The sequence below is a fragment of the Martes martes genome (assembly GCF_963455335.1).
Source record: "Martes martes genome assembly, chromosome: X".
Classification (NCBI taxonomy): domain Eukaryota; kingdom Metazoa; phylum Chordata; class Mammalia; order Carnivora; family Mustelidae; genus Martes; species Martes martes.
This window is the reverse complement of record NC_137897.1, coordinates 36,744,782-36,888,960: the sequence shown is the minus strand read 5'-3', so window position 1 is coordinate 36,888,960 and position 144,179 is coordinate 36,744,782. Positions and strand designations below refer to the sequence as shown.

General features: G+C 42.9%; 1 protein-coding gene across 2 annotated transcripts; it reads left to right on the top strand.

Moving 5' to 3' along the window:
• The first annotated feature begins 30,524 nt into the window (after window positions 1-30,524).
• Window positions 30,525-134,125, top strand: MAOB (monoamine oxidase B). 2 transcript variants are annotated; one of them, XM_080795129.1, is made up of 15 exons: window positions 30,525-30,674; window positions 71,480-71,574; window positions 72,496-72,633; window positions 104,898-105,002; window positions 105,744-105,835; window positions 111,989-112,130; window positions 113,361-113,510; window positions 114,630-114,789; window positions 118,416-118,512; window positions 119,486-119,539; window positions 121,476-121,533; window positions 124,820-124,917; window positions 130,706-130,817; window positions 131,399-131,461; window positions 133,159-134,125. In XM_080795129.1, the coding sequence occupies exons 1-15, from the start codon at window positions 30,629-30,631 to the stop codon at window positions 133,309-133,311; spliced, it is 1,563 nt and encodes a 520-aa protein (XP_080651255.1). In that variant the 5' UTR covers window positions 30,525-30,628; the 3' UTR covers window positions 133,312-134,125. The 2 variants fall into 2 exon arrangements, with proteins under 2 accessions (XP_080651255.1, XP_080651256.1); XM_080795130.1 differs by lacking the exon at window positions 30,525-30,674 and adding an exon at window positions 68,456-68,547.
• Window positions 134,126-144,179: the final 10,054 nt, after the last annotated feature.

Here is a 144,179-nt window from a genome sequence, read left to right as displayed (position 1 = left end):
CTGTTCAAAATATAAAAGATTAAAGTCATTTTAGAAAGCAATCTGGCAATGTCTCTCAAATTAAAAAATGCATATGCCATTTGACTGAATGCCTCAGTCTTGAAAATATCTTCCTCAAAAACAAATTACCAGGGGCACCTGGGTGGCCCAGTGGGTCAAAGCCTCTGTCTTTGGCTCAGGTCACGATCCCAGGTTCCTGGGATCGAGCCCCGCATTGGGCTCTCTGCTCAGCGGGGAGCCTGCTTCCCTTCCTCTCTCTCTCTGCCTGCCTCTCTGCCTACTTGTGATCTGTCAAATAAATAAATAAATCTTAAAAAAATAAATTACCAGTATATAATGATATTTGTACAAGGAAGCTTATTGCTGTATGGTTCATGGATAGAAAACACCGGAAACAAATTAAATCAAAAGGGGAATGGTTAAATACATTACGCCTGTCAACTACAGACCATTATCTCACCATTAAGAAGAAGGTACCAGTTGATTTGAAGGGACTTTTATAGGAATGTAGGAGAAAAAGAAGATGCAAAATTAGGAGTGTAATATGATCCACTTTTAGTAAATAAATGATGACAAACACACAATTGTGTGTATGTGTATATATGATTAAGTTAGCTTGGTAAGAAATATGGATAGATACATACTAAGTGGTCAACATGATGCGTGTGTGTGTTTGTGTGTGTTTGTGTACATAGGAGGATGATTGTGGGTGAGGGTGGACAAAGGAGATTGATAGAGGTGCCAAGCAAAAAATGAGAAAGGGAAAAAAAGTTGGCATTAATAAAATACATGCATATGAAAACATATATGAATTTGCATAAAATTTTAAAATGTGTTTTTAAAAGAATGTTATAAAGTTTTGCATGCTTCATGTCTCTACTTTAAATATCTTTGGAATTTGAAGTTGACTTCTACAGATAGATGTCTTCTGTTTTGAGAGACTTGAGCTAAATAAAGTCCTTCCTTCAAGGAAGGACTGCAGGACCATGTCGTTCATAACTTATGATCTTACTGCCAAGAAAATACCAGAAACTCAATCTATGAAATCCATCCTTTGTTCTATATCCACATCCACCATCCCCCCCCCATTGCCTTGTTTCAGGCATAAACATCTGGCCAACTTATTTTTTAAAATGTCTGTTGTTGTTAAGAAATGAATTAAATATTCTATGATTGTTACTGAAGCAACTAGAAGATAATATAATGAAATTTGTCCCAGATAAAATTTTTCAGGGTGCCTGGATGGCACAGTCGGCTAAGTGCAGGACTTTTGGTTTTGGCTGGGGTCGTGATCTCGGGTCTCAGAAGGATCCCTGCATCAGGCTCCACACTCAGCTGGGAGTCTGCTTGAGAGTCTCTCTCCCTCTCTCTCTCAAATCATTAAATAAATCTTTTTAAAAAAGATTTTATTTATTTATTTGAGAGAGAGACAGTGAGAGAGAGCATGAGAGGGGAGAAGGTCAGAGGGAGAAGCAGACTCCCTGTGGAGCTGGGAGCCCGATGTGGGACTCGATCCCCAGACTCCAGGATCATGACCTGAGCCAAAGGCAGTTGCTTAACCAACTCAGCCACCCAGGCACCCAATAAATCTTAAAAAACATTTCTTTTCATTGCTTTGGATGGCTTGGTTCTGAGAAATTACCTTGAAATATCAAATAAGCAAGGTCTGTTCTCCTAGAATTTAAATAATGCCTGCTTCTTCTCAGAACAGTCAGATCAAGTCCTGTCATATGCTATTTACTATACAAAGAGCCTAGATAGGGAGCACCTTGGGCCCTCATGTAATTCAGAATGACTTAAAGTGCACACGCTAAATGAAAGGTGATGTCTTGAATCTACAGACTGGCTCAGTAGCATAGGAAAAATACAAGAAAGATTTAAGTTTGAAGCACATGGGACAAGGTCTAGCAGCTGCTCCTTACCCCCCACAATCAGGTGAACAAACAAAACCAGAAGGCTTCTTTCTTCTAAGTGAGATTCTCTTAAGTGTTCAAAGAAATGGGGGGACTACTTCCCATTGCTTTTATATGAAAATGAGAGGAGAATATGATCAAGAAAGATAAAAATATAATTCAGGCACAACTGTTTTTAATCTAACAATCCTTGAAAACCTGTTGTTATTTTTTTAGATTTATTTATTTATTTGGGAGGCAGGAGGGGCAGAGGGAGAGAGAGATAATCTCAAGCCAACTCCCCCTGAGTGGCCAGTGGGATGCAGGACTCCCTCTCATGACCCATGACATCATGACCTGAACCAAAACCAAGAGTCAAAGGCTCAAACAACTGAGCCACCCAGGTGCCCCAGCCTGTTGCTATTTCAAACTAGCATAGAATTTTTGAATCTCAGCACCCAGTGATTTTCTAGAAAGTTAACCTCAAGCTTAATCACTTATGTCTTGGGGCGCCTGGGTGGCTCAGTCAGTTAAGTGTCTGCCTTTGGCTGAGGTCATGATCCCGGGGTCCTGGAATCAAATCCCACATTGAGCTCCATGCTCAGTGGGGAGTCTGCTTCTCCCTCTCTCACTCCCTCTGCCCCTCCCCACTGCTCATTCTCTCTTTCTCTCTCAGATAAATAAATAAAATCTTTTTAAAAAATCATTTATGGGGTACCTAGATGGCTCGGTCGGTTAAGCATCTGCCTTCAGCTCAGGTCATGATCTCAGAGTCCTGGGATCCAGCCCAGCATCGGGCTCCCTGCTCAGCAGGAAGCCTGCTTCTCCCTCTCCCATTCCCCCTGCTTTTGTTGCCTCTCTCGCTGTCTCTCTTTCTCTCTCTGTGTCAAATAAATAAATAAAATCTTTTAAAAAATAAAATAAGAAATCATTATGTCTCTTTTTCCTGAATTCTGACCATACTGCAGAGGTTAGCTTTCCTGCAGAATCTAACTACGTGGGACCTTACAACACAAAATATTAGTTTTGTGAATTTGTTTGTCTCTAAGGTAAAACCTCAATATTTCTGGATTGTATGCACAAATGAACTATGGAACTACATTTACTTGCTTCCCCGTGGGACACTTATATTTGTCTGTATGCCCACCCAGTGCACTTAGGGTCAGAAAGAAGATGCATGCAATTGACCCCAAATGGTACTTTTCACCGGAAACATACAGTTAAAAGCTAACTCTTAAGTGATTCGCACCAGTATTCAAAATACCCCCAAATTCTGGGCATTTCAAGTAACTTATATTCCTTTTGTCTGTAATTCTGTAGATTGTTTTTTCTAAACCATCTTAAGTAGTATATATTAGGTATATTTTAGTTGTGGGGTGTCTGTCTGGCTCAGTTGGTAGAGCATGCAACCCTTGATCTCAGGGTCATGAGTTCTAGCCTCATGTTGGACTTGGAGACTACATAAATGAAAAAAAAATCCATATATTTTAGTTGGATGACAAATTGTTATTTAAAACTCCCCTTTGGGGCGCCTGGATCTCTCAGATGGTTAAGTGTCTGCATTTGGCTCAGGTCATCATCCCAGGGTCCTGGGATCAAGCCCTGCATCGGGCTCCCTGCTCAGCTGGGAGCCTGCTTCTCCCTCTCCCTCTGCCTACTTCTCTGCCTGCTTGTGCTCTCTCTCTCTCTCTCTGTCAAATAAATGAATAAAAGCTTTAAAAATAATAAAATAAAAATAAAACTCCCCTTTGAGGCAGCTAACGGTTTGATTGTGTTTGCTTTGTTCAGACCCTTCCACTCCTCTCCTGGATGAAGGAAATCCAGTTTCTTTTGAGTTTTTATTTAAATTCCAGTTAGTTAACATGAGGTGTAATATTACTTTCAGAGGTACAATATAGTAATTCAACACTTCCATACATCACCCAGTGCTCATTACAAGCCTTCATCCCCATCATTTCTTTCATCCATCTTCCCTCTACCTCCCCTGTGGTTACGATCAGTTTGTTCTCTATAGTTAAGAGTCTGTTTCATGGTTTGCCTCTCTCTCTTTTTCCCCTCTTTGCTCGTTTGCTTTGTTTCTTAAATTCCATATATGAGTGAGATCATATGGTATTTGTTTTTCTCTGACTGCCTTATTTCACTTAGCATAATACTTTCTAGCTCCATCCATGTCATTGCAAATGGAAAGATTTCATTATTTTTTATGGCTGAGTGATATTCCATTATATATCTCTATATATATAGAAATATATATAGAGATATATATACCACGCCTTCTTTATCCATTCATCTATCTATGGACACTTGGGCTGCTGCCATAATTCGGCCTCTGTAAACAATGCTACAGTAAACATGGGGGAGCATGTACCCCTTTGAATTAGTATTTTTGTGTTTTGGGAGTAAATACCCAGTAGTGCAATTACTAGATCATAGGATACTTCTATTTTCAAATTTTTGAGGAACCTCCATACTGTTTTCCACAGTGGCTGCATCAATTTGCATGCCCACCAACAGTGCAAGTGGGCTCCCCTTTCTCTACATCTTCATCAACACCTGTGGTTTTCTGTGTTGTTGATTTTAGCCATTCTGACAGTTGTGAGGTGGTATCCCATTACAATTTTAAAGATTTGCATTTCCCTGATGATGCGTGATGTTGAGCATCTTTTCATGTATCTATCTGTTGGCCATCTGGATATCTTCTTTTGAAAAAATGTCTGCTCATGTCTTCTGTGCATTTTTTAACTGGACTTTTCATTTTTTGGGTGTTGAGTTTGGTTAGTTATTTATAGATTTTGGATACTAACTCTTTATCAGCTAAGTCCTTTGCAAATACCTTCTCCCATTGCATAGGTTGCCTTTTAGTTTTGTTGATTTTTTCCTTCACTGTGCAAAAGCTTTTTACTTTGATGTGGTCCCAATAGTTTATTTTGTTTTTATTTCCTTTGCTTCAGGAGACAGATCTAGAAAGAAGTTGCTACAGGTGGTGTCAAAGAAGTTACTGCCTGTGTTCACTTCTAGGATTTGTATGGTTTCAGGCCTTACATTTAGGTCTTTAATCCATTTTGAATTTATTTTTGTGTAAGATGTAAGAAATTTATCCTGTTTCATTCTTCTGCGTGCTGCTGTCCACTTTTCCCAACACCATTTGTTGAAGAGACTGTCCTTTTTCCCAATGGATATTCTTTCCTGTTTTGCCAAAGATTAATTGACCATACAATTGTGGGTTCATTTCTGGGTTTTCCATTATGTTCTATTGCTCTATGTGTCTGTTTTTGTGCCAGTACCATACTATTTTGATTACTTCAGGTTTGTATCATAGGCTGAAGTCTGGAATCAAGATGCCTCCAGCTTTTTCTTTTTTCAACATTGTTTTGGCTATTCGGGGTCTTCTGTGATTCCATAAATATTTTAGGATTTTTTTCTTCTAATTCTGAAAAATGTTGTTGGTATTTTAATAAGGATTGCATTAAATGTGTAGATAGCTTTGGCTAATCTATTATATTATAATTAGATTATATAGTAATATATGATATATAATATATAGTAATACATATTAATAATAGTATATATTAATTAATAATAATATATACGATATGCTAACAATATTTGTCCTACAAATCCATGAGCATGGAATGTCTGTCCATTTCTTTGTGACATCTTGAATTTCTTTCATCAGTGTTTCATACTTTCCCAAGTACAGGTCTTTCAACTCTTTGGTTAGTTTATTCCTAGGTATCTTATTGCATTTGGTACAATTGTAAATAGGATTGATTACTTAATTTCTCTTTCTGCTCCTTCACTATTGTTGTATAGAAATGCAACAGATTTCTGTGACTGATTTTGTATCCTGCAACTTTACTGAATTCGTGTTATCCGTTCTAGCAGGTTTTGGTGGAGTCTTTTGGGATTTCTGCATAGGGTATCCTGTCATCTGCAAATAGTGAAAGTTTTACTTCTTTCTCATTGATTTGGATGCCTTTTACTTCATTCTGTTGTCTGATTGCTGTGACTAGGATTTCCAGTATTATGTTAAATAGTAGTGCTGAGAGTGGATATCCCTGTCTTGTTCCTGACTGCAGGGGAAAAGCTTTCAGTTTTTCCACATTGAGGATGGTATTAGCTGTGGGTTTTTCACAAATGGCCTCTATTATGTTGAGGTATGTTCCCTCTACACCTACTTTGTTGGGCGTTTTTATCATGAACGGATGTTGTACTTTGTCAAATGTTTTTTCTGCATCTATTGAAAGGATTATATGGTTCTTAGCCTTTCCTTTATTAATGTGATGTATCACATTGCTTGATTTGCAAGTATTGAATCACCCCTGCAATCCAGAAATAAATCCCACTTGATCGTGGTGAATTTTTTTTTTAAACATATTGTTGGATTTGGTTTACTAGTATTTTATCGAGACTCTGTGCCTCTGTGTTCTTCAGGGATATTGGCCTGTAGTTCTCTATTTTAGTGGTGTCTTTTTCTGGTTTTAGTATCAGGTAATCTTGGCCCCATAGAATGAATTTGAAACTTTTCCTTACTTTTCTATTTTTTAGAATAGTTTAAGAAGAATAAGTATTAACTCTTCTTTAAATGTTTGATAGAATTCACCTGTGAAGCCATCTGGATCTGGACTTTTGTTTGTTGAGGGTCTTTTGATTATTGATTTAATTTTCTTGCTAGTTATCAGTCTGTTCAGGTTTGCCATTTCTTCCTGTTTTGGTTTTGGTAATTTATATGTTTCCAGAAATTTAACCATTTCTTCTAGGTTGCCCAACTTGTTGCCATATTGGTTTTTTTTTTAATATTCTCTTAGAGTTGTTTGTATTACTGTGGTGTTGATTGTGATCTCTACCCTCTCATTTGTGATTTTACTTGTTTGGGTCCTTCCTCTTTTCTTTTTGATAAGTCTCGTTAGAGGTTTATCAATTTTATTAGTTTTGTTTTTCAAAGAACCAGCTCCTGGTTTCATTGATCTATTCTATTGTTTTGTTAAGTTTCTATATCATTTATTTCCGCTCCAATCTTTATTATTTCCGTCCTTCTGCTGGCTTTAGGCTTCATTTATGGTTCTTTTTCTAGCTCCTTGAGATGTAAGGTTAGGTTATTTATTGTAGATTTTTCTTGCTTCTTGAGGTGGGCCCGTATTGTTATACTTCCATCTTAGAACACATTTTGCTGTATCCCAAAGGTCTTAGACTGTCAGGTTTTCATTTTCATTTGTTTCCATGCATTTTTAAATTTCTCCTTTGATTTCCTAGTTGACCCATTCATGGTTTAGTAGCATGTTATTTAACCTCCATGTGTTTGTGGTCTTTCTAGACTTTTTCTTGCGGTTGACTTCTAGTTTCGTAACGTTGGGTCAGAGAAGGTGCATGGGATGACTTCAATCTTTTTGTATCTGTTGAGGCCTGATTTGTGACTTAATATGTGATGTATTCTGGAGAATGTCCCATGTGCACCTGAAAAAAATGTGTATTCTGCTATCTTAGGATGGAATGTTCTGAATATATCTGTTAAAACTATCTGGTCCAGTGTGTCATTCAAAGCCATTGTTTCCTTGTTGATTTTCTGTTTAGATGATCTGTGCATTGATGTAAGTGTGGTGTTAAAGTCCCCCACTACTGTTGTATTATTATCAATTAGTTCCTTTGTGTTTGTTATTATTTTATATATTTGGGTGCTCCCATGTTGGGTGCATAACTATTTACAATTGTTGTATCTTCTTGTTGGGTTGTCCCCTTTATTATTATACAGTGCCTTTCTTTGTCTCTTGTTAAAGTCCAGTTTGTCTAAGTTTTACTACTCCAGCTTTCTTGTGACATCCATTTGCATGATAGATGTTTCTCCATCCCCTCACTTGCCATCTGCAGCTGTCTTTAGGTCTAAAATGAGTCTCTTGTAGGCAGCATGTAGAATGGGTCTTGTTGTTGTTGTTTTTTTAATCCACTCTGACACACTATGACTTGTGATTGAAGTATTTAGTCCAAATATGTTCAAAGCAGTTCTTTTTTTTAAAAAAAATATTTTATTTATTTATTTGACAGAGTGAGAGAGATCACAAGTAGGCAAAGAGGCAGGCAGAGGGAGAAGGGGAAGCAGGCTCCCTGCCGAGCAGAGATCCTGATGCAGGGCTTGATCCCAGGACCCTGGGATCATGACCTGAGCCAAAGACAGAGACTCAACCCACTGAGCCACCCAGGCGCCCCTCAAAGCAATTCTTGACAGATATGTCATATCTAACATAACCTTTTAAGACCTTTGGGATACAGCAAAATGTGCTCTAAGAGGAAAGTATATAACAATACTTATTGTCATTTTATTACGTGTTTCATGGTTGTTTCTGGAGATTTTCTGTGATCCTTACTTTTTCTCTCTTCCATGCTTTCCTGATTTTCCTTAGTGATATATTTGGATTTCTTTGTCTTTATTCTTTGCATATTTATTAGTGGGTTTTGATACATGGTTACCATTAGGTTTGTATATAACCTCTTCTGCAAATAGCCGTCTGTATTAAGTTGATGCTCATTCAAGTCTGAACCCATTCTTTTCTCCTCTCATTCCCCACAGTTTAGGTATATGCTATTACATTTTGTATCCTTTTTGTGTGTGTCTGAGTTCCTTGACTGGTTTTTACAGAAATATTCATTTTTACTGCTCATGTGTTTCTTGCCTTTATACTGTCACTTTTAGTCTCTCCTTTCCACTCAAAGTGTCCCCTTTGATATTTCTTGCAGGGCTGGTTTAGTGGTCATAAACTCCTTTTGTTTTTATTTGTCTGGAAAACTCTTTATCTCTCCTGTTCTGAATGATTGCCTTGCTGGATAGAGTATTCTTGGCTGCAGATTTTCCCATTCAGTACATTGAATATATCATGCCACTCCCTTCTGGCTTGCCAAGTCTGTTGAGAAACCTCCAGCCAGCCTTATGGGTCTTTCCCTGTATGTTAAGGACTACTTCTGTCTTGCTGCTTTTAAGATTTTTTCTTTAGTATTGTATTTTCCTAACTTAAGTACAATATATCTCAGGGTTGGCCTGCTTTTGTTGATTTTCATGAGAGTTCTCTGTGACTCCTGGATCTAGATGTCTCTTTATTTCCCCAGATTAGGGAGGTTTTCAGCTCTTATTTCTTCAAATAAATTTTCTGCCCCCTTTTCTCTCTCTTCTTCTGGAACTTCTGTAATATGAATGCTATTATGTTTGATGGGGGACTGAGTTGTCTAAATCTATTCTTGGGTTGCATAATTCTTCTTTCTCTCTTTGTTCACCTTCATTATTTTCCCTTATTTTGTCTTCTAGGTCACTAATTTGTTCCTATGCTTCCTCCAACCTGCTGTTCATTGCATCAAGCCTATTTCTAATCTCGTTTGTTGCACTCTTAATCTCTGATTGATTCTTTTTAAACTCTTTTATCTCTGTGGTAAGGCTTTCACTGATATCTTCTGTTCTTTTCTAAAGCCCAGTGAGTATCCTTATGATCATTGTTTTAAATTCTCCATCAGGCACATTACTTATATTTGTTTCACTTAGATCTCTAGCTGTAGCTTGTTCTTTCATTTGGGATAAATGCCTCTGCCTTCAGATTTGACTACATCTCTGCTTCTTCTCTGTGTTAGAAACAGTATTTATGTCTCCTGCTCCTGAAATTAGTGGCCTTATGAAGAAAAGGTCGTGTAATGCCCAGGGCCTGGTGCTTCAGGGAATGTCTCTAGTGTGTGCTGCATGTGCTCTACTGTTGTGTTTTGGCTGCTCTATCCTTCAGGCCAGTCATCTGTAAAGCCTATCTTTGCCTGCAGTGGACACTTTTTGGTCTGTGGCCTGAATGAGGGGTTTTAACTAGATGTGCTCTGGTCTGCTTGTGAAATGAGTTCTGTCACCACTGCCACTGGAACGGAGGCCTTGCAAAAATCTCTGGTCGGAAGATGTGGTCTGGGTAAGGTTTTGTACTGGTCTTCTGGTGGAGGGGCCTGCCATACTGGGACCTAGGCAAGCTTGACTGAGAAGGGCAGTTCCACCATAGTGCAGGGGGTTGGGACGTGGTGTAAGCAACTCAGGCACCCAGTGTCAGCACTGCAGTGCTTCCTGCAGATGGCTCTGTGTTTTACTGAGGTGTGGGAGAGGGACATGGTGCTGGCCAGCTCCTTTGTTCCCAGAGAGGTGTCTCCATGAATGCTGCCTCTCAGAGATAAGCTCTGAGAAGAGCGAATAATCCCCCTACTCTTTGCTCTTCTGATCATTGTTTCCACACTATCTTCCCCCACGTTGTTGCCTGCCTTCTCTCTAGGAGCAGGGCAGTAACCTCTGGGCTCTATCCCAGCCAAGCCTGCCGACTTAAAACTCTAGGTTTTATGCTCCACTGGTTGCAAGAAGTCATGAAATTCAGCTGCTCTCATTTTCCAAGCCAATGGCTCTGGGTAAACATTCTCCTTGTACATTGCCCTGTGTGGTAGTCTCACTCCCTTTCCCTTCCCTGTGATCATGGCTCCCTCCCTTCCATAGCAGCTGAGATCTGCTTCCCCTCTAAGCCACAACTCCACATTTCTTCCCTTCTTCAGTGTGACCTCTCCCTTAAACTGCGGAGTTTGTTCTTTGGGTCTTCAGGTCAATTTCTAGGGTATTTAGGATGATTTGGCAGTTATCTAGTTATTTTCTTGGGATGAGGTGAGCCCAAGATCCTCCAATTCTCTAGCCATCTTCCTTAGTTCCTCTCAGAAATCCAGTCTCTTGACAATCTAGAGTACCTGAGATCCCCTTAGGTTGCTGAAATCACCTCAATCAGTCTGAAATATGAATTCTCTTTCCAGCTTAAAATTATTCAGTGGTTTCCCTTAATTTTTAAGATACATTTCAAATTCCTTATCTTTCGTATGCAAGGTACAACACGATTGTGTTCCCATCTGCCTCTCCACGTTATCCTCTATCAGACCCTAAGGTTCTTTTCCTTTTGAGAACATTGAGACAATGCATTCACCAAGCTACTATACCCTTCCAACACAATACTGAGTTTTCCAAAAACACTCCTTATTCATCTCATAAATATCTACTTCTACAAAATGAATTTTTGTCTGTAACATCCTCCAGAAAGCCTTCCTAGCTGGGACTTAATTTTCAAGTAATTTTCAAGGTGCCACTTCGAACTTGGTTAAGGAGCTGGGGAGCAGGTTACAAGGGTCCAGAAAGGGACCAGAAACAGGAACTAAGAAACCATTAAAACCTCAGAAGTCCTGGCATCTTTTCACTTTTCATTGTGTGTCTATCCTACTTCTTCTTTGCCAATTACTCTTTCCGTTTTTTTAGTCACCAGGAAGCATGAACTTTAATCTGTAAGACTCAGTTTCTCAGCTGTAAAATGGGTAGTAATAGTAGTTAACTCAAAGCAATGATGCACAACTTAAAAGAAACGATGCTTGTAAAGGGCTTAGTTCATTCATTGGCATGCAATAAATATTAGGTATTATCTTATTAGACAAATGGATTATTAGAATATTAAGGTCCTGGATACATTCCACTCAATACCAAAGACAGTATAAGAATTCAGTACTGAATTCACTAATCCATGAAAGTAAAATGAGTAATTTTTTTTATCACATACTTTAGGAACAAAATATAAAGGTAAATGAATCTATTGGAGCCAGAATGATATTTCCGTTTTCCAAAAGGGAAGACAAGTGGGTTCTGGAATCCAGAGAAAATTGTGCTTGGTGGAACTGCTCAGTAAAATTCTCATACAGATATCAGATAGATGGTTTGGGGCACAGACATAGAAGTCACAGCTCCTAGGTTGGAATGAGTTCACCAACAAACAAGCCAAATTTTATTTCTTTTGTTAATAGTGTTAATGAAACTGGTAGGTAAGGCATTTTGCAGGCCTTATGAATCTTAAATTCAACATGGTATTTGACAAGACATTTCATTATGTATTTGTGGATGAAATTATTGGATTAGTAGCTATTTGAACAGTTTTACCCAAAGGATGTGTGTCCAGGAGAGAGTGCAAGAGCTCTGTACTTAGCCTGGCTTTATTCATTTAACCCCTACAAAAACCCCGTAAAGCAGATAGTATTTTTACGAGGAATAGAAGCATAGCAAGGCAGGAAACTTGTGCAAAGCTTCCAGCTAGTAAATCAGAAGACCTTCCTGGAGAAATCCAGCCCTATCAGACAATACTCTGCAATCTTCGGTAAATTACACGACTGCTATGAAAATCAATTTCTTCATTGGTGAAATGGGGATACACTATGGTGGGTGGGGGGTTGGAAATAATCATCTAAGGTGGAGGAAGGGAGATATATGATAGCAAGTAAACAAACAAATAAATATCTATTGCAAACTGCATTCCTTACAGTAAGGCAAAAGTACGGGCACTGTGAGAAAGAAAAGCAGGTGGAACATGATTTAAATTATACAAGTTTGGGAACCATGCTTTGGTCAGCAAGTTGTCATAGGAGAGAGATTTTAAGCTAAACCTTTAAGAACAGGGGGGATTTGTATACTTAGGGGAGGAGGCAGGCATTCTTAGGCAAGAGGGGAAGGTTCAGACAAAAGTATCAGAAGAAAAGGTCCTTGTACCAGACTATAAACAAGATGTGTTCAACAGTTATTCTGTTCCCCAATATTACAGCTTATGAATAAATATTCGCGCTTACCCTCTTTAAGTTAAACTACAGGCATCATGTACCTTTAAAGAGTATTAAGTAAACTTATAAGGAAATGTCTCTAAGAAGATAAGCTTGTGTTATTACAGGGTAATTAGAGATTTTATAGATTAAAAATAAAGACAATACACAGTACAGAGCTGAGAAGGAGATTAAGTAAAATGGATATTGAAAATTTAGTGAGAATTGGCCAAGATGGAACTCTAGACTTAACTTCCTTGAAACGTAATATGCTTTGCGCTGGGTAAGATTTATGGCCTGCTTGCTTGTGGTTTTGGATTCTTAATAAAATACATCTAAGGCAGAGCATAAGGACAGCAAAGAGAATGAGTGTAAGCAAAGTTTTTGGACAAGGAAGGCCTTCAAGGTGTAGGACACATGTGTCATTGATCCCTAGTTACAGGGCAGAGGTCTTGGGATCCCAGCCAGCTTTCTAGTGATAGCAGTGAAACCATGTCCTGATTTGAAGTGGATGGCATTATCATGAGTCAGGAATTAAAAGCCACTTTCTGCACTTTTTTTTCCTTTGAAAGCAATGTAACCATAAAATGTACAGGCTTGCATGAAAATGCGCAGATAGAAGTTGTTTTTCTTCTAGTCTCAAACCAGGCGGGCCCATACTAAAATGGCATATCCATTCTCCACTTTCCAGTGTAGGGGCTAAAGGCCCTAGGGTAATAGGTCAAACGAGGATCACTTTGCCCAGGAGGACAAACTCCATTAAAAAAACTGTTGTTATTGTTGTTGTTTTTTAATCTGAGAATGAGGTGAGCAAAGGGTCACTTAATAGTGCTTTAAATATACAAAGCAAAATTTTTTGAAAAAAAATATACAAAGTACAGGTTGATGAAAGTTAGGCTTATTTTTCCTAAGGGAGAACCGAAGGGAAGACTTTGACACAATGAAGACCTTAGATAAGATGGAAGGAATTTTTGATAATAAAGATCTTCTAATAAGCACTCAAATGGATTACTTGATCTTGGAAATCTGCTAAAAGAGTTCTGGGCTGGGGATCAGAAGACCTTTAAGCTTAGTTACTGATTAGTTCCATGACCTTGGACAATTTACTTAGCCTCTCTGGGTCCTAATTTCTTTATCTGTAAAATGACAGCTTTGGACTGATAGAAGACATTCTGTATTCTTAGCTAGATTTTCATCCTGCTGGGATGATTCCTATCTCAAGCCAAGGAAATAGGCTAGATTTGCCTGCAAGGCTATTTCGTGGATTACAGTAATGCTTTCCTCTTAGAGCACCAATTCCTTCGCATTTTCTCAGCGTTCAAGCCGTACTCTGAGATAGAAAAATGCAAAATACCTTCTTTCTAACCTTTCTTATCAAACATATATTTGCACTGAAAGGTCAAACTTCTACGTTGTTTGGACTTTGGTGCTTTGCAAAGAGTGCTATATGCTTTCTTGGAGCCCTTTACAACTGCCCTTTCCATTCACCCAGTAGAAGGGACGAGATGTGGGCTCACGACTCAGAGTCTTGAATTTCTTATATTACCTGAGAAACAGACGGAGTAATGACAATCTTTTCTTTTCAGCCTCTTTGGGCAGGTACGTTTGGAGTATTTCTTTGCAAGGCTATGGGCCAACTACAGATCTTACATATTTTTAAAGATTTTATTTATTTATTTGAGAGAGAGAGATAGAGAGCTAGAGAGAGAGCATGAATGGGGAGAGGGACAGGGGAGAGGGAGAAGCAGACTCCCCACTGAGCAGAGAGTCCCACACAGGGCTCGATCCCACTACCCCAGGATCATGACCTGAGCCAAACGCAGTGACTTAACCAATTGAGTCACCCAGGCTCCTGATACAGATCTTAATTAATGTCAACCAACATCTCTTGCTTCATGCTGGGAATACAAAGTTCCAGCAGGCCCTGGGAAAACTTAGAAACTAATGGAAGACAACAGCGCCTCTAAAGATAACTTGGCAAAAATGCACCATATTCTATGACAGAGACACATATGTGGGGCCCTGAGGTCCCAGAGGAAGGTTTTCAGGCCAACCCAGAATTTCAGGGAGGGCTTCTTGGAGGAGAGAGGGCTTGAAATGTGTCCCAAAGAATGAGTAGGAAAGTGCTGCAGTTACGTAACCAGATAGAATACAGGACACATGGTTAAATTTGAATTTCACATAACAAACTATTTTTAGCATTATTTTTAGTGTAAATATGTCTCAAATAATGTATGGGACACAATTAAAGTAAAAAAAAAGTATTCATTGGGGATGCCTGGGTGGCTCAGTCAGTTAAGTGTCTGCCTTAAGTTCAAGTCAGGATACTGGGGTCCTGAGATAGAGCCCCACATCGGGCTCCCTGCTCAGCGAGGAGTCAGCCTCTCCCTCTCTCTCTGCCCCTCTCCCCCCTCTCCTTCTCTCTCTCTCTTTCAAAAATAAATAAATAAAATCTTAAAAAATAAGTATTCAACATTCATCTGAAGTTCCAAAGGAAATGGGCGTCCTGCATTTTGATTTTTTAAATCTGGCAACTCTAGTTCCCGCCTCAAGTCTATCTGCTCTTTTATGCCCCTGACATTACAGCACTTATCTCTCCCCAGGGCAGGTAGTGGGCACCTTCACCTCTCCCTTCTATAGCGTCTCTACCTTCTATGGCCATTGCTTACTAGCGCTGGACTTTGTGCCAACACCATCCCTTTAACATTAATTTTTCATAAAGACTAATCATATGGTATTGTCATTATTTATGGAGTGTCCATCTCACTGTTAGAACTTAAGCATTTGGTGGGGAAGCCTGGGTGGCTCAGTCGGTTAAGTGTCTGCCTTTGGGGCGGGTCATGATCTCAGGGTCCTGAGATCGAGTCTTGAGTCAAGCTCGTTGCTCAGTGGGGAACCTGTTTCTCCCTCTGCCTGCTGCTCCCCCTGCTTGCACACTCTCTCTATCTCTCTCTGACAAATAAACAAATAAAATCATTTTTTAAAAAATGAGCATTTGGAAAATCATGCCTTATTCATCTTGGTTTGTTCAGAGTACCTGGAAGCAGATGGAGCCCTGTGAACCTTTGTTGCCTAGGTGAACATATGGGTACAGATATGAGTGAATGATCCAGGTATCTCTGATTGCCACACTAATCAGAGGACAAATAGGAATGATGCTGTGAACAGGACTGTTTATATATTTTTCCTGTTTTCCTCTGCAAGTGAAGTATATTGGATGTTCATCATGTAGTGGACATTCTTCTCCCCTTTGACCCCCCAGGATCTAAACTCCCTTCTTGCATTTGGGGAATCCACCACAGAATTCACACAATGATGAGGCAAGAGATAAGGGAGTGGCAGCTGCAGCACGGTCATGTGACCCAAACACAGTTAATGAACATGGACTTTTTTTTTTTAATTTATTTGACACACACACACAGAGAGAGAGAGAGAGAGAGATCACAAGCAGGCAGAGAGGCAGGCAGAGAGAAGAGGAAAGCAGGCTCCCCGCTGAGCAGAGAGCCCGATGTGGGGCTCGATCCCAGGACCCTGAGATCATGATCTGAGCAGAAGGCAGAGGCTTAACCCACTGAGCCACCAAGGCACACCTGGACTTTGCATTCAGAATGCGTTCAGGGCTTTGGAACCAGAATGGATGATCAGGGCAGTTTCCACTTCATTCTGGCAGTGCTCGTGGTGGCCAGCAGTGCCCAAGGGTGATACTCTAACCAGAGAGTTTTCCCTCTGCATGACTGCGATAGTCCTGAGCATTGCTTGTCAAGTATTTCCAGTTCTTTCCTTCTTTGGGGCACATGATACAATTTCATTTTCTGGCTGCCTTTTGGTTGAGGGCAGCCCTATGGCCTGTGATGGCTGATGGTTTGGGCTGGAAGTGGTGAGTGTTAGCTCAGGGCTGAGAATTTCATTGGTCGAGTGGGACCCCGGTGGGTTCCCTTTCCTTTCTGGCTTCACTGCTGACAAGGTTTGAGATGGTGGCTGGCCTTATCAGCTTGGGACCCCAAGTGACTATGTGGAGTAGAGACACTCTATCAACTCAAGATGGGTCTGTGGACTGAGCAAGAAATAAGCCTTTATTGGTTTAAGTGGCTTATACCATCCAGCCAGTCTTGTAACTTTGGTTTTTATTTAGTCATTAGCCTCTTCTCTAGTAATCCCACTGATTCTGTGAGCCAACCTGTACCTCTCCAACAAGTTCTTTCCTTCTTGAGATAGATGGAAATGATTGCCATTGTTTATTACCAAGAATAATAAGTGGCCCATTACGGATACACGGATAACTACATCAGAAGCTGCTCCTTGCAATGCCCCAGCTTTAATTTGTCAGAAGAGAGTCTTTTGGGTCTAAGCTGTTTTCAAGTTATTGTGTACAAGAGGTAGGATATCCGGGAGGAAAGAACATTGCTGGAAATCCTAATGTTCTACGCTACCTCTGCAATGTAGCTGCTACTCTGCCATTTGAAACCTCTTCTTCCAAGATGGGTGTGAAGGCCAGATAAGAAACGTCATGTGCAAATGTCCTGTAACTTTAAGTAGGGCTGTGCAAATGTGGCAGCTCTTCTCCAACCCAGGGTGGGACTGAGCCCATCTAACTCATGGAGAATTTAAGGAGTCCCACCACAGTAACACTTGAGACTAAATTACCAAGCAATTATGTAAAGAGTTGATCACTGCAGCCACTGCGTAAATATGAAAGGGGATTAAGGGAGGGAGGGACCCTAAGACATAACCAAGTTTTGTATCAACATGGACAGGACTGGAGGAGATTATGCTGAGGGAAATAAGTCAAGCAGAGAAAGTCAATTATCGTATGGTTTCACTTACTTGTGGAGCATAAGGAATAACATGGAGGCCATTAGAAGAAGGAAAGGAAAAGTGAATTGGGGGAAATCAGAGAGGGAGATGAACCACGAGAGACTGTGGACTCTGAAAAGCAAACTGAGGGGTTTGGAGGGGAGAAGGGTGGGAGGTTGGGTGAGCCTGGTGGTGGGTATTAAGGAGGGCACGTATTGCATGGAGCACTGGGTGTGGCACATGAACAATGACTCTTGGAACACTGAAAAAAAAAAAGACATGATCTGTGGCTTCAGCTGGACTTAGGTGCACAGCATGTTAGAACACCTGCTTTCCCACCCAAGCTGTCATTGGAATGAGCCTAGAATGGCTACAGGCTAATGGGAAGGGCATCCCATCTGATTAGAGCTTCACTTGAAAACTTGTTTCTTACAAGGAGGCAACTGCTTCTGGATTCTTCTTCTACTTGACAAAAAGCTATTGCATCAGTTCCTTCAGGTTCATTACCTCATGGCCTCCCAGAACGTATTTGTGCCCCGGTCATTGAAGTGGCAACCTGTTCTGCTCAAGTAAAAGCTCACAGCACCTCATCCCAATGGCAACTTGAACTTCACCCTTTCTCTCCCGGGGTCCCTGTGATACCACTATAGGGGACACCTGCAGGAACCTGTTGGTGCCCATAGATGCATTAAACTGCACTATGGGAGGGGTGCCTGGGTGGCTCAGTAGTTAAGCGTCTGCCTTCAGCTCAGGTCATGATCCCAGGGTCCTAGGATTGAGCCCCGTGTTGGGCTCCCTGCTCAGCAGGGAGCCTGCTTCTCCCTCTCTCACTTCCCTTGCTTGTGTTCGCTCTCTCACTGTCTCTCTCTCTCTGTCAAATAAATAAATAAAATCTTTAACAAAAAACTGCACTGTGGGAGAGTTAGCCTATGAACTGCCCTTGACCAATGGAGGCTGTAAGTCTGTGGATAAATGCCCTCTCTTCTGTATCATCAGCAGACAGTGGTGAGACTCCTTCTAACCAGTTCCCCTGAAGGTCCCAGTGAGATTGACTCCCAGGTGCCCACACTGTGTCCCTCCCTACTTATTTCCCTTTTCCCAGCCCACAGTACCATTCTTTGGACTCACTCCCCTAAATAAGCCAGCCACGTGAACTCTCTTGTCCCGAGCTCTGCTTTCCATGGCAACCCAGGCTGAGGAAAACACTGCATTTATGCAGAGCTGAGACAAGACATTAATGTTCTCCAGGCTCGTGGGTCCCAGTCTTTTGCCTCTTCGTTTCCAGAATTCCTCTCTAAAACTTGCAGATGCCACACTGGCCTTCCCTGTCCCTCTCTTTTTCTTTGCATGTCTTTCTCTCTCTTTTTTCATGCACACTCACACATACACACCACAGGTCCTGGCGCTCTTTTATTAAGATCTGCCATTTTTGTCTCAAAAATGCAAGATACCCAGACTTGGCCATTTCACGGACTGATGAAGTCCCTTAATTATAACAACAATAACAAGTCAGTTGGCTGGCATAAGGTCATTACCTTTTAATTGTGCCAAGTAAAGTTATTCTAGAGACTATCTACTTCTGTCATCATTTTATAAGAAAGGACACAGTAACAGCAAAAAAAAAACCAGGTAGGATATAGTCTCCCATTAGGTGATGGTCTCCAAATTAGCATAATCTTAGCTTTCTGAATATTTCACCGCAGTGATCTTGCTTTTTCCATTTGGGGGAGGGTAGACGACACACGAACACAGACATCACCTGTTCCCTCTGGGCTCACACGTGTACTCTGCTGCTCCCCTCTCAAACTCTTTGTTTGGCCCATACATCCCCCTTTGCTTTGGTCTCTGTGTCCCCCTCCCGGATCCTTCCCTGTGCTGTCATCCAGCTCTGTTTCCTGCACTATGTGCAGAAGGATTTGTATCTGTCTTATTCAATTCTTTCTTGTAACCAGACAACATTTCTGAGATTCCAAAGCCAAGAAAAAGAAGTTAGGAACAGAAACAGAACAACAACAAAGGCATTTTGTGCTTAATTGTGTTACTGCTTTTTGTTTTCCTTCAGTTTTTGTTTTGCTTTTGTTTGTTTGTTTTAAGATGAGAAATCAGGAAATTCAGGAAAATGGTAAAAATCCATGTTCTTGGTTAGAAGACCCAATATGAAGTAACAACTCTGGTGTTCATCAGTTCTCTGATGTGAGGAAACCCCCATCCCTGGTAGTCATGGCGTCCTTACAGGGCCAAACATCCGGACATGTGTGTTTTTACTGAAAGGGTAAGTGGGGTTTCAAGTCGTCTTGTAAATAGCCAAAAGGTACAGCTAGAACCTCTGGAATTTGGACTCTGCCACTCTTGCCTCTCTGACATTGGAAGTCTCTGCCCAGGTCCCACCCTGGGGTGTGGCCACTCCTATTAGAAATTGTTACCAACTCTGTTACCCGTCGTGGGACTGTTCTTTCTTTTCACCCACATTTACTTTACTTGTAAATTACTCATAGCTTGGCATTTATGTGTTGGTTTTGTACGTTCTTCCTCTGTTTTGCCTGTTTTCAATGACTCCTCTATGAATTGGTACTCTTTCTTCTTTTCTATTCTTTGGCTTTTTAAGATTTGTGTTTTTATAAACTCTTCCTTTTGATTATCTCTAAATTTTATATGACCAGTTATTTTTTTAAATCACCTTTATATGTTTTCCTTCTTTTCCCTTTTACTTCCAATGCACTAAAAACTCTTTTGATTTCAACTCCTTACATTTTTACCATTTAGTTTACTTTAACTTAAGAGTGTAATAGGATAAATACCCTTTTTTAAAGATTTTAAGTCTTTAGTTGTTACCTTTCCCTGTCATTTCTACCATTTATTGTAACCTGCTGTTTTGCAGGAAGAAACTGCTATTATATTTTATTTTTTCTTCACAGTCAGATGCCAAGCCGAGCTAAGCTCTTTCTTCTTCTTTCTTTCAGGAAGGTGGCTTGTATCCAATGAGCCTTTTTACTGACTCATTCCTTTTGCTGTTTGGGCTTCATTCAGGGGTCTCAGTTCTGACGACATCTCATGGAGCATAAGTCAAAAGCACTACCTCCTGTCCTGTGCTGCCTTTAAAGACCAATTCCTTGGGGTAGAAAAATCATCAAAGTTCCCGTGATAGCTGTAGTTTTGGATGATCGCTTGTATTTCCATTGACCTCCTAAGTTTTGGTCTCTCCTGATTTTTATCACTTTCTTATTAACTTGGCTGTACAATGAAAACAGTGTTATGCCTCACTACATTTTTTATTGAGGTGATATTCACACAACATGAAATTAACCATTTTGATGTGTCCGGTTGCATGCTGGGAAGTCCTCCCCCTGCACACGTACATGCGTGTGCTCTCGCTCTCTCTCGCTCTCCCTCTCTCTTTCTCACTCAAAAAAAATGAAGTGTACAATTCAGTGACATTTAGCACATACACAATGTTTTGTAACCCCTCACCCCCTCTATCTACTACCAAAACATTTTCATCATCCCAAAGGGAAACCCGGTACCCATTGAGCAGTTCATGTCCCTATTTTCTGCTCTGTCCAGCCCCTGGCAACCACCATTCTGCTTTATGTCTTTATGAATTTACCCATCCTAGGTACTTCATTTAAATAGTATCGTACAATATGCAAGCTTTTGTGACCGGCTTCTTTTATTTAATGTAATGTGATGTTTATTACATTTTATCTAGACTTTTTAGCTGTTTTGTATCGGGGGAATTTTCAGGACGTCTAGTATATATGTCATTTTGCTGGAAATAGAAATCCCATATCTGATTATTACTTAATGTTACTATGAGTAGGAAATTAAGAGGCCTTACTGAAAATCCGTTTTGACTGGTATTTATTTTTCAAAGTGTCAAAACTTTCACTCAATGCTTTACATTAAAAAAAAAAAGGCAAGGAGGGGTGCCTGGGTAGCTCAGTCGGTTAAGTGTCTGGCTTTGGCTCAGGTCGTGATCCCAGGGTCGTAGGATCAAGTCCCACCTGAGTCTGCTCAGTGGAGAGCCTGCTTCTCCCTCTCCCTCTGCCCCTGCTCCTGTGCTCTCTCTTGCACATAGTTTCTCTCAAATAAATGAATAAAATCTTTTTAAAAAAAAACAAGGATAAGAGAATTTTCTCTAATATTTAGTCAATAATTCCCCAAAACTGTAGACATTCAAAATATAAATTCATTTCAGGGCACCTGTCCTGAGATCCAGCCCCATGTCTGGCTCTCTGCTCAGCAGGGAGCTTACTTCTCCCTCTCCCTCTGTCTGCTGCTCCCCCTGCTTGTGTTCACTCTCTCTCTGTCAAATAAATAAAATCTTTAAATATATATATATATGTATATATATATGTATGTGTATATATATGTATATATGTATGTATATACACACAAACACACACACACATATTCATTTTATCTTTATTTTGAATCACATGCTAAATTTTACTTAATAAATTACCAGAAAGATGATTTTTTTTCTAACCTCACAGTAGGAAAAAATAATTTTTTGAAACAGGAAAAATACATTGTACATATATCTCGTTGCTTTACTTTCCCATAGGGATCAATTCTTTTCTTTTCCGTAAGGACCAATTCTTAATGAGTTTCTGAGTGGTAGTTGGAAGTATCAAATGCTTCTCAAAGTGATAAAATAATGTCTCCAGGATAGGACAGCCAGAGGCAAACCATATGGGACCTACCCCATTTTGGTTAAGATGATCTTGAGTGCACAAATTTCCCAGGAGCTTTTGAACCGATCGAACACAGCCTTTGTCAACTGAGGACGGTTACTTCTTAGGAGGGACTCCAGATTGTCAAGAGTCTTTTTCCTTTCCATTTATCACAGGTAATTTTTCTTCTGCCCCAAATTGTAGATGTAGAAGCATTATTAAAGATAATCATCCCTGTGATTGGCCAGTAATGAGTTGCCTTTCATTGTCGGGTGCACTTACTTCAATAAGCGAGCCTGGCTGAGGTTGACCCAGGACCACTGAAGTCAGGATCTTTGAAGTGAATATGTGTGATCTCTATGGGGATAGTTCATCATTCGCCTTTTCATCATCCAGTACTCCTGTCTGAAAGCAGTTTTAGTCATCTTAGAGACAAGCTTCTCAAATGCATAGGCTTTATTTGTTCAAATTATCCCTTATTTGTCTCAGTCAGATAGGAAAAAAATTACATCAGTGACTTCTTAGACATCCAATTCAACTGGTACAGTGTGCTTTCATCGAGACTAATGGTACTCAACAGGGGGGTAATTTTTCCCTCTCAGGGGACATTCGGCAAGGTCTAGAGACATTTTTTGTTTGTCACAACTAAATGGAGGGGGGCAGTGGTGGTCCTACTTGTATCCAGTGTGTGGAAGGCTGGTGTATTAGGGTTCTCCAAAGAAACAGAACAAGTAGGATGGAGAGATAGAGACAGGGAGGGAGATAGAGATAGAGAGATATATAATGAGGGATTGGTTCACACACCTGTGAAGGCCGAGGAGTTCCACCATCTGCTATCTGCAAGCTAGAGACCCAGGAAAGCCATTGGTGGAATTCTGTCCAAATCCAAAAGCCCAAGAGCCAGGGGAGCCCATGGTTTAAATTCTAGTCTGAAGGCCAGAGATGAGATGAGGTGTCCCAAGCCAAGCAGGCAAGCAGGAAGCAAGAGGAGCAAATTCCTCCTTTCTCTGTCTTTTGCTCTATTTAAGCTCTCAGTGGATTGGGTGAAGCCCACCCCTGTTGGAGAGGGCAATCTGCTTTAGTAAATCCACCATCTCAAATGCTTATCTCCTCGGGCAACCCTCTCACAGATACACTCAGAAATGTTTAATCTGGGCATTCTGTGGCCCATCAAGTTGACACACAAAACTGACCATCACATCAGGAGTGCTGCTAAGCACCCTACAGTGCACAGGACAGCCCCCATAACAAAGAATTTTTCTGTCTAAAAAGTCAACTGTGTAGAACTTGAGAAACTCTGATCTAGCCTGAAGCAATTTAAGAGTTTAAATCTTGTTCCTTCTTGGTCTCAGATGATTTTAATGGACTTAAAAAAAAAAGATTTTATTTATTTATTTTTGCACACATGCACATGCACAAAAGAGAGAGAGAGAGAAAGAGAGAGAGAGAGAGAGAGAGTGAGCACAAGGAAGGGGAAGGGGCAGAGGGAGAAGCAGACTCCCGGCTAAACAAGGATCCTGACGCAGGATTCGATCCCAGGAGCCTGGGATCATGACCTGAGCTGAAGGCAGAGGCTTAATCCACTGAGCCACCCAGGTACCCTTAAATGACTTTTAAAAGTGCATTTGAAGGGGCGCCTGGGTGGCTCAGTGGGTTAAGCCTCTGCTTTAGGCTCAGGTCATGATCTCAGGGTTCTGGGATCAAGCCCCGCATCAGGCTCTCAGCTCAGAAGGGAGCCTGCTTCCCCCCCTCTCTCTGCCTGCCTCTCTGCCTACTTGTGATAGCTCTCTGTGACAAATAAATAAATAAAATCTTTTTTTCAAAAGTGCATTTGAAGTCTGCCAGGCCAGAGAATATCCTCTTTTTTTTTATAAATTTTTTTTAGTAAAGATTTTATTTATTCACTTGACAGACAGAGATCACAAGTAGGCAGAGCAGCAGGCAGAGAAGAGAGGGGGAAGCAGGCTCCCTGCTGAGCAGAGAGCCCGATATGGGGCTCAATCCCAGGACCCTGAGACCATGACCCGAGCCAAAGGCAGAGGCTTAACCCACTGAGCCACCCAGGCGCCCTGAGAATGTCCTCTTGATACTAACACTTTCATATCAAAATATTAAAAATCAAAGATTCGGTTTCTTACTTTTCATTTTCCCAGCTCAAGAAACTTTACTTATATCCTAGTTGAACATTTCTCAAAACACAGTCCTTGGGTCACTAACGGGTGAGAAGGGTTCCCCCGGAGAATTGTAAATAGACCTCCAAACGTGTTTCTAGAAACATTGCATGGAATTCTGTAGACTTTAATTTTGTTTCCCTAGTTCTTTTTCTGCTGGCAAGTACAACGACTAGCATCAGGGGCTGTGAAATCTTATACTTTGCCAAAGTTGTTAACAGTCACAAAAAGTTGGAGAAATACTGTTCTTGGAGCTCTTCTTTGTAATAGCTCCCCCTGGGCAGCCTCTGGTCAAGTTGGAAATGTTGCATTCTTTCTCATAGCTACCCTTTACCTACAGATCTGGGCCTTCCTTCAAGACCCATCTGAAATTCCCCTCCCACTGGTTGATGCATTCACTTCTTTGTTCGTTCATTACATACATTAAGCAAACATCAGTACCACTGTGCTAAAGGCTGAGAACATAGGAGAACCCCGCAAAGAAGGAGTCCCTTAAGTAGCTCACTGTTAGAGGAATTCTGTCCTCTGTTAACTTTGCCCTTTCCTTGTACCCCACAATTGAATACTTGTTCATATTCTACTATGCATTACTCTGAAATTGACTTCTTTGTGTTGATTTCTCCTCCTGAATCAGAACATAGTATCCTTTCTGGCTAGGGTTGTCAGAGAAAGTACAGAACACCCAGTTAAATTTGAATTCCAGATAAACAACTAATATTTTTTTTTTAGTATGAGTATGTTGCACATGTTGTACGCAACACATTTATATGAAAAAAGATTACTTGCTGAAGTTTAAATGTTAATTGGGCAGCCTGTATTTTTAATTGCCAAATATGGAGACCTTGTTTAGGGCAAAGGTTTGCTTAAATTTTCCTTATATCTCCGAGGACATATGAGAGAAGCCTGGATGTGCAGTCAGTTCTCAAACACTCTTCTGAGCAGCTGTTCATTACCTTGAGGTAGACAGAAGGGTAAAATATTCATCCTGCAAAGGTATGGACAGTGAATGATGTCTTGTAGCTGGTACTTGCAGCATAGTTAAATCATTTGTGATCTGAAGCAGGAGATGGCTTCCAAGAAATGGTGAAGTTTAGGATTTAACTTTTAAAATACCAAATCAGGACAGGAAAGAATCCAGGCCCTAGGGAAATTTTTTTCCCCAGGAGGACCAGGTGGGTGAGTTTGTCTTTTAGTCCTGAACATCCCAAGCCTGAATTTCACTTGGGGCATTGGTCTATTGATAATGCCAGGGAATGACTTGTTTCCATCTCAATTATTTGGATAATTAACCATGGAAATTTAACCCTTAATAGTATTGCTTTATCATCTAGCATTTTGTTATCAATGAACATTAACACTATTGTTGCAAGGTTGCAAGGTTCTTGTCTCACAGAGTCGAAGAATGAATTGCGTGGATAATAGGGTGAAGTGAAGTGCAAGTTTATTATGGGAAGGTGAGGACAGAAAGGAAAGCTCTCTAGAGTGAGGGGGGTCCCATATGGGTTGCCATCAAGGGCTTTTATGGTCGGACTTTTGGAGAAAACTGACCAGGGAGCTTGGTAACCATGTATAATATTTAAGACATGCAAGGTGCATTTGTAAAGATTATGCAACTAGCTCTTCTGTATTTAGAACAAGCAAGGTGGACTTGTTATGCTCCCTTCTCTCTGGTTATTATGTTGTCTACAACATTTCTCCACATCTGGGATCTCTGTAAGCCTGGTTATGAAGCCCCCTCCCTGTCTCTCCCTACCTAGCCTCGCTTGTCCCTTACTCGCTATCTCTGCAGCAAACAGTGTGAGTGAATATACCAGGAGCTGCTCTGGACCAGCGCTGCTGAAACCATCTGACTTTAATGCCCAGACAACATACAGAGCTGTTGCCAGATGTCATTCAACCTGATTTCACTGGGTCAAAGTTTTCTATTTGCAACACCTGCTCCAAGTATTGCTTTTTTGGAGCCTGAAAATGCCCGGCTATGTGGACTTCATCAGTAAACTAACACGCACAGCAGAATATTCCACAAACAGGAACTGCAGTCGCACAGGATGCCATGGCAACTTCAAGACGTTTGAGCTTTTTCATACTTGCGTTTCATAACCAGAAGCCCTGTGTTCTAACCTCGGCTGTAAAAAAAAAAAAAAAAAAAGTGGGTGCTGTTGGTTGCGGAAGGAAAAGGTTTCCTATGCATGTGTAATATATATCTGAATTATTATATTCAATATTTTGGTCAGAGATCTGCTCAGGTTTTCTACCTTTTGTAATACGCATCATGTTTGTGTGGTACGTTGCTCGCTTTTTACTTCACTTGTTTTTTTTTTTCTGCATTTTTTTTTTATTTAAGTCATCTCTACACCCAACGTGGGGCTTGAACTCACGACCCTGAGATCAAACGTCACATGTTCCACTGACTGAGCCAGCCAGGTGCCCCTACTTCACTTATTTTTATAGTTGTCCATAGATGAAAGCCTTAAAAAGTCTCAACATCCATAGTGAAGAATAAATTTTGTTCTTAAACACCTTCATTTCAATCATGTCTATAAATTGGATTTCTGTTATTCGGAAGACTTCAAGTCAACTCAAGCCCCAGTTGTTAGCATCATTTTGTAATGTGTAAACCACTGGGAATCCTCACTGGGAACATGCCTGGTGGGGCAGTCATTAGTAAGGGGATCCTTCTCATCTCATCCGATTTCTCAGAGTCCCCAGATTCTTGATTGTGATCGTCATCTCTAATCTGTGGGACACAAATATTTATTTCTAAGAAAACATGGAGAGATTATTTCACTCAGGACTACATAAAGATAATCAAAGGATTGATTCTGCATCAGTGACACCCTATGAAATTAGAATCATATACATAAGAGTAATTAATTGAAAATAATGCTGTTCAACAACCCATAATTAGTATCCAGTGGGGCTCTAATAATAGTTTCTAATTTCCTCTTCCCAAAAGAATTCGTGAAAACCTCCACCCCGGTGTTCTTGGGAAATGTCTCTTCTGATTGTCTTTTCTTCCTGAACTGAATATTTTGCTATTTGCTCTTCCTCTGTGTGTCCTACACGGTCCTCGCCATCATCTGTTCTGATATATATAACAAAGGGTTTAGGAGCCCTATTACGATTTGTAGAGATATTCTTAGCCTCAGCAGCAGTCATTGTAAAAAAAATCACTTTGGGTACAGTGGGCTTAGCACTTCTGTTGCAAATAAGTTTTGTTTGTTCGTTTTTTTCAACGTGTTTCGCAATGCATCTAGAGGTATGACCTCTATTTTCCTGAAGTCCTGGAGTTTAGTGTTGTCAAGATGTCTGTCCCCCTTTGTCCCTGCCTTGCCTGTGCTATGGAAATTAGGTCACCGGGGAAAGAGCCCTACTCTGGTGCTTTGGGCGGGAAGATTCGTTTCCCTTCCATCTCAACCTTGACTCGATAAGCCAGCTTAGCACATTCTCAAAGCTGTTGGCCTGTCAAGGCAAGTCGTGAGCATCCACCTGTCACCTGGCTTGTTCCCCGTGAACTCTACTCGAGCCGGTTCCTGACCGATCCCCTGGCCCTGGGACAGGTCTTTCCTTTGGCATCTTAAACCAGCCTCCATACCTTGAGGTGGATCTCTAGCTTCAAGCTCAATATCTAGTGAAAGGCTCTGATTTCAGTCGAAGTCTTGGGCTGCTTGAGGATGCCACTGCCCACCAAACAAGTCGTTGTGGTCAAAAGCAAGGTCTTGGCCTGTTGAAAGGCCGCCTCTTGCCTTCTCATTGTCCCCAAGGAGGGGATTTGGGTGCTCTCTGATTAAGATCCAAGCTGATGTCGGTTACCTCACTGGGCAGACCCAGAGGCCCTATAACATTTAACAATTGTTAAATTGTTAAAATTGCAATTTAACATGGTCAAAGAGCTGTCCTGGCTGCCATCATTTGATCCCTGGGTTTATGTTTTTAAAAAGAGTAACAAAGAAGTTGGGAAAAAGAAATCTGTAAGCTCTAGATCTCATTTTAAAACAAATTTTCTAACCCTTGTCAAACTTTCAGTGTTCAAAACCAGTGAAATGTACAACTCAGATAATATCTGGTGACTCTGTTCTGCACAGCCTGCTTCTTTATTGAAACCTCCTGTGGCATCATAAGAAGCTTACCGAAATATCCGTTAATGAAAAGCTGGACAGCAAGAAAGAAGTAATAAGGACATTTTATCTCTTTGGCAGTCTTCTAATAAAAAAAAAAAATGAAAGGAAAGTAAGTTCCTTTTAATGGACAAAACATGGATATCATCAAGTTGGAAAGGCAAATAAACACTGCTTGGAGCCAGCAACATTCCTGTGTGCTTCTTGGGTTGAGGTGTTGATTCCATCGTAGCACGACTTGGGTTCATTAAAATCGTCCGGTTTCATGGTTGTCTTTTCGACGATTAGCATCATTTCTTATTTCTAACAGCGTCCTTCCGGTGATGAGCCTAGCGCCTGACACAGACTTGGTGCTCAATAAATCATTCTTGGACGGATGAATAAAGGAGAACGTAAAATCTCTCTTTCTACAGGAATTTATTATCGATTTGGGAAGAGAAGATTCAAACAGGCGCAAAATTAGATGGAGCTTCCTATCATTTCATTTGTTGTTAATTTTTAACCATTCCTTTCTTATTTTTCACCATTAATTTCGTGGTATGTGTAACAAGTCCGAAAGGTGGTCAAAGATGGGCTTCGGACACTGGGCTGTGTCCAGTCCTCCCACTGCTCTGGTCTCCACTCTCCCTGGTGTGGTCAGCCTCAATAGCTGATTCACCCCTGTTAGTCCTTCAGGTCCCAGCGGGAAAGCCATTTCCTCCTGGAAGTCCTCCTTGATTGCCTGGGCTAGGTTATGTAGCCCTGCTATGTGTTCCAGAGCAATATTCAAAATCACACCTGTGATCATTCTTCCTGGCTGTCTTCTCCCATGGCGTGTGAGCCCCGAGAGGGCAGAAGGCAGGGGCAGATCTTCTCTTGTTTATCCCTGCCCCAGGCCTCAGCAGAGAAGATAGGTATCCCATAAATTCTTGTCTAATGACTGAACCTCTTCCCCTTAGGACCACCTTGAGATAGGTCAGGCGCTCTGGAGTGTGGAGCTGGTTCTAGAACCATCGGAGAGTAAAGGCCTGGAGTAGAGGACAACGTGCCCAAGGTGGGTGGTTCAGGGCCCAACAGCACTGGCATTCATTACCGGTTGTCGTCAGGGTGGGGCAGTGGGGAACCCATGTTTAGGCCCAGGAGTTGCTTTATACCAAAGCAGGAGAGATGAGGGTTCCTAGAAATCAGGTCAGAGCAGGATCAAGACTTCTGCCACAGGTGACTTCTCAGTCACAGACATGCCCAACCCATCTTCTAGTCTGAGGGCGGCAGAAGCTCAGGATGCTTTGGTAGCAGGTGGATACACGGACTGGGGTGAGATGAGGTGGAGGTTTGCCTCAGAGTTCACCAGACCTGGAGCCAGCAACCCCTTCCCCTTCCCACCTCCAGCCCCACAGCTCCCCTACCCTGAACAGAAGCACTTCACACAATTAGTTCCTGAAAAGCCACCCTACATTCCTCCTTTCCACTTTTTGAAAGGTGACTTTCCAAGTCTCCTGAAGAAATACACCTCTGTTTTCTTGGGCCATCTCAGCTTAAACACCTATAATATTGTCGAATCATCCCTATGTTTGGCAAAGCCAAGGTCCCCAGATCCACATTTTAGAGCCACAAATAACTCTGCTCGCTGCTTCACTCTTGCTGAATTCATTGCGGGTATGAGGGCAGGGGTGAGGGGTAGGGGAAGGTGGGTAACTGGAAGCATGATGAGAGGGGCTGGGAATCCTTTCCAGGACAGTGATAGCACCGCGGTGGATCAAAGTGGGTCTCAGAATCACCGCGCCTTTTACTTTTTTTTCCTTCTGGCTTTTTTTTTTTTTTTAAACCTTGCCTTCGCTCCTCACTGCTTTTATCTCGCTGTCCTTATCTGTAAAATGGGTTGTTGGAAGGCTTAACCGGAATCATGCACGTAAAGCGCTTAATGTGGTGCCTGGGATCTGGAAAGCGCTCAGTGAATACCTGCTATTATTTGTATTGCTCTTTTGGGGGGACCAGGTAGGGGACTGGAGGAAGCCATCCCCACGGGCCACCTTCCCAGCGCCCCCCACCCCACGCCACTCCCGGAGCTCCAAAGCACACTAGGGAGGCTGATAGGGAAATAAAGACTGTGCAGGAGGCTGGGGGCTGAGGGCCCCCCGGGAGGTCCCCCCGGACCCCCCTCTCCCGTCCCACGTGCAGGCACCAGGTGATCTCTCCGCCCCCGGCGCCCGCCCTCCCAGGTCTGGGCGGCGGAGCTGCGGGCGGGGGCGGGGCTCGGCGGCGGGGCCCGCGGCGGGCGATATAGCCGCTGGGCGGCGGCGCTAGTGTGCTGGGGTAGCAGCGTGGCGGGCGGGGGCCGAGACCCAGACTGCCGAGCAGCGGGCACCCGGGAGGCCCGGAGCGGGACGAGCGCCATGAGCCGCAAATGCGACGTGGTCGTGGTGGGGGGCGGCATCTCAGGTCAGTAGCGGCGGCGGCCCTCCTTCCTCCCGCGCCCGGACAGGTGGCCGCCTGGGGGGCGGGGGGTGGCGCGGGGGCGGCTGACGGCCGAGGGCCGAGGGCCTAGGGCCTTGGGGCGGAGGCTGGTCCCGGACCCCCACCCCAAGACTCTCCGCGCCCTGGCGGGCATTTCGCGGGTCCCGAGCGCCGCGCACAATCCTCCCTCGCCGGCGGAATATGGTGCGGTCCCAGACAGAAGCGGGGGCTGAAAGTCTGTGGAAAGGCTGGGGCCAGGCTTTGAACTTCTCCCTGCGAAGGCTGCCAGGCCTGCCCTTGGGGGAATTTTAGAGGCGAGGAGAAAGGCGGCCGGCAGGTGAGAGATTTCTACTAGGGGGCGACGCCAAGGGCCGTCACTTTTTCCAAGCAAAGGTCAATCCTTTGCTCCAACCTGACCTGGCCGCTTGTGCCTGAAGGCGTGCGCCACAACGTGTTGTAGTTCTTGGTCGCGGGCAAACGCGCTTGAAAAGCTCCTGGTTTCGAAAGCAGGGGTTGGACCCTGGGGTGAGCGATTGTCAAAAAACAAACAAACAAACAAACAAACTCCCCAAAACAACAAAACAAAACAAAACAACCATCCTCTCAGGCACGGGGACGCGACAGTGCACAAAAGCCAGAGGGAGGGATGGGGTCAGTGGGGAAACTCACCTTCTGAGGAGGGTAGACTATATGGGGTGGGGTTAGTGGGAATAAGCAGTACTCCTAGAACAGCCTAACAGACCCCTGCAGATAATTTGGCCCAAACCCCAGGGTCTCCTGGTGGCTGCGAAGTAATTAGGACGCTTCCCCAAACCATGGATGTGTTGGCCAACATTCGCCCTGGCCAGGTCTCAGGAGCAGATTTGGCCCTTGCTCCCCAGATGTGGGCAGGGTAGAGGTATCTGGTGAATAAACCAAGGCCTTGGATGCTGGGTGCTGATTCTGGTCCCGTGCTGCTCTCTCCACTCTACCCCTCCTCACCTCTGGGTCAGATCTCAGGCTACCACTTCTGTTTGTGGGGCCCTCCTGAGCTCACTCACGCCAGGCATTGTGTTGGGTGCCACAGGCCTACAGATGCCTAGGCACAGTGGCGTGCTAAGGTAGGTCAAGACTATATCGATTCTGTTTCCCTTCAGTATTTTTGGCATCTTTTCTCCTCTAGGAACATGGACTTTAAAAGCATATCTACCTAGGTGCTTTAGAAAATATTATTCAGTGCTTTTGGTTGCTGCCTTGCATAACATCCCATCTTCCAGAAGCTGAAGGTTTTCTTGCCAGACCCCCAAAGTCCTGTTTTTGCCCCAAGTCTAATGGATTCAGATTTTTCTATTCCGCACCTCCCCCCTTATTTTGCCCTTTCTGATTCATACTCCAGACCTTCAAGATCACTCAGATTAGTCATGTTGGACTCATTCGGGAACAGTAGACAAGGGTTTGGCTCTTTTTGCAAGCAGTGGTAAACCTCTGCCTTCACCCTCAAACTCTCAAAAGAGGCGACAGGTGAATAGATCTGCGTTTTCTCAAGAACAGTGCATGGAATAGGCATTGTTCTGGAAACCAAGAAAGCAGGGCTCCAAGGACTTCACTCAGTTGCTTTATCTGCTTCACGAGGGCAACGCCAGTTAGTCATAGCTAGATTACAGGGTCATCGCAAGAATGGATCACTTTGCTTTTGCCCTGGAAGACTTGTCCATCTAGGAAGGGAGATGAGATACCCAAACAAAGACAATACAGGGTCGAAAATGGTACATGCCACAAGAGGAATCCATTCATTAATTCATTATTCATTCATGCAGTGACTTCTTACTTCCTGTTCCACATCCTATCCCGAAAGGAATAAAAGACGAATTAGACAGGGTTGTTGCCCCAGGGCATTCAGTAGCTAACGTGGGAGACACGTGAGAAACGTGTCCTGATCAGTGAATACTCATGACCTCTGATAAGAAGCTTCAGTGCTGCAGGCACAAAGTCCCAGGGAAGGTGATTGGAGAGAATGTCAAACTCTGCCTGAGAAAAATCTGGGCAGACTTGACAGAGGAGGTGACATTTGAAGCAGGCCTTAAAGGATGAATAAGGGTTCAGCTGGAGACTAGCGGCAGAAAGCAGTTTGAGCTAAGGAACGGCTGGTATAAAATCACAAATATGTGAAAGAACATGGTAGCATGCTTAGGAAGCCTTGAGAACTTCAGTGTGGAGAGTTGCGGGGGTGGGGTCTGGTGGGATGGATTGTGGGGAGGCTGGTACCTCAAACCCAGCAAGTTTAGTTCTTTGTGTGGTCAATGAATGACCACTGAGGGTTTTTCATTCACAGAGCGATGTGTGACAAGTGAGAGGGATATGGTGACGGTTTTAGCAAGAAGAGGGGTGTGAAGGGGAAGAGCAGGTTTCAGAGGGGCCCGGAGGACACTGGGGAGAGATGTCTAGCAGGTGGGATTCAGGGAAGAAGTTGGGCTCACTGATGAGCTCAGCGGTGAAGTTTTAACTGAAACCACTAAAGCAAATGAAATGAATGGAACCAAGAGAGAAAAGGGACGAAGTCCAGGACAGGCTGGAAGTGGGGTGGGGGTGGAAGGGAGGAAGGTTTCAGTCATTCTCTGTAGTTTGAGGAGGAAACAGTTGCTGAAAGACAGTTAACCTCACATCCTGGCTGAGATATCATCTCCCAGGACTGCCCTCCCGAATCCCCCCAGATCGGATTAGATGCCTCTGTTTTACTCTCCCCTGCCCCCTTGTTCCTTTCCAGGAGTTTGTAATGGCTCACTTTCCCCTCCACTGGGACTGTGAGCCCCTGGAGCCCAGGGAGGGGACCTTTAACTTTACAGGACAAAGCAGCAATTGATTGGCCCCGAAACTCACATGAAACTCACATTCACTGACTACCAAACCTTTTTGCATTTCCCCGCCGAATCACATGGGAGGGCAAGAGAAGGGATCAAATCAGAATTTTAGAATTAGTAGGTGACTGCCACAGTGATGTATGTTTAGAAATGCCTGAATTTGACTCTGGGTTTTAAAATGTGTTAATTATTAAACTTGGGACTTTTTGCTAGCTCTCTGATAGTTTTTTAAGCCATCAGCAAGTTTTAATTGCTCCCTTTAGGATAAACACAGATGTATGGGAGAGGCAGCTGGTTAATATGCAACTTTCTTTTTTGATGTGTGAAAAATTCCGGGGCAGTTGTGGACTAGCTTCTTGAGAAACGTGCGTGGCCTAGAAAGGCACACCTCCTGAGATCTCCTTTGCCCAAGGGGCACGTGATCTCTGGAGTTTTGACAGAATAACAGCGTTTCCCACATGGAGCTGGAGGGCAGCACACTATTTCTTGTTCTGAGTCTCAGTTTCAGTGTTTGGGTTGGTGAAACCATGGAAACTTATCTTTTGCCATTCTGGAATGGCTCTTGCTCAATCCTCAAAATAAAAGCTGGGAAAAAAAAAAAGGAAGTTCGAAGTAGAAAGAAGGATGTCTTTGCCAGGCTTGAGAGAGGAGAGTCAGCCATCTGAGGTTGGTGGGTACTTGGCTGAGATCCTGTGATGGTCGGAGCCAGCTTGGCTGGTGATCTTTATGGGCCAGGAGAGCAAGCCTGCTATGGACTGGTGGGCCCGGCCTGGGCAGGGCCTGTCAGAGATGACCCACGAGGGATCATAAGTTGAGGGATGCAGTAGGCAGATGCGGCATATGTGTTAATGGTAAAACTTCATCTTCGCCTTTGATGAAGAAAGGTGGAGGACATCACTGGGCTCCCAGAACCCCTCTGAATGTTCTGAAAGGTAGTAATGATCTAGAAGTACTCGGCAAACTGTTGACCCCTGTCAAAGAGAGGCTCCAGAGAGAGAGCCAGTATGGCAGTGTGAAAACAATAGACACTTTAGGGCCAAACAGACCCATTATGGATCCTATTTCCTATCCTTCCCTACTGCGTCACCATAAAAGTCCCATCACTCCCCCTGCTCTTCCGCGGCCTCATCTTCTACATCAGACTCTTAATGCCTTTATCGGTAAGAAGAGGTTATTGCTAGGATTCAAAAGAATGTACCTGCTGGCCATTACGGCTTCAGTTTATGCTTTTTGGAAAATAGACCCTTGATGAGCCGCTAGGATTTTTCAGTCTGGGAGGAGAAGCAGGCATTTCGGTGTGATCACTTCCTCCTGTTCACACACTAATAATTTTTCCTGCCACGCAGCTTTTATAAGATGGCAGCAGGGGCGGGCATCAGGAGGGACCTGCCTGATTTCAGTCCCCTCCTGCCCCACCCCATCCCTTTACTCCCTCCAGTGAGGGGCTTCCAGAGCTCAGGCTCACGTCGGGCTCTGGGACTCTCCGTATTCGTTATCAGGAGAAACTTCAGCAGCCCCAGATCTGGGTACCAGCCGCTGCCTAGCCTGGCTCTTATTCAGATTCTGACCCGGGCCTCATTTCCAGCCATTTGATTCCTGTCTCCCTTATAATCACAAGTGTATGAATAATACATGCAAATACTACTGATTCACGGAAGGATTAATTGCTTATTAATAATAAATAAGGGGCGCCTGGGTGGCTCAGTGGGTTAAAGCCTCCGCCTTCAGCTCAGGTCATGATCCCAGAGTCCTGGGATCGAGCCCCGCATCAGGTTGGGATTCCTGGGTAGCTCAGTTGGTTAAGCGGCTGCCTTTGGTTCAGGTCATGATCCCAGCGTCCTGGGATCGAACCCCCCCGCATCGGGCTCCTTGCTCAGCAGGGAGTCTGCTTCTCCCTCTGCCTGCCACTCTGTCTGCCTGTGCTCACTCTCTCTGACAAATAAATAAATAAATTCTTAAAAAAAATAATAACAAAGAGCTGGCATTCCGAGTGCCATCCTCATGCTGGGCAAGATGTTAGGACCTTGACTTTTTCCAGCAGCTCTGTGAGGGTTAAGAACACCAAAGCCTTGGGGCGCCTGGGTGGCTCAGTGGGTTAAAGCCTCTGCCTTCGGCTCAGGTCATGATCCCAGGGTCCTGGGATCGAGCCCCGCATCGGGCTCTCTGCTCGGCAGGGAGCCTGCTTCCTCCTCTCTCTCTGCCTGCCTCTCTGCCTACTTGTAATCTCTGTGTGACTTGTGATCTCTGTCTGTGAAATAAATAAATAAAATCTTTAAAAAAAAAAAAAAAAAAAAAAAAGAACACCAAAGCCTTGTACCTCCTGCTTGATTCTAGTACATGGGGCACATCGGTGGGAGGGGCCTGCTGGATGGGCCACGTGGGCAGAGCCAGGTGCCACGAGAAGCGCGATTTCTAAATCCTTCTGTATCCTCCAGGTTTCAGGCTCGGCTTGGCCATTATCTGTGGCAGCAATTTCCTTTGCATTTGGCAGGATGCTGAGGTCTAGCCCACCCCCACCAACCCGCCCTTGCTCTACAGGGCAGTGCTAGAGCCTGAGGTTAAGAGCGCGGCGTCTGCCTTGGTTCCACCACGAATTAGCTGTGCCACCTTGACAGACATCGGTAACCTTCCCAGGTCTTGGTTTTCTCATCCAGAAGAGAGGGATAAGAATGGTATCCCCTTCGCAAAGTGGTGGAGAGGATTAAATGAGAAAATGCAGGCACGGGGCTTGGCATCTGGCAAGCACACAGTGGACACTGGCTACTATTGTTCATCAGGCTGACGAATGGCCACTGACCACAGATGGGTCTGAAATGGCACCGTGCCAGCTGACTCCACTGTCAAACTTCGGGTTGAGGAAACGGTTAGCGGCTGGGCGTGCAGTCACACACACACACACGCACACGCACACGCACATGCACACACAGAGATTCATGGACTATCATCCCGTCTAGGGGTGCTGCCTCCCCGCCCTACTTTCTTGGTTTGTATATGATTTACTCACACAGATGATATAAGAAAGCCAGCAGCAAAATTTGAAGAAAAAGCTTAAACTCTAATTACTTTGAAAATATATTGAAGAGGGAAAAGCATGAGAAATTCTGACTGCAGAACGCATTTCTGTTCTATGAACACTTCTCATGCATTTGGTGCCTGGCGGACGTTGATGTTAAGATCAGCCCTCTGTTGTTCAGTTCGACATTTGTTTCCTTGATTTCTTCCGCTGCTGGGTGAAAATGTCCTTGCAGAAGCAGCTAGTTCTGGTCTGTTAACCTTTACCCATCATCAGAGCGGTCCACTTCCTGTGTAACATGAACTTGGGATGTGTTTCCACATCATTTGTTCATGCTCCTGTGGCTACAGAGCCACGCACATCGAGAGGATTTTAGCAATGCGGCCGATAACGAAGGTCATGCGAATTGGTTTTAAAACACTACAGCTTGTAACTGAAAATCAGCTGCTTCAGCAATTCCTGCATTTTTTTTAAAGATTTTATTTATTTATTTGACAGACAGAGATTACAAGTAGGCAGAGGCAGGGAGAGAGGGAGGAAGGGAAGCAGGCTCCCTGCCGAGCAGAGAGCCCGATGCGGGGCTCGATCCCAGGACCCTGGGATCATGACCCGAGCCGAAGGCAGAGGCTTTAACCCACTGAGCCACCCAGGCGCCCAATTCCTGCATTTTTTAAAAAAGATTTTATTTATTTGACAGAGTGAAAGAGAGAGAGAGCGTGCGCACAAGCAAGGGGAGAGGCAAGCAAAGGGAGAGGGAGAAGCAGGCTCCCTGCCAAGCAGGGAGCCCAATGTGGGGCTCAATCCCAGGACCCCGGGATCATGACCTGAGTTGAAGGCAGCACCTTAACCGAGCCACCCAGGTGCCCCTCCTGCATTTTTAAAAAAGATTTTACTTATTTATTTATTTATTTGAGAGAGCAAGAGAGAGAGAAGTAGAAAGAGAGCATGAGCAGGGAGGAGAGGGAGAAGCAGGTTCCCTGCAAGCAGGGAGCCCGACGCTGGGCTCGATCCCAGGACACTGGGATGGTACCTCTGGTCAAGTTTATCCTATGAACGTGAAGAGCTCATTTAGTTTTAACTTATTTCTCTAACATTTTGGACCTGACTCCCACTTCCCATGTTGCTTTGACACAGTAAAGCTCAGAAAATGTTTTCAGGCCAACTGTTAACTTCTCCAGATAGCCGTAATGATAAACTAGTATGTCATCGCCAAGTTTGAATATGCTAGTACCTTTCTTTATTCCTGTCAAGACTCACACTTTATATGCATATGTGCTTGACTGATGAATATGGAATTTGTACTTCTACAGTTTGAATAACATTTAAAATTAGTGACTCTTGGGGCACCTGGGTGGTTCAGTTGGTTATGCGTCTCACTCGATTTTGGCTTGGGTCATGATCTCAGGCTGGTGAGATGGAGTCCCATGTCGGGCTCTGTGCTCGGTGTGGAGCCTGCTTAAGATTCTCTCTCTTCCTCTCCCTTTGCCCAACACCCCCCCCCCCAATGCTTTCTCTCTCTCTCTAAAAAATAAAAAAAAAAGATTAGTGACCATTAAATTATTACAGGTGACAAGACCATAGTCTAATGGCAGATGTCATTCAGGCCCTGGGGCAAATGACATGTGTACAGTTGCCGGTGACCCTGTATCAGAACTACCACTAACCAGGTTCATCTTTGGATTTAATGACTATTTTACTTAGAGTCTTATCAGTTTTAATTTCACTGACCCGTTTAAGCATCTGTGACCCCTCATCTGACCATAGGCTGCTCAAAATCCAGCACTTTGTGTGGTTTATGTTCCATCTCTGGTATTTAGCAAGGAGGTATGCCCACTCTAGCTCCCCGAAATGGAATCACGTTGGTAGAATTCCTCCATCAGGCTCTTGGGTCCTCCCAGGCTTTGGACCCAGAGAAGGTACATTCCACAGCTAGAAACCTAGAGAAAAAAATGGAGTAAACCTTTCACCTTCTAGAGGAAGCAGGGTAACCCAGAAGTTAAATGCAAGGACTCTGGGGGCATAGGGCTTAGGTTCAAATCCTCCCCCTGTCCCTAACTGTGTAGCTTGGGTTATTACCTACTTCCCCAGAGACTCCAGATCCTTGTTTATAAAATGGAGTGAGGGCCCTAGGACTAAGTCCTGGAAGGGTCGGTAAGTGTTAACTCTGCCATTTTTACAAGTCAACGGGCGGTATTTTTTTTTTAAGAGATTTTATTTATTTTAGGGAGAGAGAGAGAGAACACGAGCAGAGGAGAAGCAGAGGGAGAGGGAAACAGTCTAGAAGACTCCACCTCAGACTTTGTGCTGAGCCCCGAGCCAGTTGCTGGGCTCGATCCCAGGACCCTCAGATCACTACCTGAGTTGAAACCAAGAGTCAGATGCTTAACCCAGTGAGCTACCCAGGCGCCTCAACAACTGGCAGTATTAACTGAGGGGATCCTGGAAATGTACAAGATCAGATACTCTTCTAAGTCTCAAAATGAGCCAAATTGAGAGGCTGTGTTCAGAATGACTGTTTTTATCTCCATAGTAGAATGCTTTGGATATTTATTTTTTTAAAGATTTTTTTTTATTTGAGAGAAAACACATACACGTCCATGAGCATGAGAGAGAGAGCAGGAGCAGGGGAAGGGCGAGGAGCAGAGGGAGAAACAGACTCCCCACTGAGCAGGGAGACCGATGCGGGGCTCGATTCCAGCACCCTGGGATCATGACTTGAGCCAAAGGCAGATGCTTAACCGACTGAGCCACCCAGGTGCCCCAGAATGCTTTGGAGATTCCCTCAGGTTAAACGTGCAGCATTGCCAGTTTGGAAGGGCCTTAAGTTTGTTAAGGTTAGCTTTTTAGTAATGTCCCTGCATAAAAGTAATTATTTGCCTTAAGAGAGGGGGCATTAGTGGTATAAAATTCCATTCTGATTAGGAACATCCAAGTTCCATAAATTTCTTACAAGCTAAAAAATATATATATATATTTGTTTTAATAAAATCATTGGTGATTGAACATGGAAGCATTTTAATGAAGTTTCACCTCCTAGGGGGAACACCTGGTTTTCTGTCCCAGGAAAAGCAGACCAAGAGAGCCCAAAGGGCTGAGCCCAGGCCTCACAGCCACTTCTTTTGAATACAATTACTGTCCTGGGGGATGAACCCCCCACTTTATGGGGCGTTCTGAACGAGAAACTGACTGAATGGTGCTGGGTAGAAGGTAAAAATCACTACTATTTCGCAAGCACAGTTTCTACTTTCTATTTTCACATTCACAGAATGGATCCATCTTTAGCTTCCTCCGTTAACTCTGTAAACAAAGAAACTATAGAAAACCAAGTCCCAGTGGGCCACGTTTTTAAAAGCCACCATGAGTTTACTTCCTGAACGGAAGTACAGAAAGAGGGTAAGACCAAGTTCTTACCCTCAGGACACTTAAAATACATCTGGAGACACAGCAATAAGGAATGAGTAAAAATACTGCGTAAGTTGTGTATAACCCCCAGTGTTCTGCAACTAATGAGTCATCGAACTCTGCATCAAGTAATGATATTGTACTGTATGTTGGCTAATTGAACATAAAAATAAAAATAAGAATAATACGTAAGTGAGCTCCTTACTGTGGAACCCAAGGGCTAAGTTAGATACATAGAAATCACTGAAGACCCAAGGGGTTGGAGAAGCTGTCATTAAGGGAATGGAATGGGAACAGGTGCCTGAAGAACAGTCAAGGTGGGAAGTGGGAGTGGGGGTGGGAAGACATCAAGAGAAAGGTTTTAAAGGTCGCAGGAATAAAATAAATCACAGGGCCATAGGCTCCAGTTAACAGCTAATATTTCTGTTCATAGGAAGGTAGAAAGCCCAGCAAGGCAAGAATAATACGATGGGTAATAAAGTTAGAAGGGGGTTAGGATCAAACAGTGAGACATTGAAAAGCCAAGTGATGGCGCCCATGCCTGGTTCAGTGGGTAGAGAATGCGACTCTTGATCTCAGGGTTGTGTGCTCAAGCCCTGCGTTGGGTGTAGAGATTACTTAAAAATAAAATCTTAAAAAAAAAAAAGCCAAGTGAATAGATAGGTTTTTCTGTGGTTGGAAATAGGGAGCCATGGAAAATTTTTGCTGTGAAGGTAGGGTGGGCTGTTATATGCCTGATAGGGGAAGAGGGCAACCAAGAAGCCAGAGAAGTCATGAAATGGGTAAAAATTCTGGAGTAGCTTGAGAGATGACCAGCTGCTGATAATGAATTGGGTTATCCCGACTCTCAAGGCTAGTTGCAAGAGAAAGTGGGAGAGGGGAGGCAAGGATGGAAGAAGATCTTCAAAGGCATTTTGCTTTCTTCTGTTTTGCTGAAAGCTTACCCAGAAAGGAAGTATTACAAAAATAGTAATTCATGTTTTCCCTCGGACGTTTTATAACTGGAATTGGAGGACATGACTGTATTTAAAATTTCCCTCTTTTTCAAAAAAAAAATTAAAGAGTTTTCTGCCCAAGGGCTGTGACCCCGCTTACTCAGTAACAAACACATGTCTTAGGCAGTCTCAAACACAAAGTGAATAGTTCATCCTATTTGTTATGTCAAAGTTGTCACTGAAACCTACTGTTTTGTGAGAGAAAGGGCAAAATCAGAAAGTACCTTCAGGTAGGAATGACCTTTCAAATGTTAGTGATGTTACCATGGTCCCTGTTTAATGGTATCGTAAGTGGCATGTTCTAGTTAATTTCCACGTTATGTCAGAAGGTTAAGCTCTTGACCTGATGTTCGTCATCTCTTCCGTAGGACGTTTTTTACTCTGGCCACATCCTCCTCAACATTTATCACAATTGCACAATGAGGAAGGTGTCCTGCTAGGTCCTTAATTTGATTTGCTGTCCTGCCGGCGTGAATAACCACTCCCCTTTTGGTTTACAGCTCAAACATTTCCAATGATTCTTTGATGTTGAATTTGGAATCTTGACCTCATGCTTTGGAGTTGGAACTAATTTTGTTTTAAGATTTTATTTATTTATTTGTCAGAGAGAGAGAGAGAGAGCGAGAGAGTGCACAAGCAGGGAGAATGGCAGGCAGAGGCAGAGAGAGAGCAGGCTCCCTGCTAAGCAAGGAGCCTGATGCGGAACTCCATCCCAGGACCCTGGGATCATGACCTGAGCTGAAGGCAGTGGCTTAACCGACTGAGCCACCCAGGCGTCCCACGGAGCTACTTTTTTATTCCTGTGATTCCATTTGTGTTTCTGTCTTTAATTGTGTCTTTATAATTTCGTCTTTAATTCCATCTTGCTGCTTTGGGTTGTTTTTCGGTTTTCTACATTAAAACAGCAAGCTCTTGGGAAAAGCTTTTGTTGTTCAGCAGGGCCCTTTTTTTATATGATTTAAGATAAAGTAAAGAATTAATAAGCAAATAATTTAATAACCAGAATACATACCCTCAAAAATGTTTTAAAATTTTTTTTAAATATTCCATTTATTTATTTGAGAGAGAGAGAGAGCATGAGAGTGGGATAAGGGGCAGAGGGAGAAGCAAACTCCCCGCTGAGCAGGGAGCGTGGTGCGGGGCTCGATCCTGGGACTCTGGGATCATGACCTGAGTCAAAGGCAGACACTTAACCAACTGAGCCATCCAGGAACCCCTCCCTCAAAAATTTTAAGAAGAAAGGCTATTGATGTAAATGAAAGATGAAATCACAGGGATGCCTGGGTGGTAGCTCAATCAGTTGAGCATGACTCTTGATTCCAGCTCGGGTCATAATGCCAGGGTCCTGAGATTGAGCCCCACTCAGCAGGGAGTCTGCTTGTCTCTCTCTCCCTCTGCCCCTCCCCCTGCTTGCACATGCACACAGTCTCTCTCTCTTAAATAAATAAATCTTAAAAAAAGAAGATTCTATCTCTCCCCCTTCCTCTTCTCCTCCCCTCCACTCAAGCATGAGGGCACATTCCCTATCCTTAAAAAAAAACAACAAAAAGGAAATCACAAAAAAAGGGAAAAGAAGAAAGATGAAATCACATTTTTTCTTGGTGATTTATAGATGAAGGAATTTATTTTGGTGACATGGGAACATTTTTTAATAACACGAATTATAGAAATAATACATATTTACTATGAACATCTGTAAATTGCAGAAAAGGACAAAAGGAAAATGAAAATCACCCATAATTGATCCCCACCAGAAACACCACTGTTAACTAACGCCACCTATATATATATTTTTTTCATGTCACCTATTGGATCTGTTTGTTTTTTAGTAAATAATAACATTACTGCTTAATCATGTCTTAACTGCTCTTTTCTCATAAGATCTTGGTTACTTTATTATATTTCTTCATAGGATAGTATTTATTTACGCAACTGTCCTATTGCTGAAGATTTGCATTTCCAAACTTCTGCTTTTTCAAACAATGCTATTATGAACATCTTTACACCTAAACCATTGTGCATAATTCTGATTATTTCTTTAGGAAGTTTCTAGAAATAAATGATGGGGATCCTTTGAGGGCCTTTAATAATTATTGCAAAATTGTCATTCCCAAGAAAATTTACCAGTTTACTTTAGGGTGGAATTGTAATAATGGGCTTCTTAGTTACTTCAACAGGCAACCAACAATTCTCCAGCACAATACAGAGAAAGCCATGGTCCTTCCCCAGTTCATAGTTGTCACTTAATGAAGATGTAGGGACTAGAAAGTACAAATGTCCTCAGATTTGTAAAATTTCAGTAGTGGCAAGTAAATTTTACTTTCTGCAACTGTTTTTTGCAATGAGTGCTTTATGCCCGCCATTATTATATTTTTTATAGTACTTCCAAGTTTTTTGGACACTATTTATCCCATGCATCTAGAAGTTTGACATCACTAATTAGATCATTCTCTTGTGCTTCAGTGAAGAAGAGGAAACAGCCCTTTAACAAATCATTTTCTATGATTATTTTTACCCATCTAGATAAGACATGGGTATCGCCTTTGTCCAGTTTTTTATAAGAGGATCACACAGCTGTTTTGTGTTTTACATTTTAATGTCCTTTCTAGTTTGCATTCCAATCTGTGCTAGATTTTCGTTTATTTGGAAGTCCTGTAAGATACAGTTGACTGTTTCAGAATAGCCCTTTCAGGCCATGCCAGTTAGTCAAAATCAAACAGCCCTTGTTAAGCACTGATGATAAGTACAAAGGTGTATACGCACACGAGCTCCTCATTTCATCAAATGTGTTTTCCCATCCTGTTGTTTCTGCCAGGGAGAAAAAGAAGTCAAATTTGCTCATTCCTTGATGAATTCATTTATTCAATAAATGCTTATCGAATGCCGTATTTACCAAGCATTGGGCTGGCGTGGGAATAGACAGATGGGTTTCCATCTTTGAGGGGTATGCCAAGCAGAGAGAGACACATAGAGCCCCACACAGGTGAATGCTCTGGGCGGGAGGGTGGGTGCTGAGAAAGATAGGTTCATCTCCAGAGAGGAAAGGAGGATGAAAGCATCACCTCAGGGCCTCAAAGAACCTGAACAAATATTTAGTGAGAGGATTTATTGGAGAGTTAATTGGCCAATTCAAATATTTTTCCTTAAAATATAGCCCTAAGTGGTTGAAATTTAAATCTGCGCTCTAATATACACAGGCCATTGAAATTTCAGTTTCGCTCTTCTTGTTATTGGCCTAAAATGGCAGCGTGGTGGAGGCCATTTGGCTGCCTAAGCCCCCTTTAGGGCAGTTATTCCCCCACCTGCTGAGGGGGCTGGCCGTCTGCTGGTTCACTGTAGAGTCCCTCTGTGAAAATTGCCCTTGACTGAGGGGAGCCGACTCAACCAAGAGCATACCCCTTCCCTTGGGGGCACCCTGCAACAGATGCGGGGATACAGAGGCCTGGCCCCCTTGCCTCACTTCAGGATAACTCTGATGGGCCCTCTCAGCTCTGGAGCTCCCTGTGGGATTGACTGAGGCCTCTGTTGTGACTGCATCTCAGTTCAGCCCTCTGTCCTGCTCCCCTTACTTCTTGACACCTGTTGAACCCTGATGAAGCTCCTATGTGTAGATCTGCCTCAAAGGCTGCCGGCCGTGGACCCTAACCTAGACAGACAAGAGCTGGACGTATTTTCGTTCTGTCCATCACAAGACTTTCTAACCATAAAGTTTGTGTCAGTTGGAGGCAGAGGCTCAGGGAGAGTGCTGAGCCCCATCAGTTCTGGATCTTTTAGGTGCCCTGTGCCTCCAGAACAGGGTGGAGGGTGACCTTTACGTTGGACCCAACAAACTCCAGGGGATCTAATTCTCTTTTTAACACTCTGGGCTGATTTAGAGCTGAGATTCATAACCTCTTATCTGGAATTGTTACAAACATGGTTCTCTTCCCTTATTGAAAACATCTGTGGCAGTGTAGCCAAGGGATAAATAAGGAACAAACAACCATAATCTGTGAGGACTAGACATACAAGGTCATGGACTGTCCATCTATCCCAGGCTACCATTTTGGGTCCAGCACAGATTCTGGGTTCTTTTTTTTTTTTAAACATTTTATTTATTTATTTGACAGATCGAGAGAGAGAGAAAGAGAGAGGGAACATAAGCAGGGGGCGTGGGAGAGGGAGAAGCAGGCGCTCTACTGAACAGGCAGCCCAATGCGGGGCTCCATCCCAGGACCCTGGGATCATGACCTGAGCTGAAGGCAGACGCTTAACGGCTAAGCCCCCCCAGGCGCCCCTAGATTCTGGGTTCTTAGCAAAATAGTACTGTTAGTGCGTACCCCTCTTCTTCCCATAATCCTGCTACTCTTTTATGCAGCTTCCCATAGGATTTCTCACAGGGAATTGAAGATACTAAAAGTGGTTGTAAACATGGGCAACAGAATCCAAGATGGTTGAGGGAGAAAGTGAGGGAGCTGGTCGGTAGCGTTTGAGTGGCGAGATTAACAGGTTGGCAGGTTTTGGTCAAAGGACATTCGTTAATAGAGGGATCTGACAAATGAGCTAGAAAAACAAATGAACTAGAAAGATCGTGATCGTGAAGGCGTGTGTTGTAGGATTTTGACAGGTAACCTTTTGACTATACTTCTTGGAAATGATCGCTGATAGCATTTAAATGAGTTATAATGTTTTGAGTTGGCATGTCCAAAGTTCTATCCTCTGTGCACTTGAACAGATGATTTAAGAGGAGAGAGAGAGAGAGAGAGAGAGATAAAGGTCCTGTTCTTCCCATGCCCCACCAAGCCAAACTTTACAGAGCTCGACCGTTAGTATTACGATGATATTAACACTTTGAGGATTCTGTTCTCTGATTGAAAAAGACAAAACACCTTACTTATGGAGATCTCTGTAAAAGGACATCGTAGGCTAGTTTCTAATCCTGTGATGCAGCCCCTTATATATTACTGTTTACCTCACATCTTGGCTGGTCGCAGGCCAATCTCTTTCTGTGTGCCTGTTGTTAGCCTTTCATCTAGAAAGCGTGAACGAGGCCTTCTACGTGCTAGATGCCAGGAATGAACATCAGGAAAGCGTTCCAGCTTAAACACACGCACATAAACGCAAGAAATGAGGTGAAATTACATTTCCTGTGCCTTTTCATTGTTGGCTTGCGTATACCCCCCAAAAAAAAAAAAAAAGTCCTTTTTAGATAAAGGATGCCTCCTGTGTACCTTTACAGAGCTCACCTTTGGGCCAAAGTCAGAATGGATGCTGAGATGACTCTGGTCTTGGTTTCCAGGTGCTGTGTCATCTGCTAATTTTTTTCAGGCTTACTCATAGGTGGTATGATCTTTTTGGCCTCCTGAGGGGTGAAATATCATACATGCCTTTTATTTCATCGGAAATCGGGCTGCACGCAGCTGTGGTCAGAGTCTGAAAGGAAATCACATGGTCCTAGTTGATAAAACGCAGAACATCCAAAGTACACTGCCTGTGATCTGCTTTTCTCTTCTTGTTCCTTTCTCTCTGTTATCGTGGAGAATGTGTCCAAGGGGAAAATGAGTTTTCTGTAGATAAATCAGTCTGCCGGTCCGCAATATTGAGCTTCCAGCAGACAGGTCTGAGAAATGGGAAAAAGTACAAAGAGGTTAAGATGACTCTAAGGTGGGGTGCGGCAAGCAAAAACAGTTTGTGTGCAGAAGAAAAATCGTCTGGGACTTGGACTTCCTTTATTCCTGGGTTTTAGTTGGCGAACAAAAACTCTGAAAAGCTGGTGAAAATGACCAAACATTTTTTTCTTCTCCTCCCGTGTTCTTTTAAAGGTGTGTTTCAGGAAACCTGTCTTTTAAATCTGGTTCCCTTCCTTCTGGATGAATTCCTTCAGAAGGAATTTGCGGGTTTCAAGATCGCTGGGGAATAAGTTTAAAACCAATCTTTAAAATGAAAAGCATTAGTGAATTTTAAGTTTCTAGTGAAGATATATATGTGAGGGCTAAGATGTTTGTATCCGTTTTCTTTGAAAACAGGGCTTGAAAAAAAAATGTGAGCACTTGGAATTTAAGCCTGTCCTCAAACCACGCGTTCTGTATACAAACTCTTGGCATCAGTTTTTAATATTTGTCAAATATAAAGAAAGCTATAGTGATGATGAGAAGGAACATCTGCAAATAACTTGCAAAAGTGGGAGCTTATTCAATTGCTGCTAAAATAATTGAAGGTATGGGCGAAGAACAAACAAAAAACACAGATGCAAAGCGTAGTAATAATATTTGACCGGTATTTCTCATGGTCCTTGGTTGCGTGTAATTCTTGTGCACATGAGAAAATCAATATTAGATTTTTCGTTCTCAATAAATCCATGCTTCTTATAAGGTGATATGTGCAGTCTTTCGATCTGTGTAATTTTACATTAAGTCAAAGGTCGGAAAGAGATGAGGAAAGGAAACATAGGTTGAGAGCTTATATTTCTCTCACACTGTTATTTGTCTGGTTGGATATCGTTTGCTACATCTTTGGTATCTGAGCTTTGTGGTACAGAATGATTCAGGGTATTTGGCCCCTATAAATGCTTATTCAACTAATAGTGTTCTCCAGAGTAGTGTCCACAATCTAAGGAAAGATTTTTCAGCTTCTCATGCTCTGTATTAACTGGACATTTGAAGATATCATTTCTTTTCTTTTCTTTTTTAAGATTTTATTTATTTATTTGAGAGAGAGAGGGAGAGGGAGAGAGAGAGCACACAATAGGGGGAGAGGCAGAGGGAGAGGGAGAAGCAGGCTCCCTGCTGAACAAGGAGCCTGATGCAGGGCTCGATCCCATATCTTAAGGTTCTTAAGGTTGATGTGTTCATCCACATTAAGGACATCCATTGTTGGCCTGTGCATACCAAAAAGAAAAAAAAAGTCCTTTTTAGATAAAGGATGCCTCCTGTGTACCTTTATAGCCATCACTGCCATCCCTCCCCAGAATTTTTGTCATCACCCTAAACTGATGTCCTGTCCCCATTAAGCATAGATTCCCCATTCCTTTCTCTCCTTAACCCCTGGCAGCCCTCATTCTGCTTTCTGCCCCCCGGCCCCCCGAATTTGACTACTTGGGGAACTTCATATGAATGGAATCATACAGTATTTGTCCTTTTACATCTGGCTCATTTCACTTAGCAAAATGTCTTCAGGGTGTATCTACCCAATCCATTCTTACACTAGAGGAGGAATAATTTGGTTTTAATATTTTTAAGCCACAAAAAGTGTTTATGGCCAGAAGCGAGGCAAATGAAGTTGTTCAAAGACAAAGCTAATTATCCGTTGGCCTTCACCCCATCCTAACCCTCCTGAGGTGACTCTTACTAATATTTTGGCATATATCCTTCCAGACTGTTCTCCTGGCAGGGCAATCTTTCTAAAATAGAAATCTCATGAGTTCCTCCTCTGGTTCAGACCCTTTAGTGGCTTCCAGGATTAAGTCCAGAATGATGGCTGCGGCGCAGACACCGGAAGCCTGACCCCTGCTTACCTCAGAAACATCATCGGCCACCAGTGACTTGTCTTGGCTCTGCAACCACACCAGCCCACGTGTGGCAAGTCCTCGAATAATCCACCTCAGGCTCCCCCCACCAGCCACTTTGGTGACTCTTGACCATCTTTCAGAACTTACTTTAAAACTCATTTTTGGGGGGACGCCTGGGTGGCTCAGTTGGTTAAGCGGCTGCCTTCGGCTCAGGTCATAATCCCAGCGTCCTGGGATCGAGTCCCACATCCGGCTCCTTGCTTGGCGAGGAGCCTGCTTCTCCCTCTGCCTGCCACTCTGTCTGCCTGCGCGCACTCTCTCTCTCTCTCTCTCTCTCTCTAACAAATAAATAAATAAAATCTTAAAAAAAAATCCTTCTTAAAAAAAAAAAAACCTCATTTTTGGGGACGCCTGGATAGCTCCATTGGTTAAGCGTCTGCCTTTGACTCAGGTCATGATCCTGGGGTCCTGAGATGGAGCCCCACATCAGTGTCCCTGCTCAGTGGGGTGTCTGCTTCTCCCTCTGCCCTCTCCCCTTCCCCCCACAACTCCTGTGCTCTCTCTCACTCTCTTTCTCAAATAAATAAAATCTTAAGGAAAAAAAACCTCGTTTTTTAAAGATCTCCATATCTGACAACCTTGTGCAAACTACACTGTGCTCCCCAGTTCTACTCTCCCATGGCATCTGGTTTTACACCTTTTCTGTCCTCCCAACTGTAAGGCCTAGGAGGGCAGGCACTCTGTCTCCCACACCATGCTGGACGGTGCTTCTACCTGATGGATTCACAGTCAGTATTACTTTGTTTATTGAATCTTTCCTTAAGAACTACATGAACAACTTTGGTTTTAAATTGCATTTGTATCTTTCTGTGTTACCCACCTCTTCGGAATTACTTTAATAGGATTTTTATGATGAGTGTCTACTCAACCCATCATACAAGTATTAAACCACCTAGTTGTAGGAAATTATCTCTTTCATGAAGGGGGTGTCCTTACTTGTCCTGAGTTTTCATGTCCCGTTTTCGACATCCGGGTCCTCAGCACTTATCTGAAGGCAGCTAGTTCTCGAATCTACCATGCTTTAGGGCACAGTTCCTTATCTGCGCTGCCCACATGCCCAGAACACTGAAAACTGAAACTGTCCTCTCGAGCTTTCAGCAAAACCTGGCCAGAACTGATGTGTCGTGTTTGCTTTCAGTCATATGTTTGACTGCAGACATAATCGGGTGATTTCAAAGCGGTTGTCCCAGCTGTCACTAGGACTGTCCCATAATATATGTCTCTGTACTGGGTTGTCTCTCTAAAATCCGAAGATAATTGAAGTTCTGAAATGTCTTTGTTTCCAAGGGTTTCAGATCAGGGAAGCCTTTTAAAATAGAAAGCAGAAGGGTGGCTTGCAGTGAAAACCGGAATACCGAAAATGAGGCGGCCATATATTATGTTCATCGCGAAGTTTTTGTTTGCTGGTTGGCAGGTTGTTGGTAATGCATGTGGCTCATTGTTCTCAGAAAAGAGACTGTTCTCTGACTATTCTCACTGAACTTTCAGCAAAATGTTAATGCCTGGGAGTGCCAATAAATTTTCCCAGTTTTAAGCTTTTGGTACTTTTATGGCAACGTTTCCATGGCGTCTGCTTTTCTGCCCCTCTGAGTAGAGCCATCATGTAAACTGAACCCCAGGGATGCCTGGATGGTTCAGTCGGTTAAGCATCTGTCTTCGGCTCAGGTCACGATCTCAGGGTCCTGAGATCAAGTCCCGCTCCTTGCTTAGAGGGGAGTCTGCTTCTCCCTCTCCCTCTCCCCCCCTGCTCATGCTCACTCACTCTTTCTCTCTCAAATAAATAAATAAAATCTTAAAAGAAATAAACTGAATCACAGAGGGAAAATTCCCTGTTTAAGATGGGCCACAGCTATTATGGCAATTTAGGGAGAAATTGGCATTATTTGTGAACGCTTTTAGTCAACAAGATCTAAATTCAAAAGCTATCTCTCTGTGTTGGCTAAACATAACTGCAGAAATTTTCTTTAATGACTTGATCAATTATCTTTTCAGAGCTTTCTAGTGGGGCAAAGTATGAATATTAGTTGAGAAGGGAAGTGTGAGGTGGCACGTGAGCCTGGAGTTACAGATCAGGATGCCAAATTCAATCCCTTAATTGCTGAACAATAATTACATTGCATTCATCAGTTTAGAAAGCACAATATAAATAATGTTATTAAGTTCCAAATTTCACAGGACAATTTAATAAAGATGTGTTGGTGGTGTTGAAAGAAAAAGCAATTAAGGGAAACAGCTCCCAAGTTTTGAAAAAACAATGTACATCCTTCTCTCCCCTCCCCAATCTGGTCATTCGGTTGTAATTGAAGTAAATTTCATAAATAGCATGTAGTTCTTCTTATTTTTATTTGGTTTGATATACAGTTGACCTTGTGAAAACAATTCTATCAATGGGCCTGCATAGAATTTTTTTTCCTGAAATCCAGAGAGTTAGTGGCAATATGAAGGAAGATAGATGTGATTTATAGACAGTTTAGGCAATTATGTGACTCTGCTTTATTTTAGGTCTCTAAGAAGTATAAATTTATAACAAAAGTGAACCATTTATGCAGCGAATCCTGGAAATAGTCTAGTAAATAAAACTACTTGCATGAGCTCATGACTAAATAAGTTATTTTTTATACTACTTCTGGATGAATTATCTGGATGAATAATTTCATTTTTTAAGTCCTACCACCCAAAACAACCACTCTCGGGGCACCTGGGTGGCTCAGTCGGTTAAGTGTCCAACTCTTAATTTCAGCTCAGATCTTGATCTCAGGGTCATGCATTTAAGCCCCACGCTGGGCTCCACACCGGGCATGGAACCTACTTAAAACAAAACAAAACAAAACAACTGCTCTTAGTAGTTGGGTGTATTTTCTTCCAGCCTTTTTTGTGCATTTGTTTTCTCTGTGTGTGTGTGTATGCGCACACCTATGCCACACATTTATATTGATAGTCATATTACAGACACAATTTTATATCTCTTGCCTGATATAAAAACACAAGCATTTTTCACAATATTGCAGTCTTTCTGAACATAATTTAATTAATATCAAATAGGTGTGTCATAGCTTACTTAACCAATATGAGATTATTGGACATTACATATCACATGTGAGTTATTATAAATGACATGGCACTAAAGATCTGTGGAATAATAATTTTTCTATGTGTGGTACTATTTCTTAGAATTGAATCATGGAGTAACAGTTTCCGATTTAAAGAAATGGACAGTTTCAGGCTTTTGCCAAATTGTTTTTCTCAACTGTTTTACCAACGATTATTTCAGCCAGAATTTTTCCATCACGTTGTTGGTGGCATTTAATATCATAGCCTTCTTTTTTTTCAGTCTTGCAAACTGAGAGCAAAAATGGTATTTCTCAGTGTTTCAAACTGAGAGCTGAAAATGGTTGTTTTTCTTTTTTAATTACTAGTCAAGTTGAAAATTCTTCTTAGGTCTATTATTCAATTATATTTTCTGGGAGGGCTATCTTTAGTTCAAAATTTTTTAAAGATTTTATTTATTTATTTATTTGACACACACACACACACACACAGAGAGAGAGAGAGAGAGAGAGAGAGAGAGAGAAACCAAGTGCACAAGCAGAGGAAGCAGCAGAGGCGGAGGCAAAAGCAGGCTCCCCGGTGAGCAGGGAGCCCAAGGTGGGGTGGATCCCAGGATCCTGGGATCATGATCTGAGCTGAAGACAGATTTTTTTTTGAAGATTTTATTTATTTATTTGACAAAGAGAGATCACAAGTAGGCAGAGAGGCAGGCAGAGAGAGAGGAGGAAGCGGGCTCCCCGCTGAGCAGAGAGCCCAATGCGGGGGCTGGATCCCAAGATCCTGAGATCATGACCTGAGCCAAAGGCAGAGGCTTAACCCACTGAGCCACCCAGGTGCCCCTCGAAGACAGATGCTTAACTGACTGAGTCACCCACCCATCCCCAGTTCAGTTTTTTTCTTGACTTGTGGTTAGAATATGGGGTGGAATCCATTCTTCTTTTTGAATGAGCTGGTGTTTCTGTTTCTGAATGGATAGGCAGCTAATCCTAGAAACATTTTAGCCAAGACGTTGAAATGCTCATGATGCCCTTGTAATGCATGTAGTCCTCTGTGAGCCCCTCAACCCCTTTTAGTGCAGAGATCTCACACCCAGGGCTATGGCCATTAGCCACACGGTGATTCTGATACTGTAATTAAAATGGCCTAATCCAATAAGGAAACTTTCTTGAACATGCTTTCCTTGTGGTATTATTCTATGTAAAGTTTGTGTGGTGATTCAACAACTTTTAAAAAAACTCTGTGGGAGGTTGGTGGTTTCGAAACTCACCTGTACTAAGGTCACATGCAAATCTCTGTACACTTTTGGCCACATCAACATACAGGAAGATAAATAAACACTGGCATTGTGTTTGGGTTCATTAGGAGAGACAGAAGGAATTGGGGGGGGGGGATATGGGCCTTGTAAGACACAGAGCTAAGAATGAACGTGGAGATACTGTCACAAAGATCTATACAGAGGAAAGGAACCCCGGAAGTTAGGACTCATGGAATCAAACAGAAATTCAGAGGAATGAAGGGGTACGGAAAAGCATGACATGACAGCATATCTTTCCAGATTGAAAATATGCTACTAAAGGCTTTTATTTATTTGAAAGAGACAGAGAGGCAGAGAGAGTGAGAGAACACGAGCAAGGAGGAGAGGGAGAAGCAGACTCTCTGCTGAGCAGGGAGCCCAACTCAGGGCTCAATCCCAAGACCTTGGGATTGTGACCTGAGCTGAAGGCAGAGGCTTAGCCAACTGAGCCACCTAGGCGTCCCTGTGCTACATCAGTTTTTGTGTAGAAATGCGTTCTGATGAAGCCACCGGCGTAAGTCCTTTGTGAAATGAGCCCTTCTTCATCCTTCACAAATGAGCTTATTGACTTGTCTGAGTTCTTTCCCACCAGTAACCGTTATTTCTTGAGGAGACCTACATGCAAGGTGTTCTCCCAGATGCTGGGGATAAAACAGGAAGCAATAGAAGTAAGATCCCCGTCCTCACAGAGGTTAAAATCCAGTGAAGAAGGTCACACAATAAATAGCAATGAATCAATCAAATAAATACTGCCTACTTACATACATAATACATACATAATACATACCTACCCACATACAGACATACAAAGTACCAGCAGGGGTAAGTAGTCCATGAAAAATAAGATAGAGAGGGTGATGGAGCAGAGTCAAGGAATGCCTCTGCCTTAGAGGTCAGGTAGAAGCCGAGACACGAGATGTTGAACATGTAAATATCTGGAGGAAGAATATTACAGGAGGTGGGAACAGTCGGTGCAAAGCCCCTATGTTAGGAACAAGTCTGACATGTTCAAAAAAACGGAAAGAAAATCAATATGGCTGGAGTGGCATGAGCAAAGGGTAGTAAGACGAGATGGGTAAGTGGGGATGAGGTCCTCCGGGGTCTTGTAAGTGAAGTAATGCCAAGATCACCTCTTTGCAATGTAAGTCACTGGCAGATTTGAAACAGGGAGGTGTCATGAATTTGATGTTGTTTTAAAAGATATTCTGTGCTTTGTAAATTGGGAAATCAGAGAAGTAGGATTGGAAGCAGTTGCGAGGTTATCACAGGAGTCCAGAGGAGAAATGACGTCATCTTACACCAAGGCGGTAGTAGGAGGGGTGGTAAGAAACAGTTGTATTCAGGTAGAATTGACCCACTGATGTAGTGATCAGAGGGTGGGATGGTCAGGTAAAGAAAGATACGAGCCTGATTCTTGAATTTTTGGCCTGAACAACTGAGGGTATTGTGGTACCATTACTGAAATGGAAAAAACTGGAAAAGACCCAGTTTGGGGGGAGGGGACTCGAGCTCTGTTTGGGCTACGTTAAGTTTGAGATGATTATGAAATAGCTGAAGGCACTATGAAGTAGGCAATTTATATATCAAGCTTAAAGGTTCAAGGCTATGGGATTAGGTGAGATCACCCAGGAATGCATTTTTTTTTAAAGATGTTACTTATTTATTTGAGAGAGACAGAGATAGTGAGAAAGCGAGAGAGCACGAAAAGGGAGGAGAGGGAGAAACAGACTCCCCGCTGAGCAGGGAGCCTGAGGCGGGACACGATCCCAGGACCCTGGGCTCAAGACCTGAGCCAAAGGCAGACGCTTAACCCACTGAGCCCCCCAAGTGCCCCTACCCAGCTATGTTTAAAAAAAAAAAGAGAGAGATCCAAGAACTGAGTTCTGGTGCTCCTCCAGCATTTAGAGGCTGAAAAGAGAAGGATCCAGCAAAAGATCTGAGCAGGAGCAATGAGTCAGAGAGAAAGAAACTCAAGGAAGTGTGTGGCCCAGATGCAAAGTGAAGACAGTGGGTCAAGAAGGACGAGATCAGAAGCTGCTAAGAGAACCGGTGATTTGAGGACAGAGACTTGACCGATTGGATTTGGCAATATGAAAATCAGTGGTGGCCTTGACAAGAGCAGTCTAGGAGGAATGGTAGGGGTGAGGGCCTGACCAGAGTCAGGTGCGGAAATAGAGACAACGGGTGTAGAGAACTCTTTGCAGAAGTGCAGAAGGGAGGGGTTATAGGCAAAAGGAGATGTTGGGTCACAGGTATTTTGAAGATGGGAGATGCCAGAGCAGGTTTGTGCCCTAATGACTGTGATCCAGGCTAGAGGGAGTGGGAGAAGTACAGGAGCAGCGGACCAAACCTAGGAGGGAATAGGATCCAGAGTGGGGGAGGGTAGGCTCCCTTAAAGAAGCCGCTCATTTAAGTCATAAGAGGTAAAGTAGCGCATAGAGACACAGGCGAAAGTGCGCGCATTTATTGTGAAAAGATGAATGAGTTCAATAAAAAATGAAACAGAGTCATCAGTTGCAAAGGGCTGGGGTGGGTGGTGCCATGTAGGGAACTAAAGAAAAGGTATGAAATAGCCATTTTGGACAGTGGGAAAGTATACCCTGAAGTTCAAAGGCATCGTTCATTGAGTTGCATGAAGGGATCTGTCACATCGTTCATTGAATTGCAAGAAGGGATCTGTCAAATACAGCGGTCTTAATATTAGCCAAGAGATGTTCAAATATTATTTCTGGTGATGATTAATCAAAAGATACTGCTTAGATTGCACTGGGTGCGCGATAAAAATGTTATCAACAGAGAAAGAAAAATCGCTTTCCCTCCTCTCTGCTGCGGTCAGTGCGCATTCATCCAACTCCTGATATAATTTATCCAATTGCTTTGTTACAGGTTGAAAAGAAGGTAGTTTAAGACCGGGTCATTTTGTGTGTGAGTGTGCTGCACAGTTTGAAGAAATATTAAAACCTAGGAGATTATGCTAATATTGTAAGACATGGTTTATAGATAAATCATCTTTACTGAATCAGAAGTTGATGAGATGTTGTAAAAAGCCTTCAGGGTCATTCAGGGTTTGTAGGGCGATGGAAGGGAAGGAGAAGTAGAGGCACAATCAGTTTCCAAGTCCAGCCTGCCTATCACCCCATAGCAACAGCAGGCCCAGGATATGCAAGTAGTTTTGCCCACACCATCTTTGTATCAACTCCGCCTGCGAGGTATCATCCTGTTTTAGAAACTGGAATTAGGAGGAGTTCAGAAGTTCCTTGCCCAAGAAGACTACAGTGTCTCAGGGACCAAGGGCTGGGACTTAATTCTTCCAATTTCAAAGCCAAGTACTTCCCAAAGATGCTGGACTCATTCATTCCCTGAACAGACATTGTTGGGTATTTACCATGCAGCAGGCGATGATGGGCTGAATACCTTACATATTTTGCCTTAATTTCTTTTCACAACTACTCAGTGAGGTAGGGGATAAATATAAATATATTTTATACCTTTTTACAGAGGAAGTTGAGGTTTGAAGAAGGGGATAAATTTGATCATCTTTCTAATAGCAGACACAGAATATGAGAGATGTTTAATTTTGCAGAAAGAAGAACATTTCCTTTTTTGAGGGTAATATGAAACAATTTAACGTAAGGAATTAAGGCAATTGGATAGACAAGGGTTGGGGCGCACCCCTCAACATGGAATCTGGCTAAAAGTGCCTGAATTTGTTTTTGATTTGGGGTAACTGAGCAGATGTCCTAAAATGAATGGGAAACTGGATCCCAGTTACAGACACCCCTGAAATAATTTTCCCAAAAAGCAACAGATATTTTGTTTTTCTGTAAATCCTTGCACCAATGTTAATTTTTATGTGGCGGGTGCTCTTCTAATAGTGACTCTGACAATTGAATGCAGGATTTCTCACCGAGATTTAGACTGTAATTTTCCCTGAAAAGAATTGAATCTAATCAACATGTAAGTAATTTCATTTGCGTTCCATCTGAGGCCTTATCTTCACAAACACTGCCAGCTTATTTTGGCTTTCTGTTAAGACTTTCATCAGGCCACAAGCTGGGTTTTGGCCGGACCTGAAGAGCTTTCAACCTATCTCTCATCTGTTGGTTTGATATAACAGGAAAAGCCTCTTGAACGCGTTGATGGGATGAGGGACCAGGAAAACTCAAGGATGAAGCCCTGGTTTTAGAGCTGACTCCTAGGTAGATGACTGGGCCCAAGTCATAAGCCAGAAAAAAACCCTGGGAAAATGAGTAGATTTTGATCATTCATTAGTTTCAGGCTTGTCAATTACCCTTACATTGTAAATATGAGGAAAGCTAGGAATCTTCTTAGTGGCTTGATGAAGAGCCCTGCTTTGGAACAGGGAGGGCCACCATCTTTGAAGCCATGCAAAGAGCTGAGGTACCAGTGAGGACCCAGGAAAATGGTGCCGTCTGCTGAAACCACATCCTTTTTAATGAGACGAGGCCCAGAAAGTAGCTTATAGCGAGGTCCTAAACTGGTAGCCCTCAAGCCGAGTCTTCCACAGTTTGGGATGGCTTTCCAGTGTTTTAAAATTTGAGTTTTTTGCAGATTTTCACATAGTTTTTTTTCACATAGATTTTTATTTATTTATTTGAGGGAGAGCCAGATTTTTAAATTTTTATACATTTTTATTTGAGATTTTTAAAAAATTATAGATATTTTTATTTATAGATTTTTATTTATTTGAGAGAGCGAGAGCCAGAGAGAGCATATGTATGTCAGAGAGAGAGAGAGTGAGAAAATGAGTGGGGGGGAGGGGCAGAGGGAGAGGTAGAAACAGAAGCAAACTCTCCCCTGAGCAGGAAGCCCGATGAGGGGCTCCATCCCAGGACCCCAGGATCAGGACTTGAGCCGAAGGCAGAGGCTTAACTGACTGAGCCACCCAGGTTCCTTTAAAATTTGATTTAAGTACTTTGGTTCAACACACACAGTCTTTATCTCTCCACAACCCTTGGCCCTGTCTCTTATGTTACATCTTCCCACTCACATTTTGCCTACTCTGCCCTCCTCCCCCACTGCTTTTATATTTTCAGTCCTTGACTTGGAATGAAAAGGAAAGGCAAGATCTTGCCAGAACCTCAGTATCCATAACTGAGAAGCCCAGGCAATGTACCTTCCAGGGGCTAGCACTCGGGAGGTGTGAGGTAGAAGTAGTTTACCAGAGCATCTGAGAATGTGAAAGAAAATTCTCTGTAGCCACATCAGCAAGTACTTTTTCTTACTCAGGAAGGCAGAGGCCAGAGTGATACAGGACACGTTTTGGGAAAGTGCTTTTGGGCTGTCCGCTTTGCCTGGAGTTCAGTTTTATGTTGAGATAGTCACAGAATGGGCAGCCTGTTTTAAGATGCTGGCGGGAACTTTCTGATGGGGGGGATGCTGGTGGTAGGGGAAAGGCTCTGGATCCACTGCTTTCTATTTTAAAGGAAAAAGCCCTCCACATAATTAAAATTTTAGTACAATGAGACAAATAAGAGAAAATAGAGTGAACAGACATACAAGCTTGATGGAAAAGCTGCTATCATTGAATTTTTAAAACACTAAGATTTCAGCAGGGTCTTTTATCAAAATTAAAATAGCTGAACAATTCTTAAAAATATCCTGTAGGGGTTTTTCTTTCCTCTTCTTTTTTTTTTTTGTCCCCTCCTCTCCCATCGTCTCCCCTCCCCTCCCCTCTCCTCTCCTCTTCCTTTTTTTTGAGGGGGGGGAGGGCAAATTTCTGAACCCTAGGTGGGATTACCGACCCTTCCTGGTGATGGAATATGTATTTTGTCTCCTCAGTTGTAGGCTGCTGCCAGAGAAGCTGACCTTGGGCTGGGGGTGATAAAGCAGGAAGGGTTAGCTTCAAGGCTAAAATGTGAAAACAGCTTCTAAGAAAACACGCCTTTGCCCTTTGCCCTTATTCCTTCCCACCGGCACCGATCAGCTCACACTCCCCACAGGATACCGACCTTAGTGGTGTATGTCAGGAGAGCCATACCTTTTCCTTTTTCTTTATTACTCCTAGCTTACCGGTTTGGAATTCTAGTTACAAGGTGCAGCTTGTGCACCTCTTAGCTCTGTGTCAGCCTGGAACCCCAGCCTAGTACTCCTGGTCAGGTGTTCTGTGCAGTTCCAGCACGCACGCGCACATGTGAATATGCCGGACGCCGAGCACACATCTGCGCCCCCCGTTGTGGATCTAGGTTTACACACTCTCGGGATGCGACTTACAGTCTTAACATGAGTCTTCCAAGTTGAAGTTAAAACAAAACAAAACAAAACCAAGAACAGGTACCTGGTGGCTCCGTCAGTTAAGCATCTGTCTTCCACTCAGGTCATGATCTCAGGGTCCTGGGATCAAGCCCCAGGTCCGGCTCCCTGCTCAGCGGGTAGCCTGCTTCTCCCTCTGCCTGCCACTCCCCTGGCTTGTGCTCACTGTCAAATAAATAAATAAAATCCAAAACAAACAAACCAACAACCCAGAACTTACTTGGCCTGTGACATTGAGGTCAATGTTTTAATGCTAGAACTGCTTTCTCCACCCCTCTGACTTCTGTTTGAAAGGGGTTGTAAAGACCTAAAAGGACACGTTTTCCCCCACACTCATTTCTGAATGGCCCATTTTTGGTTAAGTTCACACTCTTGGCTTGCCGCCATGTTTCCATCCCTCCTGGTCTGAGGGCCCAGAGACCAGGAGCACGTGATCTGGCAGGCGAAACTTCTCGTATCTGAGCTGTGTGCCATGGCTCTTCCTTGGCCCCGAGAAAAGCAATGAGATTCTGAAGGCAGAATTTTTCTCAGGAAGTTGAATAATTTCATAAATGGCGTCGACCATCATTTAATTTTTGAGTAGAGTTTAATGACAGATTTAACATTTGGCATTCTAAAAATACTACGGAATTGTATGAAGCACAGAAATTGTTTAACCTTGGCAAAGCGAATTTCTTAACTCCTATCTCAGAAAGTTCCATTCCTCGCCTCGGTTCTAGGTGATTGACACACCCGGATTACTATTTACTGCTCTGTGTTGAATGCAGCAAGGCCTGTTTTTTATTTTGCTGCTTACAGCTCAAAGGCTGAAACTCAGATCCTTAAGCTCTGTTACCAGGAGACTCACCCAGCTGCTCATGTAACCCCTGTTTGGGCTGGTGCCCCATTTCCCAGGTCCTGAAATAGCACGGCTGGCCAACTTCCCTCCCTCTCCACCTAACCCCTGCCAAAACCCCAGGGCTCCTCAGCACATAAGAAATGCCAGCCTGGCCTGGCCATCTAGAGCTTTTATCGCCATGGTATCCCAAAGTAAGTTCAATGAGCAGTGATGTTACCCTAATATGGAAAAGAAAATTTCCTGTGTGTATTAGTTTGCTAACGCTGCTGTAACAAAGAACCACACACTGGGTGGCTTAAGACCACAGAGGGGTATTGCCTGCAAGTGAGAACTCAAAAATCAAAAAGTGTCAGCAGGGTTGTTCCTTCTGAGCCCTAGGACGGATAATCTGCTCCGTGTCTTTCTCCTAGCTTCTGATTGTCTGTTGTGATCTGTGATAGTTTGCTGACCTTCAGAAGCTTCACCCTGACCTCTAGCTTCATCCTGTCATGGTCTTCGCTGTATGTGCTTGCCTGTCACCAATTTTCCCTTTTTATAAGGACGCCAGTCATACTGGATTAGGTCTTACCCGAATGACCTCATTGTACCTCAACGATCTCCGTAACAAACCCATCTCCAAATGAGTTCCCATTCTGAGAGGTTCTGGGTGTTAGGACATCAACATATGGATTTTGAGAAGGCGCAGTTCAACCCCCAACATCACACTGCCCCCAGATTCCCTCATCTCATTGTCCTTTGTCTAACTTACAAGACCTGAGAGGTGGCAGCCCACTGTCCCCTCTTCTCCAAGACTCTAGCTGCTGCCCTGCCCCCAGGCCTTCCAGATTCCTGGATTTCCCTTCTCTCTTTGGCCTGCATTCACCTGGATGATCCTTCTGCACTGCATGTCCTAAGAAAAGGAGGAGGAGGGAAACTTCTGTTTCCTATCTTGGTATGATACTGTCTTTTTCCTTCTCTATTCCACCATTTTCCACTTTTCTATAACTTGGTTGAACCAAGTACATGCCCACCCTCCCCAAGAAGCTCCCTTTCCAAATACATTGTAGTCACCATCTTCCCACCCCATCGTGGTGTCTCTCCTGCTAAGCTTTGCCCTCTCCTAGAAGCAAGTCCTACTTAGACATCAGCTCCTTGAAAACATGCAGCCCAAGGACAATGGTGTAGTTGAGAATATTTGATTTTTTGAGGGAAGAGGGGAGGAGGTTTTTTAATTAATTTATTTATTTTGTTGCTTTTGAGAGGAGGATTTTCTGACAGACCTACCACCAATTGTAGCCACACTGACCAAGTGGACTAGTGGCTTTAGGTAGTGTCTCCCAAAATATGTAAGGAGACGTTTCTGCCCTTCTAGAAAATCACTTCCATCCACAGTCCCCCAACAAGTTATAGAGATGAAGAATTGACGGAAATAGTATCTCCTGATGGAGACATGCAGTACATTAATTAAAGTCTCTGACAAGTCCAGGTGAACAGAAACTGGTTTAACTTTGTGTGTGTGTGTTTATTTTTATTTTATTTTACAGCAGCTTCATAGCACATAGCTAACAACCGTCATTGCTTATTACTGACAACCACTGTTGATACAGGAAAGGTCAGCAAACATTTGTACTTGCACAGTGTTTCATCCGTCTTTAAGCTGGGTAAACCTTAAGTATTTTGCAATTAAAAATATATATAATCTAGGAAAATCCACATATTTCCAGTTTCAAATAACCAACTTCATAATTTTGATTTTACTGGACAATGTTTTTTAAAACATTAAGATGTAATTAACACATATTTGTTTTAGGTGTACAACCCAGTGATTCAATATTTGTATATATTACAAAATGCATCACAAGTCTAGTTAACAGCCACCACATGTAGTTAGAAAAGCTTTTCTCTCGTGATGAGAACTTTTAAGATCTACTCTCTTAGTAAGTTTCAATATCAGTCCTGTATCATTAACTGTAGTTGCCATGTTGTATGTTACATCCCTGGAACTTATTCATTTTATAACTGGAAGTTTGTACCTCCTGACCACTTGGCTTAACTCTTTTTTTCCAGAATTTTCTTATTATGAAAATTTTCAGAGAATTATACAGTCAATACTCACATACCAACCAACTGGATTCTATAGTTAACATTTTTCTATTTTTGCTTTTTTCCATTGTAACCATCTATCCATATCTCTCTCTCTCTCTCTCCCTCTCTCTCTATCAATCCATCTTATTTTTTGATGCATTTCCGAGTAGGTCACAGGTATCAGGACCTTTTCCCCAAAACTACCTTAGCACACCTATCCTTAACCAGCTTTGTTTGTGAATTTGTGTGTCATCCCTGTGCAGGGGCCATGCTAACCTCCTCTGTATCGTTCCAGTTTTAGTATATATGCTGCCAAAGCAAGCAGTAATCAGCTTTGTTTAAATCAGCATTTCCTTGTCCCCCATGAGCACAAAAGTCACATGTGGTGTTTTTTTTTTTAAGATTTTATTTATTTATTAGAGAGAGAGCACGAGCAGGTGGAGGGACAGAGGGCAGAGAGAGAAGCAGACTCCCCACTGAGCAGGAAGCGAGATGCGGGGCTCAATCCCAGGACTCTGAGATCATGACCTAAGCCCAAGGCAGACACTTAACCGCTGAGCCACCCAGGCGTCCCTAAAAGCCATGTGTTTGTTTGTTGTCACAGTAATATGATTAATCTCATCACCTCTTGACACCTGCTAATGTCACCCAAATTTCCGCAGGAGAGTCTTTGGATGCGATGCTTTGGGGTTATGAAATCTCAGCTTATTTAAAATCATTGTCTTGTCTCAGTTAGATTAATCACAGAATGGGAAGGACCAAGTTTAATCACAGATGAGGAAAACGAGGCCCAGAAGGTGAGGACTCTTGTCCACGGTCATACAGCCAGGCCGAGACCTATTAGCCTTAGAGCTTTTTCTACAGAATGGTGGTGTTCTGCCTTGTCCTTGAACCCGGCAACATTCCACTCTGGTCGTTGCAGACCACTGTAGTTGACTTCATTCATCTTTGGTTTACTGGAGTGTTTCAGGGGCAGACAAAGTAAACCTTCTGGGCCGGGCTCCACACTAGGCTCCCAGAAGATGGAGAGGAGGACCAGACTTTGGCACAGATGAAGGAGTCCTTTGTAACTTCATTTCTTCCAGTTACTTCTTACATCTCACCCCGATTTCTTTTCCCTGGTCATGCCCACATTTTATCCTCTCCTTCCTGAATTCCTGAAATTCATCATCTCGCTTTTCATGAAAAAAGTTTTTTTTTAATTTATCTTATTTTTTTATTATGTTCAGTTAGCTAGCATATAGTATATGAAATATATCAAGGTAATCTACAGCAAGCCTCTCACCCTCTTCAGGGCATTTGTAACACCTAGTTCTTTCAGAGACTAGGCTCTATGGAGTGGGTGAGCCAAAGGGTTCCAAATGATAGCTCTCCCATTTTATATTCCACCTGAAAAAATGTTTGTGATTCTAAAACTCCATAGGAGGGCTACTATCACAGCAGTGAGATATGTCCTCCTCAAGTTACATTCAAGGAAACTATCATGGTATTCTATGATTACCCTCTAAACTTAAAAAACAGGGGTTTTTTTTAGTATTTAATTTCTAGCATACTGATTAGATATATCTCAAGAAAATTGCTCTTATCAGTCTAAGATTTCTAGTGGTAACTATTGGTTCCATAGTACTAATCTCCTAAATTTTTGAGGATAAGTACATTTAACTCCTTGATTTCTGCTACTATTTTCTGATACAAATAGTATTAAAACATTTCTGGGGCATCTGGCTGGCTCAGTCAGCAGAGCATATGACTCTTGATCTCAGGGTTGTGAGTTCAAACCCCATGTTGGGCAGAGAGATTACCTAGAAATTCTTCTTTAATTTCATCTGAGAATTCTGTTCTTGATAATCATGACTGTTGGGATCTCAATGATCATAACTTATTAAAGAACCCATAATTATTGAGTGGTTACTATTGATTGATTGATTTGAATTCCAGTATAATTAATGTATGGTGTTCTATTAGTTTCAGTTGTACAGTATAGTGATTCAGCACTTGTATACGTTATGCAATGCTCATCACGATGTGTACTCTTGATCTCCTTATTTATACACATTCCATGGAATTTCCAAAAGGATGCAAGGCAGGTGATTTAAAAGTTTAGTTTTCTATAACAAGTCTGTGTATTATATTCTTCATTTTAAAAACTGGGATAGACAAAGCTTTAATTTCTGGCTTTGCTTTTTTTTAATGAGCCTCCATGCTGAGGTAAAGTGAAAACAAAGTTTGTCTACCCCGATTACAGTATACAAAAGCTGTCCCGCTCCTTTCCAGCAACAAAGGGTAAAGACAAAGGCTTGCTTATGAAATAAGATTTATTCTGATTGCTGACATTTTAGGAGAATGTAATCATTTACATATAAAGCCATGATGAGGAAACAGTTTTTATGGCTTTAGACATATTCTGAAAGGCCTTGGAAGCAATCTCCTTCTGGTATCATCTGGAGAAAGGTTTCTATGGCAACCCACAAACGCTTGATGTTTTTTATTCTTCTCAAGAGCATTAATCATCCCACGGCCTGAGGCTTCGGTAAAGGTCCCCTTCATTTGAGAAGCGATTGTCACTTGGTTTTCTGTTATATATTTTGTTTGTCTTGGGGAAAGCAGAGCAAAGAGCTTCCAAGAAGGCCTGGAATCTCTCTTTCTCATATTTGGCAGCAAGACGTGAATAGTATGGGTCTGGATGTTGTTTCTCAGTGATTGAAATGTTGGGTTTATGTGATGTTGTCTCTCTTTTCCCAAGAGTTGGGTTGATGTGTTCTCCGGAAGGAGAAGTCAGTCCGTACTTAAGGAGAAAGAACCATTTGGCCAAAGCACTTAAGCAGTAGTTCAGAGGAGCCGACCTCAAGGACACTGCCTGTGTTCCAGAAGCTTTCAGATCGTCCTGTAATAAGGGCTCAGGGCTTTGGGCACAGACAGGCTGCAGGTGATTTTTATCCCTGTATTCTTTCCAAGAGAATGAATGAAGATATATTTTAATTTTAAAATTTGACATGCTTTGGAAATTTTTTTTTTTAACACGGCCACTGTGTATTACAGGAAGTCATGCGACTAATGAAAAACACACAGGACCTAGAAACAGAACTGGATTTGAGATCTGGCTCTGATGTAGGTTGTGTAACACGGAGCAAGCCCTCAACTCTCTCTGAGCCTCCAGTTCTTAATCTAAAGAATGGGAATAATAATGCCAGCCTCACAGGTCATGTTAAGGACTGAATGTGTGTGAATCTAGGAAACTACAATGCTATAAACTAGAAGGTGGTTAGTATCAGTAGGCTCTTTCTTTCCAGCTCTTTCCCTTTGAAAAAGTCAAAGGGGGGCAGCACCTGGGTGGCTCAGTGGGTTAAAGCCTCTGCATTCGGCTCGGCTCATGATCTCAGGGCCCTGGGATCGAGCCCCGAGTCTGGCTCTCTGCTCAGCAGGGAGCTGCTTCCCTTCCTCTCTCTCTTCCTGCCTCTCTGTCTACTTGTGATCTCTGTCAAGTGAATAAATAATATCTTTTAAAAAAAAGAATGAAAAAGTCAAAGGTATCCTTTACCATTTCTTTTTTTAAAGACTTATTTATTGATTTGAGAGACAGAGAGAATGTGTGTGTGCAAGCAGGAGGAGAGAGAAAGAAAAGCGGGCTCCGTGCTGCCAGCGGAGCCCGGCACGGGGCTTGATCCCATGAACCTGAGATCACCACCCGAGCCAAAACCAAGAGTCAGACACTCAGCGGACTGCGCCACCCAGATGTCCCCCTTTACCATTTCTGGGGCGACTAGAGGAAATCAGTTTTGGTGTGTGCAAATATTTTAGTTTCTTATACTAAATCAAATTACTATGTTTGCATAGACACCATTATGGCCATTTATTTATTTATTGACTAAAGTAATTAAATGTCATCTTTGTTGAAGGATATTAAATGAATCCATTCCATAATCGCCTAAGCGCCAACTGTGTCCTAGCACTGAGGAGACAAAGAACGGATAATTAAATTCTTATCATCCAGGAAATAAGTTTTTTGAGTTTCAGGGCACAGCATGATCCGTTCAGGCAGGTGTCCTACACAAGGTTGCCTGGCTGATGGCAGTGACAGTGAGGATGCGGTCCAGACCACATTCCACCAGCCGAGCCATTTGCGTGGTCGTGTGCTGCATTCCCCCGAAAGGAAGGGCACCATTTTAAAATTACCTAAGGGGTGTGTGTGTGCATCGTCTTGTAATTTACACAAAGGCACAGAATGTGCCGACAGTGACCCTGTTGCTTGTATGGTCCGTGAGGTTTACTGCAAGGCTCCCAGTGTTTCACCCTTTAGTATGAGGAAAGCTGCTGGGCATGTTTGTTATCTGGAGTCAGAGTGCCTGGATTTGAATACTGTCTCTGCCACTTTTTAGCTGTGTGACCTTGGACGTGTGACTTGGCCTCTCTACGCTTTACTTTTTACAGCTACCCTCCTCACAGTGTTGTTGCAAGGATAAATTCTTATATGTAAAACACTTCAAAAGAGAAGCTGTTATATGGTCAGTGCTCAAAATGTTAGCTGTTTTGTGACGTTTTTACCTGCCTCTCTACTCTGTGTTGAAAAGTTCAACAATTAACCATCGAATTCCATCTACAAATACCACTTTCCTTTAATGAATTTATTTCACATAGGGGATATTTTCATCTTACTCAGGCCCTGTGTGTGTGTGTGTGTGTGTGTGTGTGTGTATTTGTGTTAAATAACTAAAAGGCATTCTCTTTGGAGACATCAAAGAATCCCAGTTCTTTGATCAGAAGGTCACTTGGTTGTTTCTAGAAATTTCTCATAAAACCATTGCTTTGTCAGAAGTGACAGAGGTGTCGAGGGCTATTTGCAGATTTTTGGCTTTCATCCTTCCTGGGGGAAGGCTTATATCTTTTACCAGGATTATAAGGTTAGAGATGCTTTGAGGTACAGTGAATTTCTTTGTCAGCCTTGGTTAACATGATACTTTTCTGGGGATGTGGGTAGCTTTAGACTGAGAAAAGATGTCCTTACGTGGTATTGAAGTACTGATGTTTCATAATGTTGTCAAAACAATTAACTTTGCATTTTAAAACTCTGAAAAAATTCGTTAAATCTCAGGTTTCAATAGGAAGGACATGAGCCAGAATTGACAAAGCAAAGCACGAGGCCCCCTGGTGATAATGATTTTTCTCTTCCCTCCCTGTCCTAATCCCTCCACCAGTCCCAAGACGCCTTGAAAAAACAAAACAAAACAAAACAAAACAAAACAAAACCTTTTGTTTCCAGTACTTTACAGTCTTCCTGTCTCATCTAACTCTTGCGTCGTTTTCCATGACAGGACAACTTGGAAGTTTTGAATGCTAATAATTTGACACGCCACTGATTTTTAGATATTTAAAATAATCTGGATGTCTTCTGCCGTGTGGGTTCCAAATCATCAAGATACTCATCAATTTGATGACATCTTTTTCCAGATAAACTGCCTGAGAAGAAAGATGCATTATTTTTATGATTTCATGACATTAGGCATTAGCCGATCATTACTCACATGTGCTGAGCTCTTTGTCATTCATCCAAGGAAGTCTCTTTGAGCCAAAATACCATAGCCACCGTACCATCTGGAGTCAACAAATGAGATGATCTTATCAGGGACCTGTCAGGGCAAGAGAGGGGCGATCCCTGAATGTGCCAAGATAATTCGGTTGTGAAATATTAATTGATCCTGCATGATCGGCTCCAGTTTAATTAACTTTTTAAAAGTACAAAGTGATTAGAAGCTCATTCCTCAATTTCTTACCGAAGTTAAATATCCATCGAAGAGAACAAATGGCACTTGAAGGGTCCTGTGTTTAGATGGAGAGCAGAATGTTTTAAGATACTTTGCATCAATCAGGGTAATAGGGTTGCCGTATTTTTAATTTTTCCTCTTTGGTCCAAGGGTAGTGGCGAAGAGTTCAGGTTTGGGGTTAAGCTGTGACCTGCCATTTACTGAGTGTGTAATCAATGGCAAGTCAGTGAATGTCTCTAAACCTCCGTTGTTTTTTTTTTTTTCCTTTTTAAAATGAGGATAATAATACCTCTCTGCGCGGTGAAGACCAGAGGAGCTTTGCTTGTAAAGTGCTTCTCCCAGAACAAAACAAGTGCTTGTTGCTTTATGACGGTGGCTATTACTACTGTGAATGTTTTCTTTTTTAAAAACGGCTATTGTTTTTTCACTTGAGTCTGGAAATGATTGCCTAAGTGTTTAAACAGTACCAGTCACGTTACCTAGTGTTTTTCAGGCAAACGTATGTCTGCTACTTTCTGATTTGGGGTTGGTTTCTTTCTTTTTCTTTCTTTTTTTTTTCACTCTAGTATGGCATTTTAAAATTCCCAGACTTCCCAGAGAAGGCATCATCCTTCCTATTTTTGTTCTGTGACAAAATGCGTTAAAAGTTCCCAATAACTGGCAGAGGAACGGACTCTTGAGAAATTAACCCTGTTGTAAGCTGGGGCGGCTCTGTGGAGTCCAGTATTTGCTTATTCTTCCATCGGTTAAACCATCTTCTTTCCCCCAGTCATCAGTGACGAACCTCTGGTGAGCTACTTCTCAATCTTTTTTTTTTTTTTTAAAGATTTTATTTATTTATTTGAGAGAGAGAGAGAAAGAGAGAGAGAGCACGAGTGGTGGGGGAGGCATAGGAAGAAGGAGAAGCAGATTCCCCACTGAGCAGGGACCCCCCCCCCCCCGACGCGGGGCTTGATCCCAGGACCCTGGGGTCCCATGACCTGAGCCAAAGTCAGATGCTTAACCCACTGAGCCACCCAGGCGCCCCTTAATTTTAATCACGTCCTGACCAGACTCCAAGTCCTCAGTTTCTTAGGTTCACTGAAACTCCTTCCTCCTAAAACTGCAGTGACTTTCTTAAGCCCCCATACATGGACCAGTTATCTTTCAAATCGGTTTTTGCCCCTTGATGTCCAACAAGCCATTGAACAGTGCTCCCCAGCCCCCCACCCTGTGAACATTAGACCAGTTGTAAGGTATGTCGAACCACATGATCTCATTTTGCCCTATTTAAGGCTATTTTTGTAATTTTCTGTGTATGATCTTTTAAGGCACCTGGGCATGGAAAAGTCTCTATTGAATGGTTTAATAAGATCCTGGCTTGTTTTAATAACTGTTCATGTTTGGCATCAGATACTGTTGGGTAACTGCGCAGACGAAAAGACAGTGCCTTTTGTGAACTACAAAATGCTAGTGTGCATGAGCGATGTCGTATTTCATTCTGAACCCCCTTTGTTTAAGCCTCAGCGTGCTTAGCAGGTCCGTCTGAGTTCCACGATAACAGTGGTTACTACGGCTGCATGTTATTTCATATTTCATTTGTCGAACTGATGCTTGATAAGAGAAATGGCATTGAATTGTCTCCAATTTTGAATCTAAATAGAAATGTTTAAAAAATAGATAAATGTAAAAATTTTCTTTTTTTTTTCCTCATGGAGGTAAAATTAGCACTGGAGTTAAAAATCCAAACCTTATCTTTCCAAATGATGGGTTGTGCAATGCTGTGTACACCGTGTGTGGGTGGCCGGGGGCTCTGGGACCCTTACCCTGCCACCAGCTCAAAGCCCCCTGCCCGGCCTCCAAGGACAGGGCTCGGAGAGACAGATGAACTCAAATAATGAAATGTCAGATCCGGCTCTTTTAAAAAATGGGTTTCCTCGGTTAGGATCGCTGATAGAACAGTGAACGAAGCCTGGGCTTTTCGCTCTATCTTTTGTGGTGGGCTCCTATTTTCTGTTAGACAGGTGCTTATCAAACTGCAAGATACAAGTGTATTTTCAAAACACGCTGAACCAAATAAAGTGCAGATGATCTTCTGAAGTGTAATTTCCCCCTGTAGCAGAACGTGAGAGATGTGATCTATGAAGATGATGGTTCCGAGTCCCCGTGGAAAGCAATATGTGTGGTTTATGAACTCTGAACCTGGACTGAGGCTGCCTGGCTCTTGTGAGAGCTTCTGTGTTTCATTCTCCTCGACCATAAAATGGCAGGATCAATAGTACCTTTTCTCAATGGGTTGTGGCAAGACCTCACTGAATTAGTATATTAAAACAGAACAGCATCTCAAATGTAGTGAGCACTGAATGAGTATTAGCTCTTTTTATAGGAATCTCTCTTTTCTTTTACTTTTTTTTTTTTTTTGGACTTGGGGGAGGGCGTCTAAAAATCCCAGAACTATTACTTTTTAAAGACTAAGCTAGAAGCTGTTTCATTTGTCTGTAAGGCCCAGCGTCTTGGCATTCTTTGGTTTTATTTGATCCCATCAGGCAAATGATGAAGGTAATTAGAATGGAGGAAATTCGGTTATCATGGTGAGAGTTCCAGAGATTTCCTGTCTGAGAACCATCTTACGGAACTCTGTAAGAGTGGTTTTGAAGATATTAGGATTTTAAGATCTCTGAGATCAAAAACTTCACCTAGGATGCGTTTATACCAAAAACGACACATACAGATTCTACAGTAAGCTTTATACCTTGTCAAAACTCATTGAACTCATTGAGTAAAGTTTACCATATGTAAATTTTCCTCAATAAAACTTTTTTTTAAAACTACATTCAGGGTGGTGAGAATGTTCAGGCATTTGTTAAAAATTTTTGACTACATTCATAATTAAATAAATGAATGCGCAGGGTCATTTCATTCTTCAGTGATGGGTCACATGGAAAACTAGGACACAGGGTGGGGTTGAATTTCATGTCCTTGGTTTTGAAACTTTACACCAACTTCCAAAAGTTCATGTTGACACAGAATTTAACAATTAATTCTAGGTCCTCTCAATTGCTTTGAAGGCCTACTCTCCCTCTGACTTACTGGGATTTTTTTTTTTTTTTTCAGATTTACGGGAGAATAAAGTCAATTGGCTACGTTTGGTCTGGCGCCTAGTGGGGCTTATACATTTCTCTGAAGTGTGGCCTTTTGTTTTCATTTGTGTTGTCAGACACATAGTCATGCAACTTAGTCCTTAAAGATAGACATGCTGATATAGTAACCAAAGATATTTTAAAGGTTTGGGACATTTACCAGAAATGAAATCCCCTGGGGCCCCTGGGTGGCTCAGTCGGTTGAGCGGCTGCCTTCAGCTCAGGTCATGATCGCCGGCTCCTGGGATCGAGTCCCACATCGGGCTCCCTGCTCAGTGAGGGAGCCTGCTTCTCCCTCTCCCTCTGCCTGCTGCTCTGCCTACTTGTGGTCTCTCTCCATCTCTCTAATAAATAAATAAAATATTTAAAAAAAAAACAAAAGAAATGAAATCCCTCTTGTTCTTGCTAGAAATAGCAGCTGGTTTCCCAGACTTGGAATCTGGGCCTCTACTGAGAAACCCTAGGCATGTGTAGGGTGAAGGTAGCAGTAGGCCATGGGAGTGAGCCAACATGGACCTTTCTCATTGGGGTTAACGTGAGGGGCTTACCTGGAGTCCCTGTGCAGTGTCTGATTGTTATTTCTTATTGTATTTTTCCCCCAGGCATGGCAGCAGCCAAGCTTCTGCATGACTCTGGCCTGAATGTGGTTGTTCTGGAAGCCCGGGACCGGGTGGGAGGCAGGACTTACACCATCAGGGTAAGGCATGAAGAATGGGGATGAAGAAATGGGAGGCTGAAGCTGAGTATTTTTTTTTCTTTTCTAAAAGTCTTGAATTTTGTTTGACTCTTAAGAGAGTAGAAATTACTTTGAAACAGCCTCTCTTTCAATTTGCTACCCTTTCCAACATTTTCTTCCGTCTCTTTGTTTACCTAATGGTGCTTGGCACTTGCCTGATGAATTATGGCGCCAATAAAGAAGTTTTTAGAATACATCAGTGAATAGAATAAAGATTCCCACCTATGCGAAACTTTGGTTATCTTTGGGGGATAGGGGAGCTAGATGACAAACAAAAAAACAGCAGAAAATGATGGACCCCTGACTAATAGGTATCTGGTTATGCTTGGACACCTTCAGGCATAAGGAGCTTTTCTAGTCCCTTCTTCTAGTCATTGGAAGTGAAGCCTATTTGTAACCATATAGAAAACTTGCTCATGAACATATAAGAACAATTTCAAAGGTTCAGATTATGGTCCAATGTTCCCTAATGCTATCTTTCAAATGTCTGGATTAACCACATAGAAGTGATCATTTCCTTTCTTGGTTTTCTCTAGCATTAAGCATCTCAAAATTAGCCTGAAGTACCAAGTAAAGAGAAATTCATCAACAATTCAGAGCTTACAAAAACCAAACCATGATGTGAAAGATGTTGTAAGTGATAGGGTTCAGAAGTCTGTTGCCTATTTAAAGTGCAGTCCAATTTGCTTTAAAGTCCAATTTGGTTTAATAACTAAGTCACGTGAAGGAAGTACCACTGAAAACAGAATCCCATTTTCCATGGATACACCTTAAGGTGTGTCTATAACCCGCGAAATGCCAATTTGCTTATTTCAGAGCTCTTTATATTTATCTTAGGAAGAACATTTTCACAAATATTTTTTTTTTTCTGTGGGAAAACAGAACCAAAAGGTTAAGTACGTGGACCTTGGAGGATCTTACGTTGGGCCAACTCAGAATCGTATCTTAAGATTAGCCAAGGAGCTAGGATTGGAGACCTACAAAGTGAATGAGGTAGAGCGTCTCATCCACCATGTAAAGGTAAGCCTGGGCCAGCCTTTGGAGTATTTGAAGACTTCTTTCTCGATCTTTCCATATATGAAGTCCAGCTCCTGCCCTCAGAGAATTTATTGCGTTCCTGAATGTCGCATATGCGTTTCGTACATGTATTTCAACCATTCTCAGAATGTTTTCACTATCATTACAGGAGAGCTAAGTGGGAATTCTAACCTATTTGGGAAGGTTATTGACGAAGTGGTATTGCCCATTTGGCAAAAAGTTGAACAAAACCAATAGAGAAAAAGATGTTGTGATTGATTTATTAAATACCTCTATTTGAGTAGCTAAGCACTTTTACATGACACAAAAGCATGTGTACAGTTTTATAAATACTGCCCTAGACTTCATATTATGAAGGTATTTGTAATATGCCTAACAGTATTTTGAAATTTTATTATTGTATCCTATATATCATCTAAGTTTACTGTTCTTTGGAGAGTAACATAAAAGTGGCTCAAGCCGTACATTCCATTTTTTGTGGAGAAGCTCCATTGATCTCCCCAAGATTTCTTTGAGTTTACTGGGTCTGCCATTCCCATGATCATTTGTGGCTCTTGGTTCCTGCTTCCATGACACCTATGCTCATTCACATCTTATAGACTGTGACCCTTGTCTTCCGTTTGATCCATGCCAACCTGTGTTCACGTTCATCTCTTTATCTTGATTATCTTCAGACCATCCCAAGCATTTGCGAGGCATAGACTTCACTGAAGTTTTGAGCAATAGGGGTGGGGAGGGGGTTAATTGCAGAAACACAAATAGCTTAGAACTGAATATTGGACATTCTTACTCTAATAAGCATTTAGATCAATGAGCCCCCTGGGGATTTCTCACTGGCCACACTTCTCCGTGGATCCAAGTCACCCACCATGTTGCTGTCTTCAGGCTCCTCTCATATCTCCCTGATTCTTTTTTTTTTTTCGAGCAGCATTGTCTTGGTCCAAAAAGTTACTGTTGTTCTCTGACAAGCAAAGAGTCACCTACTCTGGATCTAACCCTGGAGTCCCACAGAGAACTGGCAGAGGTTTTGAACTTGAGCTTTTCCTCTCTTCCATACTTGCCTTTTTTGCAAGTGGAAGTGAGCAGTACAAAGACATACTCCTCACTGGTAGAAAGCATCCCTTTTTAAAAAATTTTATTTATTTATTTGAGGCAGAGAGAGAGCCTGAGCAGGGGAAGGTCAGAGGGAGAAGCAGACTTCCCAACTGAGCAGGGATCTCGATGGGGGACCCGATCCCGGGACTCCAGGGTCATGACCTGAGCCGAAGGCAGTCACTTACCCAACTGAACCACTCAGGTGCCTTTGGAATCATCCCTTTAGAAGACAGAAGAAAGTAGCAGTAGTCTGTTTTGATTTACGTTAACAATGTTGACACCCTTATATTATTTGTGAGTGATAATATCCAGAAGGAAATATAACAAACTGTACATTATGAGTCATTTAATAAAACAGGAAATAAACATCTATCTAATTTGATACAATGAGGGTAATAGATTTCCTTAATTTATACATAAATGTTTTGGTTGACCGTCAGATTTTGCTTTCTAAGCCTTTCCACCTTGCTTCCATCTGTGTCTAGCAGAAAAAGAGACACACGAATTAGAAATGAAAGTGTCGCATGGTGATAGTGCAATGTTTTGCACATCAATCAACAGGCTTAGTAAACATCCTTCATTGGATTTCTTGCTTTTCAATGTAAGTCACGTTGACCGATTTCTTTGTCTTCCCTGTCCTAATATGGAAGACTTGCAGAGAATGATCCAGAACACTGGGCTCTCATGTAGGTTTTTCCAGACAAAGGAGATGACTAGAGATTACATTCATGTCTCTGTCTTTGTGTGTGCTGGGTTTCTTGGCCGTCAGAAGCTATGCCCAGGATGCTTTGTTCCTCTGGTAATCTTACAGCTGACATTAACTTCCTTGTGAAAGCAACTGTTTGCAGTCATCAATTGCGGAAATGATGTTACACTGGCTACCTGTGCCCCTTTCTTAGACGATTTCAAATAATCTATGTGCAGCTGAGAAAAAAGTACAGATAATTAAGCAGTGTCTCTGACTTGATACCGGGTAAATACATTATGCCGACAGTGCTTCTTATAAAATATCAGATAAATGTCATTGCTTTTTAAGGATTACAAAAGGAAAAATAGAATTAGAAAATGTGGTTAAAGAAAAACATAACCCTAGCTAGAGAAAATCACTGGAAAATACTCTGGGTTCGTAGATTTTCCTGTTTCTCTGTTGCTATTTCCTGACCTCTACTGGAGGAAATGAGAACTATCAGTGCACTTAAAAATATCAGGTACATACATATATATGGATATATATTTGATATACTGACTTACTCTGTAATTAGTTCCTACTACCAAGACAACTGAAACACTAATGAGTCTGTGAAATAAATACCTGTTTCAGTCTAGACAGAGGGGTTAATTTGACCTCCCATGGTCAGATCCAGATAATAAATAGTGATAAAGACCCGATGCCTAAGAAGTCCTCCCCTAACCAAACACTTCTCCTCCACTCTCACCGCCTGCTTGTGTTCTGCTCGTATTTTCTTTGTTTTTAACCTGTGAAAAGCATTTGGGATGACTGCATCCGTTTCTGGAATTAACGATAACAACTCTGGCTTTCTGTCTCCTTCTACATGCCAAAAAATGCAGTTCATAAGTTTTTTCCTCTGTCGTGGTAGGCAGTCCTGTAGGCATTTGGCCATTACTCTGTATTGCCTATTTCTTTTCTTTTTTTTTTTTTAAGATTGTATGTGTTTATTTGACAGAGAGAGAGATCACAAGTAGGCAGAGAGGCAGGCAGAAAAAGAGGGGGAAGCAGGCTCCCCACTGAGCAGAGAGCCCGATGCGGGGCTCGATCCCAGGACCCTGGGATCACAACCTGAGCCGAAGGCAGAGACTTAACCCACTGAACCACCCAGGAGTCCTCTATTGCCTATTTCAATAACTCCTGCTAAGCACAAAATGTAGTTCATGCAAATCTACGATATATTCAGGCCTTGTTTCAACAGGAGCCCAACGTGTATGTTTTTTTAAGATTTTAAGATTTTATTTATTTATTTGGAAGAGAGAGAGAGCACAGAGGGAGAAGCAGACCCCCCACTGCAGCACTCGATCCCAGCACCCTGGGATCATGACCTGAGCCGAAGGCAGACGCTTACTGAGCCCCCCGAAGGCTGTGTTTCTTAAGAAATGATGACTCCCAGTATCACCAGTGCCCTGCCAGTTGTAGAAGGAACAGTTGGCTGATAGATGGGGTGTGTTCATGCCGGCCCCGTAACAAGCATCCAGAAATCCCTGCTGTGTGCTGTGATACGCGGAGCCTCTTTCCTGTTTGCCTGCAGTGTGTCAGAAATGGTTATCACTACTGAGTGACATTCATTTTTAGTGCTAAGGTTGATCTGTCTTAGGCTGCTTCAGTGTGGTTTTCCAAAGCCTTGTTCCGGAATAAAAGATGCGATACCAAGCTACACTGGGGTTTCATTGTTGGTGGGGAAAGTGATCACTTCAGCTCAAATCTTTATTAGTTCAGAAGGTGTTTTCCTCACTTCTGAAATCCGTGATGCCTCCCTTAGAGCTTCACAGTCCTGAAATTTTTCATCTGTCTTGCAAATAATCATGCTAATTTCTGCTAATAGAGTACAGAAGGCAGCAGTTTAGGTACCTTGAAAGTGACTTAGAAGCAGTGTTCTCTTTTAGGAACTGTCTCATAATTTAAGACGGAAAGTCAAAACTTCCTAAGGAACTTCACTATATTTTGATTTACACCTCTTTCTCTTCCATCTAATATGTGTGTGTGTGTGTGTGTGTGTTCTCTCATTTGTTTTTTATTCTCTTGAAGAAAGTGGAGAACATTTTTGAAGTCTGGTACAATTTAGGCTGTTGGCAAATAGAGTTTCTCTGTTTCAGAAGCTTTTATGAGTCTGAAGTATGGAACCAGAGTCTAATCAAACATGAAACTGCTTTAGCCCAACTTCACACTGATAATCACTTACCAACTTCAGCTATCTGGAGAAACTGAGGGAAAAAAAAAAGAGTTCCTCTGGTCTTAGTCGGCTTCCTGGCGGTTAGAAGCCAAGCTCATTGTTAAAGTCCCTCGTGTGTCTCGATGTGGTCAGTGCTTGAAGAGGCCTATGAATGAGAAGACCTGTCTCAAATATATTGGCTGCTTGTAGCTGCTACAACGTCCTTTGCTCACACAACCTCTTGAAGGAGGTACCATTTGGCTGACCACCTCCGTTCGTTGAGAACTCCAAAATCAGCTGAAAATCCAGTATACCGAAAGCCCGTAAAAGGGAGCGGAAACTAGGTCTCTTGCAACAAGAGCTGTTTGTGAATTTTGAGAAAGAGATCACAGGTGCTTAACTCACTCTCTGGATTAGGGAACAGCAACAGAATGAGAGCCCAGATATCAAGACATAAAATATTCAAATTACAATTGCATTTGTCACTCAGGACCTCAGCGTCTCCCAGAAATGAGCAAATCAGTGGTGTCCGGTCTTCTTCAGGCTCTTAATATCCCCTTCCCCACACCTCTGCCTCCAGTCCTGTTAATCCAGGGAAACTTCCATCAAAGTCCAGGTTGCGCTTGCTTCTCTCGTGATGACAGAAGCCCCTGGGAACAGGTTAGGCAGACTCTTGCATTAGGCCCAGGAGCAGCTGCCAGTTTCACATGAGTGTCACACGGGCCACACAGAGCTCACTGGCTCCGGGAGTCTGCCCTAGCGGAGATGGGCTTTGTGAACCTTCTCTTCCCCTCCCACCCACATTCCACGACATTTCGTATTTGTTGGAGACAAATATCTCTTATCATTACAGATTTTTTTTTTTTTTTTTAGTGTGGGGAGTAGTAATCTCCTCTGAAGAAGTGAAACCCATTTGTCTAGGGATCATTCTAGAAACTGAAGTGCTCATTTGTGTTCTTTAGAAAACACAGGCAGCTTTTGGGCGTGTAATAATTTGGCAAAAATTATGCCTTCAACGGCTGGATTTGGAGCAATGTTTGGAGCTAGGAGATGAATTTATTCTAGGCCTTTGAGGTTTCCATTTGGAACTTAATTTATGATAAAATTAGGAAGCCTCTCCTCTATATGTGCGAACACACACATACACACATCCGGATAAACTTGACAGTTGCTAGAATTGCGGGCAGCAAGAGTCAGTTTTATTTTTTTTATTTTTTTATTTTTTTAAAAATTTTTTTAAGATTTTTTTTTTATTTATTTGACAGAGAAAGATCACAAGTAGGCAGAGAGGCAGGCAGAGAGAGAGGAGGAAGCAGGCTCCCCGCTGAGCAGAGAGCCCAATGCGGGACTTGATCCCAGGACCCTGAGATCATGACCTGAGCCGAAGGCAGAGGCTTTAACTCACTGAGCCACCCAGGCGCCCCAGAGTCAGTGTTAAATCACGCTGAAGGCGGAGGGCAGAGAATGTATAGAACCAGTTACAATGGTGACGTTCACTCCTCCCCCCTGCTCGTGCGCTCTCTCTCTCACACACACATATATAAATAAAATCTTTGAAAAAAGAAGAGGCAGTGACAGGCTCCCAGCTCACCAGAGGCTAATAAGGGCAACCAGGTAACAGTTGGTCAGAGAATGTTAGCAGCCTGCAGTTACCAGAGCATTGTCAGGAGGTACAAGAGGGCCTGAAATGTGTTGGCCCACCTTGCCACCCACTCGGCGGCAGCCGGCGGAAAGGCCAACACGTGGATTCTGAGTTTGTTGCTCATGGAGTCCTTGCCTTTCTCCTGGCCTTTGCAACATCCAGCCAATGATAGCAAGAGTGACACTCCTGTGGCACGGACATCTGGATCCTACCAAGCGAGTGCTTTTCCACATAACATCTTACTTGTGAGTTAATTTGGTTGTGAGCTAGAAGTTTTAGCCCCATTTCACAGGTGAGAACTTAAAGGCTATGGAGAGATTGATTGCAGAGGGCAGGAAGCGATGGAGTCAGAGCATGATCCAAGGTCTTGGGGTGCCAAGGATACATAGACACCTTGCCGTCCCCTGGATGAGAGGCTTTGCGTCACTTCCTTCTGAGCCCCAGCACTTGGCTTGACTGCCCTCCTTCCTTCCAAACTTACAAGGTTGCATCTTGGAAAACTCCAGCCCAAGATTTTCCTTTTTGTTAAAATGTTCTGCAGTTGGGGTGCCTGGGTGGCTCAGTTGTTAAGCGTCTGTCTTCAGGTCAGGTCTTGATCCCAGGGTCCTGGGATCGAGCCCCGCATCAGGCTCTCTGCTCAGCGGGAAGCCTGCTTCTCCTTCTCCCACTCCCCCTGCGTGTGTTCCCTTTCACTGTGTCTCTGTTAAATAAATATATAAAATCTTTAAAAAAAATGTTCTGCAGTTGACTACAGTTATCATCCTGGCTCCTTCCCAAGCCCTGTATCCTCCCCACTTTTCTGATGATACCTTGTCAAACCCCATTTGAAAGTAGGATGAATGGTGTTCCATTATGTGTACTTCAAGATCACATACACACACATACACACACACACACGCATGTGCACACAGCATATTTTGTTTATATTTAACATTCTTGGATTCCTATTTTTATACTTTCACATTAAAAAAGGTTTTTTAGGTCTGCTTTCTCACGCATGAATATTTCATACTCTCCAATGTCATTAAAAGTACTTTGTTAAAAAAGAAAGTTCTTTATAGATCCCATTTTAAACAGGTATATAATATTCTGTTGTAAGAACACTCCATAATATAGAGGATATTTTGCCAATCAGTTACTTTCAATAAGGTATCTATACTCTGTTCAAACAGTCCAACATTTATTAAGCATCTAACATAGGTTGCTAGTATACAAGGTCGTGGGCTACATAATTGAATTTGAGACAGTTTGGGCTCTAGCCAGTGTCAGATTTGTGAGATCAAAGGTTCCCTCGTCAGTATAAAAGGAAATTAACCCCCCCACCCAAAAAAGAAAAAAATGTCTAAGTAAAATACAGCAAACAAAAAATAAAGCAAAACAAAGATTTCCATGCCCCAGTCAAACCAGAAAAGATAGCAACTTGAGAATTGATGGCAAGGAAAACTTTTTAGGTTTCTAATACTGGCTGCTCAAACCCGGAGTTCAACTGTTGCTGAAAGCGGATGTATTACACGTGAAAGCCAGCGATCACTAACTCTTCAACAATTTCCCTCAGCGTGCCAAGCTGGTAAGCACTTGGTGTGCCTTTCAGATTATCCAGACAACAGTCTGGCCAATGCATTCCTACTTTCTCTGCCTCTTAATCCTGTGACATCTCCTTCCTGGCTACCTGCACGCTGTCCGCTAAGCCAGTGGCACCCTGTTTATTTATTTAAGTTTTTATTTTCATTCTGGTTAGTTAACATGCGGTGTTATATTAGCTTCAGGTGTACAACAGAGTGATTCAACACTTCCATACATCACCCGGTGCTCATCACAACAAGTGCCCTCTTTAATCCCCATCCCCTGTTTCACCCAATGGCACCCAATGTAAAATTTGATCATCAGATGGGGACTCCAAGAACTCAGGAATCGAGAAGCCTTGGTGAAACTCTTTCTAAACAGTAAACACATTTAAATAAAGATTCAAATGTAAAGAATAGGAAGAATTCTGTTCAGTACTACAGAATCAACTACAAGAGTGTATCTTTATTTTTTTTTTAATTTTTACTTACTTATTTGAAAGAGAGAGCAGGCAAGTGGGGAAGGGGCAGAGACAGAGAATCTTTTTTATTTATTTATTTGACAGACAGAGATCACAAGTAGGCAGAGAGAGAGAAGGAAGCAGGCTCCCTGCTGAGCAGAGAGCCCGATGCGGGGCTCGATCCCAGGACCCTGGGATCATGACCTGAGCCGAAGGCAGAGGCTTTAACCCACTGAGCCACCCAGGCGCCCCCAGAGACAGAGAATCTTAAGCAGCCTCTGTGCCGAACACAGAACCCCACTCGGGAGGCAGTCTCATGACCCCAAGATCATGACCTGAGCTGAAAACAGGAGTCAGATATTTAACCGACTTTGCCCCTCAGGCGTCCCCGGACTATATTTTTAAAACAACCTTTATAGGGTAAAAAAAAAAAAGAAAGAAAGAAAGAAAAGGAAAGAAAGAATGTAATCTATAAAATCAGTGTGAGGAAGGTGAAAAGAGAAGAAATGTAAGCAAATTGAGTACTAGTGACATCTTCTTTCATAGCATGGAAGCATTCTATACCAAGATTAGACTTGTAGCCAATAAAAAAACCACAGACTCAGATTACTTACTGGTTTTACGATTTTTTCACTTTTTTTGCTACAGGGGTCTTTCAGGAACCAATATTTCTTGGGGTCATGCAACGTTTATTTGAAATTTAAAACTTCCTTCAGTTCACTTCAGTCTGTGTTTCTTCCATTAAATTCAAGTAAATTTAGGTCATTAAAAATAGCAAATATAGTGTGATTTGAGTCTCAGATACTTGCATTTCTTTTCGTTGCCCCTTCTTCCCTCCCTACCTCCTCCTTTCCTTCCCTCCTCCTTTCCTTTCTTTTTTGTTTCCTTTCTCCCTCTGTCAGTCATCCGTTGTGCATGTATCCATTCATCCATCCATCCATCCATCTACCCACCCACCCATCCATCCATCTTTCTATCTTGTAGATGCTTATACAGCGGTCTGGAATGTCAGGCACCAAATGCTATAGCTGTTTTTTAACCTGGATGGTGTAATTTGAGATAATTTGCTTCCTGCTGCTTTGAATTTTTTAATACTGCCAGAACTTTTTTACAAAGAGCTCCTCTCATTTTTATTTTAAAAAATGTAATTAGACTCAGACTCTACCTTTTGGGAGCTCATGGGCCATGAGAAGAGGTTCGACTCTGTAACTCACACCTGCCCAGCAGAGATCTCCTGGGCTATATATCTGTTAACAAAGACCAAACTGCTTCCAGCTGGGCTTAGTGACTGAGCTTCAGCCCTTTGAGTTTAGACAGTCTAAATCCCAAAGCAGCTGTTTGAATGCAAAATGTCAAAGCCTCTTATCCTGTTATCAGTGGGCTGCAAGAGTTTTCCCAGTGTCTGATACACACACACACACACACACACACACACACACACTTCATTGTTGATCCTTTGTGCCACCTTGGCCGTGGTCTTTATGCTTTTGTGCCCTGATGTCTCCATTTGCAAAACAAAGGTATTTGTCCTGCTTAGTGCTTTGAGCTCTGAATGAGAAAAGAGGCTAACAGAAGATACTGGTTAACCTTATCCTTGCCAATGAGGCTGCTCTGATAAACTGAAGTTACTAAGAATGTTTTGATAGGAAGGCTAGAGTCTATTGACTTTGCTTTTGAAAAACTTCTCCTGTGGATTCGTAATACTAAGTAAGAATTTGAATGGCAAGGGCACCAGGGAAGATGAAGCTGCTTCTTTTTATTTTTTTTTTATTTTTATTTATTTATTTGACAGACAGAGATCACAAGTAGGCAGAGAAGCAGGCAGAGGGAGAGGGGGAAGCAGGCTCCCTGCTGAGCAGAGAGCCTGATGTGGGGCTTGATCCCAGGACCCTGAGATCATGACCGGAGCCGAAGGCAGAGGCTTATCCCACTGAGCCACCCAGGCGCCCCGAAGCTGTACAGATTCTTACCTAAAAAGAACCAGGCCAATGCACTCATCCTGAAAATATTTTTACAGGCTCCTTATACACTGAACTGTAACTTCCTTTTAAACCCAGGCTTTTCTCTTTTTTTAAATTTATTTTTATTTATTTTTATTTTTAATATTTTGTTTAATTTTATTTTTATTAACATTAACATATAATATATTATTTGTTTCAGGGGTACAGGTCTGTATATCATCAGGCTTACACCATTCACAGCACTCACCATAGCACATATCCTCCCTAATGTCCATAACCCAGCCACCCCATCCCTCCCCCCCAAACCCCCCAGGGCTGAGATTTAGAGTCTCTGACGGTTTGTCTCCCTCCCCTTCTTTATTTGTGTCCCATATTATTAATAGGCTAGGCCATCAGCATTTGGCTACAGCTAAACTTACATGCCCAGACCAACAAGAGAAAATAGATAATACGAGAGAGAATAAAATCTCCTTTCCTGGTTCTGTTTACTTTCTCCTTCAGCTCTCCTCTGCGACAATGTCCATATGCGACAATGTTATTGTTAGACACAGCGAGGCCCTTCCTTTCAGGTTACCGAGTGGCAACGCTGGTGTTCTTCTAGAATTGTCAGGAGATAGTAGGCATGTCAGAGTTTACTAACCTCTAAATAACCCAAGGTCAGAGAACCAAAATACATTAATTTTTTTGTCTTTCTTTGACATATATGTGAAATCTGGGAATACTCACCAAAATAGCTTAAAACAGCACTGCACAATAGAAATAGATGTGCCACATATGTCATTTAAACTTTCTAGTAACTAGGGACACCTTGGTGGCTCAGTTGTTTGGTTAAGCATGTGCCTTCGGCTCAGGTTATGATCCCAGGGTCCTGGGATCCAGTCCTGCATCGGGCTCCTTGCTCTGTGGGGAGCCTGCTTCTCCCTCTACCCGCTGCCCCCCCTGCTTGTGCTCTCTCTCTCTGACAAATAAATAGATAAGATCTTTTAAAAACATTTAAGAAAATAAATTTTCTAGTAACCATATCGAAAAGTAACAAGAAAGAGCTGAAATTAATTTTAATAATATATTTTACTTAACCCAATATATTCAAAATAGTGTCCTCTCAGCATGTAGTCAGTATAAAACATGATAAATGTGGTGTTTTACATTCTTTGTACTGAGCCTCTGACATCTGGTGTATATCTTGTACTTGTAGCTCATCTCAACTCAGGCTCGCCACGAAATGCTCAATAGCCACGTACAGCTCCGTAGCCCAGGTAGCCCAGGCTACCGTACTGGGCAGCACAGACCTCATAGGTTAACAGAGTCCATGTATGTGTGCCGCCATTTCTCAGACATCTTCAATTAAAAAAAAATAAATAACCTGTACCAAACGTACGCCTGGATCCTACAACATAAATCCTTTATCATGCAACAGGTTATCTTCCCTTATGCAACTTCAAATATCTGGCATCACAAAAAACTCGGAAGTAAAACAGAATGATATTCCTTCTGTGCATTTTGCTTCCTCATGGCAAACCAGCTTTGAATCACATTGAAAAACTTCTATTGGGATGCCTGGGTGGGTCAGTCGGTTAAGCGTCTGCCTTCAGCTCAGGTCATGATCCCAGGGTCCTGGGATTGAGTCCTGCATCGGGCTCCCTGCTCAGTGGGGATTCTGCTTCTCCCTCTCTTTTCTCTCCCTTTGCCTCCCCATCTCTTGTGTTCTCTTTCTCCCTCTCTCACTTGCTTTCAAATAAATCAATGAAGTCTTTAAAAAATAAAAATAAAAATTCTCTTAGGTGCGCAGGGAGGTGCCATGTGTCTGACGTTTTTATGTGTGAGGCAGTAAGCAAATTGGAACTCAGTGAGGTCAAGGTGGTCAGAGATGCTGCCACGGAAAACGTTTTGAATGCTTCTCAAAACCTTGAAGGACATCGCTGAATAAATTCAAGGGAATAACTTCATGGAGAGTGTAAAACCTTTTTGTAGAGCGTCATTACTATAGTAAAATTGTCAGATGATCCCTAACTCTGACTAACTCTGGAGCCACCATGGAACTGGCCCAAAGTCCTAGAGGTGATTATTGTCTTCAAACACATTTAGAGAAGATTCCCACAAGCATGGAGCTCTGGAGAAGGTAATCCTGCAGTTTGGTGGGAGAACTTACTTATCTACGTGTTTCAGCTTTCAGCACAAAGGCTCCTCACAAAACTCGGAGCAGAGACGCTGCCGAGTGGCCTGGCACCTTTTACTGATGACATTTACCGTTTCCTCTGTTTTTAAGTTGGCAAATATTAAGGGCCGCTGCCACAGACAGTGTCTGCTCACGTGCAAACCAAGAAAAAATCGTAATTCATAGTCCCCGATAGTTTAGGCTCTCACGTTGAACCAGACACACATGGGCCTGATGGCCTCTGGCGATTCAGTTAAAGAGTGAATGTCTTTTTGAGATTTCTCGATGCACCAAGCACTACCCTAAGCATTTGCTATGCGTTATCTCACTGATAACTCAGAGAAGCCTGATGGTTATGATTCTCCCTTATTTACAAATGAAGTCATGGAAGCACAAAGCCTCTGGGTGATTTGCTCAAGGTCCCCCAGGTGGCAGGTGATGGAGTGTGGGGTCTACAACCCTCATCCATCTCACACCAGAGTCATAGCCAAGGTGCTGACATGGGCAGAAATCCTACAGAAGGGTGGGGAATGTGCAAAGAAAAGAAGAGAGCAGGGTAAGGGTGCCAAGAACTGAACTCTCCTCTTCTTTGTAATCAGGTTTTTGCTCCCTCCTGCTGCCCTCTTCTGTCTTACGCTCCACTGCTGATGTTTGTTTAATCCTCTTTTGACCTCCTGGGACCTACCTGATATCCTAGTGGTATTAGGAGCTCACGGAGGCCACTGACATGAACTGTCCTTTTGGTTAAATCAAAGGTTATTGGGAGACATCGAGTCATCCTATTTCATTCTTAATCCAAACATCTTAAAGTGTATTAAAGGTGCTCATTCTGGGGAAACTGCTAGAACTCTGTGCCATATGAAGTAAATATGAGAGTAGACAGCCATACACGTGTCTCGGGTTCATTTCATTTTTCCATTGCAAAGTGTCATCATAGTAAGGTTTTAAGAAGCATTGCTTTCTATACAGCTTCAACCTTAGGCAGGAAAGAGAAAACTATATTTAAGGGTGACCTACGTAGAGTAGTTGTCTGGCAGTTGAGTGATATTCTTATGATACTTGATGACGTTGATCCTTTGGATTAAAAAGGATGCAGTCTCTCTAAATAGTCAGCAGGTTGTTTTAAGCTGCTACTGCTCTTTTTGGGGCCGGGCTGGTTGTGCCACTGCTATTTTAGGGGCCTTGTATTTTCCCTTCCTGGTTCCAGGCATGTCTCCCAGATCACTGTTGACCTCTTGTCTACGTATCCAGGCTGGAGCCAAGGTTTCTTGACTGTAGAACCATAGGACCAAAAAAAAAAAAGGCAGCAAAAATTAATTGAAAGAAGGAATAACTAATGTCTTATCGCAGCCTCCAAGCACCTATATGATCTACCCCTACCACCCTCGTCCAGCAACACTCTAGTCCCATCACTCAGGATTCTAGTATGTCCAGTACATTTCTACCCCAGGGCTTCTGCACATGGAGACAGATTAAAGATGGCCACAAATTCTCTGATGTTCCTTCCATGGAGAGGCAGAAGTGGGTTCTGTGCTTCCCTTTGAATCTAGGAGGGCCCTATCATTGGTTTGACCAGTAGAGCATGATCGAAGTGATGCTCTTCCAGACTGGGGGGTCAGGCCTTAAGAAGCTGTCAGGCTCCGCTTCTTTCCTGGAAAACTCACCCTTGGAAACTTGAGTGACACTGTGGAATAAGTCCAGAGACCCTGAGAGCACCCTGCTGGAGAAGACACTGGTTACCTGGCCCAGCTGATTCCAGCCTTCAGGCCATCCCTCCCAAGGCACTAAACTAGGGAGCAGAGCTGTCTCGGATTCAGCTTAGTCCAACCTTCAAATGACTCCAGCCCCAGCTGCTCCACGAGTGACCTCAGCAAGCACTGCCCAGCTGAGCCCGGTCAACCCACAGAACTGTGAGAGATGAGATGAGATTAATGTTTTAAGCCGTGAAATTGTGGGGTTATGTCTTTCTGCAGCTAAAGATAACCAAAACACATGTGCTATTTCCTCCACTTGGGATGCTCTTTCTCTGGTCTCAACTCAGACACCTCCTCCTCAGGGAGGCCTTCCCTGATTACTCTATCTTAAGGAGTAGCCTCTCCCCTCCCATACCTCCACCCCTAGAACTTGTATTCTCTATCCCGAATTTGTCCTCTCCCTGCTTCATAGCACTTACAAATGCCTGACATCACATCATACATGTATATGTATGTATATGTTTTTTTTTTTTACCTGCTTTCTCCTGGTAGGTTGCAAGTTCCATATGGGCAGAAATTTTTTTTTTTCTATTTTGTCCACTGCTGTATCTCTGGCACTTGGATTGGGACCCAGAATACAGTAAGCTTTAGATAAATGTGTTTGCATGCATTATTGAAAGAATGGGTCTTTGCCCCTATGTGAGCCTGTCCCTTTTAGAGCACAATTGAGCAGACCTAGATCTGGTGTTGCTTTTAAGGCAAAATTAAGGACTATACTAGTCCTATAGAAAAATAAGTGCCTGGGATGCCTGGGTGCCTGGGTGTTTGGGGCCTGCCTTTGGCTCAGGTTGTGATCCTCAGGTCCTGGGATCAAGTCCTATGTAGGTTTCCTTGCTTGACAGGGAGTCTGCTTCTCCCTCTGTCTGCTGCTTCCCCTGCTTGTGCTCTCTCCCTCTCTGAGAAAGAAAGGAAGAAAGAAGGAAGGAAAGAAAGAAAGAAAAGAAGGAAGGAAGGAGGGAGGGAAGGAAGGAAAGAAGGAAAAAGAAAGGGAAGGAGGGAGGAAAGGAGAGGAGAGGAAAGAAAAGGAAAGAAAGAAAGAAAAGAGGAAGGAAGAAACAAAAGGAAAAGGAAAAAGAAATGCCCACCTTGTACGATGTCAAGAAACCTGGAGTGCCTCGCATCTCAATACACCCACCGCCAGCTCCCACCAAAATTCCACAGCTGACAATTACTTTCTTTGTCCACGAGGTTAAATGACAAACTTACAAATACAGAGGCAAACAACACAGAAAAATCTTCATCCTCATGTAACTTACATTTTAGCTGGACAGGACAGGCAATAAACAAACAAATAAAATACACAGAAAAAACAATTTTTATACCGAAGATCGAATTAGAATGAACCATGTTTGACTTTATATTGCTTTTCACTTCCACTAACTGATACAATCAAGAAAGATGGTGAAGTGGGAAATTAAAAAATGGATGCTTAAGATGAAGTTAATTCAGATGTACCAAAAATTCATAATGCTTTGTCTGAAACTTTTTAAATGTTTTGTTTTACCCTCTCAACTCTAATAGGTATATGAGTTCATTTTCAAATGTATTTTAGAGTTAAAATTCAGTTAACCAGAATTATGCAGAAAGCTTTGGGTCTTAAAATCTGTTACTTTTCCCATTCAAGATTTAATAATTTCTACAAAGGGTTCAAACTTTTTAGCCAGATCTGTTAAATCCCTCATATACATTAAAAATGTGCAGTAAAACATCCACTCAGCCACTTTTGAAAAAAATATATACAGTTGACCCTTGAATAACACAGGCTTGAACCACGTGGGTCCACTTATATGTGGATTTTTTACAGTGCAGTACTGCAAATGTATTTCTTTTCCTTATGATTTTCTTTCTTTCTTTGAGAGAGAGAGAGAGTTTACAAGGGTGGTGGAAAAAATCTTAAGCAGGCTTAAGATAAATATACTCAACATGGGGCTTGATCTCACAACTCTGAGATCATGACCTGAGCCAAAATCAAGAGTTGAACACTTAGGGACACACTGGTGGTTCAGTTGGTTAAGCCGCTGCCTTCGGCTCAGGTCATGATCCCAGGGTCCTGGGATTGAGTCCCACATCGGGCTCCTTGCTCGGCGGGGCGCCTGCTTCTCTCTCCACCTCTGCCTACCACTCTGCCTGCTTGTGTGCTCGCTCTCGTGCTCTCTCTCTCTCTCTCTGACAAATAAATAAATAGTTAATAAAATCTTAAAAAAAAAAAAGAATCAGATACTTAACTGACTGAGCTACCCAGGCTCCCCCCACTTAAGATTTTCTTTTTTTTTTTGTTAAGATTTTATTTATTTGACAGAGAGAGATTACAAGCAGGCAGAGAGGCAGGCGGGGGGGGGGAGGGGAAGCAGGTTCCCCGCTGAGCAGAGAACCCAACATGGGGCTCGATCCCAGGACCCTGAGATCGTGACCTGAGCTGAAGGCAGTGGCTTAACCCACTGAGCCACCCAGGTGCCCCCACTTAGGATTTTCTTAATAACATTTTCTTTTCCCTAGCTTATTTTATTGTAAGAATATAGTATATAATACATAGGACATACAAAATATGTGTTCAGCAACTGTTTACATTATCTACTTCCAGTAGACAGTAGGCCATTAGTAGTTAAGTTTTTGGAGTCAAAAGTTATATGCAGATTTTCAGTTGTGTGGTGGTTGGCACCCTAACCCCCACACCGTTATATAAAATCAGAAGGTCATGTGTGCTGTGGCAAATGGGGGGGCTTTGGGAGTGGTGTGAGAAAGTGGGATCCTATTTCAAATAGAGTAGTCAGAGAAGAGGTGACATCTCAACAAAAAACTCTCATCGGTAGGGTTTGCTTGGTGTACGTACCAACTTACTGTCACTGGACGGAGAGCTGAGGGATAAGCACAGTTGGTTCTCCTGAGCCAGTACGCACAGGCCCCAACACAACAGGGGAAGGTCAGATAGTTGGCATCCAACACTAAATGGTAGAGGGTGTGTAGACAATTACGAGAACATTGGCTCATACACCAAGTGATAGGAGAAGCCATTGGAAGGTATTAAGTTTGCTCAGGAGCAAATAAATATGGGGGTGTGTGTGCGTGTATGCACACATGCATGTGCCTGCACACACATGGAAATGTGTGTGTATTTCTTCTTCAATGTTTCACTTCACTCCAGCCACCATTCTGCTCTTTTTTGGGGGTAGACACCAAAGAAGAATGTACATCCTTCCGTTTGAAGAGCTGATCCTCTTTCTTCATTCATGCCTTTCTCCAAGAACCCACTAAAATAAAAATGCCATATATGATCATGGTTTTTAAGACTCTGTGGCTTATTCAACTTGGAGCTTCTCAGAAAAGTGAGGTTCAGCACATGTTGGGAAGGCTTACATTGTCATCACAGTTAGTATATAATACCATCTCATTAGTTGGTGATAGAGGTATTCTTAGGATCCTTCTCTGTAGCTCATAACATTCTATTCAAACTGATGTGTATACATTTAGGAAAGTTTAGGGTTTTCAAATGATAGTCAGTAATTTTGATGAGGAACATTTTGAAACTATGCTTAGACCACCCTGTATTTTTCATTGCCATGGTCAGCATTTAAACTAACTGTAAGTCACCGTAAGGTAGCTAGTACCCTGTGGCCTGCCCTGGAATTTGAAGGGATCATATGATGCAGTATCCCTGAACAACATTTTGTTGAGGTTCTTTTAGGAAACTTCTAAGTTAATTGCTTAATTTGAGGAAGTCTAAACGATACAGATCAAAGAAAAAATAAAATACATGTCCAGTGACAGACTTCCTGAGCATAAATACATAGGGTTGCATATGGAAAAGGCAAGATAGTTGAAAAGAATGTCAGGAAGGAGAAAGAGGTAAGTGCTTACAAATTTAACAGAAGCCATGAATTATAACATATCTTAAAGAGCATCTCTCCCAGCTATGAAAGAGATAGCTTTTGTTCCAGTAGTGTTTGCTGGTATCTTCCAGCAGGGCCAACATATGTTGGAATGATCATATCAAAGCCTCAAAGCTTCTTATAGCCTTAAAATACAAACACACACACACACACACACATATATATGTATATATATGTTATCAAGTGTATTTTGGGGGGGCAGTCGAAAAGCAAAACTACTAGTCCATCTATAATAGTATAGAGGTTGAGATCATAGGCTTAGAACCCAGAGGCCTGGATTGAAATTTCCGACTCACTACTTTGTTAGCTGTGTGATTGGAGGCAAGTTTCTTAAACTGTACCTTTTTGCTTCTTAATCTAAAAAAATGAAGATAATAACAACACCGTCTTCATACAGTCATTGAGAGAGAGAAATGAATTAAATTTGTAAAATCTTGAAAAGATTCCCCGGTACCTTGCAAGTATTCAGAAAGTGTTAGCCTTGATGATGATGGGGGTAGTGGGGGTAATTACAGAGCTTCCCTATCACAATCCTTATTTTTCTTACTCACTTTCTTCTACCTCATGACTTACCTTTTGCAATGATTTTTTTTCAAGAATATAAAATATAATGGGGCACCTGGGTGCCTCAGTTGCTTGAGCATCTGCCTTAAGCTCGGGTCATGATCCCAGGGTCCTTGGACTGAGCCCTGCTTCGGGCTCCCTGTTTAGCAGGGAGCCTTCTTCTCCCTCTCCCTCTGCCATCCCCCTACCCTCGCCGCCACTTGTGCTCTCTGGCTGTCTTTCTCTCTCTGTCAAATAAGTAAATAAAATCTTTTTTAAAATAATATAAAATATATGAAAATATATAATATATTTAAATTATATAATATATAAAATTATATAAAATATATAAAATAAATAAATCTTTTTTAAAAAGAATATGGAAGTCAATCAAAAGTACCATTTCAGTGAATTTCTTTGAAAATGCTTTCTTCCTGAAAATAATAGTCTCAAATAAGCAGATGCTTCTGGGATAATCCTTTCATCTCAGTACAGTTCATCACGTTTGAATTCCTCAATGGTCTCTAGCGTGTCTTCCACATACAACTCACAAGTTGCCCCTTTGCCAGACTTGTCTCTTCCTTTATCTGAATCTCACTCCAGAATTCTCCTGCCGCATCATCTCTTTACTAGACCTCAAATGTTCCTCTAACAGAGATCTGCCCAGCGTCCTCCTCGCTGTCTCAACAAGGGATTCTCCCTTAAATCAACACAGTTTCACTGCAAGGGATTAATGTTCGTGGAGGCAAAACTCCTCTGGGGGCCAAGGAAACCCTTCTATCCGTGCATGGAGTCTCTTTCAGTTTATTTCAAAAATGGAGTTCTTCCTTCAAAGCGTTGAATTTCTCTTGGGGGAATTTTCTGACTCATCTAAGTGAATCATCATTTTGGTTTGTACCATTAGAAAATGTAAACATTTTCCTCAAATACTGTATGGAGTGAAAGGTTGGTATGTGTGCCAGTATTGATCAGAGGCTGACTTTGTAACTGTGTGAGTTACACACTGGAGAGGACAGAGCAGGTTGTAGAGACAGTCAAGGATCTGAATTTCCATCTTGTGAGAACCTCTCTGTAGAGAAATACCGACTAAGTCTGGAGTCACAGGCCTCTGTCAGAGTTCTGGGCTTTTAGGAAATTCACTATGGATCTTCACCATGTGTAGTTTACTGCTTCCTAGAAACCTCAGTTCCTAGCGTATAATGTGGAATGATTAGTTCCTACCTCCTAATGTGGTCATGAAAAGTGAATATGATAATATATAAAATGACTTCCTAGGGGCGCCTGGGTGGCTCAGTGGGTTAAGCCTCTGCCTTTGGCTCAGGTCTCGATCTCAGCGTCCTGGGATCGAGCCCCGCATCGGGCTCTCTGCTCATTGGGGAGCCTTCTTCCCCTTCTCTCTGCCTGCCTCTCCGCCTACTTGTGATCTCTCTGTCAAATAAATAAATAAAATCTTTTAAAAAATGACTTCCTGTATATATGACTTTCTATACACACACACACACACACACGTGTGTGTGTGTGTGTTTGTGTCTCATGTGGCAGAGAAATTCTTTAGGAGGGGATTTTTTTATATCTAATTTGCTACTCAGACACAATTTTTCCAGACTTAGATGATCACACATCTTCAGATTTCAAAATGATAGTCTAGTAACCCAAAGATGATATTTGACTTCTGAGAAATAACCCATTTTGAGAAAAAGCATTTGTTTTAAAGCCCTAATTTCTCTTTCTTCTTCCTTCCCTTCCTTCCTTCTCTCTCTTTCTGTCCCTCTCTCTCTCCCTCCCTCCAACCCTCCCCTTCCTCCCTCCCTCCCTCTCTTTCTCTCTTTTTTTCTATTGTACTATGTCTGTACCCAGGTTACAAAAAGCTTTTTCATCTTCTCATTACTCTATACAGTTTAAGGACATTAAAAGCATTTGGATAATGTGTTTGAAAGACCAGGGGTGCACCCATCGTCTAACACCTGTGACCCCAGGAAAGCCGTAGTTGGTCTAGGGAAGCGATGCAGTTGTTGGGGATTGGCAGAGCTGCTTCCTGAGGCTGGTGTTCAGGAGCCAGTCCTGGAAGTTCAGAGAGGGCTTGACAGAGAATGTGATTGGATGAGCACCTTCCCTGACAGGAGGGTGCTGAGATGAGCAGTCAGAGCCTGATTTTTCTGCGAGTAATTCCCAACATGCTGAGTGATGCTGTAAGGGCAGGAAGCTTTGTGCTTCCTCCTCCAAGGTCATCAGCCACTCTCACAGTGGGATTCCCATGGAGGGTCTGGAGAGCCTCCCTTCGTGGGAGGCTCAAGATAAGGACAGCTGGCAATACTTTCCGTGGAATGAAAGTGTAAGGACAGTAGTGATGATATTCATTCGTATTTCTACATTTACTATGTGCAGGGCACTCAGGTAAGAGATGCATACATATCGTCTCACTCATTGCTGACCATGACACCGTGACATTGGTTCTCTTTATATCCACATTATAGAAAGATGTGTTGGGAACGAAGAATTTCCTCTGCCCTTCATGGTCCTTCTAGCTGAACTAAGAATCAAATTGACGTGAGACAGATTAACAGCAGAAAATCAAATTTGATAGCATATGTACTTATGGGGAATCCACACAGACGTGGAAATTCCAAAGCCAGCAAGGCAGCATGAAGCTTCTGTGAGCTAAAGAGAGGGGTAATGGTCTGAGCATACACACGGGAGAAAGGCCATTAGGAAGAAGGTTAAAGGAGATGTTTGGAAAAACAAGGCTGCCCTTTGATGCAGCTAAGTTTCTTAGGTAAAAGGGAGTCTCTGTTAATAGTTCCCTGCCTCTGGTAAGGCAGGCAGCTGAGGGGGAGGTAAATAGCTTTTCCTGAATCAGCTAGGTTTGGATTGCTTTTAACTCAAAATAATGTTCATGCCAAAGTGGCCCGTCTCAGCATGGCTCGCCCTTGGTCCCTCCGGGTGAGTATGACTGAAGTCACTTGTCTGAATTCATGTGGTTACCTCATGGCCTGGTGAACATCCCAGGCTGTGCTCTTACCTCTAATGACACGTATGTAGGGACAGAAATGGATCTTTTTCAAATGATTTCTGGTGTTTGAATATTATAAAATAAGGCTTTGCAGTTATCATGGTTAAGCCAAATATCCCTTTTTTAAAAAAAGAATTTATTTATTTATTTGACAGAGAGAGATCACAAGTAGGCAGAGAGAGAGAGAGAGAGAGAGAGAGAAGCAGGCTCCCTGTTGAGCAGAGAGCCAGATGGGGGACTTGGTCCCAGGATCCTGAGATCATGACCTGAGCCGAAGACAGCGGCTTAACCCACTGAGCCGCCCAAGTGCCCCAAATATCCCTTTTTGCTAAGGCTTTTGTATTTGGTTTTATTTCTTTATTGCCCTATAATTCAATTACTGAAAAATCACATTACCTCCTACTATGAGCTAATTTTTACTCATGATGCTTCCGACACCAGATATGTGGGGTTTTTTTCCTTTTTCACACATCTACCAATTCTTTAACTCTCCAGAAACCAACTGGGTGTACTACAATTCAATTTAATTCTAACACTAATTACCCAGAGGTGGCATAGAACCCCAAATTAAGGGCTCAACCCCATAAAATCACCCCCACTTCAGAGGCCAGTGGTAAGTCCCGGGCCTTCTGGTACGTCAGTCAAGGTCCGGAAGGGTTGCGAGTACTGGAGCTTCCGTCCCCATGGAGTTTGGGGTGGGCCAGCCTCCCAGTACATGGATGTGTCTTTGGTCACCAAACCGGAAGCTCTCTGAACTCCATTGTTTAGGGATTTTTATGGAGGTTTCATTACATAGGCACGATTGACTAAATCATTGACCAATGGTGACTAGATCAATCTGCAGACACTTTCCACTCCCCAGAGGTCCAGGGACACGAAGTTCCAAGTGTCTAATGACATGGTTGGTTCCTCTGGCAACCAGCTCCCTTCCAGAAGCTCTAGGAGCCCACCAGGAGTCACTTCCTTAGCATAACCTCAGATATGGTTTTAAAGGGGCTTTTATAAATAACAAAAGACCCTCTTCTCACCCATATCACTCAGGAAATTCCAAAGGTCTTACAGGCCAGACATTAAGGACAAAGACCAAATATATATTATCACAGTACCACACTTTTGTAGTGAAATTTTCCAAACCATAACATATCTATCCAGGCATGGAATTTTACAACTCTTGAATGTTGACTATTTTTACAAGCACTTAATGTTTTTGTCTGTGAAAAAAAAAACACATTAGATTTCTTAGTTGAACTAGAATATTAGGTTTGGGAAAACTACCTTTTATGTAAATGATTTATGGAGGATCTATGAAGTCTTTCAGTGAGACTAAAAGTGATCTTTTGTCTAAGATTAAGGATAAGCTAACGCAGTTAGCAGAGCATGTTAAAAATACATAGAATACATAGAAGAGAAGATCTCAATATTAAGACTTGTTTAAGATTCATTGGAATTTGGAGGTCATGTGGATTTTAACTCCAAGGTTCTTTCTTAATAACTCAAAACATGTCATAGGAGTTTTCTTAGTTGTTTTTTTTTTTAATTCCTTGCAAACATTTTTAAGATGGCAAATTAACGCTGGCTCCTGGCATAAAACTTCACATGAACATTAATGGGATTTTTAAACTATGACTTACGATGTAGAAGTGAGCTTTGCTTTGCTACAAACTTTCTGCTCTCAGTTTCTCCCTTTCGGTCCGTAAACCTATCTGAGTACATTTGTGGCCGCTATTGCTATATTTCCCATTTCCTGCAACAAGTCACTGGTGAGGATCATGGGGAAAAAGATTGAGACCTCCCTACTAATCCTACTTCCAGAAAACCCCTATTCTCAAATGAGGTCCCACTGTGCTCGGTTCTAGACGTTTTTCATGAGATTAGCCTGCAGGAAGTAATATGAGGGAGTGCCTTGGGGATCAACAGCTTGGATAGGAGGGCAAGAGCCACAGAGGAAGTCAGACTGTGATGTAGTTTCAGTGGAAGCCTCAAGGGACGCCTGGGTGGCTCAGTCAGTTAAGCATCTGCTTTCGGCTCAGGTCATGATCCCAGAGTCCTGGGATCGAGCGTCCCATTGGGCTCCCTGCTCAGCGTGTCCTCGCTTTGCGCTTGCTCTCTCTCTCTCTCTCTCTCTCAACGGAAGCCTCAACCAACCTTGCAAGGAATTACAAAGATGGGACGACCTTCCAGAGCTGTCCTGAGTGGGGCAGAAGGACAAGAACTAGATACCCTCATATCATTCCGTTGTTGGAAGTGAGTTCCCCAGCAAAGGTGGTGTAACCTTGGATGAAGTGGGTTTTTCGCAGCTGGGGTAATCCCTGAAGGGGGCTAAGAACCAAGGGCTTCCTGCCAGTAATAATGCTAGCAGCTGAAGAAATAAATCCCTTGCTTCTGAATGAGGATATGGGCAAGCTTATCACAACATCCACCCCAGGAGCTACTGGATAGGGCACTCTTATCTTCAGTAATTCTAGGCCAAGCTTCACTTATTGGGACTTCTGTAGACCTTGCCATTCGGCTAACAGAATGGACCTGGGCAGAGACTCAGGGTTCCACCAGGGGCCTTTGCCAGATGCAGCCATTTAGCCAAGTGACACCATGAGGCTAGCCACGTGCCACGTTATAATCATGGTGCAGTAATTCTCTGCTTCCGTGACCCCGCTTCTCCAGCTAGACTTTGGAACTCCCTGGGACTGTGTGTTATTTCATTTCTTTCTCTTCAGAGCACTAGGCAGTGGCTGTTTCATACCTTGTAGTGAATAGATTTTTACTGAGTAAAAGAAGAAATTGCCCAAGTGTCAGTAGCCCTTAAAATTATGATGCTTAGAGATTTTTCTTGGACCCGTCCAAGCCTATCAGTAAGACGATTTTGATTCTCTTCATCATTTGGCTAAATACAATGTTAGTTCTAATTTGGTAGTTACCCTTTGCTTTGTCTTGCTGCCTAAGGCTTTTAAAGTTAAATTACATGTAAGCTAGCAGAGTGGAATGGCGATGAGGTGGGCCATGTTGGTGCCTGCCATTGCCTGTGCACTGGGGACCATCCGGATCTTGGATCTCCTGCTGCATGAGCGGTAGCCTGAGCAGGGGAACTAGCTTGACTTTAAGCACAACTCATTAACTCTGTGATCCTGGGAAAGTCATTTATCCTAAAACTCACTCTCTTCATCTCTAAAATGGATCAATACACAAATGTTCCTAGAGCATTCCTCTAATAGCCAAAAAGTGAAAACAACCCAAATGTCCATCAACAAATGAATGGATAACTAAGACATGGTCTGCCCATACAATGGGCTGGTATAGAACCTTGCCACCTGACTCACAGAAATGGCTCTTAAAAAAGAGCCTTAAAAAGGAAGGAAATTCTGATACATGTTACAACATGGATGAACCCGGAAAACACTATGCTACCTGAAATAAATTAAGACACAAAATCCACTTACAGAGTTATCTAGAATAGGCACATTCATAAAAAGAGAAAGTGGAATAGAGGCTACTAGAACCTAATGGGAGGGGAAAATGAAGAGTTAGTGTTCAGTGGGTATGAAGTTTCTGTTTGGGATGGAGAAAATGTTCTGAAAATGGGTAGTGGGGTTGGTTGCATAACACTGTGAGTGTCCTTAATGACACTGAACTGTATACTTAAAGAAAGTTAAAATTGTAATTTTGTGTTATGTGTATTTTACCACAATAAAAAGGATTAATTTTAGGATAGGTGAATGATACCTTCAAAAAGCCGTTATTCAAAAATAGGGCTGTGGTGCCTGGGTGGCTCAGTTGGTAGAGCACCCGACTTGATTTCTGGAACAGGTCATGATCTCAGGGTCACAAGATCCAGCCCCACCTCAGGCTCCATGTTGAGCGTGGAGCCTGCTTAAGATTCTCTCTCTCCCTTTCTCTCTGCCCCTCCCCTCAGTTCGCATGTTCTCTCTCTCTCTCTCTTTCAAATAAATAAATAAATAAATAAATAAAGTTAATAGCAGTACCTATCTCACAAAATATTTGTAAGGATTAAGAATGATATACATGAAATACCACACACATGGCGAGTGCCCACCAAAAGGGAGTTGTTACTGGGCATGTCTAATTAAATCAAGCAGTTGCTTCATGCAAAGGAGTGCATGATTGTAAAAGGCACTGTGCTTAAGGAGTAGGGTGTATGGCTCTTTCTTGGGCCTGGAGATGATGTAGGAGTCTTCTCTAATAATAACTCACACCTACACCTGGGAGAGAGCTGTTCTTTCCCAGAGCAGTTCTGCTTCCCCACTGTACCTCACCCCATCCTAACAGAGCAGGAGCACTGGTTTACACCTGCCCCTTCCCTCTACTACCCTGAACCTTCCTTTGTGTGTTTAAAGACCAGCAAAGAGGCCAGTGTGATCTGAATAAAGGGAGGAAGGTGGTAGATGAGGAAATAGAAGTATGCAATTCTCGTTGACCATGGTAAGGACCTTGGCTTTCTGGTAAGCATAATGGAAAGCCATTGGAAGAATTCGGTCAGGAGAGTGACATGCTCTAGTTATATGTTTTAAAGCTCATTCTCGCTGCTAGGAGACCCTGGGGGCCAAAAGTGGAAAGCAGGGAGAGAATTTGGGAAGATAATGCAGTAATCAGGGCCAGGGCTGATAGTGGCTTGGACCAGGGAGGTAACAGTAAAGGAGGTGAGACATGGTCGGATTTTAGATACATCTTGATGTATAACCGGCAGTGTTTGATGACTGATTCTATATGGCTGGGAGAAAAAGAGAGGAGTCGAGGGTGATATTTACTCTAAGCAACTGACTTTAGACACTCTGTGGTTTCACAGATGAATGGATTATTGGTCTCTGACCACTGACAGTGATGGGGAGGCAGGTAGAGAAAAACAATGGAATGAATCAGGAAATTTCACTGGACTCCCTGAAGGGCCATTTCAGCTAGTAGTGAAAACACAGAAATGTAGCAAACAACGATATTGTACAAGAGGATAGTTGTGCTGTCTGTGGAGGATCTCAGGCTCTTGGTGAAGACCATTGGAGACAGCATGGGAGGCTCTGGAAGCCCATCTGCTGAAGAAAGATGGATCTTCCATTGGGAGACATTGAATATGGGCTCAGCCACTCTGCACTCTGAGCACCATGAATTCCCATCTTCAAGGAGGACTAGCAACTGCCTGCCTGACATAGGACGTTGGCAAGGTCTAGGTTACAGATGATGCTGACCACACCGAACGCAACACAACTGGACTCCAGAAAAGGAACTCGCTTTTGAAACTACTTCCTCTTGTTTCGCTCCCTGCAGAAGTCAGTCGGCTACCATCAGTACGGATACTGAACACTTCTTTCCAAGGAAGTGACCTTAGATAGTGATCTGGAGGTCACCTCGATGCAGCAGCTTGGGCAGGAAGCTTCTCTCCATGACAGTAGGTCCGTGCTGACTGGGCCGAGATTAAAACCTGAAGTTCCTTTCTACTCAAGTAGTCAATGAATTTATGTTTCTTAAGACATTCCAGGGCTGGGTGGCTCAGTCGGTTAAGTGTCTGCCTTCCAGTCCTGGGATCGAACCATACGTCAGGTTCTCTGCTCAGCGGGGAGCCTGCTTCTCCCTCTCCCTCAGCTGCTCCCCCTGCTTGTGCTCTCTCTCTCTGCTAAATAACTATACCAAAGCTTAAAAAAAAAAAGACATTCCAGGGCTCCTTCTTCACCCTGAATTCAGAAGTTACGTCAGCCATTAATTTTTTAAAAACACACTTCTGTCTCAGACCCTAAAGAAGTCCTCTTATTTTTACATGATTTGCCTTAGGTCGGGCTGCTATCACAGAATACCAGAGACTGCATGGCTTATAAGCAACAGAAGCTTATTTCTTACAGTTCTAAAGGCTGGAAAGTCCAAGATCAAGGTGCCAGCAGATTCCGTGAGTCTCAAGCCACAGAAGCTCTCCAGAGTCTCTTTTATAAGGGCCTTGTGCTCACCCATGAGGGCAGAACCCACCTGGCCCCATGACTTCCCAAAGGCCCCATCTCCTCGTACCATCACACATGGCTATGAATTTTGGGGGGCGTAGGGGAGACACACAAACATTCAGTCTACAGCTCTGTTCGTCTGGTCTGGTCCATTCATCCATCCAATCCTCCAAAGCTTATCAAACACTGATCGAATAGATTACATTCTTACACGTTGTGGGAGGATGGAAATGATTGATTCCTTTCCCAAAGGGGCTGGAAAGAGAAGAGATACTGATGTGGAACACTTAGAGAATGCTATCAAGATAATGCGGGTAGGTCCAAGCTAATATGGCAGGGGCTCAAAATGGAGTGAACTTTATATTTAGTGCACTGATTGGAAGTGGGGTGAATCTCGGAAGGCTTCTCGAAGCAAGTGACTGGAGCTGGGCATAGAGAGTAGTTTAAGCTTTGTACTGATGGAGATCTGAAGGGAAAGGACCTTCAAGGGAAGCAGCCCAATAATGCAGTGGTGACCAATGGGCCGCTGAGATCAGGGTAACTTGTCCCCCTGACCAGAGCATAGAGGCCATCTCCTTGGCAGCCACCTTGAGAAATGGGCTCAGGAGCCCGAATTTCATCCAGTGAGCAAGGGCACACACCTGTAGAAGGGAGAAGACGGAGCTGGCCTCCTTCCTGTTCCTTGTGAAGTTCATTCATACACCCACCCCAGGATGCTTGCTGGGGCCTCTGCTGGAAGCACCATCCCCGCCTAGGCAATCTCATGGTTCCCTCTCTGTCCTCTCTTATCCTTTCCCTCAAATGTCACCTTCTCAGGGAGGCCTTCTTTGACTGCCTTATTTAAAATTGCAGTCAACCCCAGCGGTGCCTGGATGGCTCAGTGGATTAAGCATCTGCCTTTAGCTCAGGTCATGATCCCAGGATCCTGGGATCAAGCCCGGCATTGGGCTCCCTGCTTAATCGGGAGTGTGCTTCTCTCTCTCCCTCGACTCCTCCCACCCCCATCTCATGCTCTCTCTTTCTCAAATAAATAAATAATATCTTTTTAAAAAATCAACCCCAAGCCACCAACACTTCTTCTTTGTCTTTCCAGCTCTCTTTCTTCATAGCTCCTATCACCTTCTAATACTCTATGTGATTGTCTTATTTCTTTTGTTTAATGCCTGGTTTGTTAGTTTAGTTTACTTTGCTTTCACCTATTAGAAGGTAAGTTCCCCGGAGAGCAGGCACTGTTGTCTGTTGTGGCTCGCTTGGCTCACAACTCTGCCCCCGGAGGAGAAAAAGAGTGACAGGCACGTGGGAGGTGCTCAGGGACTACTTGAATGAATGAGGGAACGGGCTGACACGGCAGCCATTTGCAGATGGGCTGGGCTGCTCCTTGCCTGAGAACGGGAGGGACAGCCACAGGAAAGATCTGGCTGGTCATTGAGTGCATCATTAGCTTCTACCTGGTTTGAGAATCTCAAGTGGTTTCCAGATGGAAATGGCCTTCCAGAGACCTTCTTTGTATTTTTTTTATAGATTTCATTTATTTATTTGTCAGAGAGACAGAGAGAGAGCACAAGCAGGGAGACAGGCAGGCAGAGGGAGAAGCAGGCTCCCCGCTGAGCAGGGAGCCCAATGCAGGACTCCATCCCAGGACCCTGGGATCACGACCTGAGCCGAAGGCAGATGCTTAACTGACTCACCCACCCTGACACCCCTGGAGACCTTCTTTAAATCAACTGGGCAGTGGCTCGTACAGCAGAGACCTAAGTAAGAGCTTGAGCCCCGAATACACAAACCTGAGGTTAAATTCTCTTCCCACTGCATACAAGCTGTGTGACGTTGAACAAGTTACTCAGCTTCTCTGTGCTTCAGAACTCACTGGTAAAATGAAACCTATAATTAGCAGTTTACTCACTGGGTTGTTGTAAGAATTAAATTAAATAACTTAATGAAAAGTCTTAGCCCTGTGATGTTTCCTAGTTACTGTTAAGAGGCTGGGGGTGCCTGGGTGGCTCAGTGTGTTAAAGCCTCTGCCTTCAGCTCGGGTCATGATCTCAGGGTCCTGGGATCGAGCCCCACATCGGGCTCTGCTCAGCGGGGAGCCTGCTTCCCCCTTTCTCTCTGCCTGCCTCTCTGCCTACTTCTGATCTCTGTCAAATAAATAAAACTTAACAAAGAAAAAGAGGCTGGGAAGCTTCCTGATCCAGAGTACTGGCCTTTGTGTGCCTGAATTTAAATCCTGCTGCCGCTTATTAGTTATGCGACCTTAAGCAGATGATCGTTATTTCATCTGCCTCAGTTTCACCAACTGAAAGGGTCATTGTGCAGATCAAGGAATCCACACATGTAAAGTGCACCAAACAAATACTAAACAGAGTACACATTCTGTGTTAGCTGTCATCTCGTTTGTTATTATTCCTGTGGGGCTTTGCCTAATATCTTGGCCATCACTGCCCGCATCTTCCCCATTTCTCCCTACATGGACAATTCCAAGCCTTTCCTGTGCTCCTGGGCTACTGGCTGGTTCCAAAACCTTTGCCACTGTCTGCCCCTCCCTCCAGCTTCACCATGCAGCGATGCAGTCAGAAGACCGTGTCCATGCCGACTCATGGTGCTTAGAAATGTGAATGGGTCCCCCACTCTGGGTGGCTCAGTCGGTTAAGCGTCTGACTTCTGAATTTCTGCTCAGGTCATGATCTCAGGGTCATGACATTGAGCAGAGCACCGGGCTCTGCTGGGTGTGGAGTCTGCTTACGATTTTCTCTGCCTTCCGCTACACTGCTCTCTCCCTCTCAAAAAAACAACAAAAAAAAAGTGAACACATGAACAGAGGAAGAAAGCCATTTGCTACATAGAGTTGACAAGACTTCCGTCCTTTCTCCCCCATGGGTGAGATTTTATGTCTTTTCTTCCAAACTGAAAATAGAGATTGAAAGTAAAGCTCGGTCCTCCACAAATTTGTCTATGCCCTAAGCATCGTCCTTGCCAATAACCATAAAAATGGCTGAGTTCTGGAGGGCTGGACGGTCTGCTCCGACTCCCCACAGGGAGGAGGGGCAAGATTCCCATGAGCAGCGGAGAAGACCTCCTGAGAGGAAAAGGTCGCTCTCGAGGAGCTGGATCTAAGAAGGGCCACGCCACCTGTCTCCTGGCAGACACCAGGAGTAAAATGCCAAAGGGACTTCCTAGATGGGACAGAGATCAGGATGTGGGGTCTCTGCCTCCAGAGAACCAGAGTCAGGAGGAGAGCAGGCCATCTGGAGCATTGGAGGTGATGGGAATGAGGGGGGCGTCCCCCAGCCAGCCGGCTTCTGAGAGCTGCTCACCTGCTCACTAACTGGGGCATCCAGCAGGCAGATTTCCGATGTCTTTACTGAGTCCGCGAGGCTCATGGGCTACAAAATGAGGTCACGTGACCGTCGGGTCCGTCGCTGGTGTTCAACAAGTCTGCTTTATGTAGCCAAACATAAGCTGCCTACAAGAGACTCATTTTGGACACAAAGCCTCCTGCAGATTGAAAGTGAGGGGGTGGAGAAACATTCATCATGCAGAGGGGGTCAAAAGAGTATCCAAGTAGCAATACTTACATGGGACAAACTAGGCTTTCTTATCTTTGTTTTTATCTGGCTTTGGTATCGGGGTAATAGGGGCCTCCTAGAAAGATTCTGAATGTGTTCCCTCTATTCCGTTATCTGTAAGATGCTGATAAAGATTGTCATTTTTTTTTTAATGTTTGGTGGAATTCACCAATGAGACCATGGGGTCTTGGGCTTTTCTGGGCTGCAAGATTTTGAATCCTCATTCAACTTTCCTTCTCATTACCAGTCTAAGATTTCCTATTTCTTGGATTCAAAATTGATGATGATTCAGTCTTAGGACCTTGTGCAGTTTTAGGAACGATCTGGTTTTCTAAGTGATCTGATTTTTGAGCGTATAATTGTTGCTAATAATCTATTATCGAATTTTTTTTTTTTTGCTTAGTAGTTAAAGCATTGCCATTTTTTGTTTACTTATTTATTTATTTATTTATTTAAAAAACTGGTCATGACTTTCAATGTTATGCTACTGTTTATTCTGTTCTCTGTTTTGTTTACTTCTGATCTTTCTTTGTTATTTCCTTCCTCTGAAATTTCAGCTAAGTTTCTTCTTTTTCTAGTTCCTTGTGGTGTCATGTTAAGGTGTTTATTTGAACCCTTTTCCTCTAAAAAAAAAAAAGCATATATAGCATAGATTTCACTCAAACATCTGCTTTTGCTGCACCCCATAGGTTTTGGAATAGCATGTGTTCTTTATCTTTTGCTCTGAGACATATTTTGATTACCTCTTTAATTTCTTACTTGGCCCATTGCTTGGGCAGTAGTGTGCTGTTTAATATTTACATATTAAATACTTAATATTTACATTGTAGGTTTTCCAGTTCCGTTTTAGTGTTGGGCTTTAGTTTTGTATCATTGTGATTGGATAATATACTTGGTTGAATTTCCGTCTTCTTTAATTTGTAGTACCTGTCTTGTCTTTTTCTTTATGTGATTCAACCAGGGGATTTTTCTGTGTGTATTTGAAGAAAACGTGTGTTTTATTTTTCTTGGATAGGATGTCTTTTATATATATATATCTTTTAGAGCCATGAATTTTTTTTTAATTTTTAAGAATATAAAAGAAAACAAAAAATCAAACATAAATCTTCAGGCCAAGAATTTTGATTCTGAGAATTTATCCAAAGATAATTAATTGAAAATGTGGATGTGGATTTATAGGTAAGAAGTGGTTGTGTAAATGAGAGGACATTTATGATGATCACGAAACCGTTAGCAATGTCTATTTAATGAGCACGTCCTGTTTGCTATGTATAAGCGCTTTCACATTCTTCAAAAAATTATTGAGAACCTCAAGTAGCCTTTGCTCATGTGACTCTATCTGTATTTACCACCTTAGAGATTAAAACTGAGAATTTCTCTCGCAAATAAATAAGTTTTCCTCACAAATAAATACAAATCTTTAATAAATAAATAATAAATAAATAAAACATGTAAGTGTATATCATATATTAAAGAGTAACATCATTTTGCTTGCAGACATTTAACTATTTTTACATTGTAGTAAGTGTCCCCTTTTAGAAAAGACTCCAGTGTTGGGGCACCTGCCTGGCTCAGTCAGTTGATCATCCAGCTCTGGGTTTTGGCTTGGATCATGGTCTTGGGGTCGTGGGATCAAGCCCCAGGTCCGCCTCCACCCTCAGCAGCGAGTCTCCTTGAGATTCTCTCTCTTTCTTCCCTCTGCCCCTTCACTCAAGTTCTCTCTCTCTCTCTCTCAAATAAATAAAATCTTAATAAGTAAATAAATAAACAAATGAAAATACCTTGTATCTCACAGGGCAAATCATACCCCTTCAGCGGCCCCTTCCCACCTGTGTGGAACCCAATTGTGTACCTGGATCATAACAACCTCTGGAGGACGATGGATGCCATGGGGCGAGAGGTAAAGCTTAATAATCCTTCTTTGACTACATTTGTATTTTTCATAATAAGTTTAGTCCTTCAAAGAAAGAAGGGACAGGGTATCAGCAATGCCTAGCGTGTTGTCTAGTGCATAATATCTCTCAGTAAAGATTTAGGAAATGAGTGAATGAACCGGTTTTTAACTGCTCAAAGAATGAGATGTCCAGCAGACCACTGGTCTTATACCACCGGTGGTGGGGGTAGCAGGGTGGGGAGAAGATCATACATCACGTAGCCTTCCTGGAATGATGTTTCTAATTTAGAAAATCCTCACAACAGAGCAGAATAAGTCTTCTAAGGTCTTTGTGTCGCCATCTTGCTCAACCCTGCAGCCCATAAGTAAGCACACACAGAGCTTGACCTGAAAGACCCGTTTAGGCAGCATTTGGTATAGCTGTCTGACCCGTGTTAAAGAGCTGAATTTATGAATGTTCTCTCTAAATGAGTAACTTAGTGATCGATATTTGGATACGGCCCCATTTCATCATAGCCTCCATTTATTGTGCAGGAAGTGTTACCATAAATTCAATATGGATGCAGTGATATACGTCTATAATGGGAAAGCTACACCGACAACATCGTGTTGTGAAAATCATGAATGGGGGAATTTGGAAAGCTTACATTTTCCTTCTTCAACTGGAGTTTCTGGTACTCTTGAAATAGTTATTTGAAATGGAAAATTACATTCATTTTTCATCTCTGAATCCCTGTCGGACTGTAGATACCCAGTGACGCCCCATGGAAGGCACCCCTTGCGGAGGAGTGGGACAACATGACAATGAAGGAGCTGCTGGACAAGATCTGCTGGACAGAGTAAGACCCATTAAGCACAGGCATTTACTGTGACCATCTCTCAAGTTTATTTAGCGGTGCCATTCAGCGGGTTCAGAACTGCTTTGTGTCTAAAACCATACCATTTGGCCAGGTGGAATGCTAAAAACTGTTGAAACCAGATTCTGTCCCAATGATGTCTATACATCTTTGAAAGAGTGATGCATCACAAAGGTAGTATTGCCCAATCAAGTCCTCAAAACAAACCCGAACGTGCCACCATCTTCTATAGAACAACTTAAAGATTGTCAGCCTCCCCGGTGGTCAAGTGTAGAGATGGTGCATTAGCGTATGCATTTGAAACATGTTATGGGATGGTGGGTAACTCTTCAAGGGCTTGAACAGGAACTTCTAGAGAAGTTCTCTCGATAATTCACAGTTGTAGAGGAAACACACATGGCTGGACTAACCGCTCCCCTTTAGCAAAAAACATGTAGCTTTGAGAGCAGGTGTTCATGAGTCATGCATTAAATTCTGGTTGGCAGAGCTGGGAACTGGCTACAAATTGTGGAGGAGACAGAGACAAGATGACATAGAGAGGCTTCACTGCTCTTGGACAGCAGGAAAAAAGGAAAGGATTGTAAGGGTCCCAGCGCATAGTGAATTTGTGGTAAACAGAGTAAGAGAAATGGAAGCCAAGTTCAGGGAGATGGTCCTATGATGCTCAACAGCATTAGTTGAGAGTATGTCTAGCTCTGGGGTTGATGAATTCATTCTTTCGGCATTAGGGAGGGGAGGTGGACACTGAGAACTAAGAATAAGAACAAGTTTTTAGGAATCTCTGAATTTAAGATAATGGAAACAGTCAAAAGATGCAATATTTATAGGGTGTCTGGGTGGCACAGTCGGTTAAGTGTCTGACTCTTAGGTTTCAACTCAGGTCATGATCTCAGGGTGGTGAAAAGGAGCCCCGCGTCAGGCTTAGCACAGAGTCTGCTTGAGATTCTCTCTCCATTTCCCACTGCCTTTCCCCCTGCTCACTCTCTCTCTAAGATAAATAAATCTTAAAAACATGAAATTTACATACTTCTTGATATATAAATTCAAATTTTTAGAACTTAGCTTAAGAAGGAGAAAGAAAGGAAGAGAGAGAAAGGCAACCAGGGAGAGGGGAGGGAGAGAAAAGGAAAGAAGGAAATTCAAAGCATTCTTTTTAAAAAGGAAAATCTAAATGTCCAAAAATAAAAAATTGATTAAGTTAATAATGAGGCACCAAAAAATGGAATGCTCTACAGTCTTTTAAAATCATGTTATAAAGGGTGTCTGGGTGGCTCAGTCTACTAAGCATCTGCCTTCGGCTCAGGTCATGATCCTGGTGTCCTAGGATCGAGCCCCACATCAGGTTCCCTGTTCAGCAGGGAGTCTGCTTCTCCCTCTCCCTCTGCCTCTCACCCACTCATGCTTTCTCTCTCTCTTCCTCTCAAATAAATAAATAAAATTTTTTAAAAATCATGTTGTAGAGAAATATTTAATAGCTTAAAAAATTCATAATGTTTAACACATAGAAAAGCAGGCTGTCATTGAGTATATACAGGATGATACATGATCTCCTTTTTAAAAAGGAAACCGTATATGCAGTGCAAAAACAATGGACATCCATCACAATGTTTTTTAACACTTAATATTACAGTGCAAAGGGGCACCTGGGTGGCTCAGTGGGTTAAAGCCTCTGTCTTCGGCTCAGGTCATGATCCCAGGGTCCTGGGATCGAGCCCCTGGGATCGGGCTCTCTGCTCAGCGGGAGCCTGCTTCTCTCTCTCTCTCTGCCTGCCTCTCTGCCTACTTGTGATCTCTGTCTGTCAAATAAATAAATAAAATCCTTAAAAAAAATAATGCCAGTCCCCCAACAACACAAATTAAAAAAAAATTACGGTGCAAACATTTATCCATATCATCGAAAATGCATCATCAAATATTATTATTTTATAGTTGCAGAACATTTCATGGGAAGTGACTACTGTGATATATTTATTCATCATCATCCTCTTGGACATTCTGGTTACTTCCAGGTTTTGTAATTATCATTATTATATAATACTCTGTGATAAACATCTTTGTGCTTTTCCTAGGACTTCAACTTTTGAAAGCAACCAATTCTGGAAGAGTAAAACCGTATTACTGTCAAAAAATTAATGCCTGTTATTAATTATATCTTTTTAAATACTTTAGCTATTTACCACCTTTTTTGAGAGTGCAGTTTGTAATTATAACTTATTTTTATTGTTATACAATTTCAATATTTTAAATTCTATACATTAGATTTTGTAAACATAGTAAGTATTTAATTATCTGCATTTGTCTTAGAACTTCCATTATGAAAAGCTTTTCATAAATTCAGGGAACTCTTTTCTCTTCAGAGAGTTTTGAAGCCCCTTGAAGCTAGGACTAATTATATTACTTTGGGATTATAGAGATCTGAATTCTTCTACCATAGTTCTTGGCCTAGGCCCACCACCCGCCCCTGCGCCCTTAGTGAGTATTCTAGGTTGTTGGCTGACAAAATAAAACATTCTGAAATGTTGAGATTATGTGAACACAAGGTTAATTTTTAACTTTCCCTATGCAAGATCTACATGCTCTCATTTTCTGGTTTTAAAGAAGTAATCCCCAAAATATCCAACCTATAGTTACTGAAACTGAAGCACAATCATAGATTCAGAGAACAATGTTGACCAGTCTTTCAGTTACCATCATTGAAAAAGTGTTTTTCAAAATACAATAAAATAAAACAAATGACAAATAAAATGTGTTTTTCAGAAACAGGATGCATTTACAGTGTGGTCAAGGCTATGTAAATACACTTTTCAAAACCTATAACCAAAAAGAAAAGTCCCAAAATGAAACCAGTGATTATCTTTGGGGGGGGCAGGAAAATGGAAGTTACTCATCCTGTCACCTTTTTACTTTATGAATTTTCCAACTTTTATATAATGTGTATGTATTTTTCATGTAGAAAAAGATAATAACATTTATCTTTTAAAAAGTCAACAGGGCAAAGAACATGAAAATATTATTGCACTAGCTTCCTTGACCTTCCATCCATCAAATGTTGTTCTTCTCATTTCTTTTCTCACTAAAGCTCCCAGAGCAAGTCAAACAAAGGATTAGGAAGGGCCTGGCCCTCCAGAGAGAACTGCTTTGAGATCTCCCTCTATTTCAAGCCAGTTGGCAACAATAACAACTAGAATCACAGCAGTATTTTTGTGCTTAATCTTGGCTGTCTTAGCTGGGCCAGTGTTAAATTTTAGTTGTTGATTACTCCCTTGATCTTATGCCCCCCAAATTCCCTTACAAATTAAGGAAAAAAGGAATAGGACATTGGGAAACAGCAAAGGATGTTCTCCACTTTGAAGTAATATTTTGAATTCATGTCTGGGTGTTTGCTTTAGAGTGAAGCCACAAACGGCCTTTGCGAAGAAAACGCGAGTCAGCAATTTCCCTCCCTTGGGTTATCATGAAGAATCTTACAAAACTCACTTTAACTCTCTTCAACATATGTATTACACTAGTTTCATGCTAAATGATGGGGACTGTTACCAACACGCTATCAGGTTGTTAGGGCTGCAAACATTGACAGGACCTGGTATGTGTGTTGGGCCTGATTCTGGAAACTTTCAGAGTTAAGGTACTCTAGCATAGAGATGTGGTCCTTGGTGACTATTTGTACTTTTGAGCTTGTCAGCTGCCTAATTAGAAAGCATTTCTAGGTAGTAAAAGCATGAGATTTGAATCAGGTATGATCTGGTTTGACATTGTACCATTTAGTAGACTGTGCACGACATACTAACCTCCCTGAGATGCAGTTTTCAGGCTTGTGAACTGGGGGGAAATTGCTGTTTTATAGAATTGTTGTGACATTTCAATAGAGTAGATTTACTAACCATGGAGAATGAAAAGAGTTCAATAACGGAAAGCAGTATCATTTATCCTATCCTCCCACCCACTGTCAGCATGACTAGGCGGTAAATTCTGTGTCAGATATAAGTAGATTAACATCACGCAAAATTTATGTCGAAGTCAAAAGGGGGGATTGGCTCTTAGTAAATATGTCCCAGAGTACACAATACTACTGGTGAATTTCAGAAATGTTAGATAGGGGTGCCTGGCTGGCTCAGTTGGTAGAACATGCAACTCTTGATCCTCAGGGTTGTGGGTTTGAGCCCCATGTTGGGTGTGGAGATTACTTAAAAATAAAATCTTAAACAAAAAGGTGTTAGATAGAACTGAATTGTTGGAATTGCAAGAGATCACTCACTTTGTGATATGCCTCAAGATAGGATATAACCTTTTCTGTTGACCTGCCAACCCCAAGGAAAAGTTGACCTATCTATGCTCTATTAATTGCTTTCCCCCTTATCCATCCTTTGAGCTTGTCTTACCTTAGACAGTAAAATAACAGAAGAAGCTACCGGGACTAGGGTTGCCTGGGTGGCTCAGTCATTTGAGTGTCTAACTCTTGATTTCAGCTTAGATCATGACCTCTCTCCCTGTGTCAGACTTTTCACTCAGCGCAGATCCTGCTTGCCCCCCTGCCTCTGCTACTCTCCCTGCTCTCTCTTTCTCTAAAATAAATAAATAAAATCTTTTAAAAAATAACTGGGACTAATTCTGTACTGGGGACAACACCTAGCATATCCTTTGCCCATTATGGATAATTTATTTAATCTTTTAAAAGATTTTATTTATTTGAAAGAGAGAGAGAACAAGCACAAGTGGGAAGGAAGGACAGATGGAGCAGGAGAAGCAGGCTGGGAGCCTGATGAGGGACTCCAACCCAGGACCCCAGGATCATGACCTGAGCCGAAGGCAGACACTTAACTGACAGAGCCACCCAGGTGCCCCCATTATGATAATTTAAAAATAATGTTTAACTGATAACCATGTATGCATTCAGTCATCCAACAAGTAATTACTGAGTGCTTACTATGTGCCAGACACTAGTTTATTAAAGGTGACACAGGTGAACAAGATGGTTAAAGATTCCTGTTCTCATTGGTTGATATTGTAGTAGGGGAGACAGGAGTAGAAAATAGTGAACCACCAATAAAGATAATTTAAGACAACAAGAAGAGTTTTAAAGATACTTTACTATGGTAAGATGATAGTGAATACCAGGGTACTGGGTAAATGGAAGCTGGTGTTCATTTTCAAGAGGTAGAAGAGTTTGGGGTGCCTGGGTAGCTCAGTGGGTTAAGCCTCTGCCTTCGGCTCAGGTCATGATCTCAGGGTCCTGGGATGGAGCCCCACATCGGGCTCTCTGCTCAGTGGGGAGCCTGCTCCGCACCGCCCCCCCGCCTGCCTCTGCCTACTTGTGATCTCTGTCAAATAAATAAATAAAATCTTAAAAAAAAAAAAAAGAGGTAGAAGAGTTTGTCTTTCTGAGGAGACACCAGAAGAAGAGAATGTACAGAATGAGTTAGAAAAAGTAGGCCTTGGCTAGATCACTTGGGGCTTTGCAGGCAAAGGTGTGAGATCCAGATCCCATTCTGGTTTCAGTAGGATGCCACTGGTGGGCTTAAAGCAAGAGAATGGCATGACTTGATTTATACTATAGAAAGAGCACCACAGTGGGGAGGGCTTAAGAAGCTTCTGGCTTTGAGCACAGTGAATGGACACCAGGGAATGAAGAGTGGAGGTAGAGAGACCAGTCTGGAAGAAATAGTTGCAATACTCCTAACAAAAGATGATGTTACGTTGGTGATGATAGTGTTAGCGTGATGTGGTGAGACACAATGGGACTTCCTGGTGGATTGGGCTGGGGGGAGAGTGAGGGAAAGAGAGAAATGAAGGTTGATTTCCAGAGTGTTGGCCTTAGCATCGGGAGAATGGTGATGCCTTTTACTGTGGCGGGGATCACAGGAGGAGGAGCGGGCCTGTGGAGAGAAATCATGATACCACAGAATACAGAATACGGGCTGATCCTGAATAAGCGGTTTGGGTGAAGTGGAACATAAATCTCATTCTCACAGGCTCTGATGTCACGTCATCTAATACTGGATTCTAGGGACAGTTTTCTGCCACTTGCCAAACCGTGCTCAAGTTAGCCAAGGAAATGTATTGCTTGAACAACGTCCAGAGTATGAAGAAGATGTCCTCCCCCATTTGCTAATTGTGCTCTCGTTTCTTCCTGAGCAGATCTGCCAAGCAGCTGGCCACTCTCTTTGTGAACCTGTGTGTCACTGCAGAGACTCATGAGGTCTCTGCGCTCTGGTTCCTGTGGTATGTGAAGCAGTGTGGCGGCACAACCAGGATCATCTCCACAACCAACGGAGGGCAGGTACTCTCCCATTCTCCCCACTGTTCCAACAGAGGACCACCATGTCTAAATAAAAAGATCGCCATCCTCCTTCAGTCGTGAACCGATGAAGCAAGAGGCAGGCGTGTGGACTTCAGAACTTTATGAAGGCAGCTTCACGGGGCTTGTGTGAGGGACAGTCAGTCGTTAGGGACGCAACGTGAGAACCCCGGCAGCCGATGGGGCTTTAAAATTACCTCGCTACCTTGCTACACTCTTTTGCAATTTTCCATTTGGATATGCATCTGATTATTTTTCAGAATGTTTGTAGGAGACCATCCGATGAACATAGCTTGAGCATTTCTTGGAAAGCTCAGAATGGAAAGTCAGAAACAAACGCATTTTCAGCGACAAACACACACATACCACACAAAATCCATTCTCTCATGCATTCATTCATTCATTAATTCATTCCCTGTTTCCTGAGCCCCAGCATTGTATAAAGCTCTGTGGAGGCCTAATAGGAATTGAAGTTGAGATCTTAAATAATCTGCTTGCTGGTCATTTTCTTTCCTTTTGCCTTTCTCATCCCCGCCCCCTGCTCCTCCTCCCTGTCCCCCTCCTTCTCCTTGTCTTTCTCCTCTTTGTCTCTCTCTCCTTCTCCTCCTTCTCAGACCTAATTGAATAATCTTTTACAAAATTACCTGGACTGAAAATTTAAGAGAAGGCAGTCAGCACAACCGTGTGCCCAACCATGCAGCACATTCAGAAGCAACAGGCATGTGACCCAGGATGAGACAGGCAGCCTGCACCAGAGTAGGGTGGCCTGGGGGTGGGTAGGCTGGGGAGGTTCTCAGCCTGAGTAGCAAGGGATGGGAAAACAGACTTAGGTGCGCTCAGGCAGACGGTGGTCCAGCGGCGGGTGGGACTTCACCAGATCCAGCAGCCCAACAGAAGAATCTAGATGGGACACGAAACAGGTGCAGTGGCCAGGCAACTGGGACATGGGGGTCAGGCTGAGGACATCCAGCCGAGGGTGAAGCGTGGGAATCCACAAGAGCATGGCATAACGGTCATTTGGTTACAAAGTCCCTAATTTTGTCAAAAGCCAGCAGTCACTAGTCAGAGAACAAAAGTTGAAGACACGATTCGCAACAGCAAAATGCAATTTACACATCTCATGGAGAGATATGTGAGAAAAACTCACAGCTGAATCATTGAAACCCATTCCTATATTGTCTACCCATCTCTTGAGTCCTCTTTTCCTTCCAGGAGAGGAAATTTGTGGGCGGATCTGGACAAGTGAGTGAACGAATAATGGACCTCCTTGGAGACCAAGTGAAGCTGGAGAGGCCAGTGACCCACATTGACCAGACTGGAGAAAATGTCCTTGTGGAGACCCTCAACCATGAGGTGTATGAGGTAACCAAGAGTCTTAAACTAGAGGAAGGGGCCAGAATCCCATAGATAACCAAAGCTTAAATAAAGCCAAAGATTTCCCAGACTTCACAGACAATCCCTTTGCCGAAGAAGAAAAAGCTACCTCTGTCTGAAAGGAGGGAAAAGAGAACCAGAATATTTGGGGAGAAGGCAGATTTATAAAATCCTATGGCATCAACTCTTTGTATTGGGCTCCTATGTAATTAGATACCAAAGAAAATACTTATTGGATAAATAACAAGTGCTCTCTGTGTGTCTGGCATTATTCTAGGAGTTGGGAACACAGCAGGGAACAAAACAGATAAAATTCTTTGCCTTCATTTGGCTTACATTCTAGTGAAGGAGAAAGGCCATAATCAAATATGTGGTTAAGATATAAAGTATTCCAGATGGTGATAAGTACTATAGGAAAAATCAATCAGGGAAGGGGGAGAGGGTGTGCCAGAAGAGGGGGGTGAGGGGATCGGTCATGCAATTTTAAATAAGGTCGTGGGGGATGGCTTCACTCAGAAGGGGGAATTTTTGCACAGAACCAAAAAAGATGAGGGGCTGAGCCATGTGGCCCTTCCAGGGAAGAACATTCCAAGTAGAATAGCCAATGCAAAGGCCCTGTGGTAGAAGCAGGCCCAGCACGATGAAGAAACAGCAAGGTGGTCAAATGGCAGAATTAAAGGAGTGAGGGGAAGAGTAACAGAAGATGAGATCAGAGCTGTAACAAGGGTCCATTTCTATATATGGCCTTGAAGGTAAGTGTAAGGAACTTGTCTTTGACTCCAATGTGATGGAAAGTCATGGGAGGATTTGAACCAGGGATCATTAAGGGCTAATTTTGGTTTTAACATGATTCTTCCAGTTTTTCTGTTAAGAAGACACCCGAAGGGCACCTGGCCGGCTCACAGTGGAGTGTGTGACCCTTGACCTCGGGGTTGTGGGTTCGAGCCCCATGTTGGGTGTAGAGATTACTTACAAATAAAATCTTTAACAACAACCACAACAAAGACATTCTAAGGGGCCAAGGGTAAAATGGAGGAGAAACATTAGGGAGAAACAAAAACAAAAACAGCCCACGAGCAACGTTTAAGCCTGTTGTTTTTCTTCCAGGCTAAGTATGTGATTAGCGCTGTTCCTCCTATTCTGGGCATGAAGATTCATTTCGATCCCCCCCTGCCAATGATGAGAAACCAGCTGATCACTCGTGTGCCTTTGGGTTCAGTCATCAAGTGTATGGTTTATTATAAGGAGCCCTTCTGGAGGAAGAAGGGTGAGTATGATCAGAAGGTCCAAGAAACTTGGTGCAAAGACATGTATTTGCGTGTAACTGGTTTTATTAGCATGCTGGACATAAAACCTTCCCAGGCCAGGTACTGAGTACCGTTCTAGCCAATTAAATATATTGGCACAAATTCATGGAATTAACTTCCCTTGAACTATGACTCTTTTCATAATCTACTATAAAGTCTTGTTTTATTGTGCCACAAAATCTCGTAAAAATAGTCATTGTCACTTTCTTTTTTAAAGTTATCGTCCGTTTCTAAAACCATTTTTTGAAGCATGAGTTTATAAAGCCATTCACGAAAGTAGGGATTCTGAAAATTTTCCGGCAATCTCTCATTCGTGTTGAGATTGTACTATATTAAGTTAAGGTGATTCTTTCATTCATGTATATTCAACAGGCGTGCTATTGGATCGCTATAGGGATGCCCACGAAAGTGGTAGATTCCACAACAGTGGAAGTGTTCTTAGAGATACTCTGTTTACACAACAGCCACTAGCCACAAGTGGGTATCGAAAACTTCAGCGTGGCTAGCGGGGGCACCTGGGTGGCTCGGTCGTTAAGCGGCTACCTTTGGCTCAGGTCATGGTCCCAGGGTCCTGCGATCGAGCCCCGCATCAGGCTCCCTGCTCGGTGGGGAGCCTGCTTCTCCTTCTCCCTGCCACTCCCCCTGCTTGTACTCTCTCTCTCTCAAATAAATAAATAAAATCTTTAAATTTTTTTTAAATAAGGAAAAAAAATAAAAATTTAAAAGACCAAAGGAATACCTGCTTTAAAAAAAAATTACAGAAGTAAATGTGTTCCCTGTAAAATGTACAAAAAAAAAAAGTGAAAATTATCCCTCTCCCTACGGAGAGTGTCCTGGCATGTCCTCCCCTTAGAGAACAACTACTAAAAATTTAAGTTGTTTTTCTTTAGAAATTGATGATATGCAGGGCACCTGGGTGGCTCAGTCCGTTAAGTGTCTGACTCTTGTTTTCAGTTCAGGTCATGATCTCAGGGTTCTGGAATCAAGCCCACGTCAGGCTCCACGCTCAACAGAGAGTCTGCTTGAGATTCTCTCCTCCGCCCTCCGGCCCTCCCCTCTTTCTCAAATAAATAAATCTTCAAAAAAAAGGAATTTATCATATACATAGGTAATATTTAAACATGTGTATATGTTGAAATATATATACACTTTGAATATAAATTAAAGAATGTGTGTAACATTTATATGCAAATATAATTTTAAGTAAATATGTTATGTATTTTTCCAAAAACATTTAAAAAAAGATACATACTATACTGAAATACACTTTTTTTTTTGGTTAACCATGCACGATAGACATGTCTCCACATCAGTGAATTGAAATGTACCTCATTTCAGCAAGACAATAAAGAATATTTCACTGTGTGCCTTCATCAAAATTTACCACATAGGTCTACTGTTGATAGGCGTTTCGATTATTTCCAAGCTTTTGCCATTACACACAATGCTGCAGTAAATGGCATTCTTCATATAGCTTGGCAAATCCATATAGGAGCATTTCCTTTTGATACACTTTTAAAAGTGGAATTTTGAAAGCAATTGACATGGGTAGATGCTTGAAATTTTTTAAATTTTATTTATTTGACAGAGAGAAAGATCACAAGTAGGCAGAGGCAGGCAGAGAGAGAAGGGAAGCAGGCTCCCTGCTGAGCAGAGAGCCTGATGCGGGGCTCCGATCCCAGGACCCCAAGATCATGACCTGGGCTGAAGGCAGAGGCTTAACCCACTGAGCCACACAGGTGCTCCTAGATGTTTGAAATTTTTGTTAGCATTCCTATCCTCCCAACGTCCTTGCCAACTAATAATATTTTACTACTAATATGTTAAACTTTACCAATCAGCAGAGGAAAATATCTGACTTTTCTAGAATGTGTTAATTTTAACCATTAAGAGGCCTTGAGACTATATTAAATTATTTTGTAAATCACCTATTTATCGTTCACTTGTAAATTTTTTTCTGTATGTGTTGCAAATATTTTGCAAGTATTTTCTGTATGTGTTGCAGTTCTTAACTGTTGTCAGTTTATTTCTGCTTTTGTCACTGTGTCTCTTGTTAAAGGACTTTGTTGAATGTCTAGCTGTCCTTGACTGTCCCTTTCTTTTAAGAGTGAGGCCTGACCAAGCCGACCAGAAGTCAGGTGTGCATGGGCGGGACTCCTGAGTGGTCTACCTACAAGTGATAGAAATGTTACCGATGCCACATAGTTTGTCCCAGCACGAACGTGACTTCTCTCTCTGCTCCTTTTTCCTTCACTGCTGCCCAGTGTGCCTGCATGGCTCTGAGGCCAGCTTTGTTCTGGGAAGGAAGTGTCTAAGGAGCCACTCCACCCAGAAAGTAAGGCCTCCATTGAGGACAGCCTGGTGTCCTCCACTAGCTCTCTGTCCAGTCTAGCTGACCCCACACCATCACTGCTCACGCTCTCTTTTCATCTCGTCTTTCGTGTCTTCTTGTAACAGATGATTCCTTGGCTATTTCTCTTGTATCCTTAAGTGTTCTTGAGTTCTTCGATGGACTTAAGACCTTTCTTCTTCCCATACCTCAGTTTCTGTCAACATTTCTCCTGTCCCTGCACACTTGGGGGGCATGCAAACCCCCCTCAATGCAGTGGCTGACTGGGACATTGATTCCCATGGGTGCACGGTGAGGGAATGTGGAAGAGAGAGAGAAGCATGTGCAAGAAAAAAACACCCTTCAAGTGTGTCTGCTCACACACAGGTTGAAGGGGGAGAAACACCCTCAAAGTTCCCTGGTCTGTCTTCCTCCTTTTGAAACCCTCTCATCGGATTTTCTAGACAACATTTGTTCCAGAGTCCTCCATCATAACTTCGTTCATATAACCTCAAATTTGCCCGAAAATGATGGAGGGGAATGAGAGAAGCAGTTTGGACCGGAATGAGCTGATGATGTTTCCAGAGTTGCTCTGGAGATCACGTAACAGATGAGGGTTTGGGAGTCTGTGGAGGCTAGTTATCCCTGTCCTCTCTGCCCTGTCTCCTGAAAACCGAGAACTAGTTGGCCTAGTCTAAGTGATTCCTCATAAAAAGTGAACATTCAGTCCCTTCTGTTTTACAATAATGGACTAGTATTTTTTTTTTAAACACCTTTGGTTTTATCTGATTTTTAAAAAAAAGATTTCATGTATTTGTTTGACAGAGAGAGATCACAAGCAGGCAGAGAGGCAGGCAGAGAGACAGGGGGGAAGCAGGCTCCCTGCTGAGCAGAGAGCCTGATGCGGGGCTCGATCCCAGGACCCTGGGGATCACCAGTTGAGCCACCCAGTGTGTCCTGGGACACAAGTCTTAATGACAGAGTAGACAAGATTTTATTGAATCGTGGCCTGGATTAATTCATAACATCACGTTGCTTTATTCTGCACCAAGAGGCCTCTACAGTTTGATTTCTCACAAAATGTTGGCTACTCAGCCTTCCTTTTGACATCAGTTTGGTCTGCCTTCGTTATTTAGAGTGTATCATCTTGCATTTGGCCTCTGCACTTCCTACATTGAAAACGTGTGCTTCACAGTAACTATTATGGATAGTTTGATGCGGTGATGAATATCTTTTTCCATTTTGCTGTTTTCCAAGATTACTGTGGAACCATGATTATTGAAGGAGAGGAAGCTCCAATTGCCTACACGTTGGATGATACCAAACCTGATGGCAGCTATGCCGCCATAATGGGGTAAGGCGTGCTGATGGTGATGCGGGCGCTATTTGGTGTGGACAAAATATTCCGTGCTATTAATAAATGCGCCACAAAGTTTGTTAAATAATTTTTTACCCAATGGATAAACATCTCCAAAACTGACAGTAGAAAAATTCTTAATGCCTTTAAAAATGTATTGTGTTCCAATGGATAATTACTTAGCAAAGAAGTAGAATACCAATAACATTTTAAAGTTTGTTATATTCATTTTCTGCTTCATATTTAGTGCTTGGGGTAGATTTATTTTGATGGTTTTTTGTGAAAGCATAATAGAAAGATGACTTAGGGTGTTCTACTAAAAGGGCTTCTTGTGGATCCTGTGCGGACATCAGTGGTCATTGTGTGGGGGTGCTGAGATTTTCTGAGTCCCACTAGAGAGGCGCCAAGGTCAGCCGGGTCCTCAGCTAGGCAGGGAAAACCAGCACAGGTAGGGGATGTCTTGGGGATCAGAACCTGGCCCAGATGGGTGGTTACCTAAAGCAACCAAAACTGAGATGGGCCCTAAGATATATACAAACTTACTTCCAAGAGAGCCTCTGGGGGATGACAGGGAGCTCAAAGCCAATTGTCAAGTTGAAGGCAATCAGAGAGCTGGAAACGGAGGCAGACTTTAGAAGGCAGGACGCTAGAGCGAGGGCTGGATGAACTTGGGTGAACATTTGAGACCAAAGGCTCATTCTTGCTGGCCATCACCCACGTGGGGGGAGGTAGCCAATCATTGTATTATCTTAGGCAGAAATTATAGACAGTCATGTGTGTTTTGTCCCTCAAATCCCTGAAGCTGAAGGTGCTTGTCAGTGTCAAGAATGAACAGAATAAACTAAGATATAATTTGTTTCCTCTGGTTGACTTTTCATTTGTTCTCTAGGCATGTGTGTAGCCATAGAAATGGGGGGGCCAGGATGAAAGCAGCCATTAATTTCCCCCTTTCTCTATTTGTATGTTTTAGATTTATCCTTGCCCACAAAGCCAGAAAACTGGCACGTCTTACCAAAGAGGAAAGGTATGAAACCAAGTGCCTCTTCTCTCTTTCCTTCTTTTCTGCCTACTCGCCTGCCTTTCCATTTTACTTAACTTTTTAATTTGAAGACTGCCTCATACTGTGTGTACTGCTAATGCTACGTGCCTGCAATATTAATTATGAGGGTCTTGTAGGAAGGCACAGGGCCAATGACTTAAGAACTAAGTGTTCAAATTAATATTTATTGACTTTATTGTACGTAAGATAACATGCAAGGAGCTAGCTGGAATACAAAAATGGACATAGCCCAGGGGCTGAGAACATACTGGGGAAGGAGATAACCAGGTAGACAAGTGACTGCAAGGCCGGCCGTCTCTGCATAGCTTGCATGAGTGATGTGTAACAATTAGATTATAAGTGTGGAGGGACGCGTTTCTCTGGAGGTGACAATTTCTTCCACAAGTTAATATTCACCCAATTATTTATTCCCACCCCTCCCCTGATGCATATGTACCAACTACAAGCCTCTGAATTAGTTTATGGCACATTCCTTCCGTTGTTATCCTGCTTCTCTGTGACTGTGGTCACTGCTGCTCTTGGCCGGGGATATGGATGGGGCCATTCACCTAAAAAAAAAAAAAAAGTCACCACTGGACTATTAAGATCCATCAACGTAGGAGGTTTTGTCTGGCTAGTCCACTGCTGGGTCTCTAGTGCCTGGAACAGTGTCTGCAGCAAATCTTTTCCCAGTTTATCTTTTGACCGTATTTATGGTTTATAAGAAAACGTTGACTTTTTATGAAGTTCAATTTATCAGTTTTTAAAATCATGCCTTTGGAATGGCCTCACAAACATTGAAAAGACTTTGCCATTCCAAGATTATTTTAAAAACCACTCACTTTCGGATTACTTTTCTGGTTTCATCTATTACATTGAAGACCTTTGATCCTCAGAAATACATGTTGGTGTAAGAAGTCACAGAGGAGGTGAACTTTGTTTCCTTCGTGGGGAGCTCTTTGTCCCAGTGCCATTTTATTGAATAATCTGTCTTTCCTTCGTAGGTTCTAATAATACTTTTGAAAATCATTGCCCGACTCTAGATCATCTCTAAGATTCCCTTTAGCATTCTGTAAACATCAGACTTGAAATAACTGTACTCTCACACCTTACCTGACTAATAACTATTGGCTAATGTCCCAAGTCTCCCATGAAACTAAATTTCTCAAGGGCTACCATTTATTGAACAGCTATTATGTCCCACTTCTTCACTGCGCCTCTGTTATGTCCCAGTTATTATAAAGCATAACTTTCTATGCCATGTACCAGTGGTTCTCAAACCTGAGAGTCACCCAGAAGCTTTCTGAGTCAGCAGGTCTGGGGTGGGGCCTGAGAATCTGCATCCCTAACCAGTTCTGCAGGAGATGCTGCTGCTGCTGGTGGTCTGAGGACCACACTGTTTTTTACCACGGAAGAAAAAAAAATCATGCCCGTTTGTTCAGGGAACTAAAGCTCAGATAGCTTAAGTAACCTGCTCAAGATCTCGTAGTCTTTGAAGGGCAGAAGCAGAATTCAAGGCTATTCCGGCCCCTTCCTCTTTCCACTCGGCCCATTGCCTGGCGGCGGGGCAGTAGAAGGAAGAAGGGAAGCAAGAATCATGTCCGGATCCCCATCCGCTCCCAGAATCTCTGGCACTTCGCACACTGACATTTAAGAGGTACACAAGGTCGTCTTGAAAGAATGACTAAATTGTTGCGTGCCCCCGGCGATGTGGGCCGTGTATGACTTTCTCTTCCTTCATATTGTTGGTGACCACGTAGACTTCAGACATTTGAGAAAGAGCAAAGTGTCCTGTCGAAAAATTGAAATGACAAGCGGAAGGAATAGCTCACGGGGTCTTTGAATGAAGGGATGGGTGTCTCTTTTACTTCCTTTCTTTCTTCATTTGCCCTTCTGTCTTTTTCTCTCCCCCCACCCATAGGATGAAGAAACTGTGTGAGCTCTATGCGAAAGTTCTGGGCTCCCAAGAAGCTTTGCAAGTAAGACCGTGTTTCATCACTTTCCTCAGACAGAGACCCCTGATTTTGTCCTCAGGGGGCTACCAGGAATAGGCTCATGCAAGTAGGGTTCTAGAGGGCTCCTGTGTTCTCTGATAGTTCAAGAAGCCCACATCACTGTTGTGTTGTGGGCGATGACACACTTGTCCCTGAGTTCAGTGCTCTTCCTGGAGCGGAACACTGGGACACGCCACTCCCACCCCTGTCAGAACGTTAGAAGATCAGAGCTTCTGCTACTCCTCGGGATATCTAGGGTCCTAGCAGCTGGAATGGGAATGCAAACAGTTTCTTTCTCTCTCTCCGATCCTACAAAAAGATGAGGTTCTCATTTGTTTACATGAACTAGCATATAAGCATTCCCTAACATCCCCCCCCACCCTCCTCTGTCTCAGAGGTACAAATCGGGTGGCCTGTCCCTTTCCTGCACATCCCCTTTTCTCTTGTTTTACCCTTGAATATTAGGGGTGCAGAGAAGATATGCCTATTGACTTAGGGTGAACCCTGCCAGCCAAGTTTCACAGACCCTTTTGGAAGTAGTCTGAGAATGAGGACCTTTCAATCTTCAAGTTACACAAAGACTAGCCTCACCCGGCCCAGGCTGGATAGGGTGAGATCACAAGGCCACCGGTGTGGTAGGGGCATTTGGTGACCTCCAGAGGGCACGCTGTGCCCCTAACCAGTAGATACAGTCACCTCCCTCATCCATATTTAAAGCAATGAATTGGTGTTCTCGTGACATGCACCAGACCGCGGGGGTTTTTAACATTTGAACATGGATTAAATCAACTTTTGAAAGTGATTATTAAATGTGGTTATCCATGAAACATTTGAAGACAATGGAGACCCATGTACAAATGAGCGGTTAAAGCATGAGAAACATCTAATGAGGGGGCTAAGAATGTTTACCTTGTTAAGCCTCTTAAATCCAAGTCTCTGCAGTGCTCGCCATGACTCAGTTGAGCAGCTACATGGCTTAATCTTCTTACTTCCACGCTCATCTTGCTCAACTTCAAGGCGACTCATTCCCTCCATTCAGGCTGGTGTAGCTTTCCAATCTGTCATTTTTGTTCATTCTTTTAAAGCACAATTTTTGGGGCACCTGGGTGGCTCAGTGGGTTAAAGCCTCTGCCTTCGGCTCAGGTCATGATCCCAGGGTCTTGGGATCAAACCCCACATCGGGCTCCTTGCTCAGCGGGGAGCCTGCTTCCCTTCCTCTCTCTCTGCCTCTCTGCCTACCTGTGATCTCTGTCAAATAAATAAAAATCTTTTTAAAAAAAGGACAATTTTTTACACCCCTCCCCCCCCCACTCCCATACACATGATGTAGGTGAAACTCATGCTCTTTAGGATTTAGGGAGTTCCTTTGAATGAGACTGATTGATTTGGAGAGAAACATAATAATAACGAAGAATGTGTTCTGTTTCTTTTTTGTGTGTGTGTGCTTCCATAGGCCACTTAACAAGTTTATTTTATTTATTTTTTAAAAAGATTTTATTTATTTGAGAGAGAAAGTATGAGGGAGGGGAGAAACAGAGGGAGAGGGAGAAGCAGACTCCTCACGGAGCAAGGAGTCCAGTGCAGGGCTCGATCTCTGGATCCCAGGATCATGACCTGAGCCGAAGGCAGACACTTGACCGACTGAGCCACCCAGGCAGCCCTAAAAAGTTTAAATATAACCGTAGCCTCTAGGCTCAAGGGTAGTGCAAATGTAATAGCAAAACCATCAATATACACACGCTAGAAAAAAATCATTTCATGTCTGTTAAAAAACGACTGGTTTTTCCGTTTTTAAAATGCTGTTCCAGATACTTCCCCTGGGTAGATCCTCAAGCTTTCTTGAAGTTAATGTTCTGAGATGTGCTCGGGCTGAGGTGGTGTGTCACTGAAAATCCCTCCAATGACCTGTGAGATGGTTGTTTGGGGAACCCCAGTTGGAAGGGAAAGCAGTTGCTCCCAAATTTAATGTGGGAAAGTCTCTTTTTGAAGAAGAAGAATGTGGATGATTCATTGCGGCTGATAAAAATGAGCTGGTCCTGTCCTTGAGTGCTCTTGGCACAAAGAGGAGCACTTGCTTTAGTCTTGCTTTGGTGTTCATTGTGTGGAAGGAAGCAAGACCCGGGAGCAGGGAAAGGGGAAAGAGAAAGTCCACCCTCTCTCCTGAGTGGCTGGAAACAGCCAGAGAAAAGTGCTCCCGAGGTGGTGGTTGCTCTCAGGTGTAGAGAGGGCACGGGATGTGGCAAGACCACTAGCGACCTGGACCCAGGGACAGCGCTCAACGGTGGCCTTGTGTTCTTTAAACAGGATACATTACACATGACTATCCAACGTGCCCTAGGTGACTGCATATTTCTTAGGCAAAACATTTTTTCAAAATTTACTTTCAAGCTGACATTTTTCTCTTAAAACTTGCTATGGTGATTTGCATGTCAGAATAACACTTAATGATAAAGCTTATTTTAGTTACTTTAATAAAGAGCTCGAGCTTTGCAAAATCTTCGCTACTATTTTGTCTGTTTGTGGCAAAAACATGTTCTTCAGGCCAATAGTTGTTTGCAAGAGCCCAGATCCATAGACGTGTCTCCAGCCCGTGAAAAACACTCATTTTCGTCCATCTAGCTTCCCTTCGCAAAAGCTCACTTCCACCAAAGACATGAGTCTGGTCCTCCTTTTTCTTTGACAGACATGTTTTTCTGCTGTTCTCTCTGCTCCAACAACTCCAGTAAGCATAAATCCTTTTTTTTTTTTAAAGATTTTATTTATTTATTTGACAGACAGAGACCACAAGTATGCAGAGAGGCAGGCAGAGAGAGAGGAGGAAGCAGGCTCCCCGCTGAGCAGAGAGCCCGATGCGGGGCTTGATCCCAGGACGCTGGGATCATGACCTGAGCTGAAGGCAGAGGCTTTAACCCACTGAGCCACCCAGGCGCCCCAGCACAAATCCTTTTTTAAACTTGCCTTGAAACCATTAGGCACTAACAACTTTTTAAAAGATAAGACCAATTGAAACATGAAATGAGACCATAGCTGTTCATGAACGTTTCCTGAGACATGAATGAGCTTTCTCCAGTCAGAATGTCTTCCAAGTTTATTACCAAGGGCATTTACCTGCTCGAAGACATATCTCTAAGAACATCAGGCTAGTAATAAGACTCTCTTTCAGACGTATATTGGTTCTTCAATATGATGCCCACCAGGCTGCGTTTGATTTATTTTAGAGTAAATAACTTTGTCTGAGTCTCCTCTGAACTCTTGTCTTTCTCTCTTGCAGCCGGTACACTATGAAGAGAAGAACTGGTGTGAGGAACAGTACTCCGGGGGTTGCTACACCACCTATTTCCCCCCTGGCATCATGACTCAATATGGAAGGTAGAGTAAAAGTGTGCTAAGCTCTCATTGAAATTCCCCGAGCCTGAATCCAAACTCAAAATGGGTTTATGGAACCCTTCTCTCTTTTTATCTTGTAAATGCTAAAAAGGAAGGGAGGGAGAGAGGGAGGAAGGAAGGAAGGAATTCCCAATTTCCTTTGCATCTTGTGAATCTCCTGGGTAAAGTCATTACAACTCTGCCCCGTGGAGGTGCCTTGCATTTCTGGAGTCTTCGGAAAGAGCAGTCCCAATCAATATAACCAGTGAAGGTGGCCACATAAGAATGAGAGTTTAGATAGTCAGCAGGTTCGCTTACATTGTTAGAAGAATTATCTTTATAATGAGGTTAGAGCTCAGTAAAATTTCCTTCAAATGGAATTGTCGGGGAGCCTGGGTGGCTCAGTCTGTGAAGCGCTGGACTCTTCTTTTCGGCTCAGGTCATGATCTCATGGGTGGTGGGATCGAGCTCCCCATTCGGCTCCAAGCTCAGTGCAGAGTCAGCTTGAGATTTTCTCTCTCCCTCTGCCCTTCCCCCCACTCGTGTGAGTGTGCTCATGCTCTCTCTCTCTTTCTCTCACTCTGTCTCTTCAATAAATAAATAAGTCTTTAAGAAAATGGAACTGTAGAAGTACCTGCATGGGTACAGCATTCATAAAAGCAATCATCAAGTCGGAATTTCTTAGAAGTTTTTCACGAAGGACGCTGACCTGCCCAAAGACATATCTCTGAACACATCAGGATAATAAGGCTCTACTTCTGACCTATAGTGGTTCTTCGATATGAATTCTAGACTGGAAGTGCAGGGACTTAGGTACAGTCCTGACTCGACCCATAACTAACTTTATCATCCTGGACAGGTCACTTCTCTCTGGACCTTGCTTTCCTTGGCAGGTGTATGAGAAAGTGCAAGATGGCATACAAGGAATAATAATCAGTATGTTAATGACAACATGAGGGATTTTTTTAAAAAAGACTGATTTTATTTGTTTATTTATTTAGAGAGCATGAGTTGGCGAAAGGGGCAGAGGGAGAGGGGGAATCTCAAGTGGCCTCCAGCTGAGCTCAGAGCCTGACACGGGGCTCGATCTCACCACCCAGAGATCATGACCTGAGCCAAAAGCAGGAGTCAGACATTTAACCATTGAGCCACCCGGGTGCCCCAAGAGTTACTTTTTTTTAACACTTTTTCTGAGATATAATTCAGTTACCATACAATTCACCCAAAGCACACAATTCAGTGGCTTTTAGCATTAACGGTGCATGTGTCCAAGTAGGGCTCACTGGTGTTTAGATAATTGTGTTTGATGACAATGACATGGTATGGATTGATGATCTAGCAGCAACTTTTATGACCATTATAGTAATACTAAGCAAAACAATAATTTAAAGGCAAGAGCTCAATCTCAAAAAGATAAGAAATGGAGGGTAGTGTGAGGAAAAGCCTGTTGGGAGTATGCAGTACAAAGAGGGTAAGAGTGAATGTGAACAGATGATCGATCTGTCCACCTAAATCAGTCAAAGAAGGATTAAAACCTCCTTGTGAGAAGATACACAATGACTTTGGTGAACACTTTCCTTATCTCCCTGAAGATGGCAAAGTGTCACATACGAGAACATTCTGGGGCCAAAGAGCACCACCTAATTAGCTACTGGGTGGTTAAGTTCATTTTTGGATATGCTGGGTATAGAATATGTCCATAGTAATTGTTTCATTCAGGGCGTATTGGCTAAGTGCCAACCGTTTGCCAGCTCCTGCACTGGAGATGTCCATACCGAGAAAATTCCTCTGTGCTGTGAAGGAGCTGACCATGTTCGGGGCTGGGGTGGGGATGGGGAGAAGAGAGGAGAGCAAACTTTGACTCTAATGTGCTGTGATAAGTACTCTAATAGACGGGTGTACAGATGTCTTGGGGACCCGGGGAGAGATGGGCTAGCCTTACCAAGAGAAATAGAAGAAAGCTTCATAAAACACACGCCGCCTGAGGAGCGTGGAAGGCAGAGAAGGGTATTGAATGATGCACCCTGGGCAGATGGACACTTATGAGCAAACACTTGGACTCCTTCAAGTTTGTGGGAGGTCTGGGAGAAAGTTCTGTGTGGCTGGGCTCTGAGTCATACTGGGGATTGAATGGAGAATCAGAAAAGTAAATAGGATCCTTTGCCTCATACAACAGATTCCGGAAGACAAACTTCCCCTTTCAACAAAGAAAGGCCAACCCGAGCAGAACTTTTGGTTTGGGTTTTGTAATGTGATTAGATTTCTGACGGCAGAATGGGCAAGCTTCATGCTCAGTCCCCTAAGGTGTTGGAAGACAATGTCTGTCAGGTCACCGGGTGGCGGGGAGCCAAGATGCACTCACACCGGCCTGACCCTGGCCACACGACAGAAGCAGTATAAACCCCATCACGTCAAGCATTCGTGGTGACGGGACAATACCCTGTTCTCATCTTGATTTCTTCCCAAGGACACGTATCAGGCTTCATATCGCCAGCTTCAACTGGGAAGGTAGAGACTAAGGCTCAGCATATCTTGATGACTTAGCTCCCGGACCAAGCAAGGACTACCTGCCAAAGGGCTTCCCGTGACCCGTCAGGTTCATGACATTTGATGTTGTGCCATGAGTGAGCTCTTCATGGCCCTGGAAGTATACAGAAAACGCTGTGCTTGCATTTCTAAAGGGTAGACAGAAAAAGGAATTGTAGTGATGAAGCAATAAAAACATGTAAGGAAAATAATTTACTCCACCAAGCCATGAGAAATATACATGGAAATAATCCCTTTTTGTGAATATATACTGTCTGCTCACTCACCTGCAAAAGAAGAGACAGGGATTTTTTTTTTTTTTAAGAGGCAGAGACAGGGATTTTTGTTTCTCTAGCTGCTGGATTTTTTTTTTCCCTAAGGGAAGATTCGCACAGAACAAATAGAGGAAAAACATCTCTTTGTTTGAAATTAATTCTTAGTTTTTCAATTCCAATTGTTTGCATGACTAGTTCTCTAAGCCTTTATTCTCTCATCTAATATTTAATTCTAGGATTTGGCCAGGCCTTCCAGAGGTTTCCAATTTGTTGTTTGTTCCCTCCATTTGAAAAAAGTGAACATGTGCGGGGACCTCGGTGGCTCAAGGAGTTAAGCGCCAAATCTTCACGTTGGCTCAGGTCATGGTCCCAGGGTCGTGAGATCAAGCCCCACATAAGACTCTGTGCAGGGTGCAGAGTCTGCTTGAGATTCTCTCTCTCCCTCTCTCTCTGCCCCTTCCCTCACTCATGAGCTCTAAATAAATAAATAAATAAAATCTTACTAAAAAAAAGAAAAAAGTGAACATGTATAATGTTGATGATGATACATGAGGCAAAGTATAGAGGATAAGAACAGAGACCTTGACATTAAAGTAACCTATTTTCCTCCTGTGTAAAAAGCAACATTGTTTAATGAACTTGGAAAAAACGAATTTACCTTCTCTTACAGGGAATCCTTCCTGAATACCTTTAGGTTCTCCACGCCCTTCTGGCTGTGGATCGTTCCAGATTATTCCATGTATTACTGGCAGCATTTAATATTCTATAATAGCTTCTCTTCTACTTTCTACCCCTTTTTTATTCTTAATGGCTTCAGTGAGGAACAGTGAAGGAAAACCCACCAATTCAAGAAAACCCATTTGGTTTTCTGATAAAGGGATGGTGTACAGTGTTGACCAGGATAGAGCTTGGATGTCCACTCTGGACAGCCACATCCCTTCCTTGAAATAAAGGAAACCTGAGATAGGATGAATAATGACGGGACAACAGTGTCCATGTCCCTTATGGTATTTTTGTCAGGGTAACAACAAAACACCCCTCTTAGAAGCCAAGTTCGGTACACTTCTGTCCCTTTGTATAGCATATGGCCTCTCTTTGCTAACTAGTGTTGATGATACACAAGGCAAAGCACAGAGGGGAAAAAAAACCGACACCGGAGACCTTGACATCTGGTAGACCTAGTTCCAATACTAGGTCTGCTATTTTCTAGCACTGTGACTCTTGGCAAGTTAGTGTGTATTTCTTCAAGCGTATTTCTCATGTGTAAAATGGGATAATGATAATAGTAGGTATGTCATGGAACTCTTTAAAAAGATTAAATAATTCAATAGAGGGAGGAAATATAACTAGGTGACTAAGACTGTGGGTGCTCAGGGTCCCTGGGTGGCACAGTCAGTTAAGCATCCAACTCTTGGTTTTGCTTCAGGTCATGATCTCATGGGTTGTGGGATTGAGCCCCATGTGGGGTTCTGCACTCAGCTGGGAGTCTGCTTGAGGATTCTATCCCTCTGCTCCTCTACTCTCTCTCTCAGATAAATAAGTAAAACTTAAAAAAAAAAAAGACTGTGGGGGCTGGAGTCAAATGGCCTGGGTTCAGATATCAGCTCTGCCACCAACTAGCCATAACCTAGAGCTTACTAGCCATGACCTGGAGTGAATAACTAACTGTCTTTGTTGCTGATTAGATTCCCCAGGAGGCAGACTCTGAAACACAGATTCACGTACAGGATATATTCTTGAGACAGCCCTTGAGGTCAGTACTTGCAGAAGTGAGAGGGAGGAAGCAAGAGTGGGCAGAGGGAGAAGTTGTACTGTGGTGAAGGCCTAAGCTGAGCCCATAGGAAGCTCTAGAGCTAGGATGGGCCTTAAGAGTTGTTTCAAGTTGGAGCGAAGGGGGAGAGAAGTCCTTATCACCCCATGGTGCTTAGTCATTGAATGCTCCTGGTTCTGTAAGAAGCATGAGCTTGAGGTGATGCAGTTCTCTTCAGCAGAGCCAATCCCTGGAGAGGACTGACATCCGAAGACATCTTCTGGCAGCACTCCCAGCAGCTGGGAATAAATCCTTCATTCCTGAAGCGGGGGATGGTCTTGGTAGTGTATCACAGTGTCACAGTCCGTGTAACTTAGTATTCTCATCTGCGAAATGGGGATAATCTTAACGCTGTGGTGAGGATTAATGCACTTTGAAGAGGGCTTGGCACCCAATAAATCTTAACTGTTACTTAAGCGGTAAAACTCTTAACACAGGTAGCGGTAGGCTCTCAGTGAGTCACAGGGTTTTTTTGTTTGTTTTTTTGTTTTCAAGATATATTGAGAGAGAGAGAGAGTGAACAGGGGGAGGGGGGCAGAGGGAGAGGGAGACCAGAAGACTCCCTGCTGAGTGCAGAGCCCAGTGCAGGGCTCAATCTCATGACCCTGAGATCATGACCTGAGCCAAAACCAAGAGTCAGATGCTTAACCGACTGAGCCACCCAAACGACCCTAGTGAGTGGTAGTTTATGGCCATAGTCAGGCTCACAGATTTGTTACCTGTCACTGATGGAGAAGTCCTTAGAAATCATTGTTCTGTGTCCTCTAAGTGATGGGGAATCCAGAGCTTAATGAGAGGAATTGATTTGCCAAGTCCATTGGTGGACTCCCCAACCAGTAGGGAACTGAGGCAGGTGTCACCTTGCTTGGACCTGGTGAGCCATAAAAGCACTGGGCCCTAATAGTCCCTCATTTCATGTAGGTGAAGCAAATACATACTCCATTGACCTCATCCCCTATACCTGTAGGCTCTTGGTGCAGGAGCAGCCTTCAGGTTTTACTCCTTGTTTGTGACAAGGATCATGCAGTAGCTGGAGGCACCTGTGAACGTCATCCCAGAACTGCCCATGAACTCCCAATGCTTAGTATCAGAGGAAACTGTCCGGATTTGGTCTTTGTGGGAGGGCTCTTCTCTGTCTCTCTGAGACTGACCACTTTTACCTCTTTGCTTTTGTTTCAAGGGTTCTACGACAGCCCGTGGGCAAGATTTATTTCGCTGGCACTGAGACAGCCACGCACTGGAGTGGTTACATGGAGGGGGCTGTGGAGGCTGGGGAGAGAGCAGCCCGGGAGGTAGGACATTGGGTCATGGACTGTGGGAAAGGAGGTAATGCATGGGTCTTATAAGCAGGTCAACGATGTCTGAGATCCTGGAGGCCAATTCCCCAGTGACCTCCATCTGAAGACCCATGAAACACCATTTTAACAGTATCCTCAAGTGCAACGAACACCTTAACCCAAGTAATAATGAAAATATCGATCACGTCACCCAAAGTGAAAAGACCCCATGGGGCAAAAGATCCGGATGGGTGTACTTGAGAAATCACCCAGGATTACTTTTATAGAACCCAAAATGTTTTTTATGATGACTCAGAATTCATTTATCTATTTCCTGACAGTCCCTATGATCTCATTCCTATCAAGGCATGTTCATAACTACTCAAATCTATGGTGAGCCCCATGGTTGGGGCTTCTTACGTCATAGCTGAAAGACCTTTCAGAGCCTTTCAAAGATTGAATGGATTATGTTGGCTTTTACCCTGGTGTTTTGGATGGATATCCCAAGAGACAATCAGTTAGTCTTTTATTTAAAGAGGAGATTAGCAGCAGAAAGATGGTGTCAGCTTTGTTACTCACCAAAATCCTCTTTTCAGATCCTGCATGCCATGGGGAAGATCCCTGAGGATGAAATCTGGCAGTCAGAACCAGAGTCAGTGGTAGGTTATTTTTTATTTCATGAATTTTTAAATCCCTTTTCTCTAAAAGCAATTATTTACCAAAAGAACCACTTATAATGGTCATATACCTTTCCCTAAGTTATTTAACCCATGCATGTTTGAAAAGATACCATGAAGGGGTGCTTGGGTGGCTCAGTCAGTTGAGCCTCTGACTCTTGATTTTGGCTCAGGTCAAGAGGAATCTTGGAACCCTGAAAAAAATAAGATAAAATTAAAACATTAAAAAAAATTTAAAAATTTAAAAAATAAAAAGTACATTAAAAAGAAAACTGAAGGGATCCATGAACTCCCCAAATTGTTTATAGATTTTTGTGTATATGTATTAAAGGGGTAAAAGGGATCTTCTCAAAATTAATGGAAACTGCCAAAATTATTTTTTAATCAATCTATATTTTAATTGAACTTAATTTCATTAAAAATTTTAATTAAAAAAAAAGATCTCAGGATTGTGAGATCGAGCCCTGGGTGGAGCTCATGCTGGGTATGGAGTCTGCTTAAGATTCTCTTCTCTGTCTCTCTCTGCCCGCCCCCCCACCCCGGGAAAAGGGAAGAATTTAAAAAGATACCATGAGCTAGGGTAGAGATGAGAGATTTAAAAGAAATTGATAAACTTATAGCCTGCCACATCCATTGCAGATTATTAGGAAAAAATACAATTTCTTTTGGTCAGAGAGTTCTTGAACATATTAAGAACTCAGTAAATGCCTCCTGAATAAATCTCTAACAGTGGGTAGGAAATAAAAGGAAAATAAGTCAGCATCCACTGTCTAGGGACCAAGGGGTGGAATGAAAAAGAGCAGATATAGATTAGAAAAGTATTTTCAGGGGTGCCTGGGTGGCTCAGTGGGTTAAGCATCTGCCTTCGGCTCAGGTCATGATCCCAGGGTCCTGGGATCGAGTCCCACATCAGGCTCTCTGCTCAGCGGGGAGCCTGCTTCCCTCTCTCTCTCTCTCTGTCTGCCTCTGCCTACTTGTGATCTCTGTCAAATAAATAAAATCTTAAAAAAAAATCTTAAAAAAAAAAGAAAAGTATTTTCAATATATGCACTGTCATTTCTGTAATAAAACCCCAGGAAGTTGTCCTGACTGGAAGGAAGGACACAGAGGATAGAGTGCAATGCATTGCAGAGGACAAGGGTCAAAAAGGTCAAAGTTATTCCTTGATCAGTGTGAAGTCCAAAAGAATAGCCATGCCCGTCCGAGTCATTGCCTCAGTGCTTTTGTCAAAGATGGGACTGGGGGCTGAGTGGACCACAGATCCATTCAACTCAACAAATATTTACCTTGTACCGACTCGGCATCTGCTACCATGCTAAGGGTAGAGCAGTGCTTTCACGGAGCAACAACATGTGGGGAGAATAGACGATAACCAGAAAGTATAAATGTCATGGAGCAGACTTGTCAAGGGTGTAAAAAGTAGAGGCCATTTTAGCCTGGGGTCACAGGAAAGGCTCCGCCATGAGCCTGTAAAGTAAGACTTGAAGGATGAGTCCGAATTAGCCAAGTAAAGGGCCTAGTGGGGAATGGGGACGAGTGCCATGAGCAGCAGGGACATTGTATTTCCTGGCCTAGAGGTGGGCAGGAGTGGGTCATGTTCAAAGACCTGGAGGAAACAAAGAATTTCTGAAGCAAAGTGCATAAACTTTGTGCTGACACCGAATGTTCTCTGAACCCAGGATGTCCCTGCGCAGCCCATCACCACGACCTTCTTGGAGAGACATTTGCCCTCCGTGCCAGGCCTGCTGAGGCTCATTGGATTGACCACCATCTTTTCAGCAACCGCCCTCGGCTTCCTGGCCCACAAAAGGGGTCTACTTGTGCGGGTCTAACCAGTGTGTGGGTTTGGGGCAGGGGTTGTAATGAGGTTCCAAAAAGACATAAAGACTGTAGAATGATGTGGGGAGCATGAAGATAAGTCAGACTTCTGACCATAAGAAACACAGTATGTCCATTTCCAGTTGACCCCTGCATATAGTCCCTTACCTGGCTTCATGCTCTTTCTTGCCCATTTCCAAGTTTACTGTGCTCAGAATCTTTCTAGTAGTTAAACAGGCTTCTTAAGATCCTCACTGTGCCACAACGCACCTCGCCCATGCACAAAAAACTAGTTTTTTCCCCACCTCTGTGGCTTTGTGCTGGTCCTTTCTCTTAGGTGTAACATCCTTTTTGTCCAAATTCTCTGCACTTGTCCTTCGAATCCTGTATTGTTATAGTTGGGCCTTAGAGAATATCTAGTCTTCACTTTCTCTTGTAGTGTTGATCAAGCCAAGGCCAGGGGAGGTGGAACTTAAATTGCCCAAGTTTCACAATAAGCCACCTGTATCTGGGGGACTAGAACACAAGTCCATTGCTTCTCCCATCCCCCCAGGGTGTATGCCCCAATCACCCTCTTCCATTCCCTGCCATGGTCATCGATGGTGTCCCTTTGTGTGGGTTTATGCCATACTAAGTTGTTAGGCGCTCCTCAGTGCTACTCAGTATACATCTTTAAAGTATTACTGTCTTGTGCAGTGTGCCTTCAGCTGATTTCAGTTTCTTTGAGGATAGGAATCTTGCTTTTTCTTCCTTTTGTATCCTCCCATTATGTCTGGATACAAAGTTCAGTATGTATTTGTGCAATTAAAATAAACTTGATTGACCAGATGTCTGTTGTCTTTTCTTTTTGGGTAATGACATTTAGGGTTTTGACAAATCAGATCAAGACCCAGTATTAGGCATATAATTGTGGCTTTAAACCCTTTGGTCAGAATTTCCTTGAAACCCAGATGATGATGTGTTTGTGAGCACTCGGTAAATGATTTATAATGATAAGAAAAGAATGCTAAAAAAGAGCACTCCTTCCTTTCACCCCCCTCAAAAGACCTGTCAAAGTAATTGACATATTAATAAGATCCATTAACTATTAAAATAATTATAATATTTCAGTTACCCTTTCATATTCTTTATCAGTGCAAAGCTTTTTACTAGGTACACTAATTTAAAACTACAGTTTCACAGTCCATTAAATCCTATTTAAACTACTTTTTTAAACACTATCATTTCAAAGTATTCATACCTCTCAACTCCCAGGGTCACTTTTTGTCAGAATAGATTTTAAATCCATAAATGACCATTTTCCTACTCTCCTTTAGAAAAATGAAATTTATTATTCTTAGCATAAATGCAGTGTGAGAAATCTCCATGATTAACCAATAATAGCGTAGAGTTGCTGATTTCACAGTGACATTTACATTCGTGAATTTATAAGAACTTTAGAGACTAAATGAGGAAGTTAAAGAACCCACTGAGACTATGGGGCGCCTGGGCGGCTCAGTCAAGTGTCTGCCTTCGGCTCAGTTCATGATCCCAGGGTCCTGGGATCGAGCCCCACATGGGGGTCCCTGCTCAGCGGAGAGCCTGCTTCTCCCTCTCCCACTCCCCTTGCTTGTGTTCCCTCTCTCACTGTCTCTCTGTCAAATACATAAAATCTTAAAAAAAAAGAACCCACTAAGACTTTGTATGTAAACAGTGTGATTTTTTGAATCTCTAAAAATGTAATGTACTTGGGATAGAGATGTCTTCTTGAGCATGTTTCCCTTCAAAAAAATTTCCCCCCAAATTTGTCACATTAATAACTCCCAACACATCCATTAAGAAAGAGTCAAATAGGGAAATGCAAATCAAAACCACAGTGAGATACCACCTCATGTCTGTTAGAATGACTTACCATCAAGAAGACAAGAGATGGGATGCCTGGATGCCTCGATTGGTTAAGTGTCCAGCTCTTGATTTCGGCTCAGATCATGATCTCCAGGGCATGGAATGGAGCACCACATCAGGCTCTGCACTGAGTGTGGAGTCTGCTTGAGACTCTTTCCCTCTACCTCCCCCCACCCTGCCACTACCCGTTCATGTACGTTGGTGAGGATATGGAGGAAAGGGAAACTTTGTGCATCTTGGGTGGGAATGTAAAATGGTGCAGCCACTATGGAGAACAGTATGGAGGGTCCTCAAAAAATTAAAAATACAACTGCCTTCTGATCCAGCAATTGCAGTACTGGGAATATATCCAAAGAGAATGAGAACACCATGTTGAAGAGATCTCTGCACCCCGCCATGTTCACTGCAGCATTATTGACAATAGCCAAGGCATGGAAACAACCCAAGTGCCCATTGACAGCTGAATGGATAAAGAAGTTGCGGCATTTATATATAAAATGGAATATTATCCAGCCGCATAAAAGGAAATCTTGACATTTGTGACATGGCTGGACCTTGAGAGCATGATGCTAGGAGAAATAATTCAGACAGAAAGACAAATACTATATGATCTCACTTACATGTGGAATCTAAAAACAAAACAACAAAACCCAAACTCATAGAAAAAGAGATCATACTTGTGATTACCAGGGGCAGGGATTGTGTTGCATGTCAATTTTATTTCAATATAACTGGGAGGAAAAGATTTATTGAACTTTCAAAAAGGAAGAATCAAATCAGGAGTTACTTGTTCCAAGAATCTCCTGGACCATTTATCCTCCTTTTGGTCAACGTGGTCCTTATACTTTGTTCTCCAGATGCCCCATACACAGACCTCATGTCCTGCATGTGCTCCATGGTATGGCCATTGTGCCATCTTGTTGACCTGCGTGATGTCACTGAGGTGCCCAGCCACATTAGGTGTCAGTTACCAAGGCAAATCCCAAGATGGACAAAAAAGGGAAACTTCCGAGGAAAGACCTAAAACCCAGTTTCTTCTCTGTTGAAACTCCTTGCCAGTTTTGAGGGTGTAAAAAGAATGGGGAGGGGTTTGTGAAGGGGTAGATTAGTGAAGGGCTCTCTCTGGAGAGAGCTTCCATGCTCTAAGTCCCAGCGCACCCCAAGAAGGAAGGAGAGCGGTGTTACCTTCTCATCCCAAACCTCGTGAGAGGGGTTTGTTTCCTTTGAGAGCTTGACACAGTCCTGAGGACTCTAAAGCCCTGGACTCCACTTTAGGTGTTTCTGACCAGACAGCAAGGGACAACTGTCACAGAGACGGCTGAGATAGAAGCTGAATGGGTATTGAAATTGACCACAAGGAAGGCACTGCCTGTGTTGGGGTAGTCCAAGTCAGAAAGGGCCAGCATGAGAATCTGAATAAAACCCCACAACTGGGGCGTCTGGATGGCTCGGTCGTTGGGCATCTGCCTTCGGCTCAGGTCATGATCCCAGGGTCCTGGGATCAAACCCCGTATCCGTCTCCCTGCTCGGCGGGAAGGCTGCTTCTCCCTCTCCCACTTCCCCTGCTTGTGTTCCCTCTCTCGCTGTGTCTCTCTCTGTCAAATAAATTAAAATAAAATAAAATAAAAATAAATAAAACCTCACAAGTGTCCCCACAAGAGTTGCTTCTCATGACAGTCCCAAAGCATATAAATCCATCGTACAAGAGGGCCAGTCAAGTAGGAGCGTTCACTGAGCCCCCTTGCCTCATCCTTTTCCACACATACCCCTAAAGTCCCAGAATGTACAGTGGGCAAGCTAAGCAAGGTATACAGGAGGAGAGGAAATGTTAGCCATAGGCTCCTGTGAGTTGGCATGACAGGCCCTGAAATGGGTCCTAACAGGAAGAGAAAAGAAAATCAAACTCTAAATCAAGTTCAAAATAAAATTTAAAAAAATAAAAAACCAAGTTCAGAGATTTGGTTGTTCTACAATATTGGACATTCAAATTACTGAATTGAAACTGTGGTTTGTGACTTAAGCCTTCGGACTGCCTCTAATTTAAGAGTGACTGGTAGAGTCACAGACTGCCAGAGTGTTTGAATGCAAGAAGGGGAGGAACATAGCTCCCTGTGCAGGTTTAAATGAACAGTGGAAGAGAAAGAAAGTTGTAATTTCTTTACAACCCATTTCATGTATTGGTGTTCTTGTCATCTATTCTTTAGAGCAGAGACTGTTTTTCTATTCATCTTTTCAGCCTTTATATCTCTTATGGTGCCTAAGCCACCATAGTGTCTCAAAATGGATTCCTGTAATTTTCATTGTAGTTCTGCTTTTTATAATTCTGACCATCTGGTTACACCTGCTTACTCTTTGTAAAGAGGATGTTCCCATGCCGCCTTTTGCAGAGAGCTCATTTTCATTTTCTCTCAGACTCGTTGCGAAAGTCCTATCTTCTCGACTGTATGCGAGTCAGCGTAGCACTGTTAATGTTTGGATACAGTTTCCTTTTTGAGTCAATGGAGTCTAAGCAGTGATTCTCAACGGAGGGTGCATAGCAGAATTACTGGGGTGCTTTGGAAAGAACCACATGCCTAAGCTTTACATGGAGAATTTAATGTAGCAGGTTGGGTAGAGAAAGGGCAAGTGTCTTCATAGACCTTCTCTGTCAAGGTCTGAAACTGAGCCCTTCTCACAGGACAGCTGCTCTGCCTTCATTCCCTTTCACCTATCCAGGTATATCAGGGTGAAAAGAAAGTGCTTATAAAACACTTGGAATAGGGGCACCTGGGTGGTTCAGTGGGTTAAGCCTCTGCCTTCGGCTCAGGTCATGATCTCAGGGTCCTGGAATCGAGCCCCGCATCGGGCTCTCTGCTCAGTTGGGAGTCTGCTTCCCCCTCTCCCTCTGCCTGCCTCTCTGCCTACTCGTGATCTCTCTCTCTCTTTGTCAAATAAATAAAATATTAAAAAAAAAAAAAACACTTGGAGTAGAAGGGAACAGTGTCGCCCACTAAAAGCCAAGCATTAAGTCCATCAAGATAAAGAGTGAGACCTATTTCCTGGATCATAGGAACTACTTGAATCAAGAAGGGCTATCTTTTGGGACGCCTGGGTGGCTCAGTTGGTTAAGCCGCTGCCTTCGGCTCAGGTCATGATCCCAGGGTCCTGGGATCGAGTCCCGGGTAGGGTTCCTTGCTCGGCAGGGAGCCTGCTTCTCTCGCTGCCTCTGCCTGCCTCTCTGCCGGCTTGTGTGTACTCTCTCTCTCTCTCTCTCTCTCTCTCTGGCAAATAAATAAAATCTTAAAAAAAAAAAAAGGGCTATCTTTCTATTGGAAAGCATGGTTGTCTTTAGCTGGGTCCTCCCCCAAAGGCAGAGCCTGAAGCAATGGCTTTGATGCAGATCATTCGCTCTAGGAAGTGATCTCAGGGAGCCAAAGAGGGACAAGGAAGAGCAGAAACAGGGAAGGAGGGAATGCCAGTCCCCAGGGTGCAGTATCGAATTGGCCATTGCTGCGGGCTTCTGGAGCTCGGTCCTGCTGGGGAGCCTCTGAGGAGCCATAGGAAATGCACCTCAGACTAGATCACCAGAGGGAGTTGAGGGAGTTAAGGGAGTATTCATCTTCCATCGGCCAAAGTTTTCCGTAGAATGCTTAACTTGCTTGCACTTCCAGGATTGCCCGTGTATCGTGTATCAGAATGGCTGCTGACAGTAACTTGCGCAGCTGGTTGCTGGTTGCTATAGCAACGGCTGGAGTAAAAAGACAGGCTGAGGGGACGTGGTGGTGTCCAAGAGGCGCCCTATAGAGGCTCCTGCGTGGCTCAGTTGGTTAAGCGTCTGCCTTCAGCTCAGGTCATGATCCTGGGGTCCCATCGGACTCCTCGCTCAGCGGGGAGCCTGCTTCTCCCTCATCCTCTCCTCCTCTGCCTGTTTGTGCTTGCTTTCTCTCTCAAATAAATAAAATCTTTAAAAAAAAAAGGTGCCCTATATATAGGGGGCAATATACAAATTAAAGGAGAAGTGTGGCTTTTTGGGAAGAGCTTCTGAATCTTGGGAATAAATCTGTTTATGTGACATTCTTGTGGGTATTTTAGTTATACAAGTACATTCCAATTTGAGACCTTCGAGACTGCCCAGCTGGGGTAAATCCCATGACTGGTAAGGTCTCATGCAAGAAAGGTGTCTATGAAACACAGTGCTTACCATGCCTGTGGTCTCCTTTCAAAAAGAGTGGTCAGAGGTGGATCCTTGCAACCAGGTCACCTGCTTGTGTGATCTACTACCCTGATGACGACTGACTAGACCACGGCTGATTCCTGAGTCAAAGATAGCTCTCTGTGAGTGCTCAATGGCCCATGCATTGACTGGCCCAAAGACTTTCTGTGGCACTGGTGAAGATAAAGGACACAGGATTGGGGGAGGGGAGCCTAAGCCACAGGAATGAGGTGTAATGGTGCCTGATCCTGAGACGTGACTTTAGAGTGGCTGCTGTGTCACTTGACCTACTGAGACATTTCAACAATGATGGACGTTCCAGGACATAGTGAGCTGATTTTCTATGGAAACAGAGTGTACTCTGCCAATATTCCTCCCTCCTACCTGCTTTCTTCCAAACTTCAACTCTACTTGTCCTCAGTTACCTAGCCCTCGGTCCTTTAGGCGTTTGTCTCCTGGACAATCTGTCAGGATAGGATCCCTTTATTTCCATCTTAGCCTAGGCCCTGAACTAAAAGGACAAGTCCTCATTTCAACAACAGACTAAACCGGGACATCTGGGTACTCAGTCGGTCAAACGTCTGCCTTTGTCTCAGGTCATGATCCCGGGGTCCTGGGATTGAGTCCTGCATCGGACTCCCTGCTCAGCGGGGAGCCTGCTTCTCCCTCTGCCCCTCCCCCCCATTCATGCTCTCCCCCCCCTCTCAAATAAATAAATAAACAAAATCTTTAAAAAACAAAACAAAAGGGGCCCCTGGGTGGCTCAGTGGGTTAAAGCCTCTGCCTTCGGCTCAGGTCATGATCCCAGGGTCCTGGGATCGAGCCCTACATTGGGCTCTCTGCTCTGCAGGGAGCCTGCTTCCTTCCTCTCTCTGCCTGCCTTTCTGCCTACTTGTGATCTCTGTCTGTTAAATAAATAAATAAAATCTTAAAAAAATTTAAAAAAAAAAACAAAAAACAAAAAACCCAATAGATTTAAACCTTGTAAACCAAACAAAATAGTCTAGAATATTCTGGACTCTAGGGGACTGTGTAGACAAACTGGTGTACTGTGGTGGTGAGTTTGCTCTTATTGTTTGTTTCCTGCCAGTTTGTCTTTTGAGTGCTGAGAAGACTCATTTGAGCTGGAAATTCTCCTGGAGAGCGACCTTAATGACATTTCGGTCTATGGACACTAGAAGCCAAGCTCCTGTATTGGAAATAACTAATCTAATCAGACCCTGCACTAACCCCAGGCTCCTCCTTTCTGATGTGATTGCTCTTGTCATTTCTGCTGAGACCATGCAGTGAGTCACTGATATATCATATACCAGTCCAGCAGAATGAACTTTCAGCCTCTGGTCCCCATCCATGATCCCTTTGACCTCTTCTTTCACCTTTCTTTACCTCTCTAATCTCCAACCATTTCTTCCTTAAGCATTCTAGTCCAGTTGATTCTCCTTGAAAATTTACTTTCCTGCAAGGCAAAAGGCTGAGTGGCACTGAGTTTTCGTACCTGACGTTGACATATCCAATGGCCTTCCCTCTAGGCCATTTCATTGTATTATATTTTCTTTTCCCTAGCTTGCTGTCAAGAGCTTTTCAATACCAGAATCTTCCCTGGGTTATAGAAAAGCAGGGAGAAAGTCCTGGAGTTATGGTGGAGGATTGGGGGGTGGGGGACACTGAGAAAAAGACCAATCACTGTTTTGGAAGACAGTGAGAGGTGGCTTGGGCCATAAGCCCCTCATCCCCATGACTCATCCCTCTTCTCTGACCTAGTGTTGCCCTCTATCTGCTCTTCTCCTCTTCTTCTGCTTAAACTCCAGTGCTGCCACATGCTCGGGCCCTAGTCCCCTGGTCAAGGCTAGGCTTAGATAAACAGAACTCCTTCTAGAGTCCAAGGCTCACTGGTGATGCTGGCCCTAGGCCTCTCTATGTTTTAGACTTAAGTACTCCAAGGACAAGATTGTTTTCAAAATCTCACTTTTCTAAAAGCTGCTTGGCATGTTAAAATCAGGAAATAAATGGTGTCCTTAGGTAACAGAAGAGCATCCCTGCCAACCCCCTGCCTCCTTGAGCCCCATTTATTTTAAGCGCCCAATGCCAAAGTTACCACTGAAGCAAAGGACAGGGTAAGCGATGAAACCCACTGTAGAAAAGAGCAGTATAGGAACCTCACTCACAGAAGGGGCTCTAGACTTACAGGCCATTCCCATTGGCAATGGCCATGTCTTTTGAGCCACAGATTAGGGCAGAATATTGGGTATTAGACTTACTCCATATGCATCCTTCCACTCTCTTCCTAAAGGAGTCTTGGTTTTGTTCAGTTATTCACCTACTGCTCTGCTGCCACACCCTCAGCCCCAAGATGTGGGTACTGTTTAGTCTAAGCCAATGGTGGGGCATCTGTTTCCTTTGTCAATGATTGACTTAAGCCTCACCATGTTACGTGATTCTGGCTCATGGAACAAAAGAAGTGTTCTTGGGGGGTAGGCTGGAGCCTCCAGGAGAGTAAGTTTTTTTAAGATTTTATTTTTAAGTAACCTCTACATCCAACATGGGGCTTGAACTTGAATTTACAACCCCGAGATCAAGAGTCCCATGCCTTACCAACCCAAACCATCAGGTGCCCCAGGGTCCCTCACTCTTAAAAACAGACCCATGAAATAAAAAGTCCCATCCCATCCTTCCCAGGGACACTGCAAGTGTCTGGGTGAGATATTTGTAGTTGCTACAGCCTTGTAGCTTTCAAGCCTAGGACAAGTCCTAGCACAGATCAGGTCAGGGCCACAAAAGTCTCAGCACCCTACTTACAGCCTAGCCTGTCTCAGATGGCTGCCACGTGAGAAATAAGTTCAACAAGTTTCAATATGTTTTCTGGCACTTAGAGTCCAAAGCATCCTAAAAGACCCACCTGCCTAAACACAATTTAAGATCTCCTTGTAAGACTGTCTTTGGATAGTAATTGTGCTCATTATTAATTATATTATAATAATAGCTCCCTTTCATTAAACATGTATTATTTACAAAACATTGTATATCATCTCTTTTAACCCCAAAATCATCCCCATCATCTCCATGTTACAGATGAGGAGTCTGAGTCTCAGAGATGCTACAAGGCAAAGGTCTCAGAATCAGTAAGAGGTGGACATGAGCTTCAGATGCACCTGGGAGGGGTTCCTGGGTGGCTCAGTCAGTTGAGCCTCTGCCTTCAGCTCAGGTCATGATCTCAGGGTCCTGGGATCAAGCCCCGCATTGAGATCTGCACTCAACGGGGCATCTGCTTTTCCCTCTCACTCTCCCTCTGTGAGCATTCTCTCTCTCTCTCAAATAGGAAAATAAAATCTTTTTAAAAAATAAAACTAAAATTTTTTTTAAAAAAGAGTTATCCGTAATACCAAGGACCTGATCTTTCCGAGTTACTGGTATTTCCAAAGCTTAGATATTTTTTTTGAAACAGCTTTTCTCTTGCTCTCTTACCACTCTGTCTAACCCCAATATCTTCTTCATATGTTCTTCTGCCCATTGCATTATATGGTTTAAAGAATGATCACCATTCGAGCACAACTCAGCAAACATACATGGAATACTGTTTATCCCAGATCTTTTTCTTGGTGCTGGGAATAGAATCGTGACCAAAACGGAGGCAGCCCCTCTCCTCATGGAACTTAGATGCTAATGGGTAGGTTGGTGGAGAGGAATGTCATCAAGAAAATGTAAGCAAAGGCAAGGGAAACATTGTGATGTGGGCAGAGGGAGGTTCCAGTAGATTGGGGTGGTCCGCTGAGGCCTCGCTGAGAAAGTGACTTTTAGAACAGAATCCAAACTTGGCAGTTTGGAAAGCAGGTTATTCTGCAGGAAGTGTGGGAGCAGGAGGCTGCTTAGGAGGCCAGGGCAGCCATCCAAGCCAATGACCCTGGTTGCTCTGTCTAGTGTAATGGACTGGAAACATCTATTACGTATCCACGTACATCCAAGTGGCGATATCACGTAGAATGTTGGCCATACCTGTTAGAGTTTAGGGGACAGGTTGGGGCTGGTGAGGTGTTATGGGGAGTGCTGGGATTGATTAATGCCTGAGGATGAACCCTGAGACATCCAAACATGATTTTTGCTCAATTACAAACAGCAGTGATCCCTAAAAGGAACCTATCTGAGAACCATCCCAAATAGTGTACAGAGACGACTGTGACTTCACTCTGATACCCCTCCATATGCTACATTATTACAGCTTTTCAGTGATTACGATAACCCAACGTCAGAAGGTGAGTAGTTATTTCTTAAAGTCTCCTGAAGACATTTCCGGTTTCCATGTCTGGTGTTCCGACACCTGGTTGGACAATCTGCTCCTGTTATTTATGTTTTTGCTTATTGTCTGTTCCTTCCCAAAGGATCTGGGGCAACATCCAGCTGTCAATGTAAATATTAAGTTAATAAAGCAAAGTGGAAAATCAAGATTCACGCCCCCTCCCCCAAAAAAGATACCAGTTGAGCAGAAGATCGATGAGAAGGGAGACAAGCAGCCGGACACAGGGAAGGGAAACTGCTGTCCAGGTGGGGAATCTGAGGGCCTCTAGCAAAGACACGGAGACCAAGGCCTGAAGTGTCCCTGTTTTAGTTTGTCACACTGTCTGAAATATTACAAGAGAAAGCCTCTTGGATAGGGGGTCTCTCACAACATGCATCTAGCCCACCGGCCGGGCTCCTGGCACATCTTACCGTGGCATGAGTAAGCCTCATCAAACTGAGGCCAGCCTAGAAATAAAATCTACTCCGCTGAGTGGCTTCGGAACCATAGCCAAACAAGGTGAGTGCTGCATGTTG

What these genes read in the sequence shown, in the direction of transcription:
- MAOB (XM_080795129.1), top strand. Translation starts at nt 30,629, where the DNA reads ATGAGCCGCAAATGCGACGTGGTCGTGGTGGGGGGCGGCATCTCAG. An exon ending in CCACAACCAACGGAGGGCAG is followed by an intron (nt 112,131 to 113,360) that starts GTACTCTCCCAT and finishes TTTTCCTTCCAG; the next exon opens with GAGAGGAAATTTGTGGGCGG. An exon ending in GGGAGAGAGCAGCCCGGGAG is followed by an intron (nt 130,818 to 131,398) that starts GTAGGACATTGG and finishes TCCTCTTTTCAG; the next exon opens with ATCCTGCATGCCATGGGGAA.